This window comes from Rhinatrema bivittatum, chromosome 2, assembly GCF_901001135.1.
Source record: "Rhinatrema bivittatum chromosome 2, aRhiBiv1.1, whole genome shotgun sequence".
Lineage (NCBI taxonomy): Eukaryota > Metazoa > Chordata > Amphibia > Gymnophiona > Rhinatrematidae > Rhinatrema > Rhinatrema bivittatum.
This window is the reverse complement of record NC_042616.1, coordinates 466,805,642-466,949,820: the sequence shown is the minus strand read 5'-3', so window position 1 is coordinate 466,949,820 and position 144,179 is coordinate 466,805,642. Positions and strand designations below refer to the sequence as shown.

The 144,179-nt window shown below is 43.6% G+C and overlaps 1 pseudogene; it reads left to right on the top strand.

Moving 5' to 3' along the window:
- The first annotated feature begins 22,648 nt into the window (after positions 1 to 22,648).
- On the top strand, positions 22,649 to 22,773 carry LOC115086343 (annotated as a pseudogene).
- The last annotated feature ends 121,406 nt before the right edge of the window (positions 22,774 to 144,179 follow it).

The following is a 144,179-nucleotide window of genomic DNA, read 5'->3' as shown; positions in this document are numbered from 1 at the left end:
GCGGGCTTTGCTGTTGTATGCTCAATTTTTGTCAAGTGATATTTCTTTTGTCGATGTAACTATCTGTGTGCCACAACAATAAAAATTTAAAAAAAAAGATCAATTAAGTGTCAGAAACTCCATTGTCCAGCGTTTGTTTTTAATTAATGTTTGTGTGTTGGTTAATCCTGAATCTGAATGTTTTTTACTGTATATTGCTTTTAATATATTACATTTTAATAAATGTTAATGTAAATCTGAACCCTAAAGTCTACAATAACAAGACCACTGGCCTATCAGGTCTGATGAGACCACTGTGGCCATAACAGTTAAGGGCAGACTCCACTAGTATGGGGCAGATTTGGGGGTCCCCTTACATTCAGAATGATATAATGCTAAAATATATAGATATAGATATAAAAGGCAAAATTGAGCAGGTTTACCTTTTCTCACAGAAGCTAACTCACAGTAGTTAATTGTACCAGCTTATCATTTTACCAGAGGCTTTCTCTCTCTGCTCAAGCAATTAACTCTCACAAAGAAATCTCACTGTATATAACCAGGTGGGCCTTAGCCCTTTTCAGTCTTCTACAGATATTAAGGACCAATGGGAAACATATGCTGTAAACTGATTCTGGGAAAAAGATTTCTGTGAAATTATTGTGCACATAAGCAAAATAAATGGTGTTGGCTGATAATATGGGCATGGAACAACAGGGGCATGGAAAACTTGTATTTTAAACCAAAGTATTCACATATTTTTGTTGCATACAAAAGGAAATGGCACTGTAATTGGCAGAAAACTGTGCTGAACACATGATAGAACTCAAAGCTTTGGATTCTCATTTACTGTAATCCAATGGACACATAGCACAATTTTCGGCTGCTGTTAATCTCCATGTGGTGTTTTGCTATAAAACCTCTTCTAGAATATTTGCTCTAAGTGTATGCATGCAGCACACATGATACATTACAGATATTCTGTTATCTGTGCTTATGCATTATCAGTCATTTCTTGCAGCTGTGGATGCACCTATTTCGCAAAAATATATTGCACTCAACACCACACTTCCAGTTTCAGATGAGTATCAGCATTCATAATCATAAACTCTATTTCACACTGAGGCTCTCTTGGAATGCTCTCAGACAATAACTTCAAGCTTCTTGCCGCATAGATTATTGTTTTGGTAGCTAGACAGATGGATGTCCAACCCATTCTTTTTTCCTGTATATTAAAGTAGGAGAACATGGATTTGTGTGTCTGTTGCATTGTCTATCAGCAATCCAACTAAACCTAAAACGAAAATCCCAAGAGAAAAGTATAGTTACTTATTGTATATTTGGGACTAGTTCCAAAACACTTTTCATATAGGTACAGATTGGAAAAAAAAATCATTGATGATAGAGAACACCAAATTTTACATTAAATTTCACAAGCAGGTGAATATGGAATAAATAACAACACTTCATGAGGGATGAATGGCTGTTCAGTAGCACCCACTATTCAAGTGATGCTGCCACTGAAATTTCAGAAGAATAAATCTGGGTAACCTGTTTGCAATAGAAAAGCAGAGTAGAATAAATCCCCTTAGCAAGTTGAATCTTTTATAGTACGTATCTTGGGCTAGCCCAATTGCTCAGTGGCAGTCTCTTATTCTGCCCTGTGAGAGATTTGGGCTTTGATTTCCAAGTCTGGTTTCTGCTTTTCAGGTAAGAAAAGGATGGGATGCTGTGGAGACGGGGATTCCTACCATCATGCAGAGGCAAACTCGGGGGGGGGGGGGGGGTTTGCAGCTGTGAGAAAATAATGTACACTATTTTAAAATAACACACACTATTTACAAATAGCAGACACTATTACCTGAAACAAATGAACCAGAAAATATTTCAGATTTTTAGGGGGGTTGTGCATTTGTTTCAGGGTAAAATGAGCCAAAACAAAAATGACAGCTTCAGTGTGGGTTACCATTTGATTTTATCCTTAGGGCCTACTTTTAACTCCTAGCACAGAGACCAATAATCAAATCTTGGCTTTACATGGGCAAGCAGAGAACATGTATCCATGCAAAATCTTTTTATTATTGCCCTAATAATGTCTGTACTTAGTGATCAGACTCGTGGAGCATAGAGAACAGGATCTGGAAGGTGTCACAGCTCTTGAACCCTAGCAGAGAGTCTGTGATAGATGACTAGAGGGGAGATAATAATAAAAATATAGAATACTAAAGTTAGTTTCAAATGAAGGTTCAAGACTCCCTGGTACCAGTACACGCTTGTTCTGATTAAACTAGTAGATGAAAGGATCAGAAGGAATCTGTTGGTCCAAAAATAGAAAAAATATTCATATCCCTGAATAAGTGTATAAGGAAATAAAGAAACAATAAAAATCCTGCAAGTATACATACACATTGCAAAGTCAATAAAAATATGATAAAAATCATTGACAATATATATACATACTGTATATACAAAGCCCTAGGGAAAAAGATCAATAAACAAAATAAAAGCCATGAGGATAAATTTCAAACAAATGTGGCAGCATATACATGCATAGATGGCCATAAGCAAATGTACACTGACATTTTATAACCAGTGCTTATGATATACATACGGCTTACAAAAAAAAAAAAAATATATATATATACCCATCAACATGCACACGAACTGTATATAGGCGTATTCAATAATACATGCAATGCAATGCAATGAAACAATGTATATCAAGGTATTGAACATGCATTCTTTTCCTACCTATTTAAAAAATCTTTGCACATATATATTAAGCATTACAACAAAGTAGGACTTATGCAAGTAAATTGGTGTATTTTAAAACACGGACCCATCAAGGAAATTAGCAGTTTTACCAATTGGTCCACCAGTTCATATAGTACTTCTCCAGGTCATCGAGGCCCTCCTGGTTCTTCAGCCTGAACAACCTCCATTTCACACAGATATCCTATCCAGTCAGTGCTAGGGATGGACATTTGGGAGAAATGAAATAGGAAATTAAATGAAATTTCTGATTTTGTTTCATTTCGTTATCCAATTTTGTTGGTTTTCTCATTTCATTTTGAAAACAAAATTGATCTGTCGGTCCTAAACCCAGGCCCGAAGCCAGGGCCTATTATATAGATTCACAAGCCAGGACAGTAGAGGGGTGCCAGCCAGTCTGTGAAAATCTGCCTGGTCCCAAGCTGCAACAACTCTCAGAGCTGACTGCTCTTGGTCTGTGGGAATTCTCTAGACTGCACAACTCCCTCACTCCTCCTCAGTTGTCGCACAGCAGCTGACAACCTGTTCAAGCAGCCTGCAAATAAACAGCAGAGCATAATGCAAATATTGGTTAGTGGACAAGTGAAGGGGCTAAAGTTTTTAGGTAATTCTGTCCCCTAGATTATACAGCAGATATGTTCCATCACTTCTATGTATGCACAATAAACTTATTGAGCTACATATGGCTGCGTCTTGGTAGGCCTTCCCTGCCAGCGTATATAGATGGCAGAGTAAATCTGAAAGGATGTGGCCTGGTGTCTTAGCCTCGATGTCGACTGTGCATAATATAATCTACAGAGCAGAGGCTAAGAAGGCCACTGTCAGGAAGAAGTTAACCTCAAATTGGAGTGCTGGCAGGCCTCAGGCAGTTGCCACACCACAGCCCACCCCCCCCCCCCCCCCAGATATCAGCAACATGCAGGCACTCACCTCTCCCCCAATCCATTTATCTGTATAAGCCAAACATTAATGGCATTAGGGGGCCATTGCCATTCTGCTTTCCTGTCATCCCTCTATCCCCACCTTCAATGGACAGCATGTTAACACCCCAACCTCTTCCCACAACTGCAATGCCTCCCTGGCAGCTGAAGTTCTGGGAACCATCCACACCCCTTAATAACTGGACTATTAAGCCCACTCCAGGTTCTAGGTAGAAAAGCCTCAGGGGCGAGGGCTGGAAGATATACACTACATACCTCCCCCCCCCCCCCCCCCCCCCGACACAACAAATAAACAGTGAGGGACCTAGGTGGAATGTCATTATACTACGCGTGAGGCCATTCATACACCAGCCAATGCTATCATATCTCTGAGGCACCCCATGTAAAGAGTGGAAGTACTGGACCACTGGTGTCCAAAGCCAGTGTATGCAAATTGAATGCACACACACACTCTGCCTGCTCTGGGGTATACATTGGTATGGTAAGGGAGGAAACAAGGAGGCCAACGACCCCCCCCCCCCCCCCCCCAGACACAGATATTGACAGAGGCTAGCACAGCACTTCACTCACCCAGATGCACACTGACACACATATCAGTTGGGTACACACTACCTGCAGCACTTTGGGAATCTACACATGGCCAATGTGGATGTTCCTGGCCTATTCTTATTTATTTATTTAAAGTCTTCTATACCGACGTTAGTCAAAACATCACATCGGTTTTCATCAAACTCTAGGTCGGAAATTACAAAAAACAGGGGAAAGGGAGGGGGGTACAAAGAATAGAGATGTGAATCGTGTCCTCGATCGTCTTAACGATCGATTTCGGCTGGGAGGGGGAGGGAATCGTATTGTTGCCGTTTGGGTGTGTAAACTATCGTGAAAAATCGTTAAAATCGTGAGCCGGCACACTAAACCCCCCTAAAACCCACCCCGACCCTTTAAATTAAATCCCCCACCCTCCCGAACCCCCCCCCCAAATGCTTTAAATTACCTGGGGATCCGGCGGTGGTCCAGAACGGCGGCGGTCCGGAATGGTCCCCTCAATAGAATCGTGTTGTCTTCAGCCGGCGCCATTTTTCAAAATGGCCGCCGCAAAATGGCGGCGGCCATAGACAAAAACGATTCGACGGAGGAGGTCATTCCGGACCCCCGCTGGACTTTTGGCAAGTCTTGTGGGGGTCAGGAGGCCCCCCCAAGCTGGCCAAAAGTTTCCTGGGAGTCCAGCGGGGTTCCGGGAGCGATTTCTTGCCGCGAATTGTTTTCGTACGGAAAATGGCGCCGGCAGGAGATCGAGTGCAGGAGGTCGTTCAGCGGCGGTCCGGAACCCCCGCTGAACGACCTCCTGCAGTCGATCTCCTGCCGGCGCAATTTTCCGTACGAAAACGATTTGCGGCAAGAAATCGCTCCCAGAACCCCGCTGGACTCCCAGGAAACTTTTGGCCAGCTTGGGGGGGCCTCCTGACCCCCACAAGACTTGCCAAAAGTCCAGCGGGGGTCCGGAACGACCTCCTCTGTCGAATCATTTTTGTCTATGGCCGCCGCCATTTTGCGGCGGCCATTTTGAAAAATGGCGCCGGCTGAAGACAACACGATTCTATTGAGGGGACCATTCCGGACCGCCGCCGTTCTGGACCACCGCCGGATCCCCAGGTAATTTAAAGCATTGGGGGGGGGGGTTCGGGAGGGTGGGGGATTTAATTTAAAGGGTCGGGGGTGGGTTTTAGGGAGTTTTAGTGTGCCGGTTTTCCTGCCCTCCCCCTTCCCCGATTTACGATTTTTTAACGATAAATCGGGGGAATTGGTATTGTATCGTGGCCCTAACGATTTTTTGACGATTTAAAATATATCGGACGATATTTTAAATCGTCAAAAAACGATTCACATCCCTAACAAAGAACCAATAGGAAAGCAAGAAAGCAAAGGAACAAATCAACAAGTGAACTATCAAGTATTAAGAACAAAATCAGAGTCAAATTCAGAGAAGTATAACATCACAATTCAAGAGTCGTCAAGGATTTTGGGGAAAGGCTTGTTTGAATAGCCAAGTCTTAAGATGGGCTCTGAATTTTATGATGCATGGTTCAAGTCTGAGGTAGGTCGGGAGTGAGTTCCAGTGCATAGGTCGAGCAATGGAGAGTGTCCGTTCCCTCGTAGATGTGAGGTGCGCTTTCTTTAGGGAGGGCACATGGAGGGACTCTTTGTTTGTGGTCCTTGTCGGTCTAGTCGGGCATGTAAATTGGAGGGGGTCGACGAGCCAGTTGGAATTATGTGAATATAAGGCTTTATGGATAATGGTCAGGGATTTATAGAGGATACAGGAGGGAATGGGGAGCCAATATAGGTCCTTCAGGATCAGGGAGATATGGTCATATTTGCAAGCGTTGGATAGTGTTCTGGCTACAGCGTTCTGCAGCATTTGGAGGGGCTTTATGGAGGAGTAGGGTAATCCAAGAAAGAGGGAGTTACAGAAATCCATCTTAGTCACAAGTGTAGCTTGGATGACCGTACGGAAGTCACTGGCATGAAGTAGAGGTTTCAGGTTTTTTAAGACATTTAGTTTGTAGAAACCCTCTTTGAGTATGGCATTGATATGTTTTTTGAGGTTCAGTTGCTGGTCGATTTGGACCCCCAGGTTCTTTGCACAGGGCTGTGTACGAAGAAACTTGAGGGCGGGGTCATTTGTGAGTGAGGGGTTAGTAGGGAGGTGCTGAAAGAAGAGGAGCAGTTCAGTTTTATATGTATTTAGAGCCAGCTGGAGATTGGTAAGTAAAGTATTGATGGCGGTAAGACAGTTTCCCCAGGATTCAAGGGCGTCGGATAGGGAGCCTTGAATGGGTATGATGATTTGCATGTCATCAGCGTAGAGAAAGAATTTGAGGCCGAGTTCTGAGTTTTCACAGAGGGGTGAGGTAGATGTTAAAAAGGGTAGAGGAAAGGGAGGAGCCTTGAGGGACTCCTTGGGAGAGGGCTGGGTGGACTCAGCATTGCCTATTTTCACAGTGAATCACCTATTGTCGAGGTAGGATGAGAACCACTTAAGGCCTGTGCCAGAAAGGCCAATGTTGGTTAGGCGGGAAAGAAGGTGAGTGTGGTTTATAGTGTCGAAAGCTGCCGAAATGTCCAGCAGAGCAGGAATGTAGCTGTGACCTTGATCCATTCCCCTAAGTAAGTGGTCAGTCAAGGAAAGTAAGAGGGTCTCTGTGTTGAGATATTTGCGGAAGCCGAACTGGGGGGAATGGAGTAGGTTGTGGGTTTCAAGGAATTCTGTAAGTTGCGAGTTGACGACCTTCCCCATGACTTTTGAGATGAATGGGAGATTGGAGATGGGGCGAAAATTGGCAGGCTCCTTGGGGTCTAGTGAGGGTTTTTTGAGCAGTGGTTCTTCAGCAAACCTCATTGATGTCTGTGGCAGCCTGGTTCTTAATTGCTAGAGATGAGCTTCGTTTTTTTCTACCGGGTCGTTTTTTGAGTTGGACGCTTTGGAGTAAAGTTCATTTTTCCTCGGTTAGTTTTTTGGAAAACGAACAAAAACTAAATGGTGAAAAACAAAACCGGTCCAAAAAACGAAGCGGGAAAACGAAGCTCAAAAAAACCCACCCCAAGCATTAAAATTCACTTTAATACATTAAATACAACTCCCCCCCCCACCAAGCCGATCCCTCCCCAAGACTTATTAACACCCCTGGTGGTCCAGTGGGGTCCTGCGAGGGATTTCTCTATCTGTGCCATCTGACTTTCGGGCCTGCCTCAATCAAAATGGCGCCGATAGCCTTTGCCCATACTATGTTAAGGGGCTACCGGTGCCATTGGTCAGTCTCTGTCACATGGTAGGAGCACAAGATGGCACCGATGGCCATGTGACAAGGGCTGACCAATGGCACCGGTAGCCCCTGTGACATAGTATGGGCAAAGGCTATCGGCGCCATTTTGATTACTGGCAGCCGACGGTCCGAGTGCAGGAGGTCGCTCCCAGACCCCCGCTGGACTTTTGGCAAGTCTTGTGGGGGTCAGGAGGTTCCCCCAAAACTTACCAAAAGTCCCTGGTGGTACAGTGAATTTTAATGCTTGGGGTGGTTTTTTATTTAAAAAAATAAAATGTGCCCCTCCCCCCGTACAAACCCGAAAAACTAATTTTCCTCGTAGTTCGGAGAAAATCAGTTTCATGGTTCAGGGCCCCCGACCCAAGACGATTTTGGCAATTTCATTGAAATTGCCTAATTCGTGATAAACGAACCACATCTCTATTAATTGCTAATGAGAGAGTCTGAGTCCTTACTCCGCATAGAAACTTATCTACACCTGCACGCATGACACACATCTGTCAGAAGCATATATGATAAGCACTTTGTTTGAGGTACTGACATGGGCCCCTCCCAAGGCCTCTTGCAAGATAAAAATACAGAAAGAGCATAAGCCATCATGCCAATCACATGAGACTTCACAGAGCAATAGGCCTATACACTCAACACTGTCCCAAGTTTCCCATTGAGCCAGCTTGCAGGCTCCTGAGGTGGTCAGCTGACAATACCTTTTCTAGCCATTATGCAATACATCGAGCTGCCCTACTCACCACAAATTATAACAGTGCCCAACAAAGAAATTTAAGGTCAGCCAATAAAGGCTTACTGACAATCCCTAACATAAAATTTGCACATCTAATTGAAGTCAGAGATAGAGCAGTGTCAATCGCGGGCCTGGAACCTTGGAACTCACTGCTAGTAGAATTGCGAATTCAGGCAGATATAAAGAAATTCAAGGCAGAATTAAAAACCTGGCTTTTTAAGTGTGCTTTTACGGAAAGCAAATAGATTTTAGGACTGTTTTAGGAAGTGCTGCTATTTATATTGATTTTAGCATAGAGTAATATAAGTAGTCATTTTATTAATTATTGTATGTACTTAGTATAGTTTTTTAGCATTAGAATTTTAGTACTTATTATTTATTGTTATTTTACTATGCTGATTTATATTTAATTTTAATGAACGTATGTGTTTTTGCTTTATGTTTATTTATTGTACACCAATATGATGGAACCCAGATATGTCGGTATAGAAAGAATAATAAACTATAAACTATAAACAGCACGTGAGATACAGCCTATAGGACAGCTACTCTTCTATGTGGGCCATAAGTCATGGCAACCAATTGGACCAGGAAGGGCCTGTAACCATAAAATCCCTGAAAGATGATGAGTGACCTTGGAAATGGACAATTCAGCAAGCTCTTCACCCTAGGAGTTCTGAGCCAATGTGCTTTAAGTGTGGATAACAAACAGGAAACAGAGAGTAGGACTAAATGGTCAGACTTACAAATGGAAAAAGGTCATTAGTGGAATGCTTCAGGAGGTCTGTATCGGGACCTGTGATATTTAGCATATTTATAAATGATGTGGAGAAAGGAATGACGAGTGAGCTGACATGGCAGATAAACCTCAACTTCTTGGTATGTATGTGCAAGGTCCTGGCTGCTCTGCAGTATGTCCTCCAGACATACAAATGTGTCTGACCTGACACAGTGAATATTCTAGGTGAAAACATGTACAGGCTGCAGCTTCAGGTTTACCTGTGTGATGGGCAAGACAAACTGTGCGTAAAATCCTGGCTGAGCGATCAATAAAAGGGCACACCTGATCTGAGAGTGCCAGCAGTGCAGATACTAAAAGGTTTTGAGGAATCAGTGAAATTTCAAATGGGAGAATAGGAAAAGGCAAAAGTTTAAAGTGAACCTGTAGAAAGTGTGTAGTGCCTGATCACACATCAAACTTTGTGGAGAGTGCATTATTTGTGCGCACAATATTAGCCGGCCTCATCAATATGGGTAGAGAAAGCCAGCCCCTGGCGCAATGGCTTATAGACCGAACTGTAGCAGAAACTTGTCATGTTAGCAATGCTGTTACATCCCCCACAACCTCCCTATGCATACACAAAGCCAGTGAGGAAATAGAGAAAAAAGTATCTCTCTTACCTACGAGCCAATCATCACTGTAGAGGCCATCCTCAAAATTCCCAAAGAAGCCCAATTGCCTAAGTATAAAGGAATCATGCACAGCTCCTGGGTACCTGGCCCCCATATCAAGGATGCGCATGTGAGTGTCACAGACCACTTGTACTTTGAGGGAGTGGAAGAGTTTTCTGTTGCAGAAGATCTCCTCTTTGTTCCGGGGTGAGATGATGGCTACGTGAGTGAAGTCAATAGATTTCACAACATTGGAAAAGTTAGCAACGGCATAAAAGCTTCTCACACTATGCCAGAAGCACTTGGAGTTAAGGGCATTACATAACTCCAATATGTTCTCACAAATTCTTCACAAAATAAGGCAGCAAAAAAGCCACAACTGGTATTAAAACCTATGGGGTAGATTTTAAAAAGCATTTACTCGAGCAAAACTGGTTTTTGCTCGAGTAAATACACTTTACTCAAGTAAGTGGGCTTTTCAAAATTGCTACAATATATGCCATTGAATTGTCCATAGGATTTACTCAAGTAAGTGCACTTTACTCGAGTAAATAGCTTTTGAAAATTGCTACGATAGCATGTCACATTTACATGCGTAACTCCTTTGAAAATGACCCCCTATATATATAAAGATTTAAGAAATGCCATGCACTTTGGATCTATACAAAAGCATTATTGTATTCTCTGTTTTGTTCTTTATTCATTTCCAAATAATTCCTAACATTCTATTTGCCTTTTTGACTTCCATCACACACTAAGCCAAAGATTTCTAGGTATTATCTACAAGGACTCTGAGGTTCCTAACACGGAACCTAGCATTGTGTACCTGTAGTTGGGATTATTTTTCCCTATGTGCATTACTTTCCATTTGTCCACATTAAATTTAATCTACCTTTGAGAAGCTTAGTCTCCTAGTCTTGGAAGGTTCTTCTGCAGTTTTTCATAAACTGCTGCTGTTTTAACAACTCAAACAATGTTGGTGTAATCTACAAATTTGGTCACCTCACTCGTCATTCCTTTCTCCACATCATTTATAAATATGCTAAATATCACAGGTCCCAATACAGACCTCCTGAAGCATTCCACTAATGACCTTTTTCCATTTGTAAGACTGACCATTTAGTCCTACTCTCTGTTTCCTGTTTGTTATCCAGCTAACAATCCACAATAGGACACTGCCTCTGATCCCATGAACTCCCAATTTCCTGAGGAGTTTCTCACATGGGACTTCATCAAATTTATTTATTTATTTGATTCAAATGCCTTCTGAAAATCCAAAAATACTATATCAACTGTCTCTCTTTTGTCCACATGTTTATTTACACACTCTAAAAAATCTAGTAAATTGGTAACGCAAGATTTACACTTGCAAAATCCATGTTGACTCTCATCCATTAAACCATGTCTATTTATGTGGACAGTAATTTTATTTTTAAGAAAAACTTTGACCATTTTGCCAGGCAGTGATGTCAGACTCACTGATCTATAATTTTGTGGATCACTCCTGGAGCCCTTTATAAAAATTGGCATCATCTCGGCCACTCTCCAGTATTGTAGTTCTGAGGCTGTTTTAAATGAAAGGCTGCAGGTCACCAGAAACAGGTCTGAAATTTTATATTGGAGTTCCTTCAGATCGCTGGGATAAATACCATCTGGTCCCAGTGATTTGTTATTCTTTAGTCTGTCATTCTGAATAAATATATCTTCCAGGTTCAAAGTAATTCCATCTAGTCACTCTGAGTCATCACCATCTAAAAGTGTTTCTGGTATGGGTATGACCCCCAACATTCTCCTTAGTAAAGACAAAAGTGAAAAATTCATTTAGTTTTTCTGCTATTTCCTTGCCCTTCCTGATCATTCCTTTTACCTCTCGGTCATCTAGAAACCTAACTCACTCCCTCACAGTCTTTTCCTTTCAAATGTACTTGAAAAAGATTTTATTGCTGTTTTTAGTTCTATGTCAAGCTTCTTTTCAAATTATCTCTTAGTCTGCTTAATTACATTTTTACATCAGACTTGCCAGTGATTATGCTCGTCAGCTATTTTCCTCATTTGGATCTGCTTTCCATATTTTGAATGATGCCCTTTTGATTTTAATTGCCTCTGTCACCTCACTATTAAACCATTCCGGCAGTTGTTTGGTTTCCCTTCAACCTTTTTTAATGCACGGAATACATTTTGTCTGGGCCTCAAGGACAGTAATTTTAAACAGTATCCACACATGCTGCAAGTTTTTAACCTTGTGGATTGCTCCTTTCAGAATTTATCTAACAGATTTCCTTATTTGATTATAGTCTCCCTTTTTACAGTTAAATACTGCTGCAGTAGTTTTCTTTTGTATTCACCCTCAAGTAATTATATCCAATTTTATTACATTATGATCACTGTTGCAAAGTGGATCCACTACCTTTATCTCTTGCACCATGTCCTGCATTCCACTGAGAACTAGTTCTAATATAGTTCCACCTCTCATTGGTTCCATGAGCAACTGCTGCATTGATGGCATCCAAGAACTTTACCTCCCTTGCATGTCCTGATGTGACATTTACCCAATCAATAGCTTATCTGTGCAAAATGCTTTCAAGTGAATTTTCAAAGGGCCACGCATATAAATAACAGGAGTTACATTTCAGAAGGGCCCAGCCACGTGCCGGGCCTGAAGAGGAGGGTCGGGGGCGTGGTCTGGGCGGGCAGGGGATGGGACAGGGGGATGGCCGGGATAGCACTATTCGATGCTGACCTGGGGAAACGTGCGCAGTCAGCTGGCTGCTGGCACATGGAGATTACTTACTTCTCCTCTGCAGCAGAAGTAATCAAACAGAAAAAAAAGTAAGTAGCTAGGAAGGTGATAGGGGTCAGGAAGAAGAGGAGAAAGGGTAGGAAGGATAGGTAGGGGTATAGGGAAGTTCCTTCCTAGTCCACTCCTTAATTGGAGCAGACAGGGAGGGTACTGGGGAAGCCCTACTCTTGAAGTGCGTGGGCTTATAAAATTCCCCCCCACCCACCCACACATGCGGGCACGGTTGTTAAAATTTGCCACGCATGTGCACGCGGATATCGCATAAGAGCATAAGAAATTGCCGTGCTGCATTCAGAAGGTCTTCATATAGACCCTGCATCCAAGACTTCCTGGGGCATTGGCTGATGACATCACATTCTGTCTAGGTATTTAAGGAAGTCTTCTGAAAACATCCAGTGCCTCAGCATCAGGTCCTTCTGTGCTAGTCATAGGTGCTATGTTGCTACTGTTTCTGCTTTGTAGAGATGTGAATCGTGTCCTCGATCGTCTTAACGATCAATTTCGGCTGGGAGGGGGAGGGAATCGTATCGTTGCCGTTTGGGTGTTTAAACTATCGTGAAAATCGTTAAAATCGTGAGCCGGCACACTAAAACACCCTAAAACCCACCCTGACCCTTTAAATTAAATCCCCCACCCTCCCGAACCCCCCCAAAATGCCTTAAATTACCTGGGGGTCCAGCGGGGGTCCGGAACGGCCTCCTGAAATCGAATCGTGTTGTCTTCAGCCGGCGCCATTTTGTGCCGTCATTTTGCAAAATGGCGGCGCAAAATGGCGCCGGCCATAGACCAACATGATTTGACTGCAGGAGGTCGTTCCAGACCCCTGCTGGACCTTTGGCAAGTCTTGTGGGGGTCAGGAGGCCCCCCCAAGCTGGCCAAAAGTTCCTGGGGGTCCAGCGGGGGTCCGGGAGCGATCTCCTGCCGCGAATCGTTTTTCCGTACGGAAAATGGCGCCGGCCGTATTAGAGTGCCGGTTTTCCCGCCCTCCCCCTTCCCCTCCCCCTTCCCCCTTCCCCCGATTTACGATTTTTTAACGATAAATCGGGGGAATTGTTATTGTATCGTGGCCCTAACGATTTTTGACGATTTAAAATATATCGGACGATATTTTAAATCGTCAAAAAACGATTCACATCCCTAATGCTTTGTCCTACCATGTTCTTGCCTTGTCCAATATTGCCTTGTCATGTTCCTGCCTTGACAAGCCTTTCCTAGCCACCTTGCCTTGTTCTCCTATCCTGCTTCACCTTGCATTGACTTCTAGACTTGGTCTGCCTTCTGATCTTGCTTGATCTCTTCTATACTCAACCTCTGCCTGGACACTGACCTTTCTTATTCTCTGCCTACCTCTACCTCTGCCTAGACACCAACCTTATTAGTTCTCCACTAGCCCTGACTCCTGCCTATTCTTGATGCTGTCTGAACTCCGCCAGCCCTGACCTTGGCCCACTGTGGGCCTGCTTGACTCATTGCTTGCACCCTGCCAGAGAAGTCCTGCCGACCACCAGAACCCACAGGCTCAACCCAAGGGGGAGGTAGTCAGCCAGGCGGAAGATCTTGCCTCTTGGTAGATCAGCAGCCACCTGCTAGTGCCTGGTCCATGTTCGCACAGTCTAGGCTGTACCAATCTTTCAGCATCCAAGGATTGACATCCCCCAGAGAGTGACAAATTAATTTTATAACAGCCCACATAAGAAAGCTGAGAAATGTAAATATAAGTTACACCAATTTTTATAGCAAACTAACACATAAATTCACTTTGAAAATTTTTCCATGCAATGTACTTGCACACAATTACACTTGCTGCTATGGGGATGAAAAGTTTTAATAAAATGAGCATAATTTTGAAAATTCAAAAATATGCATGTAAGTGCAAAACCTCCCCAACCCCATCTCCAGGAATGTCTCCACTCAATCCAGTAAACTTGTGCAGAATACATGACATAAGCACAAGTGCCTGCATAACAGACAGGCAATTTTATAAGAGGCCATTTCCATAGGTAAAGCATTGTTTTACCCATGGAAATGCATTTGTCACTTACCATAATTATTTCCATGATTTGATAATTTTTTTCTGACTTTGCAATGTGTAAATATGCTTACAGAATTAATTAGACCATTCATAGTCCATCATTCCATTTGATTACTGATTATTTAGTTGTGGCAGAATTCTGTAATCTCTCTGTGTATACAAGGCAGTCAAGACAGTTTCCTGCTGTTTAGTGCTATTCAGGGCTAGTGCTTCCATTAGGCAAACTAGGTGGTCACCTAGAGTGCTAAAATTTGGGGGGGGTCGTAAAATCTCATCAGCATAAGGCCCAGAAGGGGAGAGTCAATACTGCCAAAGAAGGGGGTGCTATGCTGGAGCCGAGCTACCACCAAAGAGGATGGGGGGTGCATGACCGAAGGTTCACCTAGGGCACCAAATACTCTTGCACTGGCCCTGGTGCCATGCTAGTTTGCAGCAATTCTATTTGTATGTTTCTCCTAGCGACTGCTCTGCACATGCACTGTAGTGAAATGGTGTATGCTGTCTGCAAATAGTGCACTCCGAGACTAGTATGTGCTGAGCATAACAACTGCTGAGACTTAACCCACCTCCACTCAACTGACAAAAGCTGGTTCTTTTTAACTCTTTAACTCTGGGAAATCCAAGGTCTTATGCGCAAGGAGAAATACCCATCCCTACTGTCCTACAAGTGCCAAAATTCAAGGTAGTTTTGCATGATCTGTGGCCCTCCCGTTCCTCCACACATGCAAAGGAAAGTTGCTGCTCAGCCAGAGTCACTTGCATTTTGCCACCAGCAAGGCAAGGACGATTGGGGATTGCTCTATCCTCTTGAGAGCTTGACTTGCCCGGATATAAGGGGATCTGGGTGACCTCATTTTGCCTAAGTAGGGTGGGGGATGAAATATAGGATAGAAGGGATGGAGATGGGAGGGAGGATGGGGCAGGTTATTCAAGGATGGGTGGCCATCAGGATCCATGCTATTCTACTCTGTCATTTTATGATGGGCCTTTCTATTAATCCTAACATATATGTATGACAGATGAGATGAAGTTTACTACAAATAGTTGAAGCAACAAAGCTTTTTGGAACGTTTTCATGGAAATATTTTTCCATTGTGTTATTTTTCATCACCTAACTTAAATGAAGACTATTTTGGTAGTAATTTATTGGAGTCTCAAGTTATTAGCAGATGTGCTTTTCCCCCTTTACAAATATTTCTTACCCTGATATGAAAAAAGCAGCTGAAACCAGCAATAAAGTGTTTGCCCTGAATAAACTTGAACTACTGTATGTTCACAGCAGCTCAGTCATAGATGGTTCACTAACATGAGCTAGTTTAATAAATACAATCAACCATTAAAGAAGCAGTATCTCCAACTGACTATGAAAATTAATTCTGTATAAGGTCAGAGGCTGAGAATGGAATGGAATGGGAAATGAAAGATTTTCCCTGCTCTGTTTTATAATGTTAGAATGGGAAAGATAAAATCAGAGCTTTGGTAAATTAATTACATGGGGCTCTGAGATAATGAGGGCAATGAGTCAAGGCATGGTCTTCACCCTCTCAGCTCCTCCTCCATGATTTGTCAGAAGACAGGTCACCAGTTGGGGGCTTCTGAATCAGTGCAAGTCGGTAACTTTTCCTCAGAGAAGCCACTGATGAGAAAATGAGAGGGAGAAAGAGACTGTGTGTGTCCTGCCATGGGTATTTTGTTGGAATCTACTTAAGTGTTTGAATGGAGTTCTAGTCTGAAATTTGCCAGTCCATTTATGAAAAACAGATGGTGGAACATGTTTTTATTTCTTATGCCCCTTTATACTATTACATTCTGCAATAATTAATCTTTGAAGCAAATACAAAACATTGATACTTTAAACAAGCTTCATTCAATGCCTTCCCTTGTAACAAGAAGTATTGTGTGGCAGACATACACTTGTCCTGTTATTATATCATTTCCCAATGCTGCACTGATGAGGATATATTCATACCTGGGAACTCTCCGGATTTGACCCAGAGACTCCAGAATTCTAATGGAATTGCCGGGTCTCCGTGCCAACAGCTGTAATCTCTGGTTCCTGAACATACCCAGATCAGTCCAGGAAAGTGGGTTGTGTATCCCTACCAGCAGGTGGAGTCAGAGAACAATTAGAACTTTGGGCACTGCTACATTACGGGAGTGCCACCTGAAGTCACTCAGTATTCCTCTGACTCCAGTGGGTGGTACAGATTCTCATCTGCAGTCTTTAGTTATATTTTTTATTTAGTTAATTTGAATTTAATTTTTTGGTTTATGGTCGCTTCCTGAGGTGTTAGGCGCCTTCGTGGGCCATCCCTCAGTCGAAGCCAGGCGACCAGGGAATTGGATATTCCTGTCAGGGTTTCGCCCGCCACAGTTCGGTGTCTGACGACCAGGGACTCCTGGCTACTCACCACCGTCTCTGCTACAGCTGCTCCCTTATCTCCTGCAACAGCTTTTCTCTGTGTCTTGGTAAAGTTTAATTGAAAAAAAAAGAGCTGTTTCCACTGCGGCTGACTGATAGTCTTCAGTGCTGAGGTAAGGAGAGGTGCAGGAGGGACCGGGTCTTTTAATGCCAGCTAGGGAAGCTGTCAGCAGTGTTCCCCTCAGCTCTCGGGGCTCCGGGTCATTTTCTGAGGGCAAGGGTGAGTTTTTTCTCCATGTGCCTCGTTTACTCGCCGCTTCCCTGCTGGGGGCCTTGTGATTTCACTATAGACAGGCTCCTTTCCCAAGGCACGGCTGCACATGTTTTTTTCTCCTCAGCTGGTAGTCTCTTAGCCTGCAGCACAAAAAGTTTGTTTTTCTGGTCCTGCCTGACTGAAATTTTCTCCGCGTTGTGGCTCCGAACATTTCTTTTTTATTCACGCCCTTTTCTATTTCACTTCAGACTATCGGCGCACTGCTGTGGATGGGACCGAAAACAGAATTGCAGATCTGCTGCACGTGTGGGTCATGTGGCCAGGTGTTAGATGCGGCCTCCTTATGTGCAGCGTGTTCCCCGGGGTTAGAGGGCTCTTCAGGGCTTCTTGCCTCCTCCCTCAAGGACGGAATGTCTGTCTCGCCTTCGGCTTCACAGGAAGAGGATTCTCCACCTGTTCTAGCCCCGGTGAGGTGTTAATATCACCACAGCCGACTCTCCAGTGGGGGAGGGGGACCCGGAGGGGTTTTCCCCAGAATTTGTCCTCCTTATGCACCAGGCTTTCTTGGCAAGGAAATGCTCGGCGGTAAAGCAGACCGGTCTCCTGGGGGCAGGTTCGGATCCACCTGAGAAAAGAGGTCGGGGTATGGGCCCGTGTCAGCTCATCCGTGTCTAATCAGGCTCATCCCACAGGGGATTCTCCCCAGGGTACGCGAGATCCGAGCCCGGAGTCTGGGGCGACGCCGGCTGCTGGGGTAGTAGGGGCAGCAGACCCGGATCCTCGGCCGGATCCGGCTGATGTAGATACTGATGATCTGGATGAGCCCGCTGACCCTCCTGTGGAGGGGGATGACCCCAGCGTGGTGTGTTTGTTCAAGCGGGATGAGTTAAGACCCCTTATTCCCCAGGTCCTTGAAGTTCTGGGACTTAAGGTTTCTCAAGAAGAGTCTGATAACAAGGGCATCAATCCAGTCCTCGATGGCATTAGGGGTCCCACAACATCTTTTCCTCTGCCTAAGAAGGTTTTCAAACTAGTGACTCGGGAGTGGGAGACTCTGGATTCCGGCTTGAAGGTGTGCAGAGCTATGGTGAAACTGTACCCGTTATCATCTGATGTTTTGGATTTACTGAAGATTCCAAAGGTGGACACCGCGGTCTCGGCAGTCACGAAAAAGACCACTTTCCCGGTTGCTGGGGCGGCTGCCCTTAAGAATATGCAGGACCGCAAGCTGGAGATCCAGTAGAAGTGAGCATTCAAGGTTGCCGCGCTAAGCCTTCGGGCAGCTGTTTGCGCTAGCCTCATGCAGAGGGCCTGTCTGTGTTGGGTCCAGGAGTCGGCTGCCGGGGCCAATACGAGCGACAGTGGGGCTCTGCAGTCCACCCGCCTAGAAGCAGGCGTCGCTTATGTTGCAGATGCTTTGTATGAACTGGTGAGGACCTCGGCGAGAAGTATGGTGTCCTTGGTGTCAACGCAGCATCTCCTCTGGCTGCGAAATTGGGTGGCGGATTTGTTCTCCAAGTCCCAGCTTTGTAATCTACCCTTTAAGGGCAAGCTCCTGTTTGGGGAGGAACTGGATCAGATAGTAAAGCTGCTTGATGAATCCAAGGGCAATCAGTTGCTAGAAGATAAAAGATCTTCTAAGAAAGTCTTCCCTCCTCAAGCTAGGTTTTGGGACTCTCGCCGCTTCAGAGCGGGTAGATACTCAGCACCTCCTGCTTCTAAACCTGCTTCGGGGCGCCAGCAGTCCTTTTGAGGGGGTCACCGGCCCGGAAGAGATTCGGGACTTTTTGGTGCAGGAAGTAATAAAAACCCCCAATGAAACCACGAGCACCCATTCCGTTGTTGAAGCTGTCGGAAGCAGATTATCCAACTTTTACACGGAATGGGCAAGAATTACATCAGACCACTGGTTCTTAGAAGTGATCAAAGATGGGTATGCACTGGAGTTCTCGCGCCCAGTCCGGGAGGTTTTTGTGGAGTCCCGAGTGGCCTCAAGTGTCAAGCGAGAGGCGGTCCGGGTGACTCTACAACGACTTCTTGAGCTCAAAGCTATTGTCCCAGTTCCGGAGGCTCAACAGGGACGAGGTCGGTACTCCGTGTACTTTGTGGTCCCCAAGAAGGAGGGCATGTTTCGGCCCATCCTCGATCTGTAGAAGGTGAACCGTTGCCTTCGGGTTCCTCGCTTTTGTATGGACACCCTGAGGACAGTGATGGCTGTGGTTCGAAAAAGGGAGTTTCTCGCTTCTCTGGACCTCACGGAGGCATATTTACACATTCCGATCTGGCTGAATCACCAGAGGTTTCTGTGGTTCAAGGTCTTGGGATGAAACTTCCAATTTCGAGCCCTCCCATTTGGTCTAGCAATAGCTCCTTGCATGTTCACCAAGGTGATGGTGGTGGTTGCGGCCTTCCTTCGTCAGGAGGGAATCTTGGTCCACCCATAGCTGGACGATTGTTTGATTCACACGAAGTCTCGGGTGGACTGCGAGAGATCAGTGCACATGGTGATTTTCATATTGCGATCCCTAGGTTGGGTAATCAATGTGCAGAAGAGTCACCTGGAACCCTCTTAGAAGTTGATTTATCTCGGAGCACAATTCGATACCTTGCTGGGCAAAGTGTTTCTAGTGGCGGACCGAATAGAGAAGTTGCAGGAACAAATACATTCCCTTCTTTGAAGGAACAATCCCTCAGTGTGGCATCATCTTCAGGTCCTGGGCTCCATGGATTCAACCTTGGACTTGGTTCCTTGGGCATTCGCTCACTTAAGACCTTTACAGCATGCGCTTTTGTCTTACTGGAGCCCGGTGTTGGAGCAATTCCATCTACCAATGCCTCTACTTCCAGAATCCAGAGCAGGTCTGTCATGGTGGCTGTCACTGGACAATCTGGAACAGGGGGTGGATTTGGACACTCCAAATTGGCTGATAATCTCCACCGATGCCAGCTTCTCAGGTTGGGGGGTGATTTGTGCAGACAGGTCCGCCCAAGGGCTCTGGTTGGCGATGGAAAGATCCTGGTCCATAAACCGGCTCGAGACCAGGGCTGTACGTCTGGCCCTGTGGGCGTTTCTTTCCTGGATCCAGGGCAGAATGGTGTGGGTCTTTTCGGACAATGCGACAACGGTGGCATACATCAACCGGCAAGGCGGGACTCGAAGTCCCGCCATAGCACTGGAGGCACATCTTCTGTTTACCTGGGAGGAGCGCTATCTCGAGGGCATTGCCACATCCCATGTCGTGGGAGTAGAGAATATGCAAGCCGATTATCTCAGCCATCATCAACCAGACCCAGGGTAATGGGAACTATCTCTCGAGGCATGGAATCTCATTTGCACCAGATGGGGAACTCCTTAGCTGGATCTGATGGCAACCCAGGTGAACGCAAAAATGATTTTTCAGCCATTGCTGAGAACAGGGCTCGGTGGGCATAGACGCTCTCGTGTGTCCTTGGCCCACAGGGATTCTTCTGTATGCCTTCCCACCCTGGCCCCTTATAGGTCAGCTTCTCCGTCGCATAGAGCGGCACCCGGGAAGAGTGATTCTGGTGGCGCCGGAGTGGCCACGTCGTCCGTGGTTCATGGATCTGGTACGCTTGGCTCTAGAGGGTCCAGTTCAGTTGGCTCATCTAATGCATCAGCTCCATCAGGGGTCCATATTTTTGGATTGGGAGGATCGCTTCTCTCTTGTGGTTTGGCTTTTGAGAGGTGACGTTTACGCTTGAGGGGTTATTCAGAACAAGTCATTTCCACACTCCTCCAGGTGAGACGTCCAGCCACCTCTATGGCCTATGTGAAAGTTTGGAAGCTTTTTGAGACGTGGTGTCAGCGTTCCTGTGACCCTCTAGTGGTGCATGTTCCTCGGATGCTTGACTTTCTTCAACAGGGCCTTGCTAATGGCTTGGCATCTCTGCTCCACCCACCTTACCTCGTTGGTGACTCCCTTTGGGGTTGATGGAAGGCTAGTTGCTGAGGCGTCTCCAGGCAATCCTCCTCCGGTGTTCCCGGACCGGAGGAGGATGGCCTGCAAGTCAAAATGTTGACCAGATGCCTAAGGGCATGCGTGCGTGCGCAGCCCGACTTATGTACCAGCATAGGCATGAATCTCAGGGGCATCCCCCTGAGATGACGTCACCAGCTCCAGATATTTAAGGTCTCAGTTTTCGCTAACTAGACGAGTTAGCAAGGGATTGGTTAACTAGCTTCCTCCTGGTCACTGCGGATGGGATTCACTCTCCACAACCCTAGCTACTCTGCCTCCTTGGACTTCACTAAAGGTACCTTCTCCTTGGTGGCCTCGCTCTCTTTTTTTCTTTTTAGGTCGCAGTCCGGAACCGGTACTCACTCCTCGAGAGCCCATGTCCCGGACTTGCTCCTGGATACCACCTCTGCTAAGAAGTCATCGCTGCTTACAACATTGTGAGTTTCCATCTATCTCTCAGAGCTTTCCCTGGGTCCAGGTACTCGCTCCTCGAGGGCCTAATGCATACCATCTCCTGGGCTGCCTTAAGAGACTATTGTGTGAGTGCTACCATCAAGGACTTGTTCCAGAACTCTGCATATACTGTCTACTCACTGTCTTAGTTTCTCTACAGCTCAGCCACCCTGGGATCGCTGTTCCAATACCTGAGGGACTATAGCCCAGCCTGGTGCTTCCAGCTCACTACTGCCACCTCTGGTGGTTTACTATATTGTCTATTAAAAGAACTAGTGTGTGTCTGTCTCCTACACTAAGCCTGACCGGTGGTCCCTCTCAGGATTTCCCCCGAGGGCATGGTCACCTGCCACTGGTCCAAGGATCCACCCACAACTATTCTAAATAACTACAGGTTGCTAAATGCCAGCTTAACAACAGAGCTTTTTGCTAACTCCCAGCTTTCTCTACAGAGCTTTGACAACAGATTGTTATCTCCTCACGGAGATCACATCAGATTCACATCAGCAGATTAGGCAGTACATCACTGTTAGACGCACTGTGCTGCTACCAAGAAAGCTAATTATATATTCATTTCTTGCCTTTTACTAATAAAGATTATTCATTAAGAAAAGAAGTTAATTATTCTAGAAGGGCCGGCCTTCTCTCTAGAAGCACAGGCTCCGAGATTGAACTCTCTGTGTACATGGAGAACACAGGTAATGATTCTTCTGAACTCTCTGCAAGGACAGATAATGATAACTGAACTCTCTGGGCAACACAGCGCTCAGATAACTGAACAGTAAGAACCAATTTTCATGTGTCCTGTAGCCAGTGAAGCAGCCAGCTTAGAAAGTGTCTTATTGGCTTACATGGGCCAATTGCTGTCTTCCTTTTCCCTACCCTGTGACCAATCAGAGGCCTCCTTTCTTCTTTATGAGCCTGCAGACCAATGCTGGCAGGCAGTAAGATAGGAGGCCTACGATTGCCCTGTGGAAACAGGAAGAAGGGAGGGGGCCAATAGCAGCAGCAGCAGCAGCTTTATTTGGAAATACAGATGTACAAAACATTTAACGGTAAGACTTCTGGTAGCAAGCACGAGCTCCAGGTCCACCGAATTCGCTTCTCGGCCTTTTGGCTAAGATGAAGTGTAGTATCTGTTCTTCTCATCATCATCAGCAGCAGCAGCAGCAGTAGAAGCTGCTTCTATTGGTTGGAAGAAGGAGTCTTCCTCTCAACCTTAGGAGGAGGTTGTCCCTACTGGTGAGTTTAAGGTGGGAAGAGGTTGCCAGTGAGGGGGGTATTTGTGTGTTTGTATATAGATGTGAGGGGGCATGGGTGTGTGCATGAGGGAGGGAGTATATCAAGGGGAGGGGAAAGAGCATGTCTGGCAGAGTATGTATGTGTTTGTGTGTATGTGTGTGTATATGTGAATGGGTATATGCAAGAGGGAGGGAGTATATAAAGGGGAGAGGAAAGAACATGTCTGTGAGAGTGTGTGTTTGTGAAGGAAGAAGAGAAATGAAAGTGTGAATGAGCATGGGTGTGAGAGTGAGTGGGCATGTGTGTGTGTGAAAGAGGGAGAGAAGTGAGTGAGAGAGCATGTGTGTGAGGGGGTGTACGTGGGAAAATGAGAAGAGTAAAGTTTTAAGTGAACATTTGAGAAGGTGTCAGAGAATGAGGAATGAGAGCATGTTAAGAATGAGCATGTGTGTGTGGCAAGTGATCGTTAACATATGGGTGTTAATGTGTGTGTGTCATGAGAATAAGTTTGTGCACATCCAGTTCCTCGCATCTGCTCTCCCCCCCCCCCCCCCAATTCAAGGTAATCTCAGGGTGACTGGAAATCAAAAGCCCCCACACATTCATGGTAAGTTTTGGGGGGTCGGGAGGGTGGGGGGGGGGGTTTGAAATTAATTAAATTTGAAGGGTTGGGGTGGGTTTGGGTTTTTGTTTTTTTTTTAACAACCCCCCATTGTAATTAATTAAATTTGAAGGGTTGGGGCGGGTTTTTGGGTTTTGTTTCAGGGGGGCAGCCGAAATAAAATTGGCCAGAACATGGGAAAATGAAATTTCCCGCAGCGGGTGTGGATATATTTAAAGACAAGAGGTCACCTGTGGGCCAAGTATAACAGCATACAATTTTCTAGAGACCCCCAAACCACTAAAAGTACAGCTATTATCGTTCTTTTGATCACATCTAGATTCAAATGACCAAAAGTTAAGGACTGCAGGACAAATAGATGAGGATTTTTTACTATAGCAGCAAGTAACTTGCGTTTCAAAATGTCATAAAAAAATTTCAGATTTGCATATAGTAGAAAAATCCTAATATCTCAAAGGTCTACAATCAGTCTGCATTTAGTAATGGGTGGTGTATATTCTGAGGGAAAAACATTTAGTGACGTTTCAACTAATTTGAGTCAAATTCATATTAGACACAATTCAGTCTGGTTCGAGTTTTAAATAATGCACAGATTTACCCGGGATCCGCAGGAAAACCTTTCAGATTCAGATTTTATACTGGCTACTCAAATTAGATCATAAATATCTTTTTTGTTTGCAAATTATTTTAAACAATATTTTACTGGGATTTATCTCATCTCTGTACAAAAAACCGCATGTTCAATATATTCAAAATATAATGGCTGAGTATGTTAATGAATCAAACTATCAGTTAATTACATAATTTGACATGCTAGTGTTGCACATTGCTATGCCCCACAGAGTGATTGATAGCCATGGACCAAACCATATCAGTCTTCAAAATCAAGGATGCATACAGATTTCAAGAAAAGGGTCCACTGAGGGTGGTGCTGATAAGACATGGGAGATGGGAAGGGGGTCTGGGATAAGGAACAAGAATAATGTTTTCCTCTCCTCCAATATCATTAGGTATATTTTAGCAGCAGAAGACAAACAAAATCACTGATCAAATGGTAGGCATGCCTCCAGAGTGCCCTATTGTCAAAAGAGTTTTACCATAGACACAGAATGGGAACAGTTTTGTTCTTTTTTGAAAGCCTCATCCAATTATATTCCTTTGATGACTGATAATTGATGTGTTACTAATTTTCCTAGGGCAAATAAGAATATTCAAAGTTGCAATGGATTAATTTACATAAGTAAAAACAGGCAACGTTCTCAGTTTTGTTTCAGAGTATAGCATTACCATTTGTACAGGCTTATTTCAAAATACCTGAAACTGGATGTGTTTAGGGCTAAAAATATGTTTCTGGTTTATACAGCGAATAAACCCCAGCTTCCATGCTGAAGGTTAGGAGCTTACATTTTGCATAAGTATCACATTAAAAAAAAAAACCCATAGGTATACTTTGTATTTATCAATGCTAAAAAGAATGAAATGCATATATTATTTTTTATAACATACATTAGTGAGTAATTACTTATTGTTCTGAAATACAATGATCTGCATCTGAAGCAGAATACAGAAAGTGACTAATATAATTACATTACTCATGCTGAAATAAAATCATTATTGTATCATATTTGCAAACTGGAAAAAAATGTGACAGAACAGACAGCTAGGAAATATGATACACGCTCGCACTACAGTATTAGCAAGTCCTTGTGGTGGAACACCAGCATATAATGATTGGATAAAGTACATTTAAACAAAAATGTTTTAGCAGCTCGGGTAGAAAGTAACATACATTGTAAAAGAAAAGGGCATTAGCCTTTATTAGGCACAGACAATGAAGGCTGTAGAATATGCAAAATGTGTTGTGTAGAAATGCAACTTTTGCCCAAGGTTCATTCATGTAAGATTTAAATCTCTTTAATGGCAATTTCTACTAGTTTGATGAACAGAAATGCAGGCCAGCACGAAAGGTACAGTCAATGCCTTTCCATTGGTTTAAACTAATGCATTAACAAGTAAATTTTAAAAACCCCATGCGAGCAAAAATCGGGAGATACATGTGTGCCGGGCTGACTGCATTTTAAAAATGGCCTGGCCATGCACGTATCTCCCGGTACGCGCGGAAGTGCCAGGTCCTTCAAAAGGGGTGGACTGGGGGTAGAGGCAGATTGGCCTATCGGGGGATCGGGCATGCCCCGGTGGGCTGGTTAGGTTGGTCAAGTGTCATTCCCTCTCAGACTCCTCTACCAGTTAGCTCCTTGTCTTTTTGTGCAGACGTGCTAGGCTTCAATTTCGGAGGGAGCAGAGGCAGACTGGTACTTGTTGCAGGTAAGCCAGCACCTTGTTGACCTCTGCCTGCTGCTGCATACATTTGAAAAAAAAAATAAAATGCTGCTCTATTTTTCAGTCAGAGCGCTGCCTGCCTCTCTTTGATGCTTCAGTCGAAGCTGCAGTGTCCCAGCCCCAGCCCACCTTCCTGTCTCCCTGCCTCTCCCACCTCCTTTATTATTTTTTTTATTAACTGGATGAGCTATCAGCCCCAGGGCCCTTCCTAGGGAGAAAAAAAAAAGCAGTCTATTGTCGGTCCCGGTCCCCACAGTAACAGAGCTCTGTTTCCATCTGGTTGAAACTGTCTGCCTGTAGCCTCGGAGACGGAAGAAGGGAAAGTGGGGTTGGTGCAAGCACTGGCAGGCAGCACTTTGACCGAAAACAGCACTGCACTGGGACAAGAAACTGAAGGGTTGTTTTTTTTTTGCCTCAGTGAATCCAGTAAAGTTTAAAAAAAAAAAAAAAAGCTGTGAAGGAGAGAGGGACTGTCTTTGAGCATCACATTGCAGCTCTCCCACTCTAACCAGGACGACAAAGTGCTGCAGAACCCAGCGGCTGAATGCACCAACTGTAGCCTGTAGCTAAGTTAAGGCTACCTGCAAAAAAAAAAAAAAAAAAAGGCTGAGGGGTGGGGTTGGGGGATTAAAGCAGGAATTTGAGGATTGGGTGAAGGGAAGTGGGAAATTAGGGAAGGGGCGAGCAGCCCTTGTATTGGAGATTTCTTTGGCTCAAGACTGACAGTAGAGGTGTATGTGTTCCAGGTCACATAATATGCGTCTCTAGGGTCAGCTTGCTGTGCTTTTGGGAGTCATTGAATCACATGGACCTGTTTAAAAAATCCCCTGGGCTGACATTTTCCTACAGTCCACCCCTGGCTGGGGTGAGGCAGGGGGCAGGACGGGGGACAGTGCAGGGAAGCACGTGCCAGCTCTGGGCCGGTTCATGCAACTTACTTTAATTTATTTAATTTAGTCATTTTATATGCCACTGTTCCAATAGTAGATCACAACGATTTACAAAGTCAGTATTCAAATTCTGGATCGACATTCACATACTGAGTCAGCATTCAGTATTCAAGTTCTCATATTTGTTTTAGATGTGTGTTTCATGTTGTAGGCACCTTTAGAAGTCCTTACTTCAGCTGCTGAGCAGAAGTAAGTATAAAAACAAAACAAAAAAAAAAGATTAGTTAGGGTGGGTTTAGAAAAGTTCCCTCCCAGTCCCCTCCTTAATTGGAACGATCTAGTAGGGAACTGGAACTGGCCGGATTGCATTGCCACATGTTTTTTTTTTAACCCCCCCCCCCCCTTGTGCGCACGAGACACCACCCACCCGCACATGCACGCACCGGTATAAAAATCAATAGGATAAAAAAGGAGTGTTCCCAGGGCATTCCAGAGAAGGCCTAAATTTCTGTTTAACTGATCTAATTTTCTGTTCTATCCTGCTAAGTTAGCTGGATGACCCATCTCTTAACTGTATATCTTCAAAAGATATCTAGTTAATAGGCATTGTTTAGAAAAAAAAAAAAAGGTATAGTGCAGGCCTGCATTTCTAGCATTGCTGTTATCAAAGTAACTCTGGAAGCTGCAGCAGCAGTTAACAGGATAGCTCACTCCTGGCTGGGGTTTGCACTATTCTGGGGGAAATTTCTGGAGGGTTGGTGGGAGAATGACAACTTTCATCTTGGTAGTTAGCTGCCATATAAGGACACTGTCAGTGCCTGCTTAGTGCCTGAACTCCCTCCCGGTCTCAGCTCCTTTCCACCTTTGGAGCTACCCCCTCAGCGGTTCAAGTGTCCCCCCCCCCCCCCCCCGTGACATCATTTTCGGGCAACGGCCCTATTTCTGCGGGCCCTGGATGCCAGAGGCGCATGCGCCTTTGGTGTGAGCGCACAAAGGAGCATGAACAAAGGAGCATGCTCCTTTGTGCACGCCTGAATGCGCCTACTCTAATTTTTTTCTTTTTGGTTGTCTTGTTTGCTTTTTACCAAGCATATCTTTACCATCTTGGGTCAGGGCCAATATGGTGATCTGGGTTATAAACACATGTTTATAACCTAAAACCTAAGTTCACAAATCAGCACCAAAACATTTAAAAAAAGAACTCAAAACATGGCTATTCAGGCAAGCTTTCAAACATGGAATCGGCTAAGTACACACACCTGAACCAACCACTGACAGTTAAATAACAGCTCTGACAATTAATTGACGGACGATGGCTATCCTTTATTACTATTTAAAATGCTGATATTTAATCGTAGATCTTAAGCTGCATTGATACTTGAAACCAGCCATAAACAGCTAGCAGCCAGTATCGGTATCATAACACGACTATATCTGATACCTCAACTGTCACCTAGTTTCACACACAGTTTTACCAGCCGCCCCCTCAATGTTCCATAACTTGTAATATGTTACTATATTAGCTGTTCCTTAACTTGGTGTTTCATAATTTATTTTATCCCGTTCTATAAGACTTGTTAAATTTATATTGTATCGTACCATAATTTATACGGTGATGTTCTATCAGTTTCTCTAGAATTGTAACATGTTGTTTTACCTGTAAACCGGAGCGAAGGCATCTAGCTAAACTTCAGTATATAAAAGCCTTTAAATAAATAAACAAATAAATAAATAAATAAACAAGCTCCTATTAGACCCTGAGCTAATTTAATTCCTATTCCTCGACAAACTTTGTATACCTTATTCAAACCAGTTACAAAAAATTCTTTATCTAGTGCCTTAATTAATACTCGGTCGATATCTAAGAAAGCTCCTTTATTTTATGGCTTACTTGCTCCTTTTACTGTTGACTGTTTATGCATTACCGAGTCATGCACTCTTGATGGTGATGGTTCTTTACTCAATTCTTGTTGTCCCCCGCCTTTACGGTAGAGGTGGTAGTATTGTAACTTTTTATAAACACTCTATTACATTTACATTGTCACACTCCACCTCGTCCTTTTGAAATTATGCTACTAAATGCCCTGGATTTCAATATCTGTTTGGTATACTGTCCTCCTGGCCTTTTAGCTGTTATGGCAGCTGGCTGCAGGACGTCGCAGCCGACCACATTCACCCGGCAGGCGGGACCCGGCTCCGCTGCCGCTCAGCTGTCTCGGGGCCTTCTCTCCAGCACAGCAAAGGGCAATCCCCACAGCCGTCATGCAACCAGCTGCGTCATCCTAGGGATGACGCGGCTGGTTGCATGCTCCTCCTCTTTTTTAAAGGGGCTCCTCCTCTTTTTTAAAGGCTCCTCTTTTTAAAAGGGGCCTGCCGGACCCCTCTGGCCCTATTTAAGGCAGCCCCTGCTGCTCCAGCATTGCCTCAGCAACAGGTCTCACTCCGTTTGGGCTTCTAAGTTGCTCCGTGTCTTCCAGCCTCAATGCCTTCCTGTTGCTGGTTCCTGGGTATCCGTTCCTGCCCTGCTCTTCCATCCCTTTGGCTTGCTTCTTTGGTACCTGACACGGCTTGTTCTTGGATTCCACTTCTGCTTGCCACCTGCCCCAACCAACTGCCTGTTCTCCATTCTGCCGTCCACTAACTGCCTTGACCCCTGGCCTGTCCTTGGATTCCTCTTTGCCTGCTGCCTGCCCCTTCCAGCTGCCTATCTTGGATTCCGCTCTCGTCACTAGCCCTGACTCTCGGACCACCTTACCTGCCTACACCTCTTTCCACCAGACCAGCTTGCAGGAGACCTACTCCTAAGTCCTGCCAGCCCCGTCACCCAAGAGCTCAACCTGCAGGAAACGAGGGCTGGTAAAGGTGAAGGTCCAGTTGGGACTCCAACTTCTACGTCCACCTACTGACATTGAGGGCCTATAGGGCCACTCTATAGACAGCACCAACCTCGCCTTGGCCAAAGGGTCCACATCTCGACGCAACATTAGCCCATTATTGTACCTGTCTTATTGAATATAGTTTATAGTTTATTGGTTTTTTAGACTGTCACATCAGCAAAGCCTTCACAACGGTATACAATTAAATCATAGCATAGAAATACAGTAGCATAATAAAAAGAAATAGCTAAAAACACTACAAGAGGAAGCACAGAATAATTTAGCTGTTAAAAAGACATCTAAGAATAAAATTACTATAAAAATGCCTAAGGTAAAATAAATAATAAAACATTGAAAATTTGTTAAAATTAAAACAAAATTCTTAAACAAGCCCCTGTGTTTTCTAGTGCCCAACTTCAGTGTAAGCAAGTTTGAACAACCACATTTTTAACTTTGCTTTGAATTTTAGCAACCTCCCTTCAACACCCTGAAAAAAATATTATTTTAGGTGATTTTAATTTACATGTTGACCAAAATCCTCCCTCTAATACTACTGAATATTTTCTAAATGCTATGCATGTTTTGATTTGCATCAATACATCACCTCACCTACTCATCAAGCAGGCCATATATTAGACCTTTTATTTCTCAACTCCTCATTTTTCCACTGTGATTCCAAATCAGTTTCGGTTACGCCTGTTCCCTGGTCTGATCACTACTTAATACATTTTTGCACTAGATTTAGTTCATCCCATAATAAATCTTTTCCAACAACTAACAAAATTCTAAAATGTAAACATGTTGCTTCATTTAACTTTTTAGAATCTTTTCTTCATTTAATCTCCAATATTTCTACCATTAACAATACTACTGATTTGGTGAATACTTGGGATGATGCTATTTCCAAAACCAACTTCTGCTCCAGGTACCATCTCCTAGATCAACCAGACTATCCATTACTCATGAACGCACTTTTTCCATCACAGGTCCCATTACTTGGAACAACCTTCCATCATATGTCAGACTCATTTCTGATCCTAAGGATTTTAAAAAAGCACTCAAATGTCATCTTTTAAAACTAGTTTTTAAAGATCTTAATGTATCTTAACTCGTTTATTTCTATGTTCTGGTTTTTTATGTTTATTTTATAGGTTCTTTAATTTGTTTATTTTATGCTCTATTATTTATAAAGATGCTTTGTAAACTGCCCCAAACTTTGGAGGGCACGGTATATAAGAAATCTTAAATAAATAAATAGATAGATAGATATAGATAGACGAATAAGTGGGGGGGGAGGGGGAGGCAGGAGGGAACCACATTAAAAATTATGAAAAAACAAGGAAATAGATGGGAGCAGTGGGTCCTGATTGGGGTCTCGATCTGCAGATCATATATTTGCTTTTTAACAATTCAGAGGAGCTTGTGATCAGAGGTGCTCATCACGGCAGGTCCATATGTGAAATGTTATTGGGGAAGGGGTTAATAGGGCCACAGGCCCACTCTACATCTTTTTTTTTTCAAACAGTGCCGCTTAACCAGATATTTTTTGAAGATATCTAGTTAAGTGACAAGTTATCCATTCATACACCTAACCAGTTATATTAAGGCTAAGGCATAGTCAGTTCAATTTTAAAGTTATTTGGCTACATCTAGCTGGATAAGTTTAGGTGAGTATATTCAGCAATATGTTTGTCCCACTGAATATGTGGGATACGTTATCCAGTTAGCCGGATAACTTGTCTTCTCACCAACTTATGAATACTAGCTTCTTTGTGAGTAGCTTTTGAGAGATCATCAGCTCATTACAAAGTGAACTGACCTAATGGAAGGAGTATGTTTAGCATTGCCAGCTAGGCCAGATGAGCCAACAAGGCTGTTCCAAGTCTGGTTTTGACTCCTTGCATGAATGGAAATATAAAGCCCTGCATTTCTTAAAGAAATCAGAAGTATATTGCAATGCACACAAGAATTAAAACCAGAACTAGCTCTATTTCTTTGAATTTACCTGTTTCAAAAGCCAGTTGTAAAAGTAATATGTTAGATTAATAAAATTCTACAAAATCAAGGGACCCAAATGGTAACTGCATTGCTGCATTACCAATTTGATGAAAGCAGTGTGGTTTCCAAGTTAGTTCACATAGATACATGAAAAAGAAAATTGTCAATCAAGTTGTATTTGGTATCATTTTTAGAGAGTAATTTTCAGTAGTCCGTGTAGGGTTAAAGTCCTGCAGACTTTAGCCAGAATTTTCAAAATGGGCTTATGCACATATGTCTGCTTTGAAACTCTTTGTTATGATTTGTGGGTATGTGGGCCCTTGGCCCGAGATGCAAGTTGTTACTACTTGTGGGACAGACCCCCACAGGTCTGCACTGTTGGGAGGCGAGATCAGAGACAGCGGAGAGTTCTGAGTGAGGCAAAGGAGAGGTCCCATGGAATCAGGAGAGGACCCCCGTGGAGAGTAGACTGGAGGAAATACCTGGGCAGGGACCCTGAGGGGAGGAGTGCCAGAGAGAATGCAGAGCGGGGGGCTTGAGGCTGGCCAGTCAGGAGGTACCCTGGCGGGCAACCCCAAGGGGAGGAGCTGCACAGCGGACAGGATGATGATGTAATGCTGTAGGCCAACCCACAGGACAGGGAAGCCCAAAATGATCCTCTAGTGATGACTAGCACCGCCCCGAGGAGCAGGGAAGTGTTGGCAGTTTCAATATAGTATGCAGGCACAACCCCGAGGAGCGGGGAAGCGTGCAAGTCCCAGAGAAGCTGAAAAGCGCTATCCCGAGGAGCGGGGAAGTTCTGGCAGTCACTGTAATACGTAAGCTTGGTCCCGAAGTGCGGAAGGTGCAGAGAGTCTTGTTCAGGCTGCGGGTGCAACCCCGAGGAGCAGGGAAGCCCCTCTGTAGAACTCACGGATAGCTGAGGTGTCCCAGAGGTAGTCCGAGGAACGGGAGGCCTTGCAGCTTTGAACCCTAGAGACACAGAACCAGCCTGAAGAGTGGGGTAGGCGAGAAGAGCAAGTCCCCAATGCGTGCACTTGCCCCTGAGGAGCAGGTACCAGACAGGGTCCAAATCCGCAGGCACGAACTGTAGTCACAGGAACACATAGGCAGTAGTCGATGCCGTATGGAACTTATTGCCAAGTCGGCTAGCTGAGGGTGAAGGTGGAGTTTAAATACACCGGTCTGATGAGGTCATCAATCGGAGACACTCCTGAGGTTCCCGCTGATGAGGCTTCAAAGGAGGGCCCAGTGGCACGCATGCAATCCTAGGAAGGCCCAAAGTTGAGGATGGCAGTGGCGTCCAGGCCACCATGAGGAGTCCCGGGGAACGTGGCGGTAAAAGCAGGCCCGAGCCACGAGCAGCCCCGGGGAGGGCAGGAGAGCAATGCAGGAAGTAAGTACACACGATCGCAGCCATCTGCAACCGACGGGCATAACAGTGCCCCTCCTCTTAAGGCCCCTCCTCGGGGGTTTGAGGTTGTGAGGGTGCTTGGCATGAAACTGTCAAATGAGATCCTTGTCCTGGATATTGGCCATGGGCTCCCAGCTGTTTTCTTCAGGCCCAAAGCCCTCCCACGACAGGAGGTACTCCCATCTTCTGCCATGTTTCCTGATGTCCAAGACGTCTCAGACTTGGTAGGTGACATCAGCCTTGGAGGATAATGGTACTGGATCCGGTGGTTTCTTTGAAAATCCAGAGAGAACCAGAGGCTTCAGCAAGAAAACATGAAACGCATTGTGAATTTTGAGTGAGGAGGGCAACTGAAGTCGGTAGGTAATAGGACCCAGGTGGCATAATACAGGAAAGGGACCAATATACCTAGGAGCAAAGCATGTTGAAGGCAGTTTGAGGCGAATGAACTTAGTGCTAAGCCACACCTTATCTCCAGGTTGAAACTGGGGTGCTGTGTGATGGTGAGCATCGAAGGCCTTTTCTTATCTCTAGGCAGCATGTTCGAGCAGCTGTTGGGTATTACGCCACAGTTGGTGTAATTCTTGAGCAGTCGCCTGAGCTGCTGGATATGCCATGGACAGCAGGAGGGAAAGCGGTGGCAAAGGTTGGCACTCATAGACCAGCTGGAAAGGAGACGAACCAGTGGATGTGGACACATGAGAATTTAATGCAAACTCTATCGAAGACAGAAGGTTGGCCCAGTTGTCCTGCCGCAGATTCACATAGGCTCACAGGAATTGTTTCAGAGTACTATTGGTCCTCTCTGTTTGGCCATTGGCTTGAGGGTGGTAGGCCAAAGTGAAGTCTAAGGAAATATCAAACTTCTTGCAAAGAGATTTCCAGAAATGTGCAGTGAGATGGGACCGCACTCCTAACAGGGCCTGAAGGGCGCACTCCCTAACAATATGCATGCTTCATCAGGAGCCATAAACATTCAATGCTTCACAAATTTCCAATGCTTCACAATTTATGTATCCATGTAAAGCCTCTGTATCACCACTTGCAACAATCTTTTGTATCTGTATCAATATATAATCCATAATATCTAAATGTAATTTTAAAGTTTTAATCTATAAAAAAGTTTTACTTATCTTTCTGTTGGCAATAGTTTTACCCTTCTTCAGAATGAACACGTCTCAACTGTTGGATAGTGGTGGGAATCTAGTAGGCTCTTTCTCTGTTTATAGTGCCTTGAGACTCACCAGACCCAGAGAATAAAAGCTTCTTTTTCTTTTTAGGACTTTTATTAGATAATGGCTAATAAATTAGCTTACAAAAATAAGGATAAGGCTAAGACATGAGATGGCAAGATGGCTGATTCACTGCAAGCTTGCTCAGCAGGCCTATTTGGAGATCTAGCAACCAATGATGTAGCATCGGCATTGATTCTTTCCTTAGAAGAGAAATTTGAGAAGATCAATACCAAGATTGATAATATGCATGAATATTTAGAAGGTAGCAATTGGAAAATGCAGGTGGAAGAGTTGAGGAGCTCCTCAGCAGAAGATTGGGTCCAACAACTGGAAGCTGAAATTATAGCTCTTATAGGAATAGTAAATACATATGCAGAAAAACTAGATGCTGCTTAAAATAGATTGTGGAGAAGTAATCTTCATTGTATTGGGCTTCCTGAGAGCATTAATGAAGTTTATCTAGCTGGTACATTGGAACAGTGGCTAATGAAGTTGCTGCAGCTGGATGAAGTACATGGCCATTTATGCTTGGAGTGATATCATAGAGACCTATTGATGGAAATTCTACATGAGTGGTTATTGAAGAGATTCTAAAATTTGTTAATAAAACTGATATGCATTTGTACAGAAGGAAAGATAATTTACTATATGAGGTTAAGAAAATTATCTTATTTCAAGATATTATTCAATTGCTGTTGCTGTGAAAAGGAAGGCCTTTTCAGGCATCTGCTCGCAGCTCATGAAAAAAAAAGATTAATTTATTTATGTATGTGTATTTATATACTGCCAATACATTTGGCCCTAGGTAGTTTTCAGTAAAACATACATAATTTACAACACAATAACTAAGACAAATCATATTACTTAAAAGGATTAAAAAAAAAACCCCAAACTTTGCCATGTCCAGTACCAGCCATCTAAATTTAGGAAAAAGATTATCCAAATAAAAATGTCTTTAGTGAACTCTTTAATGTCCTATTGCATTCCATTAGTCTTAACTCCTGAGGCAATGAATTCCAGAATGTCAGTGAAGTGATCGAAAAAACACATTCTCTATCGATGAGTCTAGCTTGACAAGGTGAAGGCACATCCACAAGGCTCTTTGTGAAGATCACATGGACTCTGGTCAGACTGTATATTGACAACATTGTGATAATCCAAGGGAGTGAGTCAATGGCCAATAATTTATGAACCAGCAATGACATTTTGTATTTAACCCTCTACCTGATTGGAAGCCAGTGGAGGTCATACAGCACTGGAGAAATATGATCTTTTTTATTACATCCAGTGATTAAATGAGCCGTGGAATTATGTAAGAGTTGCGGTAGACTGAGTGTAGATGCTAATAGGCACTTCATCTTCGCATTGGGGTCCAGAACCATAGAAGCTCTTGTTGGTCTCGGCGTGGAACCAGGCCCTAGATTTTTGGTGCTCACGGGACATGGTACCTGGGATTTTTCCAACAATGCATGTTCTTCTATTAATGTACCATTTATTATCAATGCAGCAAATATGAAGAGGAATGCTACATTGGTGAAAGAGGTCCAGATTTTAAGACTAAACCTTCACAAATAGAAGATAATATATCACATAGAAGAGCAAGATGGCACTTCTGTGGGGGTGTATTTTTCCATGTCAGGCCATTATATCAATAACCGTCTGATCAGAATACTAAAAAGAAACTTCAATACTACCCAAGAAAGTAAGCCATTTGAAATTAAAATGATCAAATACTTTGAAACATAAAGAGATTTAGTTAGGAGATTGATTTTCTCTCTCATTATGAGACATAATTCTTCCATAGCTGAAAATCTACTCTCTGTTCTTCTTTCATTTAATAACTCTTACAGTTTTCAAAACAAATACCACCACCCCAGCACTGTAATGCAGCCTGCTACTTACTTGTATATTTGGCCAATATTAGGTTATTTGGAATCTGCATGTGGACAAGATAGTAAAAAAATCAATAAAAAAGTTTTTTGGGGGGGCTTATCTTTTGATGGGGGCACCTATGCCCCAGGAAGTACCCCTGGGCACTAGCTTTATGGTCAGGAAGGCACAGAAATACTGAGGAAGGCTGGGGAAAAGGGTTGTTATAGCCCAATTGCAGCAGCCAGGGATTTTGGCAAAGCTAGAATCGGGAGGTGAACTGCATCATTACTGTGTCAGCTGCATAGGGAGCATAATATGTAGATAAATAAATGAGGTCATACTCAAGTTATGGGGAGCCCTAGGCAAGCTCCCACCGTCCCTAAAGAAACATGAATGGCACATTTGTTTGGGCCAGATGGAGCACACATAAACAGCTCCTTAGAAATGCAAGGGTTCCATTCCAGCTTTTACCTCCAGCAGCTGCCTGCTGGGCATGGTCCATGGTAACAGAGACATGCTAAAGGTAGCAGTTTCAGCACAATGGAACCCTTCATGACTATAAAAGAAAAAAACAATGTGGATTGCCAATGGAGGAACCCCAGGGGAGCACAGAGACCAGCTTCCCTGGGATTTTGAAGAACAGTATAACCAATGTTTAAAAAGGCAACAATGAACTAGAAGTGGTTGCAACCTATAGTACGGTACTGAGAAAGTTGGAAGGTATAGATAAGGCATGTGAGGGCTTTTAAAGTGCTTTTTTTTTTGTGATAGCAGAGCAAAATGAAAAGGATTACAGTTTAAACAGTTGAGAAGACGGTTGCTGTTTGGAAAAAAGCAAAAGCACTGCTTATCAGCTCTGCCAGGGCCAATACAAAATAGAGAGAAAACACCAATCGCCTTTGAGGAAGATTCATGGAATTTGTAATAACTAATTAGTGTATGAATGTGGATAATTTACAGATGTATGAGAGAGTCTGACTCCCTGCAATAAGATAAGAGACAGAGTAGTTAACTGTAAAAGAACAGAGCAGGATTGTGGGAAAGAGTGAAAAGGTGTGTTACTAAAACTATGTGTTAAACAGGCCTCCCAGCTTCTTACACCAAGCCTTTACAAATGGTACAGAACACAGCAGCTAGAATACTTACAAACTCCAGGAAAATCGACCATATCTCTCCCATCCTCAAAGACCTTCATTGGTTACCGATCCACTTCAGAATTATGTACAAAACCATCATGATTATCTACAAGAACATCCATCAACACACTCAACTGGACTTACAAATCCCTTTTAAAAAATACACATCCGCCAGACCCATCAGGGAACATTACAAAGAATCACTTCAGGTTCCTCATGCCAAAACTTACCAACATAAATCCTACAGTTCAAGAGCTCTTTCATCAGCAGGTCCAATCCTTTGGAACTCCATTCCACCGGACTTAAGACAAGAACCATGTGCCCCAACTTTTAGGAAGAGACTAAAAACGTGGCTTTTTAAAAAAGCGTTCCCAGAACTGGATTAAATTCCCCACCCATCAGCACAAACACAAAGTTAGTGAACTGTAATAAACCCACTAACTTCACACGCAGTCACAGCATCTTATTATTATACTTCACAACAGCATCATATTTGATCATTTTTGCTACTCATCTATATTTTATAATACTTTACATATTTATTAATTGATACAGTTGGCTAAAATGTTAATATTCTTCCTTCAATTTCCTCCCCCTTTCAGATCCTAGTTATTTTTCCTTGTTTTTTGTAACTTTCTCACATCCTAAATATTGTTATTATATTTGTTAAGTTTCATTCTATATGTGACGTTGAATTGGGAAATGTTTTACTATGTTACTCTCTGCCTTTACTCACATTGTTAATTGTAAACCGGGTTGATGTGATTCCTATCATGAAACTCGGTATAATAAAAATAATAAATAAATAAATAAATAAATAAATAAATAAATAAATAAAGTCACAAAAAAGACACTTCTTCTAACAGAGATTTATTTATTTATTTATTTATTTATAACTTTTATATACCGGCATTCGTAAAAAAAAACATCATGTCGGTTTACAGACAACTGAGAAAGGAAATTACAATGATAGATGGAGGAAGGATAGGAAGTTAAAAGGTGACAACTTTACTGTAGAGCCAACGGGCGCCACAGTTATTAAATGAGATTACATGTGGTTAACCAGGTTGGACATAAATTAATTATATACAAGAGACGACAAAGTGGGGGGTAGCGCGGGGGTGGGGGATGAAGCGCATAGGGGAGGCGGGGTGGGGTAGGAACTGTACAAGGGGGCAGGGGGTGGCGATGGGAAGGAGAGGTGGTGACTGAATATCAGGAAGCCATAAAATGGATGGGGTGGTGAGGGAGGGAGGGTGTGTAGGGGGGGCGGGGGGACACTGTACTAGGGAGAGGGAAATAATGAGTGTTGTGGAGAAGTCAAATGCTAGGGTTGAGAGGCGTTGGGATAGGCCTGTTTAAATAACCAGGTTACAGATCTGACTTTATAGGAGCTGAATAAGAAACTTCATATCTCCCATGTTTATTGACAGCCTAGGTAGCACTGTTGTAATCGCACCGGCTAATGCTTAACCCCTCTGAGAACGAAGGCACTAAAATAAACGTCTGCCCTTGATGCCCAGGCTTTCACAGAAAAGGAGGCACTCTAGCTCTTTACTCTCAAAAAGAGATAGAGAGGTCAGGTCTGGAAAAGTTCTGAATAAGGTTTAGTCATCCAATATATTTTTTTAATTCAAATCTTTATTGAAATTTATAGTAACAAGAACAAAAGGAAAATGGGGGGGGGGGCCTCCACAATAAAAAGACTGAATGGAAGCAATATTAGAATGCAGCGGGTAAGAGACAATGTTTATGTGGATAAACCAGAAATCCATCGAAGAGCAGTGCATGCACAGTAACATGAGGATTAACCCGTGCGATGGAGAACCAGAAGCATTAAAGAGAATTTTCAAAGATCATGAAAATAATGGTCCACCGACCTCCAGATTGCCACCCAGCTGTGTTTTTCATCTTGCACCACTGCTTCTTTCTCATATCTATAATATAAAAAAAAATACTATTCCACCAAAAGGTTAAATTGAAATTAGCAGGTTTCTCGCAGTTGAGTAAAACTATTTTGATTGCAATAATCAACAAAGCAATACAATAATTTCCTTTGTTGAGGAAGTAAGGAAGGTTGTATGGTGAGGGATTTAAGAATTATGGTATTGTATGACAAATATGCAATCACCTCACAGAAGCCTCTATCCCCTCAAAATTATCAATAACCAATCATAGAGAGGAAATAACGTATTTATTATAGAAACATAGAAACATAGAAATGACGGCAGAAGAAGACCAAACGGCCCATCCAGTCTGCCCAGCAAGCTTCACACGTTTTTTTCTCTCATACTTATCTGTTTCTCTTAGCTCTTGGTTCTATTTCCCTTCCACCCCCACCATTGAAATATCTAGCTTGATTAGTTAGGGGTAGTAGGGGTAGTAACCGCCGCAATAAGCAAGCTACACCCATGCTTATTTGTTTTACCCAGACTATGTTATACAGTCCTTATTGGTTGTTTTTCTTCTCCCCTGCTGTTGAAGCAGGGAGCTATGCTGGAAATGCGTGATGTATCAGTCTTCTCCCATGCTGTTGAAGCAGAGAGCCATGCTGGATATGCATCGAAAGTGAAGTATCGGACACAATTGGTTTGGGGTAGTAACCGCCGTAACAAGCCAGCTACTCCCCACTTTGTGAGTGCGAACCCTTTTTTCTTCTCCCCTGCCGTTGAAGCAGAGAACTATGCTGTATATGCATTGAAGGTGAAGCATCAGGCTTATTTGGTTTGGGGTAGTAACCGCCGTAACAAGCCAGCTACTCCCCTCTTTGTGAGTGTAAATCCATTTTTCCACATTTCCTCTTGCTGTTGAAGCTTAGAGCGATGTTGGAGTCACAGTAAGCATGTGTATGTTTATTGAATAAGGGTATTGTCTCCAGGCAGTAGCCGTCATTCTGGCGAGTCACCCACTCTTCATTGGCGGCCTCTTGACTTTATGGATCCACAGTGTTTATCCCACGCCCCTTTGAAGTCCTTCACAGTTCTGATCTTCACCACGTCCTCCGGAAGGGCATTCCAGGCGTCCACCACCCTCTCCGTGAAGAAATACTTCCTGACATTGGTTCTGAACCTTCCTCCCTGGAGCTTCAAATCGTGACCCCTGGTTCTGCTGATTTTTTTCCTATGGAACAGGTTTGTCGTTGTCTTTGGATCATTAAAACCTTTCAAGTATCTGAAAGTCTGTATCATATCACCTCTGCTCCTCCTTTCCTCCAGGGTGTACATATTTAGATTCTTCAATCTCTCCTCGTACGTCATGAGATGAAGATCCTCCACCTTCTTGGTCGCCCTTCTCTGTACCGCTTCCATCTTGTCTTTGTCTTTTTGTAGATACGGTCTCCAGAACTGAACACAGTACTCCAGGTGAGGCCTCACCAAGGACCTGTACAAGGGAATAATCACTTCCCTTTTCTTACTCGATATTCCTCTCTCTATGCAGCCCAGCATTCGTCTGGCTTTTGCTATCGCCTTGTCGCATTGTTTCGCAGACTTCATATCATTAGACACTATCACCCCAAGGTCCCTCTCCTGCTCCGTGCACATCGGCTTTTCCCCCCCCCATCGAATACAGTTCATTCGGATTTCCACTCCCCATATGCATGACTTTGCACTTCTTGGCATTGAATCTGGGCTGCCATATCTTCGACCACTCTTCCAGTTTCCTTAGATCCCGTCTCATTCTCTCCACTCCTTCCGGCGTGTCCACTCTGTTGCTGATCTTTGTGTCATCCGCAAAAAGACAAACCTTACCTTCTATCCCGTCCGCAATGTCGCTCACAAAGATATTGAACAGGACCGGTCCCAACACCGATCCTTGCGGTACACCACTTAAAACCGCTCTCTCTTCAGAGAAGGTTCCATTTACCATCACACATTGTCTTCTGTCCGTCAGCCAATTTGCAATCCAGGTCACCACCTCGGCCCTCACTCCTAAGCTTCTCGTTTTATTCACCAGTCTCCTGTGCGGAACCGTATCAAAAGCTTTGCTGAAATCCAAGTATATGATATCAAGCGCTCTTCCTCGATCCAATTCCTTGGTTACCCAGTCAAAAAAGTTAATCAGATTTGTCTGACAGGATCTTCCCCTGGTGAATCCATGTTGCCTCTGGTCCATCAATTCTCCGGACTGTAGATAGTTCACTATTCTCTCTTTCAGCAGTGACTCCATTACTTTTCCCACCACCGAAGTGAGGCTAACCGGTCTGTAGTTGCCAGCTTCCTCCCTGTTCCCACTCTTGTGAAGCGGGACCACCACCGCTCTTCTCCAATCACTCGGCACCACTCCCGTTTCTAGGGATCTATTGAACAGGTCACACAGCGGAGCTGCCAGAACATCTCTGAGCTCCCTCAATATCCTTGGATGAATCCCATCAGGCCCCATGGCTTTGTCCACTTTCAGGTTCTTTAGCTCTTCCCACACATTTTCTACTGTAAAAGGATTTTCATCCATTCCACTTCCCTCCAGTTTCTTGTTGTGTAGAGATGGTCCTTCTCCAGGGTCTTCTTTAGTGAACACAGAGCTGAAGTATTTGTTTAATATTTCTGCCATTTCTTCGTCTCTCTCCACACATTGATCATTACCACCTTTCAATTTCACTATACCACTTTGGACCTTTCTCTTTTCGCTGATGTATCTGAAAAATGTTTTGTCACCATTTTTTATCAAACCATCATTATACTAATATTTAAACCAAGAGAACAACGACATCAGAACTTAGTGCAAGTCTTTTTTAATCCACTGTCTCTCGCCACGCAATGGGCCACAAACATTATAAGCCATTTGTCCAGCACTTCACTGTAATCATTTGACGTTGTCTCTCACAACTCACCCACAAATTTATTTAATCCATTTAAAAACCGATTTCCCTAAACCCAGAAAATTTGTTTTATTTTATTTTATTATCAATTGTTCTCCATAAAAAATATACTTAGCTCCCACTGTAGCATTTCAAACACTGCCCAACATGGACCATGTTTCGGCTGTCATCAGCCTTCATCAGGGGATACCTCCTAATAACAATTCCTTGAGACGCCTCAGTTGTTCAGATATTAATCCTAAAAGTAACAAACTGTTAAAAACATTCTCACCTCACCCAAAACCCATCACATAACACCTCCCATATAGTGATACCAATCCAATGCAACTACTCACTATGTTGACCATAAGTCTTTAATCTTTAAAGATGATGTTTCTATTTTCTTTATTTTCAATTTCTCCGTTGTTTCAATTCACAGCAACAATGGCGCCATGGCGTTCAAACTAACACCTTCATCTTCTTGTCTGGAATCGGTATTTGTCTCACTTTAACGGCTCATTGCTATGGCAGTCGAGGATGGTTAGCAGATACAGACATTCGTGAGTTACCACCGCTCTCTCAGAGCTTTCCCTGGAACCAGATACTCGCTCCTCGAGGGCCTAACTCTTTCCAGCTACTGAGCCTCCTTAAGAACCCATGTGAGATTGTCATCTACTACTGTCTATGAATACAGCATACCCTGTCTACTCTCTATCTATAGTCTTTCCACAGCTCAGCAACCCTGGGATCGCAGTTCCAGTATCTGTGGGTCTTCAGCCCTGCTGGGCATACCAGCTCACTACTGCCATCTCTGGTGGTTCTACTAACCTGTCTAATAAAAGAACTATCTGTGTCTGTCTCCATACCCAAGCCTAGCCGGTGGTCCCTCTCAAGATATCTTCCTGGGGGCGCTGGCATCTACCATCGGCCCAAGGACTCACCTATTTACATTCCTTTCCAGCTGTGTACCCTCTCTAGCACTCCGCTGGTACAGATTGCCAACTCAGAAGTCTTTATCATAACAAGATTGCTAGTTCCGCCTACGGAGCATATCAGATTGCTAAACTCCTCCTACCACGGGAGCCAGTTCCTAACAGATTGCTAACTCCTCCCACTACAGGATTATCCAGCAGTAGATTTTCAACAGATTGCTAACTTCTCCCCTCTGGAGGAGCAAAACCTAACACATGCGTAGTGGAATTTGCAATCTGGGAAATTACTTGCCGCTTGGTTGAAGCGCCAGCAAAAGTCCGAAAGTCCTGGTCCTGCTCTGCTCGCCACTCCTGATCTAGAGCTACCACAAAAGGAACGCCCACTTGTCCCAGCGGTGAAGCCCGCCACACTGCTGGATGCAGATGTAGGAATCTTAGCACTCATCTGTGTAAGCCACAAGCCCACATCCTGCGTACCCCAGGACATGTATTTGTTCTCCTCCATATGGTGGCGAAAGCACTCATCATAATTTAACCACGACCAGCCTTCATATTCAACTGGCTGGCAAAATTGCATCAGCATATGCAAGCATCGGACCGTACTGGGCACTATCATGATGCCCTATCACACTTGCTAACCACAAAAAACCTGTAGCCAGTTTAGGACGTTCTCACAACCTTTTTCCGAGTTCCCATGAAATGCTCCATCCTCGCTTCTTTTGTTCCTTTCTCCGCCCCCTTCTGCCTTCTAAAAGCTGAAATATATCAATATACCTTCTCTGACGAATTTTCTTTCGCAGCGCATGAGATACATCCTCCCACAATTCAGAAAACATCACCAATGCTGGCGTGCCCCTCTCTTGTACCTTATCCCCTTTTTCTAATCCGCCACCTGAAGAAGTACCTGATGTGCTCAACAAAGAAGAGGAGGAGGAAGACAAGAAATCGAACGAACTAGATTTATTACGCTTGCGCTTGCACTTCAGCTTATCCTGATCCCGGACCTTCGCCGCCTCCTCAGAGCCCACTACAGGAGCGGTCGACCCAGACTTCACTACCCTGCTGTCCCTGCCCTCCCCTTCTGTCAACGGTGCACTTAAACTAACGCTGACTGACTCAGCACCCTGCCAGGGCTCACCAATGTTCAAAGCACTGGCACCTCTGTTGCCTGATGTGAGCTCCGGAGGCCTGGTAGCACCCACCTCTGCCTATCGAGGATTATTTCTCCATTCCTCATCACTTGATATATCTGGACCTTCTATGGAAGCCTGCGGCCCTGGACCCTGGGAAGACAAAGACAAGGCCACAGCAGGGACACCGGACAAACCAGCAGTGCTCGCGAAAGCTGAAGCGGACCAGGCCGTATCGCCTGCTGAACCCCAACCGGATAACAGCCCCGGAGATCTCCACACTCCCGGAAAAGGACATCTGAAAGGAAATCCCCCTTCGGCCCCCGCTGGCCAATAGCCCATGGACCTTTCCACCCACTGCCCATCGGGGATGACAACCTGGCCTGCAGACCAGAAATCATCCAGGGCATTGCACCAGGCCAGGCCCCATGAGAGCCTTCCCCAGTGAAAAGAGGGCCCCAATCGTAAAAGGAGCGACCAGAGAAAAGCCCTCCCACCTTCCATTTCCCTGAAAACCCAGGACCGGGGCAGCCAGGCCGCCCCTCCCAAGTCCTCTCAAGACCCCCAATGGGGATATTGCTGCCGCACTGATTTTGGGTCTGTCACTCCCCCCCCCCCCCCCCCAGCGTGGCACCCGGCGCGGATGAAATCATCGCCGCAGGCCTGACCACCCCAGAGGGAGCACAAACGTGGCCCGTACCGCCTCCCTCCACCCCGATCACTGCAGCACCCTCCTCACCCGGGATCGGGGCCTCGCTGGAAGTGTCGAGCTCAATATCCGCTACTGCTGCTTCCTCAGACTCCATGGCGCCAGAACCCGAGGTGCAGCAGCGGCTTAGGAGAACAACAGCAGGCAAGTGAAGCCAACCGTAGCTCCTCTGTAAATGCCCCCTGAAGCCCCCTCCCCTTGGCAACCTCTAAGCCTAAGGGAACCAATAGGTTCCCAGCTTTCCTCGCCACTCAGCCAGCCAATGGGCTGGCACACTGTGTTCTGAAGACCGCCTTCAGCATGCAGCAACCCCCCCCCCCCCCCCCCCCCCCCCCCCGGTGCCAGCACAAATCGTGCCTGACACCCACATTACGCCAGACACCCTGATAGAATATCAGGGTGCCCTTCTTAGAAACTCACAAGGACTTGTCCCAAAATAAGGTCCAAGGGAAATCAGATAATGCCAGCTCATGGATCCAAATTTGTTCTAGACCAATACATAGTTTAAGAATTGAAATGTTTATATATATATGGGAGGCACTACATCCATGAAAGGGTAAAGAAAGGAGTAAAATAACAGCTTGGGGCAACTAGGAAACTAAACTAAAATCTATGGAGGAGGCCTGAATGCAAGATGTCTATTGAACCCAGCGAAAAAATTGAGAGGGGGAAATTGAAATTTGTCCTGTATTTGTAATCAGGATAAAGGTCGACCTTCCTGAAAAATATGATTCAGGGACCATATGCTGGCACTTTGCCATATGGGCCAGTCAATGATTTTGTGGGCAATTAAAAATCTAAAGGTTGACATTCAAAAGCCATTTAAATGGATAACTGAAAAGTTATCCATCGAAATGGCTACCCGGTGATATTCATTGCCATATAAGGTTAAATTCTAGCCACATAGGTTTTGTGGCTAGAATTTAGCCACATAAGTCAGGGGAGTTCTGGGGATGGATGGGAGGCGTTTCCGGGTGGAGAAGAGTTAGCCACATAAGTTATACAGCTAACTCTGATATTTGGAGTTAGCTGCTTAACCTTTGCGGCTAACTCTGGTTGGGCTGCAGGGCTGTCCTAAAATTAGCCGGTTAGACAAGAAAAAAAAAAAAACACAGGAAAAAAACATAGAAATACTTCCCCCATTTCCCTCCTCTACCAATTCTGGCCTGCCTCTTTCCTAGTCCCTTCCCACCTGAGCTCCAACATCATCATCAGTTGCTGGGGCCTAGGAACACCCGGCATCCCTTCTGCTGCCTGCAGCTTTTCTCCTTCTATGTTGCACTGGTGGAGCCAGGAAATCCCATCAGCTCTTCTTCTGCCAGTGAGTCTTTTTTTTTTGTTTGTTTCATTTTACTGGTGGAGCCCAGGAAACCCCAGCAGCCTCTCCCTTGCTCTCACTAGCCACACGCTTTGGATGTTGTTGCTTCTCTCTAGCTGTCTGCAGCTTCTTCCTCTCCTCCAGGTAAGGTTATTCTGGCATGCATGTGGCGACACAGTGCAATGATTACCCAGAACCCTTGTAATCTTATAATACAGAGAGATAAATAGATCAAACATATATGTTTCAGAAATCATGTCCATGTCACAGTGTCTGTTGCATGTATCATCTGTGATTTTTGGAGAAAGACTGCAAAAAAAAGACCGTACCTATATTTCTCAATTAACATAAATTAATACATTGCTTAAGAACATAAGAACTGCTATACTAGATCAGACGAAGGGTCCATCAAGCCCATTATCCTGAGTATCCTGTTTCCAACAGTGATCAATGCAGGTCACAAGTAGCTGGCAGGATCCCAAATAGTAGATAGATCCCATACTGCTTAAGATCAGGGATAAGCGGTGGCTTTCCCCAAATCTGCCTGCTTAATAATTGTTTATGAACTTTTTATCCAGGAACTTGTCTAAACTTCTTTTAAACCCAAGTATGCTGATTGTGTTTTCCATATCCTCCTACAATGAATTTTAGAGCTTAATTGTATATTGATTGAAAAAACATTTTCTCCGATTTGTTTAAAATGTGCTTCTTAGATATTTCATGGAGTGTCCCCTAGTCTTTTGTATATTTTAAAAGAGTAAACAACTGATTTGTAATAACCCATCTGGCTCCACTCATTATTTTATAGATCTCCATCATATCACCACTCAGTCGCCTCTTCTCCAAGCTTTAGAACCCTAATCTGTTTAGATTTTCCTCATAGAGGAGCTTTATCATTGTGGTCATCGTTCTCTGTACTTTTTTTTAGTTCTGCTATATGTTTCCTGAGATGCAGTGAACAGAATTGCACAAAGTATTCTAGATGTGGTTGCACCAAGGAGCCATACAGAGGCATTATGGTATTCTTCTATTTATTCTGCATTCCGTTCCTAATTGTTTCTATCATTCTGTTTGTTTTTCATACTGCCACCACAAACTGATCTGAGGATTTCAGTGTATTGTCCATGATGAAGCCTAGATCCTTTTTTTTGGGGTGATGACTCCTAAGATGGCACCTAACATTGTGTAACTATAGATTTATTACTTTTCTTGATGTGCACTTGTTCACTTTAAATTTCATCTGCCATCTGGATGCACAATATCCTAGTCTTGCAAGGACATCCTGCAATTTCTCACAATCCACTAGTGATTTGACAACTTGGAATCATTTTGTGTCACCTGCAAATCTGATCACCTCACTTGTTTCCTTATCAAGATCATTTACAAATATATTAAAAAGCACCTGTCCTGGTACAGATGCCTAGGGCACTCTACTGTTTATCTTCTTCCATTGAGAAAACTGACCATCCAGACCTACTGTCTGTTTCCTATTTTTTACCCAGTTCACAATCCACAATAGGGCATTGCTTCCTATCCCACAACTTTTTAATTTTCTCAGGAGTCTCTCATAAGGGACCTTGTCATCTTCCTTCTGTATCCACTAGCTCACCATTATCTGTCTCTTAAGAACATAAGAACATGCCATACTGGGTCAGACCAAAGGTCCATCAAGTCCAGCATCCTGTTTCCAACAGAGGCTAAACCAGGCCACAAGAACCTGGCAATTACCCAACTTTTATTAACTTCTTCCAAAAATGTAGCAGATTGGTGAGGTAAGACCTCCCTTGGATAAATCCATGTTGGCTCTGTCTTATTTGAAGGTAATCTCTGAAATAGCCAACTGGGCTGAACTGGGATGTTTCCTCTCACCACTCACCAGAGGAAAAACAAACTACGTTGTCATTTCAGTAACAGTTGACAGCAAGCCTTAACTGTCAGGCACTTTGTGAAGTAACAGAAAACCTTATAAACAAAAAAAAAAAGTAACTCAGAACCTATATAGAAAACCTGTCATACCCCACAGCACAAACTGCCAGAACTCAGCCAGAACCCTGTTCAAAAAGGCAACACTGCAAATATTTTACCAGGCCCTAAAACACTAATATATCTCCTACTGGGAAAACTGAATAATCTGAACTGCTACATAAACTTATACAGAAACTACACGCTTGCAGAATGCCTCTCCTCAGTCACACCCTGAACACAAACCCCCATCAAATGCAGAATAAGGGATTACAAATTGGAACAGAAATACGTAGACAAAAAATGAATCCATGCCCCTACCTTCTGTTCTCGCAGACAGCGGGGGAGGGATACAAGAGGAGAGAAGGGGCTGGGTTAGGAAGCGGAGGGCTCATTTTTGCTTTGCATTGTGCTTTGCCTGATCCAGTCTCATTCTCTCTCTCCCCCCCCCCCCCCCCCCATTTCCCTTGTATGCTGCTTGGCAGGGGAGTGGGTGCAGCATGACGCAGAGTTCTCTGCTGCCGGAGATTAGGGACACTGGCCAGTACAGTCATCGGGTCAGAGCCTGTCCCTGAGTGCTTTTTCAATGGACCCCCCTGTTATGCACATAGGTAAAAGCATACCCTGCTGCTGATGCCCTCTCAGGCCTGACACGCAGGGCATCCATTCCCCTCACTCAGCCCTCACCCCCAGTCTCGGCACTGATCATACCCAACCACTACTCCCATTCTAAAATCATTTGCCTGTAAAGGTCAACTGTATTTGAGCAATGAACCCAAGCTGTCCATCAGCAAAATAAAATAAACAAATGATTTCTTATTGTGACACGGTACTGCTGCCAGAGTTGTAAACAGGGGGTACACCGATGTCACCAGTCTTCAAAGCCTGCTTTTCTTTGGAGCTGTAGAACTCACCAAGTCGTGGTCTGAGTCACTAGGGCCTCTCAGCATAGATTTTCCCGTCTGTATCATTTCCTAAAATGCATAAAAAAGGTAATCGCTGTCAAGCAGGGACACTGAGTTAACATCCTTCTGGATGATGTGCTACAGGGAACACAACATTAATGACATACAGTTCCTTTTTCAAAGACTGGCATCTTAGCCCATGAGCACTGTGTACCACTGCTGTCCTCCACGTCAACAAGCCATCTCCCAATGTACTCACTCACTGCCAGAATCATCCAAGAGACTTCTGCAAATAACAACCTATCATTAGAATGTTTTCCATGTAAAAAATAAGCCTGGGAAACTGACACATTTCATTTCTGTTTTCTTTGTAAAACCCAATATAGTACTTTTCATCCAAGTACTTCTATCCAAAAATGATAATCAATCCAAATGCCATATACAAAAACCAAAATGGAAGGCACAGCAGGTAACAGTCAAATCAGGAAAAGAGTAAATTGTAGTCATCAAAGCAAAAAGTCACACTCTAAGAGCCAAATGTCCTAAAAGGTTTTTGCTATTTTTGTTCCTATGACAAAAATGGTTAGTATGTCTGGCACTAGGAGGCCCAAAGGATAAGAGAAAGGCAATGCTTGTGCTGTGGAGCAGGAATGGGCAACTCCGGTCCTCAGGAGACACAAACCAGTCAGGTTTTCAGGATATCTGTAATAAATGTGCATGAGAGAGATCTGGATATACACTACTTCAATTGTATACAAATCTCTGTTATGAATTCTCATTAGGGATATCCTGAAAACCAATCTGGATAGTAATCCTCAAGGGCCGGAGGGGCAAGGAATGTTAAGAATAAAGTGACAACTCTTATTGTACAGCACCGATAGCAACAGTAATGAAGGTTGATAATGCTATGGACAAAAATTCCACGCAACACTATTTATGCATGCATTTGGTTGCAAATATTTTTAAATATTATAGGTAAGGAAGACTTTGCTCCTTACTAGAGAGCTGATGTAATAAGGTGCACTGAAGCTACCGCTGGTTTGTACGCAAATGTACTCAAGTTTGTATGTGCGTTTTCTCGCACAAAGCCCTATATGTTACTGTTAAGGACTGGACGGTGGACCCTTGGGCAGGCCTGGTGGAGTGGCGGCTCCATAGGAAGAGAGAAGGTCGGGAGGCGGAACACAGCTGGACAAGCAGGTGAAGTCTTCGCCCTGGAAGTCCTCAGTCCCCCAGGAGGAGCCTGTGAGGACCGGGACCGCTGGGACTTAGGAGACAAGCAGCGGGGAGGCATCAGGACGATCCAGAAGTCAAGACAGGCAGCAGACACGGAGAGTCAAGAGCGAGCTGAGGTCAGGAACCGGAGAGGCAACTGAAGAGGCAGGAGCGGGAACAGCAGGAGCGGATCAGGAACAGCTGGACAGCACACAGGAACTGCAACTAGTACTCCAACGGAGAGACCTCATTGCAAGGCGAAGAACTGAAGGCAGACGCCGGCTTAAATACCCTGCTGGCATCTGACGTCAGTTTGGGGGCTATCCAGCTCTTCCGGGTGCTGGACCTTTAAATCCTTGGCCCTCACGCGCGCATTGCTTGGCTGGGGCGGAGCCAAGATCGGGCCTCGGCGGCATCTCCCTTGTGGAGACGCCGCTGCAATGCGGCCTGGTGGGCCCAGGCCTCGGCGGATCCCGGCGCGGCTCTGAGGGCGGCAGAAGTGGTAAGGACCCGGTCGCTAGTCTAGCGACCGGGACTGCAACAGTACCCCCTCCCTTATGCCCCCTCTTCAAAGGGCCGGGTTTGTTGGGGTGGTCCAAATGGAACTGCTGCAGAAGGGACTTGTCTAGAATGTTGTGAGCGGGCTCCCAAGTATTGTCCTCAGCCCCACATCCCGCCCAAGCTAGCAAGTACACCCAGCATCTGTTGAAAAAACGAATGCCCAGAACCTCTCGAACTTGATATGTGGACTCCTCGGTAGTAGGAGTGGATACTGCATCCGGTGGTCTTCGATGGAACTGAGAGGAGAGTACGGGTTTCAGGAGGGACACGTGAAACACGTTGTGAATGCGCAAGGTAGTGGGCAAGCGCAACCGGTAGGAGACTAGACCTATTCGCTCTGCTATTCGGAAGGGTCCACAGTACTTTGGTGCTAGCTTTTTGTAGGACACTCTCAAGTGAATGTTTTTTGTGCTAAGCCAGACTCGATCCCCAGGCAAGAACGTGGGAGCTAGCCGACAATGGTGGTCAGCGTACTTCTTAGCAGTACTGGCGGCAGAGAAGAGTCTCTGTTGAATGGATGCCCAGAGTCCCCGCAACTGTTGAGCGGATAGCTGAGCCGCAGGTGAAGATACCGGTACTGGCACTGGTAATGGTGGCTTGAGTTGTTTCCCGTAGACCGTTTGGAAAGGGGATTTCCCTGTAGCAGTGTGGACTTGATTATTATAAGCAAACTGAGCCCAGGGTAGCAAGTCCACCCAGTTGTCTTGTTTGTCGTTGGTAAAGGTTCTAAGGAACGTTTTCAGCGAGCAGTTCATTTGTTCAGTCTGTCCGTTGCTTTGGGGGTAAAAGGCTGTAGAGAAGCTGAGTTGTACTTTGAATTTTTTTACATATGTTGCATGAACAGTAATGAGAGCAGTAGTACACAATAAGCAGCCAGATGTCCAACAGGTAAAAATTTATTGTGTGAAACCAAATGTATGCAAATGAGCCTGACTCCAGCCGAGTTTCGCTCTCTTTCAGTAGGGCTGCATCAGGGGCTAAAAACATACAATAAATAACATTAAATACTATAACAATAAATAACAAAATAATAAAAAAAATAAATTAAAAACTACTGTAAACAATTAATAAACAAACATATAAAATGAACATATAAAATGAACATATAAAATGATAACATAGATATGGGTGGTGTGAACATTAAAAAATAAATAAATAAAAAGATGACATCCATAGCATGTTGTAAGACTAAAACCTACAGTAAAAATAGCAGTAAAAAGAACTAAAAATGAGGAGTACAAAAAATATATTGCCTTTATCTACCATAAGAAATATAAATGAAACATCTCTATTATTAATGTATATGGCATAGTTTACATAAAGAAGTAAAAAATGAATAAATAAAATGCTCTCCACGTCTTTGAAATGTGTACAGAAAAAATGAAAAAGAAAGGAAAAAATAGATAAAAAACATATAAAAAACAGAGTTGTGCAATGTGAATAGTAATGCCAGTTCTGGGGCGGAAGGTAGTTTGGCTAGCGGCACAAAGTGAGCCATTTTAGAAAAACAGTCCACTGTGACCCAGATCACTGTCTTGCCTTTAGAAGGTGGAAAGTCTACCACAAAGTCCATGGCTATATGTGTCCATGGTTCTGTTGGGACTGGCAATGGTTGCAACAAACTCCTAGGGGGTCCAACTAAAGGCTTCTGTCTGGCGCAAGTAGGGCATGAATTTACATAGGTGGAGACATCTCGTCGGATGTTAGGCCACCAATAGAAGCGATTTATCAGATCTAGCATTCTCTCTCGACCGGCATGTCCTCCGGACAAAGAGTCATGTGCCCAGCTTAGAACCCTCCTGCGGAGTCTCTTTGGCACGATAGTCTTCGTTGTTGGGTCTATGGTCACCGCAGCTAAGCGGACTCATGCAGGGTCCAATATGTATTGTGGCCCCTCCTCCTCCTCAGCCTGCAAAGTGCGGGACAGCACGTCTGCCCGGATGTTCTTTGCTGCGGGACGATAACGAAGGGTGAAGTCAAATCGGCTGAAGAAGAGGGACCATCTGGCTTGTCGTGGATTCAATCATTGCGCGTGGCCAAGAAACTCTAGGTTTTTATGATCGGTGTAGACGGTGATGGGGTGATTTGCTCCCTCAAGCCATTGCCTCCACTCCTCAAAAGCGAGCTTAATTGCCAAAAGCTCTATGTCTCCGATGCTGTAGTTGCATTCGGCAGGTGAAAATTTCCTTGAGAAGTAGGAACATGGCACTAATTTGCCGGACACTGAGTGTTGGCTAAGAATTGCTCCAACAGTGATGCTGGACGCGTCTACCTCTACAATGAAGGGGCGTTGGGGATCCAGGTGGTGTAGACAAGTGTCCCCCAAGAAAGCTTGTTTCAGTTCTTCAAAAGCCCGGCATGCAGCCTTGGGCCATACCTTGGCATGCGCCCCTTTCCGTGTTAAAGCGGTGAGTGGTGCTACCTTCTGTGAATACTGGGGAATGAAGTGTCTGTAAAAGTTGGCGAATCCCAGAAAATGCTGCAAGGCTTTTAGTCTAGTAGGGCGAGGCCAATTAGTAATCGCCGACACCTTTTCGGGGTCCATTCAAAAGCCCGTTGAAGACACAATGTATCCCAGGAAGGGAGGCGACTCACACTCGAACTGGCACTTTTCAAGTTTAGCGTATAGATGATTGTCCTTCAAGGCCTGTAATAGTCGTCTGACGTGTTGGCAATGTGACTCCAGATCTCGGGAGTAGATGAGAACGTCATCCAGGTAGACTATCACGAAAGAGTGTAGCATTTCTCTGAGGACCTCGTTCATGAGGTTCTGGAAGACTTCCGGGGCATTACACAACCCAAATGGCATCACCAGGTACTCGTAATGCCCGTTACGAGTGTTGAAGGCAGTCTTCCATTCGTCTCCTGGATGAATACGGACTAAATTGTACGCCCCTCGTAGGTCGAGTTTTGTAAACATTTTTGCTCCCTGCAGTCTGTCTAGCAGCTTGGGGATCAATGGAAGGGGGTACCGATCCCTTTTGGTGATGGCATTCGACCCTCTATAGTCGATGCATGGCCTGAGCGTACCGTCTTTCTTTCCCACGAAGAAAAATCCCGCTCCCGCGGGAGATCGTGACGGTTGAATGAATCCCTTGGTGAGATTCTCCGCAATGTAGTCAGACATTGCGCGTGTTTCTGGTAGAGATAAGGGGTACACTCTGCCGCTTGGGGGCGTGGTACCAGGCAGGAGGTCTATAGCGCAGTCAAAGGGCCGGTGGCATGGTAGGATCTCAGCTTTCTGTTTAGAAAAAACCTCTGAGAAGTCCATATAGGGCGTGGGAAGCAAGATAGCGGTGCTGAGCAGAGACACCCTAGGTAAGCTTGGCAGTTTAAGACAGTTGTTGAAACAATAGGGACTCCACTGGGCTACTTGAAGCATGTCCCAATGGATCACAGGAACGTGTTGCTGTAGCCACGGCAACCCCAAGACCACGGGGTGCACTGCTTTTTCCAGAATAAGAAAAGATATACTCTCGGAGTGAAGCACTCCAGTTCGGAGAGTCAAGTGTTCCGTGACTTCGGTAATGTTGCCTGGGAGGACCATCCCACGAATGGACGTAATGCGTAATAGCGGGTTTCGTGGCACAGTGGAAAGATGTAACTGTTGCACTAAATCGAGTAAGATGAAATTTCCACCCGCTCCAGAGTCAATAAAAGCTAAGTTGTGGAAGGACCCTCCTGGATATTCCAACGTAACTGGGATGGTACATTGAGGAGCAGCATTGGCGCAACCTAGGGGGAGCTCCTCCTTCCTCAATAGACTCTGGCATTTTCTGGCCACTCCTTGCATTTAGCCAGGAAGTGGCCCTTACTGCCACAGTACAAGCATAGCCCCAGGTTGCGGCGCCTTCGCCTTTCCTCGTCGGTCAAGGGTGTACGTCTAATTTGCATTGGTTCCTCGGTGGACGAGTCATTAGATGTCGCTCCCTGAGTTGTTGGAGTTGTCAAAGGGTCTAGAGAAGGCTAGTGCTAGTGAGATAGGATGACGTAGTAAGCGTCCTTCCTTAGCTCGCTGCTGGAGCCGTCGATCTATTCTTCCTGCTAAGTCTATTACTCCGTTCAGAGTATCCGGGATGTTCCGAACGACCAATTCATCTTTAATGCACCCCACCAGACCTAGGAAGATTCCACGCAAACTATCCTCACGCCAGCCCACTTCCATGTCAAAGGCGTGGAACTCAATGGCATAGTTTGCCAGGGACCAAGTCTCAGTTGTAAGATCTCAGACGTTGCCGTGGGCAGACGGGCAAGTTCATCAAACGCGTGCTTGAATTGGACGATGAACTGCTGTAGGTCATGCAGCAACGGGTCTTGTCGCTCCCACATAGGAGAGGCCCAATTCAAGGCCCTCCCATCCAGTAGGGAAAGGATATACGCCACCTTCACGGAGACTGAAGGAAATTGCCCAGGCAGTAAGGAAAACCGGATATAGCATTCATTCAAGAATCCTCTGCAAGCCTTAGCATCCCCAGCGTAACGAGTAGGAGCAGGAAGCTGGGTGGGCATAGAAATTGTCACAACTGGAGCTGGAGGTGGTGCCTGCGGAGCCTCCGGTGGGTTGGCTTCCAGGCGGTTCACTAGGTAGTCAACGGTGGCGGCGAGCACATCTAAACAGTGCTGTTGCTGCTGACTCCTCTGGGCCATTCCGGGTATGGCCAGTAGACCAGTCGTGTCCAACGGGTCCATGGCCTTGCAAACTGTTACTGTTAAGGACTGGACGGTGGACCCTTGGGCTGGCCTGGCGGAGTGGCGGCTCCGTAGGAAGAGAGAAGGCCGGGAGGCGGAACACAACTGGACAAGCAGGTGAAGTCTTCGCCCTGGAAGTCCTCAGTCCCCCCAGGAGGAGCCTGTTAGGACCGGGACCACTGGGACTTAGGAGACAAGCAGCGGGGAGGCATCAGGACGATCCGGAAGTCGAGGCAGGCAGCAGACATGGAGAGTCAAGAGCGAGCCGAGGTCAGGAACCGGAGAGGCAACCGAAGAGGCAGGAGCGAAACAGGAACAACTGGAGCGGATCAGGAACAGTAGGAGTGGATCAGGAACAGCAGGAGCGGATCAGGAACAGCAGGAGCAGATCAGGAACAGCTGGACAGCACATAGGAACTGCAACTAGTACTCCAACGGAGAGACCTCGTTGCAAGGCGAAGAACTGAAGGCAGACGCCGGCTTAAATACCCTGCCGGCATCTGACTTCAGTTTGGCGGCTGTCCAGCACTTCCGTGTGCTGGACCTTTAAATCCTTGGCCCTCGCGCGTGCGCGTTGCTTGGCGGGGGTGGAGCCAAGATTGGGCCTCGGCGGCATCTCCTTCGTGGAGACGCCGCTGCAACTTGACCTGGTGGGCCCAGTCCTCGGCGGATCCCGGCGCGGCTCTGAGGGCGGCAGAAGTGGTAAGGACCCGGTCGCTAGACTAGCGGGACTGCAACACTATAAGGGGATGTAATAAGGGTTTAAGGCATGGGAAAATTACTGACTGCGGTTTTTTCTGTGCAGATGCATGCTAACAGAATGCAAAGGAGGCAATTACCTAATCATAGGCCATGCAAGGAGCCGCGCTAATGTTAGTGCAGGTTTATTAATGCAGGTTTTTTTACCTCCACATTCAGGGCACGAGTTAAGTGACAGTGCCGACTCGGGGGGACATTTTATTCCATTGCTTGCATTGGTGGAGTGTGGTTGTGTGTCCCTGCAGCTCTGGTGTTATTACTATGAAGATTTCTGATTGTGTCCAGTTATTCCTGATGCTGTGGTATATCCTGCGGGTTTGTCAAAGGATGACAGCAGCAGAAGGTTTGGCAGATGTTAGAGGTCTTGGCAGGAGAAAGAGGATCCAGAGAGAGCAGGAGGAGCATTCAGAGGGAGCGTATTTTTCATCTCAAGCCCACGCTGCTGTGAATGCCTGAGTCAGATGTCATCAGGACCTACAGATTGAGCTCCAGGGCTATCATGGGCCTGTATGAAGAGCTGAAGGAGGACATTGATCCCCTCACAGAACATGGACATGCCATCCCAGGCCTGGTGAAGCTGCACAGAGCCCTTCATTTTCTGGCCGCTGGTTCTTTCCAGAACACAGTGGCTGTGGTGGCTGGCATGGAGCAATCCACATTCTCCCATCACTTCACCCAGATACTGAGGGACATACTGAAGAGGGTCACACAGTACATCAAATACCCACAGCAGCTTCAGGAGTGGCAGCAAATGAAGAGAGCGTTTTTCAGCATAGCCAGTATGCCAAATGTGATGGGAGCTATCGACCGTACCCATGTGGCTCTCACTCCTCCTCATGGAAGAAGATGACATACCAGAATCAAAAGTATTACCACTCCCTCAATGTGCAAGTGGTGTGTAACGCTGACCGGAGGATTCTCAGCGTGGTGGCAAAATTCCCTGGTAGCAGCCATGATTCTTTCATCCTAGCACAGTCAGCACTGGCACAGCAATTCACTGAAGGGAAATATGGTGAAGGTCTGTTGCTTGGTAAGATATAAAAAAGTGACTTCTTTTTAATTGTTATTTGCTATGTGGGGATGGGGGTTGCAGGTAAATTCAGAAGCAAGTGTGCAGAGGAGGGAATAAAAGTCTAGTTAGTATGCTTTCTGTACCATGTATGCCATATTAAATGGATTATTTACCTGCAAGTTCACATGTGTTACTTTTGCTTTGCATTTTAGTACACATGCATGTGAAAGATTATATTATTATACCTTGAGAGTTTCAAGCGGACATGTTTAAATGGATAATATTTACCAGAGCAAACATGTATCTGACAGAATGTACTAATATGCATGCAGTCAGATTTAATGATATCATCATTGTACATGCTGAATGCTACATGGGTGGTTTCATGCCTAATAATTTGCCACACATCACCATACAGTACTGATTATCTAAAGGAGATTAGTAAGGGTTTATAGGGTGGCCAGTGTGCACAATAAAATGTTTCAATGGTTATTTTGCAGGGGTGGGTAAAGATGGCAGATAACTGGGTAATCATATTTTGTTTTAGAAAAGATATTTTTTTTTTTTTTGTGTTCTACAGATGATGCTGGCTATGGTTGTGGGTCGTAGCTGCTGAGCCATTGGCAGTGCCTCGTACTGCTGAAGAAATAAAATATCAAGAGGCACATGTGAAAACAAGGGGCGTAATAGAGTGCACATTTGGCCTTCATAAAAGTAGATTCAAGTGTCTGGACCGCTCAGGAAGGGCTTTACAATATTCACTGGAAAAAGTTGCTGATATTGTGGTAGCATGCTGTATGCTCCATTAAGTAGCCCTTCATAATGGCATCGAGCATGAACTGAATCCAGACATGGAAATAGAGTCAGAGATGTGCCCTCCAGCTCCAGAGATTGACAACACAGAGAGGGAGAATGAAATTAGACAAAAGGTCATCACTGACTATTTTGGCTGACCAACACCATTCCCTGCTGGACTGATCCAGAAAGTTCTGGAAATGTGTTCTTCTAAATACTGTTTACTGTTATGATAATAAAAGTTTATATTTTTTAATTAATTGTTTTTTTAATGTTCTATATCTGCCTTGGATGTTGTTCTTGGTATGGGTGGTCTTGGGGGATTGCCAGGCTATTTTCTAGGGTCCAGTGGTTTACAGAGGTGGGCCGGCAACACACATAGCTCGCCTCTGCTAAGCTCGACAACCATGTTGAAGTCAATTTACCTTAACACAGGGCTGGTAGCCTCTAGGCTCAGACACCAGTACTCTTATACTAGTGTGATAGGAACTAGAGATTTCCACATTGTTTTGGGAGGTGGAGGGATGATGGGAAAGGGGGATGGAAATAAGAATAGGGCATGGGAGAGGGGTTAGAGGAGGTAGTAGTGGGAACGGGGGTTGGCACTGGGAGAGTGGGAGAGAAAGGTGCTAGGATAAACCCATGCTTGGGGAGGGGGAGAGAGAGAGTAGTGGGGTTGAGGGACTTTTGAGAAGGGGAAGGAGGATGGGAAAGGGTGGTTAGAGAGGCGTGCTGGAAGTAAGACTTAGAAGGGGGGAAGGGTAGGATAAGATGCCAGATTCTTGCTTAGCTCTGCACCTAGATAAACGCTCCGCTAGAAGATTTTTCAGGTTGATCAGGCGCCCAACAAAGCACCTAGTAAAACGTCCAGATTGGTGACTACCTAGGCGCCAATCTCGGCACGAGAGCAGCCTGAAAAGCATCTAGCTGAGCGCCTATCTCGGCGTGTGAGTGTCCAGCTTGGCTAGGTGCTTTTCTCGTTCCAAAAGAGCCCTGATAAGCACCTAGCTGAGGACGTACAAATGTGCATGCGAATGCTAATACTAACTTCCACAAGGGATGAACTTCCTGTTTTTCTTGGGTGTGTCGCCACAATGCCTCCTCCAGAGCGCCAGCCCAGTTTTACCACCAGGGACATCGCCCTTTTGGCATCCCTGGTGGTGGCTAATGAGGAAAACCTCTATCGGCATGCTGGTGAGAGGCATAATCTCAGAAGGATGGGAAAAGCCTGGGAGGAGCTGAGGGAGGAATTCAATAGAGGAGCCTTTCACCCACATGGGGTAAGTAGTGCCTGGGTCAGGGGTTACAGGGGCTTAGACTGGGAACTTAATGTCTGGGGTGGGATCTCTAGGGCTTGGAAGTTGGAATGTTGTGCATGAGGTGGGCCGTTAGTATCAGTTTTTAACTTTATGTAAAAAGCAACAGTTATACTTGTATTACATTATTCGTGCATAAAGTGGTGTACATTTATGTTTGTGCATTTTGATTTTATAGATTGAGGACCTAAAGAAGAAGGCCAGATGGATCCGGTTGAAGAAGAGGAGGTGGCTGGAGCGGATGCGGGCTCAGTGGGCCGGGACTGGTGGTAAGTTGTATTTCTAGCCATGTAGGCCATAATTTGTCTGTATAGACGTAGAATTCACACATTGGCCCACTGCTAACAAACTCACTTAGACTCTGTTTTATCTTATAAAACTTATATTATGTTCCTTCAAATATTTTTTGTTCTCTTCACAGGTGATAGCATCCTGTCAGCGGATAAGGAGGAGGAGGAGGAGGAAGAAGAAATCGAGGCCGGTGACGTACCAGTCCTGGGTCCCACCCAGGCAGCCTCATCTACTCCTGGGGAGAAGCAGGATATTCCTCCCCCAGCACAGCCACAGCACCCTCTCCCCCATCCTGTATGGCATTCTCCTCTTTCTGACCGGGACAGTAGGGAGGCAGGGACACAGACTGGGCAGTCTTTGCTGCCCAAGAAAGGCCCCTATCACCAGGCATCTCTTCCCTCAACATCTGGCGGCTCACACAGAAGAAGGGGGGAGGAATGGGGGAAAGAAGGGTTGGATGGGAGAGCGAGCACCAAGAGAAAAGGGGGGGATAGGAGGGGGTGATGTTAGTACTACTCACATAGAGCAGTGATGAGCAAATACAGACCAGGCATTTGAGTGTGAGAGCAGCATTCACACCAGCTGGAGGTGCACTAGCTCAATATCCATATCTATGTACAGCAGTGATGAGCAAAGACAGGCCAGAGACAGGCAGAGTCAGGGAGGGAGAGCTGTCAGCAAAGAGACGATGGTTGCAGGCTCACTAAACAACATTATTGATTTCTCCTGCAATACAACTGCTGCAATGGTGGAATTTTCTTGCTCTGCTCCTGTGTCATCTACAGCAGTCTCCTCAACCTCTGTGCAACGCCCACAGCCTACATCTGCAGCCTCTGTGTCCATATCGCCTGTAGAGACCCCTGTGATAAAGTCCCTTTGAAGAGTGGCCCTTATCAGATGCTCTACTTCTGTAAGCTGAAGCTCGCATGGTGGCCCTCCTCCTGTCTGGCACTGTGACCTTTCTATCTGGGCCACCTTGGCTTTTACAGCCAATCTGGTGTCACGCCAGCGATGCTTTAATTGTTCCACTGACCTGTTTGCCACCGACAGGCTGCTGACGTCTTTGGCTATACTCTCCCATATTCTTCTTTTTCACCTTGTGGATGACTTTTGTCCAAAGAGTGCATGGTAGTTCTCACACACCTTCCTGGTCGGCAGATTCTTTTCTTCATCTGAAAAGCGTGCCTCCCTCTGCCGCCTTTTCTCCTCCATATTACTGGGAGCAGTTTGCTGTGGCTCCTTACCTCCATGACCAGTACTCCCTCTCCTAACTCCCAACTCCCTCTCCCCCTCCCCTACCCTGGACTCTATCTCCTCCACCCACCTTATTTTCCCTGCACTCCCACCCCCAGCTGCACCCTCAAACACTTGCACAGCCCTCTCCTCCTGCCCCAACTGCCCTCCCTGGCTACACTCACCTGAGACAGATGCCACACTCCTCCTATCCATCCTTCCTCCACTTGTCAGGCTGTCATGCACATCCTCACCCTCAGACTGCCCCCTCTGTCACACTCCATTCTCAAAAGCTCCTACAGACAGCAAGTCAATAACAAAACAATGCTCTGCCAAACTGCATTCACAGACAATAGACAATGGGAAAGGGTAAGAGCAATGAATAAACAATTAGCTCAATAAACACAGCAATCTGCAATTGCAAAAATAACTCCTAACCTGTGGCTAGCCTCTGAACATCTCCTACTCCTGCCAACTCCAAACTACGCCCACTTCAGGCTAATGTAAGGATGTGCTTTTTAGCAGGAAAGGAGTAGGGATGTGAATCGGGCTTCAGACGATTGAAAATATCGGACGATATTTTCAAAATCGTCAGAAATCGGGGGCTCCCCCAAAATGATAGGAAAACCCCACGATATTGATAGTGGGGGTTCTCATCGTTTTGGGGGAGGGCGGGAAAAACGGCACACAAAAATAACCCCTAAACCCACCCCGACCCTTTAAAACTAATACCTTAGCTTCCCCCACCCTCCCGACCCCCCAAAAAATGTTTTACAGGTTCCTGGTGGTCCAGTGGGGGTCCCTGGAGTGATCTCCCGCTCCCGGGCCGTCGACTGCCACTAATCAAAATGGCGCCGATGGCCCTTTGCCCTTACCATGTGACAGGGTATCCATGCCATTGGCCGGACCCTGTCACATGGTAGGAGCACTGGATGGCCGGCGCCATCTTGTGCTCCTACCATGTGACAGGGGCTGACCAATGGCACCGATAGCCTCTGTGACATACTGAGAGCAAAGGCTATCGGTGCCATTTTGAATACTGGCAACAGATGGCCAGAGTGCAGGAGGTCGCTCCCGGACCCCCGCTGGACTTTTGGCAAGTCTTGTGGGGGTCAGGAGGATCCCCCAAGACTTGCCAAAAGTCCCTGGTGGTCCAGCAGGGGTCCGGGAGCGATCTCCTGCACTCGGGCTGTCGGCTGCCAGTAATCAAAATGGCGCCGATAGCCTTTGCCCTTACTATGTCACAGGGGCTACCGGTGCCATTGGTCAGCCCCTGTCACATGGTAGAAGCACAAGATGGCGTCAATGGCCATGTGACAGGGGCTGACCAATGGCACATGTAGCCCCTGTGACATAGTAGGTCAAAGGCTATCGGCATTTTGAAACCGGCAGCCGAGGGTTTGAATGCAAGGATGGCTCCCGGACTCCCTGCTGGACCACCAGGGAGTTTTGGTAAGTCTTGGAGGGGGGGTCAGGAGGGTACGGGGTGGTAGTTAATTTAATTTTAGTGGGCAAACGAATAGGAATTGATGTATAGAACCTATCGGGTGGCCCCCTTGCCGAATGCAACGTATCTGCCCCCCGACGAATACGAATCCCGAATGCAACGTATGGCGTCCCTCTGCACATCCCTAGTAACTATTGACATGTATGTACAGCAATCAAACCATTGAAGATCATGCTACTGTACAGAACTTTTAAAACGTGCTACAATTTCCCACTCTCCCCTGCTACATTTTCCATGCTTATCAATGTAGCCATTAGAGCAGGCACTGCTTTTCCTGCTCTTAAAAGACCCGCCATTATAGCTGCCACGCAGTGTGAATTATCACTGATGAAAATATTTGCCATGTTTTGCGCAGCACACAGTTATTCAAAATAATAAAAATACATTCCAGGGTCAAATTTTTACTGAACAGGTATACGCATTCGCTGCCACATTCATGATTACCTAGGCGCCTTTCTGGGCATTCAATTCTCTTAATTCTTGTCCAGCTGAGTGGCTATGTTGGCACCCGAGTGGCCAGGTTTGCAGCCCAGGAGCACCTATCTCAGTGTCCCCTGAATGTCCCGATGGGTGATTGGCTAGGCACCTTTCTGGGGCCTGAGCATCCAGTTTCACGCCTACCTGAACGCCTAGCTCACTGTCATGCCAGTGTGAATTAACACCCATGAAAATATTTGCCTTTTTTTTTTGCAGCACAAAGTTATTTAAATATTAAAAATACATTCCAGGGTCATACTTTCACTAAATAGGGATTCCCATTCGCTCGCTCGCTTGCTTTTATGGGCGGATTATCGGCGTGGTTTTTCAGCTCGGATGCGGCCGCTTATTACATGGAGCTTTACCTCGCTTAGATACACGCATGTCTTCCAAGAGTGCGTGGATTTGTGAGCGCAAATCATTTGCATAATTCTTTTTTTTTATATCCCGTGGAAGTGGCAGCTTAAGCCGCACGCGGTGATCAAAACCCGCACTTATAACTAGCACCTGTTTCACTGCGGGTCTTATTACTTCAGCCCCTAGATGTTTTTTGCCTTCTTTCCATCTACTGGGAGAGTTCTGCATTATTATATCCTGTCTGGTTTGTTGGCCATTCCCCTTTGTTTTGTAATTGGCTGAGCACCCTTTTATTATCTGGTTAGAACATGAGGAAGGGTGCTTGGAAGTAGTGCTTTGTTGGAAATGGAAGCTGCTCTTCTGTGTGGATTCCAGTAGGCCCCATGGTCTGCATCAGTAGGATACACCAGGAGAGTTCTCAGGATTTTTACTTTTGAGAGAGCTGGTGTGTTTTTACCTACTCCCAGTTCAGGAAAGACCCCCCACCCCCTGTCTAAGGGGACAGGATTGGGTTCTGTTAGCCCTGCTGCCAGTCAAGGTGGAGTCTGCAGTTGCCCGGGGTGCTGCTTTGCCTTGTGTCCAGGAAAAGTCGGGATTATACTGACCTATAAGGAAAAGACCTTAGTTTTGAAGAAGCTTGTTTGTCATTTTTTGAAGGAGGATGTGTGTTTTCCACAGCTCCCTGCCTACATTTGGAGAGAAGAAGAGTTTTTTTTCTTTTCCAACACTGGAGGAAGACTTGGACACTGGGATTGATTCAGAGGCTGACATTGTAGTTCTTAGAGTTTCCTCTTGTTTCTTTTTGATGAATTTTTTCTATTCTTATTGGGACTTTATTCTTAAGTTACAGTAAACTATTTTTTTGTTACACACCACCACTGCAAGCCTCTACCTGCTCTTTTTCACCTCAAGAATCAGCCTGCTGAAATGAGAGCTCGGCCTACGTGAGTACAAGTGGGAGAGAGACTGGTTGTGAGAGACCATATCAGGTTCCTACCTCCAGGAGCTTAGGGCCCAGAGTCTTGCCCTCTTCCCTGCTGGTTGATCCCAGGCTCCTTTGGTGGCTTACTGCAACGTGTGGACAGTGTGAGAGAAAGCAGTAATCCAGGAGACAGTGGTCCCAGAGACCTCTGCTGTGACCCTTATATTAAGGAACTCAAAACCAAGAGGGGATTACATTTATACAGTATATTAGGGATGGGCATTCATTTGAAACGAAGATGAGGGCAACAGGGCAGGAGCCATTTTCAGTAATGGCAGCCACTGGCCTGGGAGCAGAGGTCGCTCGCGGGCTCCCCTGCACTACCAGGGCTATTGGTGAGTCCTGGGGGAGGGAGGTCGAGGCAGTGGGCCAGGGTATGCAGCTGTACAGGGGGGCTTAATATTATGTTAAAAGAGAAGGGTTGGGGAGGGTTCAGGGTTTTGGGGGGGGGTTTACAATGAAAAAAAACAAATGAAAAAAAAACCAATTCAAAGTGGACCTGAAATGGCCCATCCCTGAAATGAATGAAAATAATGAACTTTTTGGGAGCTAACATCCCTACAGTATATATTTCAACCCATTTGAGAAAATTAGAAATCAAGATAAATATGCAAAAGTTTTAAACTGTGATAGCAAACTGGAAGGATGTTTGTGTGTTTATGCAAGATTTTTTTTTTTTATTTTGATCATGCATAATAAGACTGTTTTTGTTAAGTTATGCAATTTAAAAAAAAATGCTTATCAGTTTTACTGGAGTAAATACTTTAGCATTTTTTAACCTTGGCACAGATAGTAAACTTGTTTTTGATATATTTCCAAAAACTGTAATTAGCCAACCTTCTAAGTAAGACAAGGAATCTTTAGTTTGATACTGTTTTTTTTCTCCGAGAACATCAAAAAAAGAGAGCAGATATATGCACTTTATCATTTTTACTCTCATGATTGTAACAACTTAAGGCCTGAATTTTCTATTGTTGCACAGCTTTCTGAATCCCGCGGTCACGGGGAACGGGCCTGCGAAAGCCGGCAGTGATTGCACCACCGCGGTGTTATCGCTGCCGGCTTTCGCACCCAATAGCGCCACAGTGAAAGGTGGCGCTATTGGGCGTACTACTGATGGCGATAACAGGTCTTACCTTATCGCCGCCAGCGAAGTTACCGCCGCGTCCGCACCGACGCCGCCCCAACTCCTCCTCTTCCGGTCCTGACTCCGCCCCGACTCCACCCCTATCAAGGTATCACATGCGAAAAGGGACTTTTCGCGTGCGATACGGATAGAAAATGACCCCCTAAGAGAGAACACAGTTTGTTGGTGATATAAACTGTACTCACAGTTGGTCCTACATAAAAACTTTCTGGCATGTAAAAGTTTTATGAACATTTAAAAAAAAAGGCAAAAATACACAACTGGGTGACATTAGCTTATTGGTATTTGGTGATTTTAACAACAACAGCCAAGAAAAAGAAAATTAGCATTGTTATTTAAATATCTTACAAATATCTTCTAAGGACTTCAACACTGCTCTATGCTATCTTTTTTTAAAATAATTCACAAAATAAAATTAAGCTGCCACATATGTAATCCACCTCTAAGAGCAAACTGAAGCTGGAATCTGCATTTCATTGCATGCCAAAGAAAACGGTCTGCACTATAGCTCATTATTTCAAGCTGGAGTTTCATAGCTTAAACCCACAAAAATGGTGCATAGATTAAATATTTACATTCTGTTGGGGAGGGGACAATTTCAGGATATTTTTGCACAAACTTTAAATGTCTTTCAATTGTAGAGAGAATTAGTCTTGCATCTTTTTAATTAATTAATTAATTAATTTACAAACATTTGATATTCCACTTTTTTTTTCCAGGAATAGTCTCAAAGCGGATTGTAATCAATTTTAATACATTAACGGGTTCATTAGCAGGTACATTAGCCATAGTATTGTGTGCCGTTATTATGGCATAATATCCCGGGATAATGGAATTTAGTACTTTCCTAACGGAGTGGAGGAAGGTCTGGTTGAACTTCCATGCCTTTACTTTTTTTGCCAGAAAGTGAAGAAGCATGATTCAAGGCGAATGGGCAGTGTAATCTCAATCCAGATCGTAGGAGCATAGCAGCTGCAGGGCTTCAGTCTTGTGTAGTTCAGTTTTGCGGAAGTCAGGGGCTAGGGCGGGGGGGGGAGGAAGAAAGAAAGTCTTTAAGGTTGGATCAGAATTCTCTAGTGGGGGAGCTGGAGGCAAGGAGATGGGAGAGATACAACGGGGCCTGTTTGTTCATACATTTGAAGATGTGTCACAGGCTTGGAAGAGTGGACCCAGGGACCTCTGACTGATGGGGCTAAGGCACAGTATAGAGTCATGAGGCAGAGACTTTTTCGGGTCGACAAGTTCGAGGCAGGTGAAGTCTAATCAGAAGCATGTTACAAGATAAAGCAGAGGGCTTTGACTTTTTTAGTAGTTTCTACCGGGAACCAGTGCAGTCTGTATAGAATGGGCCTTATATGGTCTAATGCATTCTGGGTGTGGTGTTTTGCACAATTTAGATGAATTTCAAACTGGTCTGGGAGATACCATTCAATAATGAGTTACAATAATCTAATTTGCTGGTGATTAGTGTATGAAGAGTAGAAACAGGTATGACGGACTCTTTGGTTGCATCACTGTTTAGCCCTGTATATTCCTATATTCAGAAAGCAGTCTAGTGTAGGTTACAAATGGGGAGGATCCATGCATATGCAGGCCCTCTTATTGAGTGTGCTGGGATGGTCTGCCTCCAAAAAATTAACAAAAGCAGCTTGTAAGAGTGAGCTTGGAGACAGTGCAGAGTTGAATTGGAATTGGGAGGAAGTGAGTCATTTTCACTTAAGTTGTATTTTCAGGCCTAGTCAGAGGAGTCAGACAAGCCCTGTTTTGTGGTCCTGACCAGGGATGAGAGGGATTTCCACTCACTAGCTGGTTGGAATTGTCCCTCTAGGTTGTTTTCTGGCTTTTGGAAGCCAGGAAGAACTCTGGTGTTAATATCAGTTTTGAGGCTAAGAGACATTTTGTTAGAAGATCTGGGAGGGAGAATTTTTCTACCCCTTCTTCCTACTCTGATAAGGGACTTCGAAAGGTGCATGTTCCAGGATCCCTTCCTAAATTGGGATCTGTGAAGTGAGTAAGATCAAGAAGGACTGAGGAAAACTGTGAATAATACTAAATTTGAGTTACATCTGAGTTACCCCTTCAGAGTCCTGTGAAGAGACTGGGTAATATATATTTGGCCAGGTGGAAGGGGTTTTTCCATCCCAACAAAGAGATCCCTGACCACATGGGAACCTCATTAATTAATTCAAGCCCTGGATAGTGAGTGTTTCCCTCGCCCCTGGACGCAAGTAAAGAGACCCTTGCACAGAAAGAACGAGAAAGAACTGTAACAGTCACCTGTGGAGACTAAAGCAATTAAGTTCAACTTTAACATTTTATATCTGATTATCCATCAGATATAACCCCGAGTTTCCTGTCATCTACAGTGTTGAGAAAAGTGAATCCCTCCTCAAGGGAATAGAAAGGACAATGTGTCAAAAGGTCACGCCTGTCACATTGGGCCCTGGAAATACATCTTCTCCCACTCCCCCCCCCCCCAACCACCTACAAAGGATCCGGCTCTGGGACAAAGAGGGCATGTGAAAAAGCTAGCCAGTGAGAGGTTCCAGCCCCAAAGAGAATCAAATTTTTTTATGGCTCAACCCATGTAGGATAGCACACTGGGATGGGGTTACCAAAATTAATTGTCGAATCTAGCCGAGGCACATAAGGGAGATTCTTACTACCTTAGACATATGGGATTCCATGGTGCGATTTAGGTTGAGCTGAACCCCTAGGCTTCATACACGCTCTTTGGGCTGGAGAGGGGGTTCCTGATAGGGAAGGTAGAGATTATTGGCGGCTTAGCCAGAGGAAATCAGATTTGGAAGGGTTAAGTTTGAGTTTATAGTTGTTAAGTCATTGGGCTATTGCCATAAGACAGTTATTGAGACTAGCAATGGGAAAAACTTATTCAGATGATTTTTAACGCAAATTTGAATGTCTTCTACAAACAAGATATCCATAAGCTGAAAATCATTTCATACCATATGATTTATCAGACAAATGTGGATACCTCATATATCAAATGAGCTTCTTTATATTTAAAAAGAATGCTCACAAACAGGTATTTGTAGCATTTTAAATGCTACTATCCAGACTATTGCGTTGCTCGGAGACTGGGTAACCTTTTTAATCATTGGTAGCCACATTCATTTTTTCAATTTTTTCCATTATTAGTGATTTTTAAAGAGACGAGACACTTATCATTGCGTTGCGTTGTTTGGACAGCATTTGACAACACCAGCCCGACCCAACACAGTAGAAAAAAGAGGGAGGTAGCCCTGAACACCAATGAGGGATTAGAGCAGTGAAGACCATTCTATGCTGTCATTTAAGCCATCTGGGGCTTCTGACGCAAGAGTGAAAATCCACCACTGCTTGTGATAATTGAGGTGACAGCTAATGTCTCTGCCGCGATCACTCCTGGATATTTTTTCCAAAATAGTCCATTTAAGATGATCAAATGTGTGATAGGCCTAAAGACAATGTTTAACTATTGGAGCCTGTATGTTGCCAGTGTTGAGACGGCTTCTGTGTTCCCGTAAGCGGATTTTAATTTGTCTGCTGGTGCGGCCGACATATAACAATGGGCAGGGGCATTGAAGCAAATACACCACTTGTGTGGATTCGCAAGTGGTGTTATAGTTTTTTTTTATAGGTTTTCTTTGTGATGAGATGATGCCATTCATTGCCTTCAATAGTAGCTGTGCACATATCGCATTTGCCGCACTGCCTGTGCACTCCATTGAACGAGGAAAGTTCTGCTTCTTTGATAAGCAATTAATGGGATTTCTACAAATGAGGCATCAGCTTTGGACTCATTTTCAACATGGATCAACAATTTGGATCCCAACTTAAAATTCACTGTTCAAGCTAGCAATGAGCATATAGTATTTTTGGACATATTGATAATCAAACAAGGAACAAATTTGAAAACCACAGTTCATCGCAAAACAATCGATAGAAACGACCTCTTACAGTATAACAGTTTTCATCCACAGGCCTTTAAAAATGGCCTCCCCATTAGCCAGTTCTTTAGAATTCGTCGACTTTGTTCAACTGAACAAGAATTCAAAATCCAAGCACAATCACTAGCAAGGAGATTTTTTTGATCGTGGATATCCCTACTCTGTAGTGCACAAAGCTTATAAACATGCTTATTACTCTCCCCGCAATGCACTGTTACAGTACCAATCGAAGTTACCTGTGACAGCTAACATCTGTGTCTTACAACATACTGATAAATCATATTTGATCGCACAAAGCATTAAGAAACATTGGCACGTTTTACAGCTTCATCCCTCATTTGTGGAAATCCCATTAATTGCTTATCAAAGAAGCAAAAACATTTAAGATCATGTAGTTCGTGCATCTTTGTCTCGGGCCAAACCTTCCTCATTCAATGGAGTACACAGGCAGTGTGGCAAATGCAATATGTGCATCGCTATTATTGAAGGCAATGAATGGCATCATCCCATCACGAAGAAAACCTATAAAAAAAACTATAACACCACTTGCAAATCCATACAAGTGGAGTATTTGCTTCAATGCCCCTGCCCATTGTTATATGGGTATTGATTCAGATGGACTGAATCAAATCACGGTGAACCTAGAAGATGTGGTAGACCTGATTGACAGTGTTGAGACGGTAACACAGAAGCTGTCTCAACACTGGCAACATAGAGGCTCTAATAGTTAAACATTGTCTTCAGGCCCATCACACATTTGATCAACTTAAATGAACTATTTTGGAAAAAATATCCAGGAGTGATCATGGCAGAGACATTAGCTGTCACCTCAATTATCACGAGTAGTGGTGGATTTTCACTCTTGCTTCAGAAGCCCCAGATGGCTTAAATGACAGCGTAGAATGGTCTTCACTGCTCTAATCCCTCATTGGTGTTCAGGGCCACCTCCCTCTTTTTTTCTATTGGCCTGTTCAGAATCTATTGATCACTTGAAGAAGCCCAGTTTAAGCAATGGCGGATCCTGCTTTAGTTAAAGCTGAGACCGAGCAGCAGAGCACACGGCGGGACAGACTTAAAGAACGTATGAAACCCCCGCGAACAGCGACGCATGTTGACATTTAACCATTTGAGAAGTTAAGTATAACTTTCTTTCTTTATATTATAGACACCGCAGAAATTTACCACCCCTGACGAAGCCCACGAAACACATACCGTGTCAGGTCGGGCCGGTGTTGTCAAATGCTGTCGAAACAACGCAACGCAATGATAAGTGTCTCGTCTCTTTAGAAATCACTAATAATGGAAAAAATTGAAAAAATTAATGTGGCTACCAATGATTAGAAGAAGGTTACCCAGTCTCCGAGCAACGCAATAGACTGGCAAGTAGCATTTTAAACGCTACAAATACCTGTTTGTGAGCATTCTTTTTAAACATAAAGAAGCTCATTTGATATATGAGGTATTCATATTTGTCTGATAAATCATATGGCATGAAATGATTTTCAGCTTATGGATATGATGTTTATTTAACTTTCGTTTATTGATATATCATATATATACAGTTTCTGAGTTCAAATAAATTCTACAAACAAGTGACATTCAATGTATTTATTGATTAATTTATTTTATTTTATTTATTACTTTAATATACCATCAATCTGTAGACAATCTTAACGGTGTACAATAGATAAAAAGCAAATTAAATTACAATATACAAACAATAAAAATAGACTAAAATAACATTAAAAGAATAAGTAAAATAATAAATAATATTCAAGCCTGAAATGAAAATTGTTGAAAGGCACATCTGACTGCTATACCGTGCTATATAGTAAAATAATACATAATATTCAAGCCTAAAATAAAAGTTGTTAAAAAGGTGCATCTGGCTGCTATCAAGTGCTTAACCGTAGTTTTCAACTGTCATAGGCTTTTTAAAATAGCCAGGTTTTAAGGGTTTTTTTTTAAATATTCCAAGATCTTTTTGAAGCCTGAGCTCATCTGGTAACAAGTTCCACAATTTAGGGCCTGCAACAGAAATTGCTCTATCCCTGACCTCAGATAAATGCACTATTTTTATGAAAGGCACTGTGAGTAGTCCTTTATTTGCAGAGCTGAGATTCCTTCCTGGTGTATGCAGGTGTAGAGAGGCGTTTAACCATTCAGTTAATGGATGTTAATGTTGAAGGACTGAATCAGGTCATAGATTGACTGAATGTACTGTAGATACTGAAGAAAATTGGGGGAGATAATAGAACCCTGAATCACTCCACATGTGAGGTTTTTAGGAGTGGTCAGTTTGTTGGCCCAAAAGACAAACTGAGTTCTGTTGGAAAGAAAAGATTCAAAACATTTAAGGGCAGTACTTTCAATGCTAATGTTCCTAGCATTGAAGGCTGCAGAAAGATCTAGTAATACTAGGATGGAGTCATTCCCTCGGTCTGAATTTAGATGAATATCATTAGTGATGTCCAACAGGATGGATTCAGTTCCATGGCCTTTCCTGATGCCAGCTTGGTAGGATGCAAGATGTTGCTCTCTTCAAGGAAGTTGAGGAGTTGGAAGTAGACTACCTTCTCTGCTAGTTTGGATAAGATGGGGAGGCTGGAGACTGGGCAATAGTGATCAGTTATCTGGGGGTCAGAGCCTGGTTTCTTCAGGATGTTTGATTACTGCTTCTTTAAGTGTGTCAGGAAGAAAGCCTTAAGAATAGAAGCCATTGATTATATTGGATAGTCATAAGACTTGATCTTGTTTTAGGTTGCAAATGAACCTTGGGGGAACTAGGACTAATGGATTAAGAGCCTGACTAATTCTCTGGACAATATTTTCTTATGAGAGATGAATAATTGTTTCATTAGTTTCATTTAACTATGGATGCATAAATTGTACTTAATGCATAAAGTTCTACTTAACATGCATAAAACAAAAGTTACATGAGTAAGTAATGAAATGAATGGAAGCAAAATAAAAAATGCTACAAAAAACAAGTGAAATGAAATGAATGAAAAAATCTGAATAAAATGTTGCCTGCACAAACCCCTAATTTCTAGAATTGGTCCAGGAGAAATATTGTAGGCACTGATATGCTGGAGTGAGTTCTCAGGGACTCCAAGAAACCCTTTGTTTGATTAGGGATCGATTTTAAAAGGCACGCACGTGCATCCATGTGCATGCAGTTCCCAGTGCATGCTCATGGACGCATGGTTCCCAGCACGCGCACATGGATGTGCCGATTTTATAACATGTGCGTGTCAGAGCACGCATGTTATAAAATACGTTTCCCGTGCACACGTGCCCACCGGATTTTAATGTCCGTTCACGCATGTAAGAGTGGATGGCCTGCTCCATGCACAGAGTGGCGGGAATTTTAGAATAATACATGTGGCGATGCGATTGGGCCTAAACCAGTTCCCTCCCAGTCCGCTGCAATTAAGGAGCATTCTGGGAGGGAGCTTCCCTAACCCTACCCTTCCTATCTTTTCCCCTCTCTATCCCGACCCCTACATTAACCCTACCTATCTCCTATTTTTTTATTTTAATATTTACTCCTCCTCCGGAGCAGAAGTAAATTCTGTGCACCAGCTGGCTGCCGGCGCCTGCTTTCACAGGAAAGTGTCTAATGGCGCTGTCACGGCCCACCCTCACCTAGCCTCGTCTCGCACCTCCACTCCCCACCCAGACCCAGCCCCCTGGCCCACCCCTTTTAACAGGCTCGATACGTCTGCACATATCAGGAGTTACGTGTGTGGCCAGGCCATTTCTAAAATGCACGCCTGCACAAGGCCTGGCCATGTACGCAACCCCTGATTTTTACGCGTGCAGGGCTTTTAAAATCCGGGCTTTATTGTATAAACACAAACACTATCTCATGAAGTACGACAGAGATGGCAAGAGTCACTTAATAACAAATGTAAAGGGGCCAGAGCCCCTGGACAAGCAGCTGATAGCCCAATACTAAGACCAGGTAGGGAAATAGTAAAGTTCAGTTGTGATCCTTCATCCTAGGGCTGAGATGGGACTAAATAAGAGTTGAATTGGAAAGAAGTAGTTAATGGACAGCCACTAGAGATAATATGCAAATCAAATATGTTTCCAAATAATCCTGAGCTCATTATGTTGATTTCAGATTTTAGCCTTGCAATTTCTTTGCTGGGTTTTAGTTGTGCAGTATGTTTTATATCTGTGAACATAAAAAAAAGAAAAATACAGTGAAGTAGAGAGCAGCTGTGAAGGGCTCGAGAGGCAGCATATTTGATTAAAATACAGGTTGGAGTACATTGTGTTTTTATTATCATTATTATTATGTTGTAAAATGGTTTCCTTTCCTCTATTGGATTTATGGGAAGATGTGATAAAATTAAACTCTTTTAATGCTCTTATGGCATTTGGGGGTTTATTCTGTTGACAAAACTTTGTACCAATGCAGTCACAGAAAATCTTACAAAAAGATATTGATTTTAAGGTAATCTCTTTGCAAATTCTAGCTAACTGCATGACTTTAGATTTTTATAACCTAAAACAAACCGCCAGAAAAGGAGGAGACCAGACTGGGCCCATGGGTGTACTAAGGAGATTTTCCCACAGGCACGCTTAAAAGCCCACTCCCAACTCTGACAACTGTGCAGTTCCTTTCTCTCCAGTTTGTAAGCACAATACCAACTACAGGCAGAGTCTGAGAAATTTAACAAAAAAGATTTTAAAAGATATATATTTCTCTCCACGTGCTCCATGAGTTCTCCTTTACACTTTCTTTTAAAAGGAAAAGAAGGACTCACATCGGGGAGAAGATTATTAACCAAAATGTACGTGAACTGCCTTTCAAATTAAAGGGGAAGAAACTTCCATGAAAACTGAGATGCAAATTCCTTTATGAGGGTTACCAACTGACTTGCTGACTTAAAACATTTAGGACAAGCTGATCTGTTCCTAGATTTGCTTCTTTCTGTATTCATGGATTTGCCGTCTTTCTTTTCTTACAGAACTCTTAACTACAAGTCCATGCATGTAATGGAGTAAACCTACGACTGAATCAGGCTGTCTTGAGAAAATGGAAAAAGTCTGGTAACCCTATCCTTTCTGAGAGAAATTCTTGCCATTACCTGAAGTTTCAGTTTCGATTGGTCGTATCTAAAACTTCAAGAATTGCATAACGAATGATAAATTTGCCATTTCTCCCTCGGAAAAGAGTCTCTCATTTACAGGGTCATTTTTCAAAATGTGTTGGGCCGTTATCGCGTGCGTTAGGGCCTTATCACATGCAATAACGCCCTAACACACATGATAATGAGGGAAAGGGGAGGCTTTGAGCGGGGCTAGGAAAAAAATGATTCCGGTATCGCCGGCAGTAGCGCTGGAAATAACTACACCTGTTACGGTGGCACAATGGGGGTGATATTCTGTGCCACATCGCAACTGAGGAGAGCCAAAACGCATTGCCATGAAGCGGCTGGCTGCATACTCCTACTCCCCCACCCCTTTTCTAGCCGTGGCTCCATTCCACTAAATTTATAGCAAAATGATAAATCCTACAGTTACTTTGACCAAATAGTTATTTTTCTGCGTTATTTTCTAGTTCCACTCAAATGCATTTCAAAGGAAAATTAAGAAATTTGCCCATTCAGTTTCTAAACATTCCCCGTAAAAGTTCCCAGAGATTAACATGTATGACAATATGCAGCAGAAAATATTTTGTTTCATTTCAAAGTTTATTTTGTGAGACTCCAATTTATTTCTTTGGTTTAAAAAAAAAAAAAAATTTCATTTGATTCATTTTTTCTTTCCAATGAAAGTAATTGGGGGAAGCATTGCAGCCTATATTGGGCTTCAGAATTGGGGTTTACTAATCAATTGTTTTAGAACTTGTGGGAAGAAATCATCAGAAGGGGGAATAAACTCCAAAGTACCTAGAAAGACTGTGGAAAGTGGCACTAAAAGGGACATAAAGAGCCTAATGCTTCATAAAGGGGAAAAGGGAACAAGCATTGGCTGGAGTTTTACAAATCACTGTGAGGAGAGGACAAAAGTAGCAGAAGTGGGAAGAACTCTATACTTCAATGGCAAGAGGAAATGTGGAAAAAAGGATTTGCATCCACATAAAAGCAGGGGAGTAGCTTGCTTGTTACGGTGGTTACTACCCCAAATCAAAAATGCCTGATACTTCACTTTCAATGCATATCCAGCGTAGCTCTCTGCTTCAACAGCAGGGAAAATGAAGAAAAGATGATTTATAGTCAGACAACTACCAACAAGGTCTGAATTACATAGTCTGGGTAAAACAAATAAGCATGGGTGTAGCTTGCTTGTTACGGCAGTTACTACCCCGAAACAAGCCTGATACTTCACTTAGAATGAAGGAAAGAGGATTTGTATTCAAACAACCAACAAGGACTGAGTTGCACAGGCTGGGTAAACAAGCATGGGAGTAGCTTGCTTATTACGGCGGTTACTACCCCAAATCAATTAGCTAGATACTTCACTTAGATGCATCTCCAGCACTGCTATCTACGATGGCAGGGGTGGAAGGGAAATAGAACCAAAAAAGTTATTTAAAGGGACAAAAGTAACAGAAAAGTATGAAAAAAATAAATAAAAAATAAGTGTGAAAGCTTGCTGGGCAGACTGGATGGACTGTTTGCTCTTCTGCTGTCATTTCTATGTTTCTATATGTGTTTCTATATAACTGTAGTGAGTTTGGGGCGGAGGAAGGGTGGTGGACACAACCTTCGAAGTGGTGCAGTATGGCATGATGAGGCTAGGGCTAGACTTTGGGTGGTCCGGTGAGGCTGGAGCAAGGCAGGCTATGCAGACTAGGCTGGAGCTCAGGAGCAGGCAGGCTGGACTGGAATTCAGGAATGAAGTTCACGCTGGACTAGAACTCAGGAACAGACTGGAGCTGTGTAGAAGTAAGAGTGAAACTCAGGAACACTGGAGCAGAGTGTGGGTAGGCTTGGAACTGGAACAAAGGTTAGGACATGGACAGACTAAGACAGGGCAAGACAGAATAGGACAAGGACACTACAGAACATGGAAAAGGGAAGCCCTGAGGGGCAAAGCAGAAATAGGCCTACTGACAGTAGGAGACCTAGGGTGGCCTCAGGGCCAGGCCAAGAGTAAGGAGTCAGAGAGAGGCCTAGAGTCAGGAAGAGACCTAGGGAGGCCTCAGGGCTAGGCCAGAGGTCAGGGAAGGCCCCAAACATGGAAGGACCTGAAATCCCAGAGGCAACAATACAAAGACACAGAAGGCAGAAGTCAAAAGGCCCAAAGGCCAATGGACAAGGCAAGGCAAAAGAAAAATCAGAAAGCCCAGGGGACTTGAGTTGAGACAATGAAAGGACTTAGAAAGCCGCAAGGCAGAAGTGGTTAGAGCAAAGAATACATAGGAACTCAATTCCTAAGCATTGAGGCAAGGGATAGATAGGAGTCTGGGTGTGGTGCAGGCAGGTGAGAGGAGCTTGGACAGCCATGGGAGCATGGTCATTGAGATCCCCTGGTGGAGCAGAGGCTATAGGAATGGCTGAGGCAAGAAACCAGGGACATGCTGGAAAGTACAGTTTAGAACAGGGCTCACCGGAGTCCTCTGGTGGAAAAGAGGCTGCACACCAGCTGGAACCATAACAAGAACAACCCAAAACTCCAAAGGAGGGTATCAGAAAACAGTGATATGAACCGCTGATTGTATCTCAAGTGACAACATTGCACCAAAAGTGACATCAGAAGTGTAAGACACCATGACGGAGAACAAAGCAGAAAAGGTGGCAGAAAAAAAAAACCCAAGGCAGGTGCTGCTAAATGGGCCAAGCAGCACAAAGAGTGGCTTCAATACACAAAAGCAACATGACAGGTGTAAAACAGCCCCCCTCCCCCCAAAATTGCAATAAAAGCTCAACATGTAAGGTCTAGGATATGACAGCAAAGCAAAGAGAAGTCCAAGCTGTAAGGTCTGGCATGAGGTTTGTTTTTTTAGAAACATTTTCCTATAGTCTGCAGCAGCAGAGTTCTGGCTGCTCCATTTCCTCTTTTCTGGTTTTACATGAGTTTTCTTACTACCCTAGCTGCTTTGGCATTCAGTAAATGGTTTCGCTTAATCATCTTTTCACTTCTGCTTGTATTTCTTCCTTCCCAATGAGGGCTTTTTGGACATACCACCTAAGAATAATCAACAATGAAAGAGGGTGGGAGAACCAGGATGGTATTGTGAAGGGACTGCAGAAAAGGGAGAAGTATAGAACAGGTGCCAGGTCGTGCTAGTGAAACCTGTGTCGTTTTTCAAATTTTTGTTCTGGGGTCAGAACACCCTAGCATAACAAACCAAGAAGAAAGTAAGTGTGGGTGGAAAGAACACCTCAAGGCTCCAAAGGTGGGCATCAACAATATTAAGGCAGACTGGCACATGGCAGCAACTCCCCTATGATGGATTGGCAGCTGGGCAGGTGGGTATGAGGCAGCAAGTCTATGTAGGAGAGAAACTTTATTTTGACTTTTTTCAAATTTTTGTTCTGTGGACAAAACATCCCCAGTGGAACCAACAGAGTGGGATAACAAGGCTGGGATCATTAGAGAGGGGTTAAACTAAAACAAATAACCACAAATTAGATGGAGGGGGGGGGAGATATTTTTTTAAAACAATTTTTTACATTTTTTTCTCCGGGTAAAACTAAAACACCCCAAGTACAACCAAGAAGCAAACAGCAGGGAACAAAATGGAAGCACCAAAACTCCCATGACCATAATTAAGCAATGACGTAGCAGATAGGCAGAGCAGTAACAATGGTGGTAAAAGGTGTATGGCAGGTAGACATCAGGCAGCAAGTCTCATATGCTGGCATTAGGGGTATGCACACAGTAACACCACCACCGCTGAGAGTGTGGCCGGGTCCATTCATGGCAGAGCCCCGACTGGGGCGAGAGGAGACGCCGGGGGGAGACTGCACGAAGGAGTGCGCCCTGCCCCCGCAGGTGAGGGCAGAAAGATGCCAGCATTGACCGGCCGGCTCCCACTCACAGACTTCCCCTTTGCCCGCCCACCACCAACGCCAAGGTAAGAAAAGACGACCGGAGGCGCTTGCGCCAGCAGGTGCGTGACCTTGTCGCACGCACAAAGGAGCGTGACAAAGGAGCTTACCCCTTTGTGCACCCCTTCGTGCACATCTGAAGTGATGCCTAAAGTAAGCAAATCCTAATTTCAGCCATAACCAAGCACATCACAAAATGGAGCCGGTCCACCTCATTGAAACAATGACTGGATGAGGAAACCATAAAAATCACCAGAAAACCTCAAAACACAAGCAAAGAGAGGGGAAAAACCTGATCTATCCCAAGATAAGTTACAATTCTCCTCCTCTGATTTCTTCCAGCCTAATGTTCACTCTCCTATTACTACATGTTCAATCGCTATTTTAAAAAATCCCACTGATACATGACCTAGTAGAGGAACTAAATCCCCCTATATTCTGCATTACCGAAACATGGCTGAAAGACAGTGATAATGTCCTCCTAAACCAAATTGATAACCCAACCTTGGGTACTTGCCAGGTTCTTATGGCCTGGATTGGCCACTGTTGGAAACAGGATGCTGGGCTTGATGACCCTTGGTCTGACCCAGTATGGCATGTTCTTATGTTCTTATGTTCTTAACCTATGATATCTTTCACTTCCTCAGGCACAAACTAAAAGGTGGGGGTGTCTTAATAATCTGCGAAAAGGAACTTAAACTTAAACCCTATAAAATTGAGATAAACCTGCCCAACAAGGTTACAATACTAAAATCTCTACTTCTAAATATTGGTTCTATCTATAGCCCACCTGGAACACTCCAAAAAGACTGCTCACCTCTAACCAAAATCATCACTAAAACGTTCCCAGCTCCAGAATCAACTCTACATGTAGACAGCATACCTAAATCTACAGCATGTGAAATCTTTCTAGATACTATGGAACCAAGAAAAAAGGAAACTCCAGAAGAAATGATCTTATCTACTTATAACTCAAACTTTTTATCAGTATGAGCTTATATATAATTTTACATTGTATATTTAATAAATCTTCTGATCATGCATCAGCAAGCCTGTCGGCATGCCCTTCTAATCGGATTGCCCAGGCCACTACATCATTTGCGTGTAAACTCATTTTTTGAGATTTTCTTTGCAAATAAAATAAATGTTAATTATATCATGTTGAAAAAGATCTAGGCTCAACAACAGCTGGTGTTTCACGGTGAGGCTTCCACAGGAGCAAACACGATACTATGGAAGCCATGGGTTGGTCACAATTTGTATCTAACGCCACCCATAAAGCAGGACACATCCTTGACCTAATTTTCGCCAATCACAATAACTGCACAATCAATTCTGCTCACAAAATATTGCCCTGGTCTGATCACCAGCTAATAAAGGCAGAAATAACTCTCCTCACCACACAACAAACAAACTCACATAACAAAAAATATAGAACCTGAAACACTCGAAGAAACTATTAAAAATAAAAAAACTGAGTTTGATCACAATAATGCCTCGTCATCTTATGACTCCTGGGATAAAATAATCAATGAAATAGTGGATATGCTTTGGCCAATCCAGATAGAAATGTTCCAAAATTAAGGCAACACAACTAAACAAAAGAAATCTTGGTACAGTGAAGAACTAAGACACATTAAACAGACCCTGAGAAAATCCGATAAGCAAAGGAGGAAATGCCAATCTACAGAATCCCTAGAAAAATACAAACGTCTATTAACAAAATACTTTGAACAAATCAGTAAAGCAAAAAAAGAATACTACGCAAAACAGATTCATGGTGTAATATAGAACCTGGAAGATGTGGTAGGCCTTATTGACAAACTGAATAGTAGTAAATCACCTGGATGGGATGGTATTCACCCCAGGGTTCTGAAAGAACTGAAAAATGAAATTTCAGATCTATTAGTAAAAACGTATAACCTATCATTAAAATCATCCGATGTACCTGAAATTTAGAAGATGACCAATGTAACTCCAATCTTTAAAAAGGGATCCAGGGGTGATCTAGGAAACTATAGACCAGTGAGCCTGACTTCAGTGCCAGGAAAAATCGTGGAAACTGTTATAAAGAATAAAATCACAAAACATTTAGATAGACATGGTTTGATGGGACACAGCCGGCATGGATTTACCCAAAGGAAGTTTTGCCTCACAAATATCCTCATTTTTTTAAGGAGTGAATAAACATGTAGACAAAGGTGAACCAGTAGATGTGGTGTGTTTGGATTTTCAGAAAGCGTTCAACAAAGTCCCACATGAGAGACTTCTAAGAAAACTAAAAAGTCATGGGATAGGAGATAATGTCCTTTTGTGGATTACAAGTTGGTTAAAAGACAGGAAACAGAGAGTAAGATTAAATGGTCAGTTTTAACTGTGGAAAAAGGTAAACAGTGGAGTGTCTCAGGGATCTGTACTTGGACTGGTGCTTTTTAATATATTTATAAATGGTCTGGAAAGGGGTACAATGATTGAGGTGATCAAATTATCGGAGTAGTTAAATCTCAAAGGGATTATGATGAATTGCAGGAGGAACTTGCGAGACTGGAAGATTGGGCTTCTAAATAGCAGATGAAATTTAATGTGGACAAATGCAAAGTGATGCATATAGGGAAAAATAACCATTGCTGTAGTTACACAATGTTAGATTTTATCTTAGGGGTTACCACCCAGGAAAGAGATATAGGTATCATAGTGGATAAGACATTGAAATTGTTGGCCCAGGGGTAGATTTACAAAAAATGCACGTTCGCGTACTTTTGTTGGCGCACCAGTCGCAAACAAAAGTACGCTGGATTTTAGTAGATACGCGCGTAGCCACACGTATCTGCTAAAATCCAGGATCGGCGCGTGCAAGGCTGCCGATTTTGTGCAGCTGGCGCGCGCCAAGCCGCGCAGCCTGCCTCCGTTCCCTCCTAGGCCGCTCCGAAATCGGAGCGGCCTCGGAGGGAACTCGCTTTTGCCCTCCTCTCACCTTCCCCTCCCTTCCTCTATCTAACCCACCCTCCCGGCCCTATCTAAATCCCCCCCTACCTTTGTCCGGGGATTTACGCCTCCTGGAGGGAGAAGTAAATCCCCGCGTGCCAGCGGGCCACTATCACGCCGAGACGCAACCTGGGGGCGGTTCCGGAGGGCGCGGCCACGCCCCCGGACCGCCCCAGGTTGAAAGCACGCCCCCCGGGCCCGCCCCCGAAACGCCACATCCCGCCCCCAAAACGCTGCTTCGATCGGCCCCGCCCCTGACACGCCTCCATCAAAAAACCCCGGGACTTACGCGAGTCCCGGGGCTCTGCGCGCGCCGGCAGGCCTATGGAAAATAGGCGTGCCGGTGCGCAAGGCCCTGCTCGCGTAAATCCGGGCGTATTTACGCGAGCAGGGCTCTTAAAATCCGCCCCCCCAGTGTTCTGTGACAATCAAAAAAGCAAACAAAATGTTAGGAATCATTAAGAATGGAATGGAAAATTAAACAGACGATGTCATAATGCCTCTGTATCGCTCCATGGTGAAACTACACCTTAAATACTGTGTGCAGTTATGGTCTTGGTCACTGCATCTCAAAAAGGATATAGATGCACTGGAGAAAGTGCAGAGAAGGGCAACCAAAATGATAAGGGTCATGGAATGGCTGCCCTATAAGGAAAGGCTAAAGAAGTTAGGTCTGTTCAGTTTGGAGAAGCGACAACTGAGGGGGCATATGATAGAAGTCTACAAAATCATGAAAGGACTTGAACACGTTAATATAAATCACTTATTTACTCTCTCAGATAATAGAAGGAGCGGAGGCACTCCATGAAGTTAGCAAGTAACTCATTTAAAACAAATCAAAGAAAATTCTTTTTCACTCAGCGCATAGTTAAGCTCTGGAATTCGTTGCCAGAGGATGTGGTTACAGCAATTAGTATAACTGGGTCTAAAAAAGGTTTGGATAAGTTTCAAGAGGATAAATCCATAAACTGCTATGACAGTAATTAATAAGCGATAGTAGTTTGTGATCTATCTAATGTTTGGGTAGTTGCCAGGTACTTGTCACTTGGATTGGCCACTGTTGGAAACAGGATACTGGGCTTAATGGACCCTTGGTCTGACCCAGTCTGGCATCTCTTATGTTCTTATATTCTTATGTTAATCCAAAATTACTCTTTGAAACAGTGAAAAAAAGCCTAATCAAAGACCCATCCTCCTCCATCTCAAAAAATTACAACTTTACAAAAAAACGTATGCAATAAATATGTGAAATCATTGTTAAACAATATCAATACACTTAAATCACAATTCTCCCACTACTTACCAACAAAAGAGGCTGAAGAAAAATTTGGTCACGTGAAAGGAACTAATTCGACCCAAATTATGGAACTCATTACCTGAAGAATTAAAACTTCAAAAGGACTTTAATACCTTTAAAAAACAACTGAAAACTCTACTATTTAAAAATGCATATGAGCTGACAGCAGAGCAATAATCAATATGACTGTGTGAGCAATAATCCCTTATTCTGGCTGTTTTTTTGTGCTTAAAGCTATAATATCTGGCTTATGTGTTTTATTATGTTCTTTGATTTTATTTTATTTTAAATTTTTTAGTTTTTATTTTAATTTATTTTTTATTTTTTAAGTTTAAGTTTATATTTTTCCTATATTAGTTAAATTCTTGTATTTTATTTGAATTATTTTATTATGTAGCAAATAATTTGTGTTTTACTGTGATTAACTTTTATAAATTTGTTTTATTGTATTATTATATAGGTTTTCTATATAATTAAGTGTACACCATTGAGATTGTTTCAGATTGACGGTATATAAAACAAGTAAATAAATACATAAAATATCTAAACTTGAAGTAAACCAAATCATCACTAAAATGAAGACCGTGACACACTGACTAGATCCTATACCTGCAAGTGCACTGAAAACTGTAAACAGCATAATAACCCCAATATTCACAACCATAAACCGCTCGCTAGCAGAAGGATTGATCCCCAGTAGTGTAAAACAAGCTGTGATTAAACCAATCCTAAAAAATAAAACCTGCAGAATCGATGATTGGGACGATTAACGACCAATATCCAACCTGCCTTTCATCACAAAAGTCCTAGAAAAAGCAGTTTAATCATAATTAGAGACCCACCTAGAAGATAACAATAAACTACATCTAAACCAATTTAGATTCAGAAAAAATCGCTCAACAGAAATCCTACTCATTTCCTTAGCTGACCCTGGACTACAAGGCTTTGACAACAATGAATCTTATGTTCTGGCACTAATTGATTTAACAGCAGCATTCTACACAGTTGCCCATACCCTGCTATGCCACAGCTCAGAGAAATTGGAATAGGCAGAAATCTTAACAAATGGTTCACCTACTTCCTAAAAGATAAGACATTCCAAGTCAAACTGAGTAATCAAATTTCAGACACGTTCCCAATCGATAAAGGCATGCCCCAAGGTTCGGCACTTTTGGCCACACTATTCAATATCTATCTGCTGCCTATATGCACATTACTAGCAAATCTAGGAATCAGCTTCTTCCCATATGCAGACAATATACAATTCTATATTCCATTCGACAAAATATTTGAAAAAACTGCATCGTCTCTGTCAACATACATGAAGGCCATACAACAAAAACTTTCTCAACTGAAGCTAACTTTAAACTCCCCCCCCCCCCCCGAAAAAATAGAAATTGTGTGGATAAGGAGAGTGAACATGATAATCAAACCACCAAACCTAGACCTAGGAATCACCAATATTACTCCATCAGATCAAGTACGAGATCTTAGAACTCAGATCGACGAGAACTTTACTATGAAAAAAGCAGATAAGCAAATTAATCAAAACAGGGAATTAACAATACAGGATTTTTCTCACTGTCTAATAAACAAATATTTTCAAACTTAGACTACTGCAACTCCCTTTTACTAGGCCTACCCTCAAGTCTACTAAAACCACTATAGTTACTTCAAAATGCCTTTGCAAGACTCTTACTAGGGAGAAGGAAATTCGAACTCATCACCCCCTCGCTGATTGCTCTGCACTGACTTCCTGTACAATCCAGATTTCATTATAAAATATCTCTAATTTTTAATATCATCAACAATATTAACCCATGTTTATTAGGAGTGACAATTCAACACTAAACACCACAGAGAGACCTAAGATCTCAAAACAAAAGACTTCTAATGGTACCTTCCACTCAGAACACACACATAATGAAATAAGAGACCAAATGTTTTCCATAGCAGGCCCCAAGCTGTGGAATTCACTTCTAGAGTCAAAATGTCACATACAGAAAGAAAGAGTTTCAGGCATGAACTGAAAACATGGCTCTTTAGAAATGCTTATTATTTAACGTAAAATACCAATATGCTGATAACTGCTACAGCAGTATCAGAGATAATGTTAGTGGAGTGAGCAATAAGTAATGAATGGTGAAGTATATTGTTAGTGGAATTGGAACTTATATTTACTATTAGGTCAAACAAGAAAATGTATGAATTTGAAATAGATTATATAGTAGCTAGTATGATTATACTAGAATATTTATGATTATGAACTAGAATATGTATATGCCCTGGTGTTGAACTAGGTGAATGCTGACACACAGTATGTGATTGTTGACCATGAATATGAATGCAGTTATTGTAAACCATTGTGATCTTCTTTTGGAATGACAATATATAAAATGCCCAAATAAATAAATAACAGGAACATAAGAACATAAGAAATTGCCATGCTGGGTTAGACCAAGGGTCCATCAAGCCCAGCATCCTGTTTCCAACAGAGGCCAAAGCCAGGCCACAAGAACCTGGCAATTACCCAAATACTAAGAAGGAGCCATGCTACTGATGCAATTAATAGCAGTGGCTATTCCCTAAATATAATTTGATTAATAACCATTAATGGACTTCTCCTCCAAGAACTTATCCAAACCTTTTTTGAACCCAGCTACACTAACTGCACTAACCACATCCTCTGGCAACAAATTCCAGAGCTTTATTGTGCGTTGAGTGAAAAAGAATTTTCTCCGATTAGTCTTAAATGTGCTACTTGCTAACTTCATGGAATGCCCCCTAGTCCTTCTATTATTCGAAAGTGTAAATAACCGAGTCACATCTACTCGTTCAAGACATCTCATGATCCTAAAGACCTGTATCATATCCCTCTTCAGCCTTCTCTTCTCCAAGCTGAACAGCCCTAACCTCTTCAGCCTTTCCTCATAGGGGAGCTGTTCCATCCTGTTTATCATTTTGGTTGCCCTTCTCTGTACCTTCTCCATCGCAACTATATCTTTTTTGAGATGCGGCGACCAGAATTGTACACAGTATTCAAGGTGCGGTCTCACCATGGAGTGATACAGAGGCATTATGACATTTTCCGTTCTATTAACCATTCCCTTCCTAATAATTCCTAACATTCTGTTTGCTTTTTTGACTGCTGCAGCACACTGAGCCAACGATTTTAAAGTATTATCCACTATGATGCCTAGATCTTTTTCCTGGGTGGTAGCTCCTAATATGGAACCTAACATCGTGTAACTATAGCAAGGGTTATTTTTCCCTATATGCAACACCTTGCACTTGTCCACATTAAATTTCATCTGCCATTTCGATGCCCAATCTTCCAGTCTTACAAGGTCCTCCAGTAATGTATCACAGTCTGCTTGTGATTTAACTACTCTGAATAATTTTGTATCATCCGCAAATTTGATAACCTCACTCGTCGTATTCCTTTCCAGATCATTTATATATATATTGAAAAGCACCGGTCCAAGTACAGATCCTTGAGGCACTCCACTGTTTACCCTTTTCCACTGAGAAAATTAACCATTTAATCCTACTCTCTGTTTTCTGTCTTTTAACCAGTTTGTAATCCATGAAAGAACATCGCCTCCTATCCCATGACTTTTTAGTTTTCATAGAAGCCTCTCATGAGGGACTTTGTCAAATGCCTTCTGAAAATCCAAATACACTACATCTACCGGTTCACCTTTATCCACATGTTTATTAACCCCTTCAAAAAAATGAAGCAGATTTGTTAGGCAAGACTTCCCTTGGGTAAATCCATGTTGACTGTGTCCCATTAAATCATGTCTTTCAATATGCTCTACTATTTTGATCTTGAGAATAGTTTCCACTATTTTTCCCGGCACTGAAGTCAGGCTCACTGGTCTATAGTTACCCGGATCGCCCCTGGAGCCTTTTTTAAATATTGGGGTTACATTGGCCACCCTCCAGTCTTCAGGTACAATGGATGATTTTAATGATAGGTTACAAATTTTAACTAATAGATCAGAAATTTCATTTTTGAGTTCCTTCAGAACCCTAGGATGCATACCATCTGGTCCAGGTGATTTGCTACTCTTTAGTTTGTCAATCTGGCCTACTAATCTTCCAGGTTCACAGTGATTTTGTTCAGTTCGTCTGACTCATCACCCCTGAAAACCATCTCTGGAACTGGAATCTCCCCAACATCCTCATTAGTAAACACGGAGGCAAAGAATTCATTTAGTCTTTCTGCAATGGCCTTCTCTTCCCTAAGAGCCCCTATAACCCCTCTGTCATTTAATGGTCCAACCGACTCCCTCACGGCTTTCTTGCTTTGGATATATTTTAAAAAGTTTTTATTATGAGTTTTTGCCTCTATGGCCAACTTCATTTCAAATTCTCTCTTCGCCTGTCTTATCAATGTTTTACACTTACCTTGACAATGCTTATGTTTTATCCTATTTTCTTCAGATGGATCCTTCTTCCAATTTTTGAAGGATTTTTTTTGGCTAAAATAGTCTCTTTCACCTCACCTTTTAACCATGTCCAAACCTGTTGAGCACTTTTAACCTTAACAGCTGCAACTTTCAGTTTTTTTCTAACTATTTTCCTCATTTTATCAAAGTTTCCCTTTTTAAAATGTAGTGTTAGAGCTGCAAATTTACTTATTGTCCCCTTTCCAGTTATTAGTTTAAATTTGATCATGTTATGATCACTGTTTCCAAGTGGCCCCACCACAGTTACTTCTCTCACCAAATCTTCCGTTCCACTAAGAATTAAATCTAAAATAGCTCCTTCTCTTGTTGGTTTCTGAACCAATTGCTCCATGAAGCAATCATTTATTACATCCAGGAACTTTGGGGTAGATTTTATAAATTTGCGTGAGCGCGTACTTTTGTTCGCGCACCAGGCGCGAACAAAAGTACGCTGGATTTTATAAAATACGCACGTAGCTGCACGTATCCTATAAAATCCGGGGTCGGCGCACGCAAGGGGGTGCACATTTGTGCAACTTGCGCGCACCGAGCCCGGCGCGCGCTACCTGTTCCCTCCGAGGCCACTCCGAAATTGGAGAGGCCTCGGAGGGAACTTTCTTTCCACCCCCCCGCACCTTCCCCTCCCTTCCCCTACCTAACCCCCCCAGCCCTATCTAACCCCCCTACCTTTGTTGCCAGATTTACACCTGCCGAAAGCAGGTGTAAATTTGCGCGCGCCAGCAAGCTGCTGGCGCGCCATCACCCAACCTGGTGGCTGGTCCGGAGGCCTCGACCATGCCCCTGGGCCGGCGCCACGCTCCCGATCCCACCCCAAACCGCCCCCTGACCCCGGACACGCCCCCTCCCCACCACTTTTATGAAGCCCCGAGACTTACGTGCGTCCTGGGGCTCTGCACGCGCCGGCGGCCTATGCAAAATAGGCGCGCCTGTGCGCGAGTGCCCTGCGCGCATAAATCCAGCTGGATTTACGCGCACAGGGCTTTTAAAATCCAACCCATTATGTCTCTAGCAAGTCCTGATGTTACAAGACATGGGTATACGAGCACTATTACTAGTTATCACAATATAAAAGTTGGTACAGTCACTGGATGTGTGCCTAAACAAGCCATTTAAAGATCGCATTCGAGAACAGTGGAATCAATGGATGGTTAGCGGCGAAAAGTCATTCACAAAAGGAGGAAACATTTGTGCTCCACAGTTGGATGTTCTGTGCAGGTTTGTCATAAAAGCCTGGAATGATATTGATGCAAAAACAGTAATCAAGTCTTTCAAGAAGTGTGGCATATCAAATTCATTAGATGGTATGGAGGACGACTATTTGTGGCAAGATGAAGAGGAAGCCGAAGCTGAGACCACACCATCTGATATGAATTCGATCCATATGATAGGGATGTGCAGAAGGACGCCATACGTTGCGTTTGTGATTCAGATTATTCGGGCAGCAGATATGTTGCATTCGGCCGTATGGCACCCCGATGCGTTAATACGGCGATTTCTATTCGTGTCCCAACTAAAATTAAAATTAACTACAACCCCCCACCCTCCTGACCTCCCCAAGACTTACCAAAACTCCCTGGTGGTCCAGCGAGGAATCCGGGAACCATCCCCTGCACTCTCCCAACCCCGGTGCTGGTTTCATCATGGCGCCGATAGCCTTTGTCACAGGGGCTACTGGTGCCATTGTCACATGGTCATCGGCGCCATCTTGTGCTCCTACCATGTGACAGGGGCTGACCAATGGCACCGGTAGCCCCTGTGACATTGTATGGGCAAAGGCTATCGGCGCCATTTTGAGTACTGGCATCTGACGGCCAGAGTGCAGGAGGTCGCTCCGGGACTCCCGTTGGACCCTCAGGGACTTTTTGCCAGCTTAGGGGGGCCTCCTGACCCCCACAAGACTTGCCAAAATTCCAGCGGGGGTCCGGGAGCGACCTCCTGCACGCCGGCCGTCCGATGCCAGTACTCAAAATGGCGCCGATAGCCTTTGCCCTTACAATGTCACAGGGGCTACTGGTGCCATTGGTCAGCCCCTGTCACATGGTAGGAGCACAAGATGGCGCCGATGACCATGTGACAGGGGCTGAACAATGGCACCGTTAGCCCCTGTGACAAAGGCTATCGGCGCCATGATGAAACCGGCACCAAGGGTGTGAGTGCAGGGGATGGCTTCTGGACCCCCCGCTGGACCACAAGGGAGTTTTGGTAAGTCTTGGGGGGGGTTCAGGAGGGTGGGGGGGTTGTTTAAATTTTTATTTAGGTGGCTGTATAATTCGGCGAAGATTCGTGTATTCGTGGGGAATCGCGATACGTTTCGCTTCCCCACAAATACTACGAATAGTGCAATATACTTTGCGGATCACCAATACGGCAAAAACAAATGCACACCCCTACCATATGATGACTGCCTTACAAATGTATCACAAGATGTCACTGATGTACTTATGATATCAGATGACGAACAGGAGGATTTTGAAGGCTTTTAAAGGGAAACTGTCACACCAGCAAAACCTGTAAAAATACCGTAGCTTGCAGTTATGATGGGCATTGCTAACTCGCCAGGGACTTGCCCGGCACTTGCTTTCTCTCTATTGTTTGTTATCTTCCTCCTATCATCATCAGTTCCAGTTTGGTTGACAGCTTAGAAAACAAACAGCATGGCAGCTCCCATGGGTTTATTGTCTTATCCTTCCTTTCAGCTTCAGAGTGAATTAGGAAAAGTTTAATCCACTTGCACTACTTTATGTTTACATATTTGATGACAAACAGCCTTATGTTTATAAGTGACAGTTTTCCTGCTAAGTACTTGTATGTCATAAACATTTGAATTAAAATTACCATATTGAAATCAAATCTGATGTTTTTTTAATTTTTACCGTATGTGCGTTGGAAGAAGGGTAGTCTTATACGGCGAGTATATCGCAAACTCTATATTTTAACTGGAAAAGTTGGGGGGTCATCTTATACGCCCAGTCATCTTATACGCCGGAAAATACGGTACATGTTCTCTTGAAAAAGCAGGAATCTTTTTGGATTTTCATTTTAAATTCTGTTTTCCCTAACGGTTTGAATGAAAAAAATAGTGACAAATACTTTATTATTATTTTTTTTATTAATTTCACAATTTACAATTCAAGAAATAACATCTTGATTCGAAAAATAGAGAAAGCTTTAGGAGAAAAAAAAACATAATACAGCAATTTCAAATCTAAGAAATATTATTACTCTCTCACACAATTCCCCAAATTAGGGGACCTATTACCACTACTGGAGGAATAATTTTAACTGTAAATACAGAAAGAAAAGCACCTGCTATATGGAGAGCAAATTACATTATTCAGGGCCAAATACCAGATTTGCACTTATTCAGTCATAATCGGAGAAGAACTTATCACAGGTAATACGTTTTCTGAGAGAAAAGAAGAAAGCTGATTTGGGGCAAAAAAGATGTATGAAAGGCCTTGATATTTTATAGTACATTTACAAGCAAATTTAAGGGGAAATAGCGCTCCAATCTCAATAGCTTTTGGCCTTAACATCAGAAATTGTTTCCTTCTTCTCTGCTTCACTGTCAGGACTTGAACTCCATTCTGATCTTGCAAATCCTTCTTTTGAAAAGGTGGAATATAATAAACCTGAGAGGTGAGAGGAAGGGCCTGCTCAAGAATCTTTAGAATTTCCATCATATATATTTTTCCACATTTCCTTTGGAGGGGCATATTGATCCTTAGGAAAGTTTATGAAGTGGAGATTCTTTGCCCTCAACTGATTTTCCATTTGCTCCATCCTAACAGAGAGCATCTGGTTTTCTTTAATCAAAGATGTATATATTGAAGATTTTTCCTTTGTTGCCTTTTCCATTAATTCCATAGTCTTCCTATTTCTCATTGCTTCTTTTTCCAACACATTCAATCGATTACCAAAGTTCCTCATATAGGTAAAAACAGGTGCCATTTGGTTGTAAATATTGGTATTCAAAACTTGTATTGCTTCCTGTTATGGTTAAGCGGCGTTTGGGTGGATCCCTGGGTACTGTGTCAGATGACTACGCCCACAGGGAGGAGCCCCGTGGGGAGCCACAGTACTGGGCTAGACTCAGGATGCACAAACACAGAATTAGATCTTTTATTGTACAGCTTGAAGTATACCACCAGAGGCGGCAGCAGTGAGGTAGTCTGGATGTAGCAGTATCGGGACCCTCGGCAGAGGGGACCTTTCTCACCCCGTTGGTAAAGGGGAATTCTGGTGTAGGTTTCCCAGCAAGGCAGTTCTGTGGATGAGATAGACTGAAAGATTACTCACTAGATGGTAGCTGTAGGTATGCGATTCCACCAGGCTGAAGTATATGGTACTGGCACCGAGGCAGGGAGAGAAGTCCCTCGAGGAGCGAGTAGCTGATCCCTGTAAGGCACCTGAAATAAAGCAGAGGGCCCCCAAGGAGCGGGTATCCAGGTTAGTCAGTACCTCAAAGGGCAAAGAGAGAGCTTCCAGCGGCAGCAAAGAAGAGGCAGAGTAGCATTGAGCGGCCGAGACCAATTGTTGCTAACTCAACTGGCTAGCAAGTAAGGGCAGGCTAAATACCCGGATGGTGTGACATCACTTGAGGGGAACGCTCCTGAGGTTTGCGCTAATGTTGGAATAAAGATGAGGGTAGCACGCGCGTGTGCACCCTAGTAGGCCCTTGGGAGGAGCATGGTGGGAGGCAGCACCATAGCTGTTCCGGGGATGCCGGAGAGGGCGGCATGCAGATGCGGCAGTAGCCATTTTCCCAAGGTAAGCAGGAGGAGCCGTGAACAAGGTGAGACAAATGGGGTGAAGCCGTCTAGGACCGACGGACGCAACACTTCCCATATAGAATTTAAAGAAATCTCAGCCGGTCTTACCAGGTCTATCTTGTTAATCTCTGGAAATAAAAGTGCTTCTCCAGCTAAACACTGAGGCCTTATGTTGTTGGCATTATCTCTGGTTCCCGACAGGGGAGTGCTAGGGTTGATGACCACCTCTGAAGCAATTGCAGCCCCAACCTGTCCTCCCTCATTTTCATCCATACCGGTTTCCACAACAGCTTGCAGCTGGTCTAAAAATCTATCCTCTGCTGGGTTAACCGGGGCCACCCGATCCACTGGGGATAAAGTTGTTCTTAGCTCAAGGGAGGTGTCGATAATTCTTCCTCCCGGTGTCTTCCCAGCGAGCTCTCGCCCGGCTTTAAATCTCTCCATCGAACATGGGCGACTATAGGGCCCAAAATCACTGAGGAAGAAGCTGGCAGGGCTTCTAGCCTGACATTTTATCATGGAATGAGGCATTTGGAGTAAAACTCTCAGTGAGACCAGAATGGAAAGCTCTCACATTCAGCATGCAGGGTCGGCCCAGAGAGGCAAATACTTTAGTTATATCTCTAACTACTTTTATTTCACCACTGGGCTATTCCAGATTATGCCGGTTTTAGATTGAGGGTGTCTATTTCCTGCTGTCAGACTTTGAAATGGCAACAGCCATTCATGATACTTTCTTTCCAGCGTGTGCCACAGGACACAGGCAGTGCTTATAATGACGTTCTAGTAAGTTTATGTGGGGTTATGCTGAGATATATAAGTACTATATATGTCTGCTTTTCTGAACTGTGCTACATTTTGATTTTTATCAAAATATGCAGTCTCTTAGTTGAGAGTTATGGTGCTTATATAGTCATTAAAACTTCAAGGACGTTTTCTTCATTTCATACATAACAACACAGAGAGGTTCATTGCTCTATTATAGTTGCTTTGAAGTTCACCCCTGAAGATGAAATTTTCAAAATACTGCAGTGTCAGGTGTGATAGTAAAAGTCATTAAACCTTCTTGTGAATATGAAGAGCTGGACATCTTCAGTCAACAACAGCACTAGTGACTGCGCATACTGAAGCAAAGCTTTACATGGAGAACTAGAGATAAGCACCAGTTCTTGTTTTAAATGGTATTTTAAATTACATATATAAAATTCTCAAAAATAATTTGTATACGATGCCATACATAGACCTATGATTATAACATAGCAGCACAAATGGAAGAATATAAATCATAAGAGAAATTTATGTAGTCCAAGTGTGTGTCTTATGAGGTCTTCCTAATCTAGCATGGTTATACTTTGAAATTTTGGGATTGCTTGTGAGTGGTACTAGGGATATAGCAGTTAGTCCCCTATGCTGGTACTAAGAATATGAATACTAGACATAAGGCAGCAAATCCTTTATGCTAGTACTAGGGGTATGGCAGCTAGACTGAAGCAACAAGTCCTCTATACTGGTACTAGGCATATAGCAGCTATACATGAGGCAGCAAGTTCACTATGCTGGTGCTAGAAATATCAAAACATCAAAACCAAGATATGATAACACAGAGCCAAGAGCCTAACTTAGGAGACCATCATAAGTGGGGTCTATCATGCTATATCACTGTTCCATGTAGGAACACTTAGCATAAATAGTGCTTCCCATTTAATAAAAAAAAATAAATCATTGATCTCTACCCTAGTCATCCATTACAGTTCAAGCAATTAATGTTGAAAAAATATTTTTATTCAACTATTTTTAAATTGCATATAAAAACTTTGTATCAATCATAAATTACTATCTTCCAGTTTCCGCCAACTAATAACACATCATAACAGCACTTAGCTTTGAAAAAACTCCAATAACTATGGTGTCCATGGCATAGCACTTATAAAGTATACTTGGCTTTGAATAAACTGTCACTGTTACTGTCGTGGACCCTTGGGCCAGCTGTGACTGTAGATGGTATACTGTGGGACCCCACAGTAAGCGTCCCACCGGGAGGTGGCGCTGAAGATACTCCGGAGAAGACTTCACCACTGGAAGTCCGCGGTCCACCCAGGAGGAGCCCGTAGGAAACTGGACCTCATGGACTTAGGCGGGACCCTATGCGACCAAGGATCCAGCAGCAGCCAAAGAGATGGAAGAAGAGGCTGGCTGAGCCCAGGAGGCTGGAAGAATCTTCACCTTCAGAAGACTGCGGCTCCCCCGGGAGGAGCTCGTGAGAACCCGAGCCGCTGGGACTTAGGAGAATCCTCTGTGTCAGCGAGTACCGGATACCTGAGGAGATGGAAGAGGCTGAAGACGGAGTCCAAGAACAAAGCCGGTCAGAAGCCAGAGGTACGAAGCCAAAGCGAGGGCAGAAGCTGGAATCAGAGTCGTAGGACAGAGCTGGGTCGGAAGCCAGAAATCAGAAGTCAAATCAAAACCAGGGGCGGAAGCTAAAGACGTAGTCAGGAGACAAAGCCGGGTCAGAAGCCAGAAGACTGAAGAAGTGATCCAAGATCCGAATGCAGCAACTAGTAGCTCAGGGGACTGAGTGAACCTCGTTGCAAGGCCCCATCCTAGTCAAGCTGCAGGGTTTAAATACCCTGCAGCATCTGATGTCATCCGGGGTGTCCTCTTGAATTTCCCGCGCTGGCCCCCTTAAGGCCTCTGTCCCCGGGCACACGCGTGCCTAGGGAGTAGGGCCAAGAGCATCGAGTTTGCGGGTCTCCCTCGCACAGGGAGAGCTGAGGCAGGCTGCAAATCAGGCCTACGCGGCTGAAGAGGAATCCATGCGGGCCGGGCCGGCCCCAAGGTAGGAGGAGGCACTGGGGCACAGCCCGGTCCCGTAACAGTCACTAGTTACAACATCCATGACATGTTGATCTTCCCAATGAAGCCACATTTCAAAATATCTTCTTTAAGGGTTATTTTTTAACTTGAGCAGAGTCATGAAGCATGGCTTTCAATTTAATTGCTTGACCATAACAGGTGGGTAGATGGTATTTTTGATTAAAATCATGGCATAGTAACCTGGAAAGGTACTAGAGCTAGTAATATATAAAATTACCATTTTCCATCTACAAAACCTTTTTCAGTTCAAGTTGGGTTAACATTTGTGGAGCAGATATAGAGGAATTTCTTTTTGGGATTGTTGGTAGATTTTTGGGGTATTATTTTGACATTCCTAGTGTGGAGATTAGTTTGTTGTTACTAGGGATATGGCAGCAAGATATGAGGCAGCAACTCCTCTATGCTGGTACTAGGGTTATCTCTCAAACACAAAAAAACTGGGAAATATGTGACAAAATAGTATCAATAACTCAGAAAAGGTCACATATATAAAACGCAATTCATTGAATAAGGTATACCCTCATAAGTGGGCCAATGTACACCTCCGCTTAACAGCCAGTGTGGCTGCCCATTCAATTTTAATCTTTTTCCAATTGCGTGACAAACACTAAAGCTTCTTTTTAAAGCAGAACTTTTCACTGCCGTCTCTCTTTTAAACCAGAAATTTTTTTTGTATATTTTTGTTAACTTTTTTTTCAAAAACCCTTTAAGGTATCAACAAACTCCAACTAACTCCAAGGTCGCTGTATTCTCCAACTCTCATTTAAGCCCCTGAAGAAGAAAATCTTCGAAACACCAGTGGTGTCGGGTGTTTCAGCAGAGCAGGGCCGATGAGCCTTTGGACTCTAGCTTTCATTCTTTTGGAAAAAGATAAGTTATTCATTTAAAAGAATACTATTTCAAGTTGGAGTTTCTTGATACCTTAAAGGGTTTTTGAAAAAAAAGTTAAAAATATACCAAAAAATTTTCTGCTTTAAAAGAGAGACGGCAGTGAAAAGTTCTACTTTAAAAAGAAGTGGCAGTGTCTGTCACGCAATTGGAAAAAGATTAAAATTGAATGGGCAGCCACACTAATATCAGTGTACAAAAGTTAAAACGCTGTTAAGCGGAGGTGTACATTGGCCCACTTATGAGGGTATAACTTATTCAATGAATTGTGTTTTATATATGTGACCTTTTCTGAGTTATTGGTACTAGGGTTATGGCAGGCAGGCTGAGAGGTAACAGTTAGAGTTCTGCAATGGTATATTTATTTATTTTTAACTTTTATATACCGACATTCTTGCATTAAATGCAAATCATGCCGGTTTACAGTGAAACAGAAAAAGCAGGAAAAAATTCCTTAGTCAAATACAATGAAACAGCTTAGTTAACAAAGGAAACATAAAAATAAATTTTTACATATACACAAAGGTTTGCACGAAGGGGTGCACAAAGGGGAGAGGCGCTTTGTCGCGCCCCTTCAGTGCACGACGCCCGGCGCGCGACGCCTGGTGTTGAGGCTGTCTTAACTGTCCGATGTTAGTGACGTCATGGGGGAGCGGGTCTAATGATCGCAGCACTTACATCTAGGTCATGGCAGGTACTGTTTTTAATCATCTTGCCAATCCTATGAAAAATCTGGAAACCCAAGCAAAGGGAGACTGAATTTTAAAAATACCAGCATTTCTAATAACTGTAGCGCCATGCTTGAGTGATAAGATATCACAATGTCTCCTATAATTAAAAAAACACATTCACTGTGAACATTGTTGATGGGCAAGATAGTCACCGCTGAGCCACTTTGATTAGGTTCTGCCAGACTTATGTGCTGAATATGCAAGCACATGTATGTCTGGGTCCTCTATGGGCTCTGTCAGATAGCATGTTACAGACCTTTGTGCTGAGCTCTACTTTGCCTGGGTAGGCTAAGAGTCTTTTTCCCAGCCAACTGGTTTCACTCAGGCCTTTGCCAAGAAAAATTATTCTTTGTGGGCAATGTAGCTATTGCATATTGTGGTGGGGAGAAAATGCTTGCTGACTGGGTGCTATTTCTGCTTCCACTACTCACTAAGATAACCACTGTTTTCCTTTGTGCTACTCCCCTACTCTGCCCATGCCTGACTGGCACTCCACCTGACAGACCAACTATTCCAGCATCTGCTTTGTCTGTGGGAGACACTTGAACTCCAAGGCAACCATGCCTTTCACCCAGGGATCAAGCAATGTATTAAGCTTGTATACCTTGTTTTCTGTCAGAGATATCAGACTCTTATGTACTTGATGCTGCAAGCAATCCACAAACTGCAACACCTCTGCTTTCATTCTAATGTCCTGATGGAAGCCCTCCAACTTTTCCATCAGGCAATTTACTATTGGGATCACATCTCCTAAGGTGGCATTTCTAGAACTCATGTTCTCCATGACATCTTTGAAGGGCTTCAGGATATCCACCAGCTGCCTGGTATCTGTTCAATCATGAAGCCCCAGGGAGCAATTCACACCTAACTCTACTTCCTGAGACAGATTATGAATGTGTGTCTGCTGTTCCACTAACCTCTGCAGCATCAAATATGTTGAATTCCAGTGGGTGCCAAGATCAACAATGAGTCACTTGAGAGGCATCCCAATTTCTACTTCCTTCTCTTGGAGAAGCTATCCTGCCTTTACACGTCTTTGAAACTGCCCCACAATTTTTCTGCACTTCTCTACAAGCTCTACCAAGTATTCATTCTGAAATTGCCTTGGACGCCAGCCCCAGTGCATCCTTCACTACCAGCAGCAGAGTGTGTGTAAAACATTGGATACCCTCTATGCCTCCATCATGTATTGCCTTAACAATATTTGTGCCATTGTCTGCATTTAAACTTCTATCCCTCCTGTCTAGCTGCCAACCCTCTGGCAACTCTCTTATGGCTGATAGAATTTTGGCTGAGGTGTGGGACTCATCCAATGACTGGGTGTGCAGCAAAGCCCACCTGCATCCTGATGCCCCTTTCCCACTAGAACTGCTGCTTGCCACTACCTTTGCCATATTCCAACAGTGTGCTGCCAGGGAGAGATAAGAATGCGTAGAATTCGTGGAGATCCAGAAGTCACTGGTAAAATTCGTGGTAGTCCCTTCTGCCTTAACCAGCAGCACCTGGATGTGACCACAGCACTGGTTGGACAAGCTGGGGATTTCCACCCTATAAAAGATTGTCCTGGAGGAGACTTTGCAATGTGGGAATTCCAGCTGAGCAAAACGCTTAAAGACCACATTCTGTACTAGCTACAGGAGCTGGCCATCAAGGACAATCATTTTGGCAATGTTCCTCATTATAACTTTTGATGCTACCTATCTCCTACCCCAGGACAGTGCTATCAAATGGCACTCCATTTTCTCACTTCTGATGATTGGCAGGGGCCTGCTGTCCCTCCATATGACTGCTGCACAGGGTTGAGGGCATGCAATCAGCTTGGAAACACACTTCCTCTTTCCCCTGACCTGGAAGAATGGGTCTCCGGGCTACTACTAGTACTGCCACCCTCCACCATATGCCAGTACCAGTGGGTGCAGCTTCTGTTGCATACCAGTGTTTGTCGGGTGTCCCATTTACTTCCCTCAATTGACATCATTTGCACAGTGATTACGTTGCAAAACACAGGTCCTCCCTGAGTCTCTCCAGACCACAGGTTTCTTCTGCAATCCCTTCTCTGCATCTTTGGTGGAGGATGCTGGCACTGAAGCTGAGGTAGAGGGAGGACTCTGAGGAACAATACCTGTGCTGCCTGCTCTTCACCACTATCCTCATGTTGCTCTATGTGCCCCATCAATGAAGTGGGTGATGCTAAGACATTACTGAATATGCCTCCCAAATTTTCCTCTTCTAGTATGCCTTCATTCTTCTTCACAATCAGTGATTGAAAATATTGCCTTCACTGCATCATCTCTAGTGAGGATAGAAGAGCATGCTGCTGATTTTGGACATTCCTTGTCTCCTCCCCCTTTCACTCTATCTGCAAAAAATCTGCCACCTTTTCCCACTTTTCAAAAACAGAATGGAGTCAAACATGCTCAGTGCCATCTGCACGCTGCAGTGGTAAACGCTCATCTCCATAGATCAGTTTCTTCTGGATAGAGCTGGCTTCTGCCTTGTTAGCTTGAAGAAATCCTGCTTCAACTTCGGTGCAGGATTACTTCTTTGGTTGTTGCTGGCACTGCCAACCTAGCCAAGTTTGGAAACATTTACTTTACTTGCTTTGCCTTTCTCTGTCCCTGACATGATTGATTTTGTCATCGGGCGTTTGGAGATTAAAATTGATTTTATATTTCTCAGTGGTATTGTAACTGATTGTATGCCCACTGACTGTGCCATGCTAATTTGTGTGTGCAGGGAACACAGAGACAATGCTGCACTGAGTATCACACTATGTGCACTAGTTTTGACACTGCTGAGCTTAATGACAGGCTCCACAATACAGTCTGGTATGCTTCAGTCTCTGCACAGCACTCAGTGCTCACCTAGTGCCCATTGCCCACACTGCAGGGACAGGGGCAGTAATTTTCAAATGGGCATGCAGGCACAAACATATATATATATGTGTCTGTGCCTGCATATGTTTATATGGGCGCGCGGCCAGATACGTGGCAATTTTATATCCTGCGCACACGTATGTGCACATGTTATAAAATAGCCCTGGCACATGGATGCGTACTCCTAATTTTAAGCTTGTGCATGCCAGCAGCATAAGTTAGCTTTGAAATGCATGAGTGAGGGAATTTTATAACAGATGTATGTCCAGCCCATGACCAGTTTCACCAATTCATCTAACTGTTTTCCCAGTCTAAAGCTAGGTCCTCCAAACCCCCCCCCCCCCCCCCCACCTGGTTCTTTAGCTGAAAAATGAATGAAACAAATAGGATTTGTTTAATTTGGCATCTCCATTCATTTCAGGAACCCAATACATATTGGACCCATTTGTTTCAAGATGGCCCTTCATTTTAAATGAATGCACAGTTCAAATGATGATGTATCAAAGCTACTACAGTCTCGTTGCAATCAGGAATTGTACTTATTTGTTGCTTTAAAAAGGCTACTCCATAGCAAATGCTCTCTGTGATGTAAAAGCTAGAACTGTCATCTACTAAAGTAGTAACAAGCAAAGGAATTTTGTTAGTTACTTTTCTTCTAGAGCTAGATAAGCATCTAGTAATACGTTTTTTTTCTTTGGGAATATTTCCAAAGTGGTAGGACTCATCCTGATGTTTCATGAATGACTCAAGTTAAAAGCAAAAGTTTCTGATCTTTGCTTTATGAGATTGTCAGCATGATGGGGCCATTTTTTCTTTGAAATATTCTGCTAAATTTTATGTTTCATATGAAGAAACCACATATATTTTTAGGAATACTTCTCAAATCTCTTATATATTATCTCTTTCAAGCCCATAGTTCCTGAGCGGAGGAGTGGCCTAAAGGAGTGGAAGAGTAGCCTAGTGGTTAGTGCAGTGGGCTGTGAAATAGGGAAGCCAAGGTTTAAATCTTGCTGCCCCTCCATGTGACCTTGAGCAAGTCACTTCACCCTACATTGCCTTACGTACAAGTTGAGGCCTGGATTCATCATTCCGCTATAAATATAGCTGTGACAAAAAAGGGGGCGGGGCAATAGTGAGGAGGCGGCCGCATTATGATAATGGCCCTTGCAATTTGATGAATGACCCTGTATGATTGTAAACCCTCTGGGGACAGGAAATTCATACAATACCTGAATATAATCCATTTAGAAGTGTCTGAAAGGTGAAATATAAATAAGTATTAACTCTATAACATCAGAAGGATAAAACACTTTTTTCTCTATTTATGTTTTAAATTGGGGATTTTGCTTTGGGCTAATTGCTTGGCAGGAAAACTACTTATTGTATGCTGTTTTTCTTTGACAAAAGATTTTTTGGATGTATTATTTGCTTTATGCATCTGGTTCCCCATTCCCTTTTGTGGATCTCTTACCTGAATGATATACTATTTATATTTATTTTGTGGGGGTTTTTCTATTTTTCTCTCATATTCTTTCTTGAAATATGTTTGATTGAAAAAAACATACAAAATGTAATAAGTATAAAGTTTAAGAAAATATTATTTAAATATGATATAAATTTTCAGGCCAGTTTAACATCTGAGAATAAATTTTAAAAGGATCTGCCCATGTTAATTAGCGGGTGTTGTGATTCCGCTTGTGGAACTAGCCCACAAGCGGCCTCTCACCTCTCTTCTAGCAGCAGGAGCCATGCTTAGGCATCCCCTGCGCTCAGGGGATTGCTGACGCCGTTCCTCCATGGTCCGGAGACCCCCGACACTCTCTTTGCGGCTGGAGCCATGTTCCTGCACACCAAACCACCAGGAGGCCACCGACACAATCCTTGAGTGGCTGCAAGAGATGGTTGGAGCCATCTCTTGCAGCCAGGAGGCCGCCGATGCACTTCTCTCGTGGCCCGGTGGCCGCTGAAAGTTACCTTGTGCCCTCTATGGGCAGGGCCTGTCATCCCCATGCTTGCCTGTACCTTCAGGCCGCCTCCGGTCCACCCTTCATGGCAGGGAAGCCGCCGTCCATCCAGGAGCCTGCCCTGCGACCTGCTCCTCTTCCTGCGGTCTTCAGCGGCAGGCACACCACTCTCCAAGGTCCTGCCCATTCTTCCTAAGGGGTGAAGCTGCACCTTCTCTCCTCTTGTAAAGATACAGCCAGGGAGTGGTGCACCTCTGATGTCATCAAGGGAGGCTCCTCTTCAGCCCTATAAAAAGGGCCTAGCTCCATTCTCTCGTTGCCTTTGCAAGGAGCAAGTTCCTCCTTGGAGCTGTCCTCTTGGAGTTAGTCCTTCTTTGGACTCCTCGTTTTCTTCTCCTCTAAGGCACTGTGTTCCATGTGGGATCCCATGTCTCTGTCCTGGTCTCTCATCATGTCCTGAGTTTTTGTCCCGTTTTGTCGGTTACAGTGTCCAGATGTTTCCTGTTGTCTTTACATCCAGATACCTCTTCCTTTGGCAGTGCAAGCCTCTGGGTCGTTCATCTGAATCTTAAAGCCTCAGGTTCCAGCCTCGGTTCTTGTCTGTCTCCGAGCCGCCACTACGAGTTTTGCTCTTTGAGCCTTGGATCCTGTGGTCCTGCTTGAAACCTGATCCCAACCTGATCTTCAGAGTCCCTTGCTTCTGCCTTGCTCCATGCCTGAGATCCTGTCTGAACCTGCTCTGTTCCTGCATGGCCATGCCTTGCCTTCGCTGGCCGGGTAGGGTGTGCCTCGGTGCAGGCCTCATCGGAATCTTTGCCATGTTTGGATTTGCTTCGCCTGGAGTCTGCCGTACCATCGGCGTGGTCCGCGACCAGCCTGAGTGGCTGTGTAGGGCACACAGTGAGACAGCACTCATTCAATGCTTTCTGCCATCTTGAACTCTAGTTTCCTGAGTCGATCTCTGAGTTGGAAGTCTGCTTTGTCAGTAACGTGGTCCTTGACCTGCATTCACTGGCTATGTAGAACGCGTAGCGTGGCAGTATGTCTTCCATAGCCTTCTCCATGCAACACTTCTCATACTGTCACTTGGTCTGAGTCTTCATCTGCAACCTCGTCTGAGTCCTCGTTGTCCCAGCCCTCAGCCACTGTCCGTCCTTTTGCATGTGCTGTTTCCTGTATGGCAGGTCCAAAAGGGCTATTGAGTGGCTGGAGAGCTAATCCAGAGACCACATTGCATTGTGGGTTTCTTCCATGCACTAAGGTTCGGCAGCGGCTGGAGCCCTGCATCTTCAGCCTGTCCGTCCATGCTTGGGCACTTCTCTCCTGCCGGGGCGCTATTCGGAGCTCCTTTCTGGTCGTGTCATGGTCCAAGGGTACACTCACCTCCAGCGTCCCGTAATGGGGAGTGCCCCCTAGCACTCTCTCCCATCATGATTGCAACAAAGGGTTATGCAAATTGACCTGGTTATTTGAAAATATACTTGTTAACAGGTATGCCATTATTTCATAAGATGTGTACTTTTACCAGCATAAAAATGGCATTTCTATGGGCATGTTTAGGTCAGAGGAATAAACCATGCACATAGGAATGAATTTTCAAATGCATACACATGGTGGTAGATTTTCAAAGGGTTATGCATGTAAGATACGCATGTAACCCCCGAAAACGTACCCCTGCACGTGCCGAGCCTATTTTGCTTAGGCTCGGCGGCGCGTGCAAGCCCCAGGATGCACTTATGTCCCAGGGCTTTCCAAAATGGGCAGTCCATTTTGGAAAGTCCAAAGTGGGGGCAGTCCGGGGGCGATTCCGAGTGCTCCGGCATAGTGGAGCGGCCTTGGATGGAACAGGGAAAGCCAAAGGGGCTCCCCTTGGGCTCGGCGCGTGCAAGGTGCACGTGTGCACCCCCTTGTGCGCGCCAACCCCGGATTTTATAACATGCACGCAGCAGCGCACGCATATTATAAAATTGGGTGTACATTTGTGCGCGCCGGGTAGCGTGCACAAATGTACCCCACGCGCGCTTCTTTAAAAATCTACCCCATAGTTCCCATGTCTAAGGAAGGGAGTGAAAAAACAAGGGAAAAAATGTAGCATTCATAAATTATGAGAGATCACACAAAGAAGAAGACAGACAATGATATCTGGAAATGACATGAATGGAATGGATATAGGCACCTTCTGATGGCAGTGAATTTGAGTGGTGCAGAATAGCAGAAAGTTTCTGGGCAAGATATGCAATTCTTGAAATTAAGAAAGTTGTTTTAGTATAGCAGGTTGTTAAGCAGTTAATTTTATAACAAATAGTTATTTGTTTTGGAACAAATTGTAAATGTGATTCAAGTATGACTTCCTTTTCTCATGAAATTCAGAGAAACTAATTGCAATTCAGGCCTGAATTTCTTTTGGAAAACCAAGTCAGACATCAATTCTGTTTAATAATAAACAATAGAGGGGAATCCTTTGTGCATTATTTTTCTTTTTTCAGGTTATATATATTTTGGGTTTTATCTATAGGGGAAAAATGTCTGGATGCAAATTATTTGTTATTTGTTAGACTCTTTTATGCTCTCCATTGGTAATTTTTTTTTTTTTTTTTTGCCTGAGTGATCACATTGTGTTGGCATTCTGTACACTGGACAATTTTTATGTGCAATTTTTTATTTCTTTTATTTTCTTTTATTGGATGTGTGATAGTAAAATCTGGATTTATATTTCTTTTGGGTGTGTATGGAAAAACTCTCTATATAGCTACCATAACATTTACTAGTGTGAAGCATTTAATTCTGCTTTTATGAACTGAACTCAAAATTGAGACAGATTATAGATATATAGTTAAATTATAAGTAATACATTCTTTTATTTTCCCTGATAATAATTTGAGTGACCAGACTCAAAAGTACAATGTTTATAGTATTTATTTACTACAATCATTCCTTCTTATTACATCTTATCTTAAAAAAATTACAGGATCTACAAAAAAAAATGTTAGCCACACTATAAAGCAATAAATTCCACCTCCCTTAGCACAGTTACACAAATCCTGGACTGTTTCCTGTACCTTACACTCAAACATATCAGAAGATTTTATTGTTGAAGACATGCTTTATGATTTCCATAGTATACTGTATAATTATTTTCAAGGACTTATGCCAAAGTTGTGCACACAAAATCGACATATATGCATGTAAGTAGCCTCTGTGCATGGTAAGCACATTTTCAGAAGGACAGATGTATGTATGGATTGCTGCTTCCATGTGGAAATGTATGCATGTATAAAGAGGGCATTTTGAGGGCATTCCAGGGTGGGGTTTAGAAGTGTGCGCACATTTATTGATTTTATAAACAGAATATGAGTTTACATCATATTATACCTGCTTATCAATTTGCAGATTTTATATCTGACTTCTCTTTTGTCTGCAGTTTACTTTTGTAAAATAGGTATATAAAGTATGCAGAATTCCTTCCTTAAAACAATGTATATATACTGAAACATATGCGCATACCTTTTGGGTTGTGATACATGCTATTTTATAAACTGTGTGGCTCCCATTGTATGATTTATGATATACAGGCATAACCTTAGGTATACTTACTTATGTATCTATGTGCTGAGTTATGCACTCTATTAGAAATAACCTCATTGAGTTTCTTTGGCAGTGGTGATTGTTAATGGGTTAACTTCAGAATTTATTTATTTATTTATTTAAAATTTTTATATACCGACATTCATCCAGGATATCATATCTGTTCATATTGTGAGTGAGGTACCAGGCAGGGATGTCCCCTCTCTTCTTTTTTATTTATCCTAACGGGTAGATTTTAAAAGCTTTGGTTGTGCAAAAATGGTCCCATTCATACATATGTGGACCGCACACAGACAACGCAAATGTTAAGAAGCCAGGAAGTTTGCGTGTACATACTTGTGCATTAAGAATAAGGAGGTAGAAAGGGGGTGTTCTGGGGCCAAGATGTACATACATAGCCCCTGAATTTTGCAAGGTTGACCATGGCAACTTTGCTACTAGTGCTGATGAGGCACAGGTCAGGGGGAAGGGGGAGAGGGGGGGGAGGGGGACAGAGAGAGAGAGAGACAAGAGAGAGACCCTTTTAAAGGACCAATCTGACACTTTCTATATATATCCCACTGTAAGGGGGGGCAACTTTCATCTCAGGGTGGGTTTTGGGGAAGGTGGTGTTACATTGGTCTGCCTAGGGCACAAGGGTCTATAGTTCCTTCTAACACCTCCCCCCACCAAAAAAAAAAACACCCTGAGTGGAAAGCACCCACCTTACTGTGGGATATAGAGAAAGAATCAGATTGGCCTTTTAAAAGAGGATCTCTTTCTCTCTCTTTCTCAGCCAGTCACTTGTGAGTATGCACATAAGGCTCCAACACATATACGCAGTAGGGAAATTTTAAATGGTACACATGTACTTGCACGCACAACATAAAACTGAGTGTATATTTGCTCACTTGCCCAATACGTGCGTTTATGGGTGCACGCGTGCAATTTTTAAAATTTACTTGCTAGAATGGAACCATTGGCTAGGTGTTTGCTGACTAATGAAGATATTACAGGGATTCTATGTGGCTCTAAAGAGATGAAGACTGCTTTATTTGCAGAAGATCTATAGGTGGCACTGTCTCAGCCTATGGAATCATTACCAAGATTACTAAATGTATTGCAGGATTTCGCTTCTTTGTCAGGGTTGCGGATAAATCAAGGAAAATCATTGCTGGATACAACAAATAGATTGCAGACTAGATGGAGAGATGAGTTTCCCTTACAATGGGCAGCCAGATAATTAATATATTTAGTTGTTTACATTCCCTGTGATGTCACTCGATTATATCATGCTAACGTAACTCCCCTTTTCGTGGTGACAAATAGCTAGCTGGCGAAATCTTCTGATTTCCCCGTATGGAAACATCCAATTAGTGAAAATGATTATCCTGCCCAATTGGCTTTATGTGTTGCAAACATTATCTTCGTGGATACTGAAGCATGATATAAATGCTTGGAATAAAATGATCCTGCTCCATGACAGGGGCCTTGCTACTATTGCCTGGTGAGTCTCCTGTTGGATGAACTGACATTGGGTGCTAGCCCCGCCCTTCTGCTGACATCATCTGCATGGGGCACAAGAGCCGGTGGCTGACATCGGTGGAGTTGTGCAAAGGTGCTGTGCACACTCCATCACATGCATGAAGGAGCGCAACAAAGGAGCTTATTTGTGCACTCTTTTGTGTGCACCGAGCAGCAATGAACAGGGCATCTCTGATTTAGTAATTCATTCTGATTGGTATTCTAATTCTCCTTGTTTTTCCATTCCAGTCGTAATGCATCAGGTAAGATATGATGATCTAGGTGGGTTTAGTCAACATCGGGGTCTTCGGCCACCATCTTGTTTAATATCTCTTAATTCTTCTCATAGAGTCATTGCCCCTCCCCCTCATTTATCCCATCTTAATATCTACCTAATTAATGCACAGGAAGTTAAAAAGAAAATTTGCATTGTTTAAAATCTGATTTGTGAAAATTTGCCTGATTCTTTTCTGTATCACTGAATCATACTTTCTTCAGTCTGATGCTGTTTTGCTCAATCAAATTTCTCCCTTCAGTTATATGACTATTTCCCAGCCAAGAAAGAAGGGGTGAAGAAGTGGACTTTTGATTATTCACAAGGACGCCTTTAATATGTCCCACGAAGACCTAGGTACTAGTGACTCTCCTTATGAATGTTTGTTTCTCTTATTTGATGTTTTGAGCTTATGTTTGGTCTATTGTCCTCCTGCATTATTCTCTCATGACTTGTCCCCATTTTTTAGAGGATTTAGTCTCCTCTAAGGCCAATTTGAATAATAAGATAATTTTGGGAGATTTCAATTTGCAAATTTTAGGAGATTCTGTGTCATCTCATGGAGCCATCTTTCTTGATATTCTCTCCTCATTCGGGTGGGAACAGCTCATCTCATCACCCACGCATAAGCAGGGCAACATTTTGGACTTCGTTTTTGTCAACAACTCTGTGTTGGATAGTTGTTCTGAGTCAGTGGTTATTACCACTGTGCTGTGGTCCGATCATTTCCTGATTAATTTCAAAGTGCCATGCCCTTCCGGGCGAGGCAGGCAGCGCCTGCGGGTCTAGTCGGGTGAAGGTCGCGGGTAGAGTCCAAGCAAGTCAGTCTGGTATTCATGGTAGGCCAGAACAGAGAGTTCGGATGAAGCGCAAGGGTCAAAGCCAGAGTATCCATCCAGAAGTGGTCAGCCAAAGCAGGGGTCAATACCAAGGTCAGTCCGAGTGTAGTCAAGGCAAGCAAGGGTCAGTTCCAGGCAGCAGACGAAGAGAGTAGTCAGGCAGGCAGTGGTCAGTTCCAGCAGCAGACAAAGAGAGTAGTCAGGCAGGCAGTGGTCAGTTCCAGGCAGCAGATGAAGAGAGTAGTCAGGCAGGCCGAGGTCAGTACCAGATATAAGTCCGAGAGTAAGGACCTAGGAAGGAACACAGGGCGCAGAAAGACTGGAACACATGGAAACGCTGGAACAAGGAGACACTGGAACAAGGAAACGCTGAAACACAGGATTAGGCAAACTAGAACACCACGGTGTCAACCCGATTGCCAAGGCGAGGTCCAGGGGACAGGGCCTTGCTATTTATAGGGCTACTACGTGATATCATCATACTGCGTCCAAATGGGTTTTCCCGCGCTTGACCCTTTAAAGTTCAGGAGGATGGCCGCGTGCGCGCCTAGGGGCGGGGCCAAGGCGGCCGAAGACATGGAGCCCCGACGGGAACTCTGCTGTGAGGCCTGCAGCGTGGAGGAAGCCATAGAGGGCCGCAGTGAGCTTTGGGGACGCTGGCAGCTGGCAGCAGCAGCAAGGCTGGAGCTAGTGGAGGGCAGCACGAGGTGAGCAGGCCCGGTCACGGCACCCACGTGGCCGGGACGCGCAACAGTACCCCCCTTCTAGGCCTCCCTCTTACCGGTCTGGGTTTTTTTGGGTGTTGCTGATAGAATTCTTGAAGGAGGTTTTTTTTTCGAGAATGTAGTGAGAGGGCTCCCATGAATTCTCTTCTGGGCCGAAGCCCTCCCATGAAAGGGGGCATTTCCAGTGGCCCCCGACATCATCACTTCTTTAACTTGTAAGGTGTTTTCAGGTTCTGCTGAGTGTTGCGTTGGTGGAGGAGGCCTTCGAGAAGGCCAGGACAGCATCAAGGGTTTGAGTAGTGACACATGGAACATGTTGTGAATCCCCATGGAAGCTGGAAGTTTCAGCTGGTAGGTGACTGCTCCTATGCGTCAAAGAATGGGGAATGGACCAATAAATTTGGAAGCTAGCCATTGGGAAAGCAACCGTAGCCAGATGTGCTTAGTGCTAAGCCAGACTCTTTGTCCAGGCAGAAACAGAGGTGCGGTTCGACGATGGGCATCTGTGATGTGTTTGGCCCTGTCAGCTGCTTGGCAGAACCACTCCCTTACTTGGTTCCAGAGCTGGAGTATGGTTTATGCTATAGATTGGGCTGCAGGTGAGGGTACACTGAGTGGAACTGGCATGGGTAGGCGAGGTTGACGGCCAAAGACTACAACGAAGGGGGAAACTTCTGTGGCAGAGGATAGTTCCGCTCATGGCAGGAGGTCAGTCCAGTTATCTTGCTGGTTGTTGACATATGAACGCAAGAAGGTTTTCAAAGACTGATTAGTCCTCTCGGCCTGGCCATTTTCTTGCAAATGATTTGCTGACATTAAGTTTAACGTGATACTGAACTTTTTACAGAGAGACCTCCAATATTTAGCGGCAAATTGAGGTCCACGATCGGAGACTACTTCCTATGGTAGTCCATATAAACGAAATATGTGGGTTAAGAAGAGTCGAGCTAGCTCTGGAGCCGATGGGAGTCCAGGTAAGGGGACAAAGTGGGCCATTTTTGAGAAATGGTCTATTATGACCCAGATTACAGTATTTCCTTTTAAAGGAGGCAGATCCATGATGAAGTCTGTGGAAAGAATAGACACGGGCTAGTACAGAAGGCCTCTTTTAAGGCATAGAATGCTGATTGGGCCTTGGGGCTCCACACTCGAGGATCACATCCCTTCTTTGTCGTAGCGGTGAGTGGAGCGGCCAGTGTGGAGTAATTGGCGATGACGTTTTGATAGTTATTTGTTAATCCAAGGAATCTTTGTAGGGCTCGGAGACCCACTGGTAGAGGCCAGTCTTGAATACCCTGGAGTTTATCGGGGTCCATGGTGAACCCATGGTTGGAGATGATGTAGCCCAGAAATGGGAGACTGGGTTGCTCAAAATACACTTCTCTAATTTAGCATAGAGATGGTGATCTCTGAGATGCTGGAGGACTGATGAACATGAGAATGATGAGACTTCAGATCTTTGGAGAAGATTAATATATTGTCCAGATACACTACGACGAATAAGTACAAAAGGTCCCGGAAAATGTTGTTCATTAGCCGCTGGAAGACTGCAGGGGCATTGCAAAGCCTGAAGGGTATTACTATGTACTCGTAGTGTCCGTCTCTTGTGTTGAAGGCGGTTTTTCAGATGTCTTCCGGTTGAATCCATACTAGGTTGTATGCCCCACGTAGATATAGTTTAGTAAAGATTTGTGTACCCTGCAGGTGGTCTAACAGTTCACTAATAAGTGGCAGTGGTACCAGTCCTTATAGATTACTGCGTTCAAACCACTGTACTCTGTGCATGGTCTTAGACTGCCATCTTTTTCTTTTCGAAGAAGAACCCAGCGTTTGCCAGGGAAATAGAGGGTCTTATTAACCCTTTGGCCAAATTTTCCTTGATGTATGTTGACATCGCTTGGGTTTCTGGGAGTGAAAGAGGATAGGTCCTTCCCTTGGGAGGCATGGTTTCAAGTAGGAGTTCTATGTGGCAGTTGGACTTCCGGAGTGGAGGCAGGATATCAACGTTTTGTTTGGAGAACACGTCTTTAAATTCCAAGTACAGAGCAGGTAACCTGGGAAGAGTTGTAGAGGTGAGGATAGTCACAGATGAGGACACTTGCCATAAACAGTGGGTTTGACATTGAGGGCCTCACTGGGTAAGTTGCAAGGATTGCCAGTCTAAGTGGGGTACATGTAACTGGAGGGTGTGTTGATCATTTCAAGATCAGGAGGGAGATCTCTTCATCATGGAGGGTCCCAACAGTGAGGCGAATATCCAAAGTACGGTGAGTGATATGATCAGGGAGAGTTTCTCCTTGAATTGAGGCAATATGTAGTGGTACCTCCAATGGTTGGACTGGTATCTGAAGGAGTGTGACAATCTCTTCTAAAATGAAATTTCCAGTTGCCCCAGTGTCCACGAGGGTGGTGGTGGCGAATGAACGTGGCTCCCTAAGGAGGGAGACAGGCAGCAACAGTTGAGGGCCAGAAACTGTAGCGCCCAAGCTCGGGACCCCTCCAAACTCCAAAGCCGGGCTCAGGCTTTGGAGTTTCCTGGACACACAGGACAAGTCTAGAGAAGATGTCCAGAGCCACCGCAATACAAGCAAAGACCAGATTTTCTTCATCGGAGACGTTCCTCTGGAGTCAGGCAGCCACGGTTGATCTGCATTGGCTCCTCAGGAGGTTGAGTGGCTGCTGGTAAGGCCTTCAACGGGGACTCACCAAATGGGGTGGCCATAGGGCAGGAAGCTGAAGAGTTGTTAGAGTTGCTAGAGTTCTGAACTCCACTGATATTCAGCGAGCAAGTGAGAACTTTGACGGAGGTGGAATAAGTGGTGGCCAGCAACCGCCTGTCGACCTGGGTCCTCGAAGGTGCATTGCAAGACAGAGATGAACTGAGGGAACTGGTGAAGAATTGCATCGGAATGCTCCCAGAGCGGGGAAGCGCATGCCAGGGCCTTCCCCTCAAGATTCTGCCTCCATCCCATACTCCATTGTATACAGTAATTTATTGTATTTAATAATTTACCTTTCATTCTCCCCCTCTTTTTTTCCTTCTCCCAGTTAAGGCAACCTTGTTATAATGTAACTTTTATGCTCCTTCTAAATGTCTCTTGTTGAATTGTTGGTTATAGTTCTGCTTAGTTCGATGTAAACCGAGTTGATTTGATCTGTATCAAGAAAGTCGGTATATAAAAGCCTTAAATAAATAAATAAATAAATGCGAGAGGATGAATGTGATTTTTGTCACTTCATTGGGGAAAAGTGAGGGATGCAGTGAGAATTGCATACAACATTGATTTATGAAGCGTCGACAGAGGTGAGGATCCCCATTGAAATGGGGTGCAGCTGGGAGGGCCAGTGGTGCCTGTGGAGACAAGGTATGGGCAATAGCCCCTGGGTTGGCCATGGCAGATTCCTCCAATTGAGAATGCATCTTTTCCACGGAGGAGGCCAACGCTCCCATGATCCGTTGTTGCTCTCAGACACGAGTGACCAGACCAGGGATGGCCTGCAAGGCAGGAGACTCCGCTGAGTACATGGCCTTGGCAACCTGTTGCGCTGGAGGTGGACCCTTGGCCTGGTGCAGGATTGGTTTGGCCCTCTGGTCGGATCCAGAGAGCACCTGCCACCAGGAGATGGAGCACACGAGAAGACAGAGGTTACCTGGAGCTTCACAAATAACAGTCCGGGGTTTCTGCAGGTTGAGCCCTTGGGTACCTGGACCACCTGGATTTAGGTGGGCCTCAGAAGGTCTCCCGGAGAGGTAGCAGAGGGGTGTGCCCACCACGAGCAAGGGTGCGCGAATGATGCAGAGAGGATGGACTAGACCTGAACTGGAAGCTCTGGTGACCTCAGGGAGGTAAAAGTTCAGGAAGGCTCTCTGGGCAAGGCAGGCAGCGCCTACGGGTCTAGTCAGGTGAAGGCCATGGGTAGAGTCCAAGCAGGTCGGTCTGGTAGTCACGGTAGGCCAGAAGAGAGTGTCCGAGTGAAGCGCAAGGGTGAAAGCCAGAGTATCCATCCAGAAGTGGTCAGCCAAAGCAGGAGTCAATACCAAGGTCAGTCCGAGCGAAGTCAAGGCAAGTGAGGGTCAGTTCCAGGCAGCAAATGAAGAGAGTAGTCAGGCAGGCAGTGGTCAATTCCAGGCAGCAGACAAAGAGAGTAATCAGGCAGGCTGAGGTCAGTACCAGATATAAGGACACAGGAAGGAACACAGGGTGCAGGAAGACTGGAACACACGGAGACGCTGGAACAAGGAGACACTGGAACAAGGAGACACTGGAACAAGGAAACGCTGGAACATAGGATTAGGCAAACTAGAACACCACGTTGTTGACCCGATTGCCAAGGTGAGGTCCTGGGGACAGGGCCTCGCTACTTATAGGATGATGTCATTCTACTGCATCTAAATCGGTTTTTCCACGCTTGGCCCTTTAAATTTCAGATGGTCAGCCTCACGCGCACCTAGGGGCGGGGCCGAGGTGGCTGAAGACGTGGATCCCCGACGGGAGCTCCGCTGTGAGTCCTGCAACGTGGAGGAAGCTGGAGAGGGCCGCAATGAGCATCGGGGATGCTGGAAGCTGGCAGCAGCGGCAAGACCGGAGTTAGTGGAGGGCAGCGCAAGGTGACCAGGCCCGGTCGCGGCATCCACGCAGCCGGGACTCACAACACTCTGGAGAAACTTGATATACATTTTGCACTAGGCAGATTGGGGAAACTGGTTGAGAATGCAGATGTGTAAGAAATCCAGTTTAAAATAGTGCACAGACTACTTTTCACTTTTGTGAACCTATATGGCTCATATTATTCTAGATAAAAAAAGGTTTAAATTGTGTAGTGTCATAGGGAACGTTTTTCCATTGGTTTTGTTTATGTTCCATTATTCAAAAATATTGGGTAGATATTTTTGAGCAGATTTCAATTTGGGCGGAGTGTCCAGTAATGGTGGATGTCAAACTATGTTTATTGGATGTTTTGGATGATGGTGAAAAATCAGATGCAAATTTGCTAGTGTTTGTGCGAAAAGCAAGTTGCACGATGATATGTGGTAGCTCTCCTACCTTAGAAATGTGGTGCAATTGTATGCACAGTTTGCTGATTATGGAAAGATTAACTGTGCTTAGCAGTAATTTAAGAAGACGAAAGAAGTTTCTAAAAATTTAGGATCCATACCTAAAATCGTTCTCTCCTAGAATTCATAGAATGGATTGTAAATGCATTAATGGCCCGATTTTAAATCCCCCGCGCACATAAAATCCGGGGGTTATCTGCTTGGCTGGGTCTTGCGCGCACCGCACGCATTTTAGAAGGGGCCCAGCTGTGCACGTAAACCTCGGTACGTGCATAAGTGCCAGGCTCCTTGAAAGGGGCAGGCCGGCGGGCATGTTCTGGGCGGGAAGGGGCTAGGGCGGGCCAGGACAGCGCCATTGTTCGCTGTCCCGAAGACCCCGATCCCAGCACACTCAATTTATGTCAGCTCAGGAGCTGAGGTAAATTGCTGAACAAAGGTAAAAAAACAAACAAACTTGAATTTAGGGGATGGGGAGGAGAGGGGAAAGGGTAGGGATGGTGAGGCAGGGAGGTAGGGAACTGGGGAAGGCCAGGATGCGTCACCACGCAGGAATTGCCTAAGTCCTCCCCCCTTCCGCCGCCACCTGCAGATATGCATGCGGATTATAAAATCCAGCACGCGTGTGCGCGCAGCCCTCGGATTTCATAACATGTGCTTGCCGGCGCACACGTGTTATAAAACCAGCGCGTCCATGTGCACGCGCACATTTTAAAGTCTTCCCCTAAGTGTATAATAGCCATCTGGGGGGAGGAGGGAGGCTAGGATGGGAAGAAGGGGAGTGAAGAAAGGGGGAAGAATAGGGCTGAAGGTAACTTGAAATGTTCGTTGGAGGAGGATTAGTTATGTTTAGCTGTTGTAACTCTCACTACCCCAAACCAAATGTGCCTGATACTTCACTTTCGATGCATATCCAGCATGGCTCTCTGCTTCAACGGCAGGGGAGAAGAAAAACAACCAATAAGGGCTGTACAACATAGTCTGGGTAAAAACAAATAAGCATGGGTGTAGCTTGCTTATTGCGGCGGTTACTACCCCTACTACCCCCAACTAATCAAGCTAGATATTTCACTTGGATGCAGCTCCATCACAGCTCTCTACATTAAGGGTGGGGGTGGAAGGGAAATAGAACTAAGAGCCAAGAGAAACAGATAAGTATGAGAGAAAAAATGTGTGAAGCTTGCTGGGCAGACTGGATGGGCCGTTTGGTCTTCTTCTGCCGTCATTTCATTTCTATGTTTCTATGATAAAAATGTTTATAATTGGAGAGTTGTATTTATTCATATGGTTTAAACTTTGTAAAGCCTTTTGCTCAACAAGCAAAATTTTCCTAAAAATAATCTCATTATGTGTTAATTATTATGCATCATGTTGCGCGCCCCGTCTGCGCTCGGCCCGTGCACATGACTGCTTACCTTCCCAACTCCTCTACAGGTTCCGGGTCAGCCTCTCCCACGACCGCAGCTAGCTCCTCGAGGCCTCGGCGTCCCGCGGCGGCAGTTGACGGGCCTTCCTCAGCGCACCAGGCCTCACGGCGGGGCTCGGTGTCCTCCATGGCATTGGCCCCGCCCCTAGGCGTGCAGACCGCCCAGACCCTTATAAGGCCAGGGGCAGGTCCTAGCTCCGTGGCACGCCCTGATTGAGCACAGTATATCAGGAAGTTCCTGCCTTCACTTCCTTGCCTTGGCAATCAGGTCGACACGTTGTGTGTACTAGTTTGCCTCGGTGTCTCATCATTTGTTCCAGTCTTGTTCCAGCATTCTTCTGTTCCAGCGTCCTTCTGTTCCAGCGTCTGTCTGTTCCTGCGTTCCCTCTCTGGAACCTGACCCCTGCTTTGGCTGACTACTCTCGGACTGACCTTTGGAACTTGATCCCTGCTTTGGCTGACTACTCTCGAACTGACCTCTGGAACTTGACCTCTGCTATCATTGACCACATCTCCTTGAGCCTGGCCCTGCTCCTAGCCTACTGTTCTGGCCTTCCTTGATTCCCCAAGACTTCAGTCCTGACATCAACCATACCCTCTTGATCCTGGTGGACACACACACCTATACTTCCTATCTGGGAGACCCTGCGAGGCACACCTAAGTCCAAGCAGCCCGGGTCCCCAAGGGCTCCACCCGGGGGGACTTCAGGCTTCCAGTGGTGAAGCTCCAGCTAGCCTCTGTCTCCTCCTGCGCGCCGCCTCCTGGTGGCAGTTGCTTCCTGGGCCCGACCAGGAAGCCCTTCCTCACTGTCTTAGGACAAGGGTCCACCTCCAGACGCAACACATCAGTTGGGTTGCTTAGTGTTAATGATTCCACTTGTGTTCCATATAATATGTATCACCACATTTCTGAATATTACACCAACCACATTAAGCTTGTGTAAAAACAGGCAATGCAATAAAGGTTTGTGTTATACATGAAACAATATTCTAAGATATTTGGTTGGTTTTTTTTTTTTAAACTTTATAATGCACCTTAGTTAGGAACAAAAATATATTGCTTAATTGCTTTATACTTTGCATAGATGTCAGAACTTTTGGTGATTATAGACAATTCATCACTGAATATTTTATATTACTTAGGATAATGCTACTACATACTGCAGAATCCTCCTTGTGATACATAAATATTGTTACATTTTCCTTCAATTTGCTTATCTCCAGAGACGTAGTCCACTTCATCATCTATGAGACTGGGATTTTATACTACTGAAAACCTGTTAAAAAATGCCTATAACATCTCCATCAGTATTCAGAAATGTTATCTTACATAATTATTGCCAGAGAGGCTTGGTTTACTATTAATTACAAAATCTGTAATGAAATATTAATTAAGCATCTATCATTGGTTAAGTAATCATATTTCATATTTCTTATGATTTTTGAATATTTTTGGCAACAATTTTAGATACAATTCTCTCTATATTATGAAGTATAGCTTTTGCAAATTGATATTAAGTGGTTTCTGCTGAACACAATTTTGCAAATTCATCACACTAGCAAACTTATATCTAAAATGTAATTACTCACAATAACAACATTTCATAAGGATTTCAAAAAGGTTGAATGTGCCAGTTCATTGTTTCCAATCCAAATCAATCCCCATTAGGGTGAAGTCCTTCTCCACTAGTGAACTGAATCATTGGTTTCCAAATAGATTTTTTTGGGCTTAATTGTGCTTTCATTGCTCTATTGGAAGAAGAAGACCCACAAATTTTAAGATTATTAGGACCAATGGCTATTTTTGCCATATAATATTCTTCCTGCAATCTTTGTGATGGACAATTTGAAATGGTACTCAAGAATGGAATGGTATCAGTGTGGGAGAGTTTGTGGTTGAAACTTGCTTGTGGCCCAGTCTATGATATTCAAATTTAGACTACAGGATGTAGAATATGGATGTGCAATCCTAAAAGTTTGTTTTCTGTCATTATGTCATTTTGTTTCTCATTCATCTGACTTCTTTCATTTCAGTTCACAATTTATGTCATTTCTAATGATTTTTTTGGTTTCCATTAAAGTCAATAGGGGAAGGAGTGTATCCTAATTGTTTTACTAAAACATTGGGCTTTTCCATTCAATTTCTATGAAACTTGCAGGTAGGCAGCAGCAACACAGGCAAGAGGTACCCAGGAATGCTCAAAGTAGCAGGAGAAGAGGTTACAAAACCCCAAGTCATGGAGTGAGGGGCAAGGCAACAAAAGCATCTCTACAGTTATGCTAGCCTACTCAGTAGACATCAGACTAACCAGGCTCTCCAAACCTTCTCTGCTATCAGTTGCTGTCATTGCTGTAGATAGTCTGGTCAGTTGTCAAGGGGGGATTCAGAGACTTCTTCCCATACAACAACAATAGAATCAACACCCCAAAGAATTAAGATTGGGCAGGCTAGCAGGAGTAGAGACACAACACCCCAAGGCACAAAGACAGGGATAGAGCAACAGGAAAAATAACATCAAAATGCAAGGCACCAAGAGAAGGGAAAAACAGTGTTGCATCTGTGGACCCTTGGACTGAGATGAGATTGACTCTATCTGCATGGAGGAGCCATGCCGACTCTATCAGCAGTAGACCCAGGCGAGGAAGAGATCTGTCAGGAACTTCACCTATACCAGCCTTCATTCCCCTCAGGTTGAGCCTTTGGTGCTGGGGCTAGCAGGGCTTAGGTGGGGCCTCTGCTGATGACAGGAAAGAAAGTCCGCGGTTAGCTAGGGTCATAGGCGGGCAGCAGTCAGGTGTATCTGAGGTCCAGATAATGGTCAGAGGCAAGCAGCGGTCAAGCATACCCATGGTCTAGACAATGGTTAGAGGCAGGCAGCATATCCAAAATCCAAGCTGAAATCAAACCAGGTATCAATTTGAGGGGAGAAGGGGGATGGGTGGCCAGGGCAGGCAGGCGAGGACAAGAATAAGTGCACAATGTAGGAGAATACATAATGCAGCAGAACTGAAGACAAGCTGGACAAGAACTGAAGATACGTTTGTCAAGGCTGGAATGAAGATAAGATGCTGGGAAGCAATATTCATTATGAAGAGTAGCTGGTCCTGCTGCTGAGGTAGTGAAGGAGAGACAGCAAGGGCCTTTGTTTTCAATTCAGTTTGTATTGAAAGTTTTCTTTGCGTTTGTTCAATAAAATAAGAAAAACAACCATTCCCTGTACATACCCAGATCAGTCTAGACCATGGGATGAGCCTCCTGTCCAGCAGATGGAGACAAACCAAAACTGAAAGGGTATCCTATATCAGGACAGAGCCTACCCTGCAGCCCTTCAGTATTTGTCTGACTCCAGCAGATGCAACAGCTTACCCTGTGGTTCCCTGATCTTTCATAGCTTAGCCTTTTTCCAGTGGGCCATTTCCTTTCTTTCCTTATACTGGATCAAGCAAGTATTTTTACTTTGTCTTAGTTTAAAAATAATAATAATAATAATATTTATATGTAGCATTGTCTCTGAATTTGTTTTCTACTTCACAGGAGACAGCACTGTCTCCTCACTCTATGGCTCTTAAAATGTTTTTTGATAGAATGGTTTTGTTGCACTATATGCCTGACTCCCTTAAGAGTGCAAACATTATAGTCCTTCTGAAACCAGGGAAGGATCCATCATTGGTCCCATCTTACCGCCAAATCTCTCTTTTGAATTTGGATACCAAGCTCTATGCTAAATTGATAGCCAATAGACTCAAGCTGATCATGCCTCCCCTAATTAATAGGGGAAAAGTGAGATTTGTGTATGGCAGACAAGTGGTGCTAAATGTTAGGAGGGTCCTTACTTTACTAGATAATTGGAAACAATGGGGAGTTATAGACCCTGTCCTAATTAGCTTTGACATGGAAAAGGTGTTTGATAGGGTCTCATGAACTTTTTTGGAACATGTTTTACCCATGTATGAGTTTCAAGGTTTCTTACTTGAAGCTATTCAAGTTTTATACTCCAATCTGGAGGCGAATGTATTGGTGAATAATTCCTTTTCTCAATCTTTTCCCTTAACTAAGGGTACTAGACAGGGGTGTCCATTGTCTCCTTTATTGTTTATTTTGACCCTTGAACCTTTAGTATTGACACTTATTGATATGCTATCCACAGAGGAGACCTGAATAAATTTTCCTTTCTTAAGGTATCATTTGCAGATGATATTCTGCTTTTTTTGCCTAAGGCTCAAGAGTACTTGCCCTGTACGCTGGAGGTATTTACTCTTTTTGGCAGCTTTTATGGATTACGACTTAACCTGGACAAATCGAAGGTGTTGGGTCTTTCAAGTACCCTTCAACTTCTTTGGTAGATTTTCCCTTTAAAATGGGCTCCAGGTACCCTTAAATATTAGGATTATATATCCATAGAGATCCAGATATGTGGTATTCTTTAAATCTTATGCCCTTTATTGCAGGGTTTCGGAAGACATGTAACCAATGGATGTACTTCCGTTTCCTTCATGGGTCATATAGCACTAATAAAAATGATGCTTTTTCCTAAATTGTAGTTTATATAGCAGATATTCCCAATTATACTCTTCCATAGGGATGTACTGCTGATTTCACAAATTTGGCTGAACTTTATTTGGAAGGGAAAGAAACCCCAAATGTCCCACATGAATCTCTTGATTCTGAAAGAGGAAGGGGGGGGGGGGTTTCCCAATATTTGTTTTTATAACATGGCTTGTAATTTCCATCAGGTAGTGGATTGGATGGGTAATGTAGGGTTGTATACAGACCTGGATTTGGAAAAAGCATTGGTTGCTCCCTTCTCCTTAATGTTTGTTCTTCATGCACCATGAACATCTCTTCCTTCACACTTGCTTAACTCTTTATGGATAAAAGTGACGAGGGCTGCTTGGAAATTTTTAAGGATCTCTTTGTCTTTATCATGGGAACGGTCCTTTTTTGTCCCACAATCCTTGTTTCCCTCCATGGGATTCAGTGGCGTTTTATAGAGAACTTGAAATATCTCAGAAAGCCTTATTACCTTTCTTTAATCTGGTCACTAAAATGCTTCTTGCATTCTCTTACTGTATCTCTCCTTTGGGCTTTAGTCCACACTATTTTTCTATTATTTGCAAATTGACAGTTATATCATGTCCGTTTTTCACTTGTAAACTGACCAATACACTTCATGGGCTTTTCAATGATTTTATTTGGTATGTTTTAGTAAAAAGAATACTCTGTTGGGATTATATAGGCTTTTACATTCTGTTCAATCCTATGGGTTATTAGTCTCCTTAGCTACTGCTTGCAGCATGGAGTTACAAATTACCATAGATGAGGATGACTTATTTGTTTGCATTAATTCTTTATATCACTCCTGTGAAGAGGTAATATTTCGGGAACTTCAATTTAAACTGCTGAACTGACTGATATATTCGTCCACATGTGCCTGTAAGGCTGGAATTGCTGCTCATGATAGATGCCTTAAATGTGGGCATATAGCAGCAACATTGAGCCATAGTTTTTGGGAGTGACCTTTTCTTCAGAAATTTTGGGCAGCTATATTACAGCTTGTGGACAGTGGTGGGGAACATCTATTATAAGTTTGGCTGAGATATGTCTCCTGGGCCTACCTTCGGAGAATGGGTACTTGGTTGGGGAAAGCTGGCAACCTTTTTCTTTATAATATTGTCTTGTCAGGAAGCAATGCATCCTCTTACGGTGGCTGGAGACATGTCCTTCCACTGGAGACCTTTGGTATAAAAAACTGGTTGATTTGTTATGTTTGGAATCCCATTCCATTAAGTTAATATCTTTTTCATCCTCTGGCGCTTAACTGCTATTTGATCACCCTTTATCTCCACTTTGCCTGCAGATGTCAAGACTATTGTCACTCATCATATGGATCCGGCTGACAAACAATGATCCCACTGGTTTTCTGTGGTATGCTGCACTTTTCCCACACGTAGCACCTGTCTTATGGGTGGTCATTCCTGTCTTATTCTTTTTCTTTATTTTTTTTTTATTCTTAGCAAATGTTGTGATAGATTCCATATCCACATTCTTATTTTCCAAATGTTTATTCTTTTTGTTTTTTTTCAGGGCTGGGGGGGGGGGATAGTTGTTTCTATTTTTGCATGTTGTACATGGTATCATTATCCTCTGCTCCTGTCTCTGTTTCATTGTAATGGACCATGCTTCTGTATTGTGTATAAACTCTCAATAAAACTTTTATGCAAAAAAATAAAAGAATAATCCTTGGTAGTGGGAACATCACTCGCCAACTATCTATTAAATCGAATGTTTCCATCAGTTGAACCAGTTTTTCCTATGCTTTATGTGCGACTGTCCAGGAACTTTAGAATTATCTAAAGAAGGATTTATAGTTAAATTAAAAACCACCCCAACAACAAAGAACCCTTCCCATATTCTACCAACTTATCTTTAAGAACATCATAAAATTCCCTTTGCTCTTGATTAGGAGCATAAATGTTTATAAGAGAAAGCTCTACCCCATCTACAAAGACATGGAGAATTATGTACCTGCCATCTTTATCTCTATGTACATTCACCACTTTAATGTTGAGAGAGGAATGGAAAAGAATCCCCACCCTTTCAGTTTTCTTATTGTCATTTGCAGACTCTAAGAAAATCTATGAGTACATTTTGTGTCTAAGCAGACACTCATCCTGTTTCCTAGGATGAGTTTCTTGTATACAAGCTATGTCTGCTTTCTGCCTTACCAATTCCTTAAATAAGAGCTGTCTCTTATATGGTATATTTAACCCCCTAACATTCATAGATATAATTCGTTTAGAAGCCATCATGAAATAATATGTGCACCCTTGCTTGCCTGTTTGCAACCTTGTATTGAAAAGACTTCTCTCATGCAATTGCCACCGTAGGACCAAATTGAAACTCATGTTCCCTCCTATACTGCCTTGCCTTACTTTCCCTACTTCCCAGAACCAACCCCAATCCCATAACTTCCCCACCCCTCAACAACTCCCAAATTTCCTTCTCTATACAAGATAGAATCCTAAGGAGGAATAACAGTACCTTCCAGGTGCTTTTTTGTCCCTATACAATAGATTGTACTCAACTTCACAACAGATTCAAATAGCAAATGGCAAACATAATAAAATCTTCTCAACCAATGCAAACCAAATCCCTCTCCCCAAAAGGAAGAAACTTTGCCAGTCCCAAACATAATTGTCTTCGATATACCATCATGTTGTTCACTCAGCAACTAATAATAAGCCATCAGGAATCCAGAAGACACATAGCAGCTTATCTCTCAGGTTTTGACTGCCTTCTTGCTGGGAGAGTTCCTCTGCCAGGGGGAAAATACTTGCCTAGTTGTCTTATGTACACCCAGATATTATGTGCATCACTGTGTGATAAATCAGTGATATCTGATCCAGTTTTCTGCAGTGCTTGCAAAGCTTTCTCCCTGGATTTAACCCTATAACTAGTCCCTAAAAGCATAAACAATAGTCCAAAAGGGAAGACCCAACAATACTTCATATTATCCTTCCAGAGTTTTGTCGTGACATTTGTCAACTCTCTCCGTCTCTGCAATGTAGCCGGGGCTAGATCACTGTAAAGAGAGATCGTGTGGCTTTCCCACTATGCCCATAGATTTTGCAATGCCCATAATTTTTTCTTTAACTTAAAATTCCTTCAGGCATGCCACAATATTCTGGGGAAGGTTCCCCTTCTTAGGGCCCAACGCATAATGAGCACTCTCAATATTAATTTAATTGTCCCCTGGGAGTATAGGCTTGCAAAGATACTGCGTCACCAAGATGGCATTTTCATATTTAGCATCCTCTGGTAAGCCTCAAACTCTGATGTTGTTTCTCCTTGACTTATACTCTAGGCCCTCCAACTTATCAAAGATCTCTATCTGGTTATCAAAAAGAATGACAGTAGAGCATTTAACTTCTATAGTGAACAGTTCTTGTTCCTCCATTTTCTGCTCTGCTTCCTCCATGCGGTTTCCCAGCTCAGTAATCTCGCTTCTCATGTTGGCCATCATCACCATTATTTCAGATTTCATTGATTTGAAATCTTTCTGTACGTATCAGAACCAGCCTTGCAGCATGGAATGGGTGATTGTTTGGTCGGATTCATCACTTTTCCCTCCCATCTCACTGTCAGGTTCAGAATCTGAAGAGGCATGTTCGCTCATAACCTTAGTTTGACTCAAACATTTTCCTGGAGTATTACCCGCTTTGAAAAAGGGCTTGATTTTAGTTGTTTTCAGGTGAGTAGCCATATCAAGGAAGTTCTGTCAGTTCTTCACTTGAGAAGAGCTTAATTATCAATGAATCTATACCTTATTGCAAAATTTAAAAACATCTAGTCAGAGCAATCACTTCACACTGCCACCCCTGAAAGTAATATTTCTTCCTCCAGGAAAGGTCTTTTATAGGCTTGAGTGTGTGATGTCATCATTAAGTGCTGTCAGGACTTTCCCACCACGGAGTTTTTAAATAGGTGAAATTGGTCACATGCATGCCTAAAGGGGAACATGGCTGGACGTAGTCAGCAGCATCCTGTGGCGTGAGGTGCTGGCGGCATCCTGATGTGTCAGAGCATGGTGTCCAGCCGTGAGGAGAGGCAGAGGCACTAGGCCGTTTTGGGAGTTGCGAGGAATGACTGGCCGGGGAGATGAGTACAGCGGTTCACGGGGAAAGCCCGCTGTCTGTCAAATGTAACAAACATCAGGATTAGTGGCAACAATATCTCAAGACACTGTGTCATTTATTACAAAACTTGATACTGACCCTCCAGGGTATTTTTATTTATTTTATTTATAACTTTTTATATACCGGCATTCGTAAAAAACATCATGTCGGTTTACAGACAACTGAGAAAGGAAGTTACAATGATAGGTGGAGGAAGGATAAATAGTTAAAAGGTAAATTAACTTTACTGTAGAGCCAACGGGCGCCACAGTTATTAAATGAGATTACGTATGGTTAACCAAATTAGACAAAATTAGATAAAATTAGACATAATTAATTATATACAAGAGGAGACAGTGTGGGGGATAGGATGGGGGGTGGGGGGTGAAGCGCACAGGGGAGGCGGGGTGGGGGTGGAACTGTACAAGGGAGCAGAGGGTGGCGATGGGAAGGAGAGATGGTAACTGAATATCGGAAGCCATATATTGGATGGGGGTGGTGAAGGAGAGGAGAGGGGAGGTGTGTGGGGGGGCAGGGGGAAACTGTACAGGGGAGGGGGAAATAATAAGTGTTGAGGAGAAGTCATATGCTAGGATTGAGAGGCGTTGGGATAGGCCTGTTTAAATAACCAGGTCTTGATTCCTTTTTTGAATTGATTAAGTGATGGTTCTAGTCGGAGCTCGGTGGGGAGGGAGTTCCAGAGGGTGGGGCCGGCGATGGAGAAGGCTCTCACTCTGGTGTTTGTGAGGTGAGCAATTTTGAGTGAAGGGGTGTGGAGGGTGCCAGCAAGGGAGTTTCTGGTAGGGCGGTTGGCCTGGTGGAAGTGAGGCATATCTTCGATCCAGGGGGAATTATTGTTGTATAGCGTGTTATGTATGATAGTGAGTGTTTTGTATTGAGAGCGATAGGTGATTGGGAGCCAGTGGAGGTTTTGTAGTATAGGGGTAATATGATCAGTCTTTCTTGAGTTTGTAAGGATGCGAGCCATGGCGTTTTGTAAGATTTGGAGGGGTTTGATTGTGGAGGCTGGAAGGCCTATTAGCAGTGAGTTGCAATAGTCAAGTTTTGATAGTATAGTGGTTTGCATAACAGTACGGAAGTCATGTGCGTGGAGGAGAGGCTTAAGTTTTTTGAGGGTTTGGAGTTTATAGAAGCCCCCTTTTAGGAGCGATTTGATGTGGGATTTGAAGCTTAGTTGTGAATCTAAGGAGACTCCTAGATCTCTGACGGTGGGCGGAAGTGTGAGATTTTGTGAAGTGTTTTGTTGCATTTGGTGGATGGATAAGCTGGGTTGATTAGTAATAATAAGGATTTCAGTTTTTGAAGTATTGAGTGCAAGGTGTAGGTTGGAGAGGAGGGCGTTGATAGATGCAAGGCATGTCTCCCAGAAGTGCAGGGTTTCGTTGAGGGATTTTTGGATGGGGATAAGTATTTGTACGTCATCAGCGTACAAGAAGAATTTTAGTCCCAGTTCAGATAATAGGTGGCAAAGAGGGAGTAGATAGATGTTAAAGAGGGTGGAGGAAAGGGAGGAGCCCTGGGGTACGCCTTGTGATAGAGGAATGTGTGTGGATTCGGATTTATCAAGTTTGACTAAATACTTTCTGTGGTCAAGGTAAGAGGAGAACCATGATAGGGCTGTGTTAGAGATGCCTATCTCTGCTAAGCGTGATATTAAGATTTTGTGGTTCACCGTATCGAAAGCTGCTGAGATATCTAAGAGGGCTAGAATGTATGATCTTCAAGATCATTGTGTCATTGCTGACCAATATGTATTGGAGAGTTTCAGAAACATCTTCCTGAACAGCTGCTCCGTCATCAAAACCCCAAGCAGGGATAGATTTATTTTACTACCAACCCTAGGCACTGATTCAGTGCCACCTAATCTCCCCCCCCCCCCATAAACCTCTCAAAATTGCATGGTGCCCCCCCCCCCCCCTCCCCAAACCTTGGTTCCATCTCTCAGCTTTGTCAGTGACTAAGTCCAGGCTCATAGGCCCCACTCCCTCTGAACTTCTGTGCTGGAGGTGGGATCTGTGAACACAGACTTAGTCTTTGCACTTACTTTCCTGTGAAGATTAATGCTTGAGCCAGGAGAAAAGGTCTGGTGGAGAGGCAGTGGCAGCAGTAGTCAGGGTATGATTGCAGGGCAGAGAGGAGGCCTGAAAATTTGGAACCCCTCAAATTTTGCCATTCTAAGAACAGACCTAGTAGGCTTTGCAAGTGTGCATAAATCCAGGCCTGACCCTAATGAATTGAATGAGGTGATAGGCAGTAGAAGAGAGTAGCACCTATGCTAGCCTACTTATTGGATGACATACTAACCAAACCTTCCTAGCCATTCTCAAATGCTGCTTTTGCTATAGATAGTCTGACCAATGAGTATTGGAGGTGTTGAGAAATTTCTTCCTGAAAAGCAAATGTGGCATCAAGCAATTAAAGACTTGGCTTTTTTCCAAGGAACGAATACCACCAAGGCACTGAGAAAGGAGCAGGCATCAGTAGAAACAGAAACAACAACACCCTCAAGACACTGAGGGAAGGGCAGCAAGATTGGCGGTAAGAACAATATGTAAATCAATACCCCCCTCCAATGTATTTCTTCCTTGGTTTTTGTTAAGGGCTATGCCCTAAAGTTAACTGTATTTATCTGTTCCTTGTAAGGGCTTCGCCCATAAAGTTCATGTTTTACTGTGAACCGATGCGATGTGCAAACGGACATCGGTATATAAGAGACATTAAATAAATAAATAAATAAATAAATAAAGAACACCCCAGAGCACTAAAAGACCATCAGGGAAGTAGTATTATATATTTTTTTATTTTTTGGGGAGGAGGCAACAACACACCAGTGGAACAAAAAGACTGGCAGGATAACAGAAGCAGAGGCTAGAACACTCCAATGCACTGAGAGAGAAGTAGGGCAGCTGAATATTTTTTAATTGTATTTTTAGGGGGGCAAAGGCAACAACACCTCAGTGGTACCAAGAAAGGGTCAGAATAGTAAGAGCAAAGGCAACACCCCAGGATATTGAGAGAGGGGCAGGCCGGGCAGCAAGAACAATGACAGCAATGGCCCAAAGCATCAACACCAGAAGGCACTGAGGGCATCAGTGTTGTGGTCATGAACCCCCAAAGGTTTTATTTTTACTACTGAATGGGTAGGAAAACATCCAAAATTTTGAGAAGGTGCTATGCACTCTGTTCTCCTGCCACTTACAAGAGACCTTAGGAAAACCCAGGAAAGGGAGATTTATCTTAATAAACACCAACTGTTGGTGTTTATTAAGATACAACTGTTCTACTCTGGTACTAGTATTACAAACAATATACCCGTGTATTTCAATGAAATTTATCTTCAATTTTTATTCTTTAACAAAACCTTTAAAAACATAACACATATCTATTTATATCACCCATACACACCACATTCACTCACATAACAATAAACTATTAAAATCCAACAGTACAAACCTGTTACACTTTAACAATACTATTGCAACATTCCCTAATTTACAATGTAAACATACTCCTCTTTTATTATTTACCCCAATTTCTACCACTGTTATATTTAACACAAGTTTCCTTTACTATTGTAGACAATCATTTATAATTAGAATTCCTTATTAGATTCATATTTCATAAGTTACATCCCAAACATAATGAACATTTACAATACTCTTTGCTTATATCCCGTCTGAGTTTCTTATTAGATTGCCGTTCTCATTTTCATGAAATTCATAACTTGTATCCCAACACAATCGATATCGCAATTTCTTTAATCTTATCCCGACAGGAAGCTCCTGTTTCTCCCATTGGTTTCTTCAGGGGATTTTGTTCACATAATAATTTTCAATCATGAATCTCAACTTCATTGCCCAAATCTCAGCATTACCGGAAACCTTAGAACAAAAACATATACCAAATGAATGCTTGCATCCATTACACCAATGCTCTTCCTCCTAATAAATATTTAAAATTTTTTTTAGACAATTTAGAAAAATTATCTTTTTATTTCCCTAGTCATTGTTATCAACATCACTGCACTTACCCATGCTCCAATGCTATAACTTCCATTTAAACCGCTATGTATTTCTTCAAAAACTGCTTTACCGTTGTCTATTTCATCAAAAACTGCTTTACGTCTATACAAATTCAAGAATAAAATAGAATAAAAAGCAGAAAACAATATTTACAAGCTGCACAATGTCTCCACATAACCAGCTCTCATTTTTTTCAACCATTGTACTAACCTGGAATTTATGTCACTATATCATTCCATTATGTTCTCAAACAAGTATTTCATAGCCCTTGCCGACCATTGTTCCATCATATCATCCTCTGTAACAGACAAACCACCTTTAACCTATCCTATCCAAAATATTACCATAAGTTATCTTCTATCCGAAACTTACAAACAAACATCACTTACTTTATTGCATATGAACCACCTCTTGCTTCAAAACCACCATACTTCACAAAGCGTCTCTCCTTGACAGAAAACGCCGTGGCTGCGCACTACCTACTTCCTATTACCGGTTCTTTTTCAAGCTTCCCCGCGCCATTGCAATACCGTAAAATATCGCGATATGATAGCTCCATATTATTACCTAGCAACCAAGACGCCAAAACCGAAATGAAAGGGGAGTCATAAAAAAATACTCCATTCTATCTCTTGATTGAGACCCCCTGGTTCCACAGTTCCCCACTTGTAAATAAAACGTTGCTCCTTTTGAGTTAAAACTCTAGAGACATTTCCCCCGCGTTGCAATGTCAATTGGTAGAGCACACAAAACCTCAAATCTTCTACCTTATGTCCCTTTTTGAGCCAATGAGAAACTAATGGGGCTTTATCTTTTTTAATCCTTAAAAAAGATAAAAAAGAAAAAAGATTAAGATCTTGGTTGCTAGGTAATAATATGGAGCTATCATATCGCGATATTTTACGGTATTGCAATGGCGCGGGGAAGCTTGAAAAAGAACCGGTAATAGGCAGTAGGTAGTGCGCAGCCGCGGCGTTTTCTGTCAAGGAGAGACGCTTTGTGAAGTATGGTGGTTTTGAAGCAAGAGGTGGTTCATATGCAATAAAGTAAGTGATTTTTGTTTGTAAGTTTCGGATAGAAGATAACTTATGGTAATATTTTGGATAGGATAGGTTAAAGGTGGTTTGTCTGTTACAGAGGATGATATGATGGAACAATGGTCGGCAAGGGCTATGAAATACTTGTTTGAGAACATAATGGAATGATATAGTGACATAAATTCCAGGTTAGTACAATGGTTGAAAAAAATGAGAGCTGGTTATGTGGAGACATTGTGCAGCTTGTAAATATTGTTTTCTGCTTTTTATTCTATTTTATTCTTGAATTTGTATAGACGTAAAGCAGTTTTTGATGAAATAGACAACGGTAAAGCAGTTTTTGAAGAAATACATAGCGGTTTAAATGGAAGTTATAGCATTGGAGCATGGGTAAGTGCAGTGATGTTGATAACAATGACTAGGGAAATAAAAAGATAATTTTTCTAAATTGTCTAAAAAAAATTTTAAATATTTATTAGGAGGAAGAGCATTGGTGTAATGGATGCACGCATTCATTTGGTATATGTTTTTGTTCTAAGGTTTCCGGTAATGCTGAGATTTGGGCAATGAAGTTGAGATTCATGATTGAAAATTATTATGTGAACAAAATCCCCTGAAGAAACCAACGGGAGAAACAGGAGCTTCCTGTCGGGATAAGATTAAAGAAATTGCGATATCGATTGTGTTGGGATACAAGTTATGAATTTCATGAAAATGAGAACGGCAATCTAATAAGAAACTCAGACGGGATATAAGCAAAGAGTATTGTAAATGTTCATTATGTTTGGGATGTAACTTATGAAATATGAATCTAATAAGGAATTCTAATTATAAATGATTGTCTACAATAGTAAAGGAAACTTGTGTTAAATATAACAGTGGTAGAAATTGGGGTAAATAATAAAAGAGGAGTATGTTTACATTGTAAATTAGGGAATGTTGCAATAGTATTGTTAAAGTGTAACAGGTTTGTACTGTTGGATTTTAATAGTTTATTGTTATGTGAGTGAATGTGGTGTGTATGGGTGATATAAATAGATATGTGTTATGTTTTTAAAGGTTTTGTTAAAGAATAAAAATTGAAGATAAATTTCATTGAAATACACGGGTATATTATTTGTAATACTTGTCAGTGTTAATACCTGTGGTAGACCCAGGATAATTCTACTCTGGTACTAGCCATGAACCTATGGACTCATGATGCCCCCCCCCCCGGCCATTGAGAATACCTGTTCACTAGGCACACTGGTTGATGGTAAGAAAAAAGAAATGCTGGTTGACTTTGGTGAGCTCTCATCAGACCATGGCTTTGTGTGCCCAGTATGCCATGGGGGGTCTGCAGCCATGATATTAATGGGCTCTTCAATGTTCCACAGGACAAGAGATTCTGCTAGGGATATGCGGTCATTTGAAATGACATAGGAGATGTCATGCAAGGATAAAATCCCAAACATTAAAGTCCTGGAGTGATCTCAAATCCTTATTATTTTCACCCAGCTCAAGCAGAGATGCCTAGGATGGCATTTTTTCATGCAGTTTTCTAAACCAAATGATATAAAATACAAATAAAATTTTTTTTTTGGGGGGGGGGTGTTTCTTTCTTTTTTTTTTTCACATGCTATTTTCCAAATAAAATGTTTTAGAGTTAGCTATTGCCAAAAAGGATGCACTATTTGCAATAGTACACACTAAAAAACAAAAAATGAAATGAAGAAAAATGAATTAACAAAACATAAAAAGAAGAGCAAACAAAATGAAATAAAAATTAAGCAGAGAGGCGAGCAGACAATTTATCCTGCTAAAGTTAGGCACTCTGCTGAATATAGCTGGATAAAGTTCTTGTTAGTCAGATAAATATTTAGCTCTTGATTATGATTATTTATTGGAGAATTTGAAACAAGAAATTTTATTGCAGTTAACAATGGAAAAATTGATTCAGTGTTTTACAAGGATAAGTACCATTATAAGTAGTCTGCTTCTTAGAAAGACACAGAACAAATTTCTAATAAGGTTTAATTTTCAGAAAAACTAGCCTTGCAAGCTAAAATTGCTCGGTTTGACAGATATATTAAATGGATTTATGCTCTATTATGCGTGTCTTAATTTTTTCGTGAAGTTTTCCCCACATATTATTTGTTACACGGACACTTGATCACATATACTACTCCTTGTGTATCACAATCTGAATGCCCATACAAAACAAAGGTTTTACCCGTGATCGGATGTACAAACTCAGACAGTACAAAAGTATGTTTGCAAACTGAGCAGTGATTGCACGGTTTATGTAGTCCTCTCCAATATTAAGCTGGGAAGAGACAAAGCCCCATTAGTGGCTCATTGGACACAGATACCACACTCTGTAGCTGAATTATAGTTTTTTGTTATAGATGTGGTATCGCCTCCAATCAGAGGAGGTGATTTTTCTACGATTCTCATCAGAAGGAAGCAAAAATGGATTTATATTTTGGACACAGTGGCTCCCAAAGGGCTTAATGCTGAGCTCGAATGGCATCACTTTATTTGATTCCAAGTATGACGTCAAGTGGAATGGTGGGTGATTGGTTAATGGTTAGTGTCTGTGATCGACGCGAGTTTTGCGCTAAAACAGCCCTGTTTGGGGTTTAAATTCTGCTATCTGGTACCACACTTCGTGCTCCTTACTACATGTATGACTGGTTATAACACAAGTACGTGGTGAACTGTATTACATTATTGTCTGTCCTTGAGTAGCCTAGATGTTATACTTGGGTCACGTTTTGACTGTCCTTTGTTTACAGATATTTTTTAAATTCCCCCCGAAGCAGCCGGACTGGCGAAACCCGGGTCCGTGTCGGGGATTGCTGCTAAAATTTGTGGCTGAATTCTGTGGTGTTAATGCAAGGAGTCACCGTATTGAATAAAAAAATTCTGAATATTGAAACTGTGACCAAGTAAAGTTTGTGTGTGCTTTTGGTGCTAACAAAAAACCTTTTTGTGCCATAGTCCTATGGTTATGGACTTCATTGACTGTAAAGATCAGATTAGGAACAGAATATTCGCCATTTATTATTTTTTATTCAGGCAGGCATTTAATATTATTGATTAGTTTTTTATTTATTAATTGTATCTTGTCCAAAAAGGTGCAAAATTTGCTTTGTTTATATTATAAATTTTGTCAAATTTAATTTGAAGTTTATGCTATTGTAATATAAGGTTTTACTATTTGTTGCCCATCACTTTGTTCTTAATTAGAAAAAGAAAATTATAAATGTAATAAAATGAGCCAAAAAATGAAAAATGTATCTGAACCATGATCTTGCTCATTTTAGGTCCTAAGCCAATTTTGATTTTAAATACAGATGAACTTTGTTCTTCTAGACATAAAATTAGGGTTTTTTGAAAGAATATTTATGTACTTATTAAACCAAACAAGTGCAGGGTTGTGGGTGAAAGTAATCAGCTGCGTTCTTTGTCTTGTGAGATACATGGTTTTATATCTTCCTTTCTATTTATGAGAAATTACTGCCCTATTTTCTTCCAATATCAGAAAAATAACTATTTCTAATATAACATGTTAAGATTAACTTAGAAAGATTTGTGCATCTGTAATATTGTAGTTCCTATTTCTTCTCTTTTATTCCTCTTTGCTTATAGCTAGATTTCTCCCTCTCTAACCCACCAGTCCTTAACCTCCCTCTTTTTACATCTCACATACCCACCAGCTTTTCATTTCCAACACTCACCATCTCCCCTGCCCTCCCATTCTCTTGATTGTTTTTCATCCATTTCCACTCTCTGTACTTATGCCCACCTGATGCAATTCACACCATCTCTTGACTCCTCTCCACATTTTTACCTCCAGCCTATGACTCTGACCTTGTTCCATAGTTCCTGCCTTGTACTCATGTTCAGGAATTCTTGCCCTGTAACCGTGTTCCAGTATTCCTGCCATGTTAAGTGTACTCCTGTCTTATAAACGTGTTCCTGCCTTCTCATTTAGTTCTTGTTCCGTTTTTGTGTCAGCTTCCTGTGCTCCCAGCCCCCATTCAACCCCTGGACTCTAGCACCTTGTCCTGGCCTTACCTCTTTCAAGGTACGTACCTTCCCTCCAGGGCGACTCTGCTCGCTGAGCCCAAGCCTTCCTGACGGTGTCCCCTAGTCCGGAATCCTGACTCTCCCACCCAAATCCTGACCAAATTACTGAGTCCCTGCTCTCTTTAGTCTCCACTCTCCCTCCAATGCCCAAGTCCCTGCACAATTCTCCCTCACCTCCCCCGCCATATATTGGCCCTGGCCATCAGAAGGATGGTGCCAGTGGCGCGGTGCTTATAACCAACTCCTCCTGCCACTAGTGCTTCTCCTTCCATTGTGGTTCAAATGATAACAATCATCAGTGGTTTGAACCACGTGGAACTCCGTGGATCTACAAAGCACCGTGCGGTTCAAACAGCTGATTAAGTCCACCGCATGGAAGGGAGAGGCACTGAAAGCCAGAGGAGAAGCTTAGAAATGCCGAGTCACTAGGTGCCCTTCTCTTACTGGCTGCGGCCGGGGTGGAGATGAGTGTGTTGGAGCAGGGAAGGAATGTTCAGGAATTGGGGAAGTTCCAAGGAGGAGACAAGTCATTTTTTGAGGGGGACGCTTGCTCCTACTCCCTCTTTCCCCCCCCCCCCCCCCCAATGGTGACACCACTGGTGGAAGGAAGGGACGAGAGTATTGAGCTGGGGCTGCTGTTGCAATGACAGCACAGCAAGGGGCTTTGCTGAGGTGCACTGCTTGAGAAGAGATCATTTCTGATGGAGCTGGAAGTCCAAAAGAGCAGAAGGAAACTGTAGGGTTAAAAAAAAAGGAAAAGAACAGCAGACTTACAAGTTCAGAGAGGTAAAGGAATAAAACCAGAACCAGTTCAGCCTGTGCATATTACATGGACCTAGTTGCTAATCCTGCTTGAGATGCATAACAGATGTAATAAAACCAATCCTATTGTGAACATCTTTGTACTGTATATTTTGAAATGTACAGGAGTCCTGTAGTAAAAAATAAATAAATCCCTCACATCAGAAAGCTAGCTAATCCTTAACAGATATCATGGATTTGTTCCAATAACATTTTCAATTTGATGTCTGCAACAAATTCTTTAGATGAACAAATCCTGACCAAAAAAAAACCTTCATTGTCAGTTTACAGAACAACATCTAAGAGGCTGGCATATATCCATTTAGAGGCCAGGAAGGAGACTGAGGCAAATAATTATTCAGAAGGATCTGGTGAATAACTTATTAACTATTCTGAGTGAAAAGCGGCTTCTGGGGAACCCAAACAGAGGCCAATAGTGAGTGTATAATATTGAGATTTTATGCCATTCCCTCTACATTTTTCAGAATGCATTATTTTCCTGATTCAAATTTAAATGAGTTTCATTATTCCTTTTCAGACAGGCCAAATACTCTGATGATGTCAATAACATCTGGAATTATGCATTGTCAAGGTGTAACATTGCTGTGATCTAAGGCAAAAAACAAAAAAATCTTGTCCACATTTCAGTCATAATTCTGCCTCACTAAAACGTCCTCTCAAACATCTGTGCAGTCAAGCTCCATAGGATATAATGAGCGGGGGAGGGGTACCAGCATCAAGACACATTTGAGTTAGAAAGCATTAGCTGCAAAAGTTTAGGTACAGAGCATGAAGGACTTCTGGCCTAGAAGGTTATTGTTCATGGGAATATTACAAACTACTTTTACATATTTATACAATATTTTTTTTTGCATCATTGAACAATACAGCATTAGCCTCTCAGCTGGAAAAGCAGACCTTTTCCATACACAGACCATTCAATATTCAACCCCTACAAGTTTTTGCAGATATTTCCAGTTTGTGCTCTGTTCATAAAATTACTTGTCAATATCAACTAGACATACTTGTTGCGGTTTCCACCGCTTCCCCTCTATCTGCTTTGCCCTGCGCTTACCTCCAGTGGTAGAAACGCCGCTCCTGTGGCTCTGCTGGTCTCTCGGGGCGTCCGCCATTACCGGCCCATCTCCCTGCCGCCACGCGCGCGCGTGAGGATGCGCACTAAGGGCGCACAACTGCCGGAAGTCTGGCCCCGCCTGGATTAACGACGCCACGCCCCAAGCCTGATTTAACCGGCGTTCGGATACCGTCTCATTGCCTTGCAATGAGGTTCATTACTGGTTAGTAGTTCTGAGTTGCGCTACGATTGTCCCACGTTCCTGACTTGACTTCTGCTTGTTCCTGACTCCGCTTCTGCCTACCGCCTGCCTTTGACTTCAGCCTGTTCCTGACTCCGCTTCTGCCTGCCGCCTGCCTTTGACTTCAGCCTGTTCCTGACTCCACTTCTGCTCGCCGCCGGCCTCCGACCTCAGCCTGTGCCTGACCCCGCTTCTGCCTGCCGCCAGCCTTTGACCTGGATCCGTCCACGTTCCTGCTCACCGCCTGTTCCAGTTCACAACACGCTACAGACTCCATTCCTGCTCACAGTCTGTTCCAGTTTACAGCACGCTACAGACTCCATTCCTGCTCACAGCCTGCTCCAGTTTACAGCACGCTACAGACTCCGTTCCTGCTCACAGCTTGCTCCAGTTCACAGCACGCTACAGACTCTGTTCTGCTTACAGCTTGCTCCAGTTCACGGCTTGCTACTGACTTTGTTCCTGCTTACAGCTTGCTCCAGTTCACAGCACGCTGCAGACTCCGTTCCTGCTCACAGTCTGTTCCAGTTTACAGCACGCTACAGACTCCGTTCCTGCTTACAGCTTGCTCCAGTTCTCAGCACGCTACGGGCTCCTCCTCGGCCTGTGGCTCCGCCTCCCGACCTACCCTCTCCTTGGGGTAGATCGGCCCAAGGGTTCACTTCCGGACTGCAGCTTCCCAGACTGCAACAATACTCCAATGTCTTTTCTCTTGGTTTGTGTCTCTGTCTCTCACTTTTGCTGCATTGCATTGTAGAAATTGCCGGAGGAGATTTTTTTAAAATGTCAAAATTATAGGGGTCATAGAAACAGAGAAAAGTGGCAAAAAGACCATATGGCCTATCTGATCTGCCCATCCACACCAACTATTTGCTCTTGTTGTTTTCAGCCTCCCTGGGGATGCCCTGGTTGAAGTACTGTAGGATAGATATGGCAGGGACAGAGCCCTCCTGTGGGTCAGATAAGACTCCATTTCCCACTACTCCTTTTCCCTCATTCCAATGTTGATATTATTATTATTATTATTTGCACATTTTTATATACCTTTAATGCTATTTTGAGTTTTGGGTTCAAATATTGTTTCTCTTACCGACAAGCATTGTAATCTTGGGCAAGTCAATTTGTTTCCCATTGCCTTGAATACTCACTTACATTGAAAGATGTATAGTGTAGGGTCTCATTGCTCCAATATGCATTCATTCACCAGTGAAAAAGTGAATATTCATTTTCAGGCATCTTTAATAGGCATGTACAGAGTCAAAATAATTTATTTGGGTTGCTCATTTATTTTTTAGGTCAGTCATTTGCTCGATTTGGTTCATACAAAAAAAAAGTGTGTTTGTATGTTTATTCATTTACCATTATAGTCAATGGGAGAAGTAAAGCAGCCTATTTTGGGTTCTCAAATTGGGATTTTCTAATCAAGTCTAATGAGACTAGTGGGTGAAGGAAAGCCAACATATCAACACTATGTCAACATGGCACAAAAAGTGACATGATGAGCAATGGGGAAACTTTATACCAGCTAGGGATGTGAATAATTTTTCTAACAAATTGAAATATCGTATGATATTTCTAAATTCATTAAAAATCGGTTAAAAGAAGGAAATGATCAATTTTACCCCCGATTTTTCATAAAAATTGTTTTTCGGGTTAGTGCGCACTAACTCATGTTAGTGCGCACTAACAAAAAACCATTTTTTTGGTTACTTTTTGTTATTTTTTGCTATTTTTATTAGTGCGCACTAACCCGAAAAACGATTTTTCACTAAAAAAAAAAACGGGGAAATGCGGGAAAATGATTTTTACCCGCGGTTAGATGATCCCGATAGTGGAAACGATCGGGCACCTGATTCACATCCCTAATACCAGCAACAGCAGGACTTATCAAAGGCACCATCAGAGGACAAAAGCAGCAGCAATAGTGGCCAAAAAATATAAGACTGAAAAAGTGGGGTAAAGGGCACTAACAGTGGCATGAAATCCCACCACCACTACTACCACCACCACCTCCACCAAGGCTGCACTAGAGGGACAAAGTGGCACCAAGTATGGCATGAAGAGATCAAGAAACAATGTGTATGTTACAAAAAGCAATCAAAAAAGAAGGTAATAGCTAAGAGTTTGTGTGTGTTTGTCTTTCCCTCCCTCCCTCCCACCCCTAGCTCATCATTTGATTTATAGGCAAGAGAAATGTTCACTTTAAAAATCAAACAGCCTTTTATCTAAAATACAGGATTACCCCAGCCCTTATCAAGAGTTTAATTATCCTGTTGCAGGTCACTACCTGATTAATAGTGAATATACCAATAAAATGAAAGAACTCTTATTTGCGCATTCCTACTCCCTTAGCAACCTAAAATTAACTAAAAACTCAACAAAATTAAGATGAAGGCCGCTATTTGGGGGTCTTCCAGTCTTCTGCATTCAGTGTCACATGTATGATTTTTTACCCTCTGGTGAGAGGTTGTATGTGTGCACCTAGTGCAAAGAGCTCCTGTCTCTCGAGAACAAGTCTGATCTCTAGAGGCTAGAGTAACAGACATGGAGGAGCTGAGGCAGACTGAGAGGTTTATCAATGAGTTGTTCAGGCACATAGCAGCCAAATCCTAACTCCACTCTGGCAGCCCAGGTGTAGCCTTGGAGGAGGAAGGACTCCTAGTTGGCAATCATTATCCTGGTACAACAGGAAGTGATTCTATAGCAAGGACCTGCTCTCTAGATGATGTATTGTCTTTTCATACTGAGGATGTGTCTCTCAGGGCTACTGACCAGGAGGGAAGGGTTAAGATGGCCATCAAAGTTGGTGATTTGATTATTAGGAATAGAAAGAGCTGGGTGGTTGATGAACATGAGGATCTTCTGATAACATGCCTGCCAGGTGTGAAGGTAGTAGACTGCATCCATCATCTAGATAAGATTTTAGACAGTGCTAGAAAGGAGCCAGCTGTTGTGGTACATGTGGGCCCCAATAACATAGGAACATTTGGGAGGCAGTTTCAAAATTAGGTTTTTAGGTAGAAAGTTGAAATCCAAAATCTCCAGGGTAGTATTTTCTGAAATGCTTCCTGTTCCACACTCAGGTCCCCAGACTCAGGCAGAGCTCTGGAGTCTCAATGTGTGGATGAGACAATGGTACAAGGAAGAGGGAGTCAGTTTTGTAAGGAACTGGGGAAACCTTTGGGGCATGGGGAGTATTTTCCAAAGATATGAGCTCCACCTTAACCAGGGATGTACCAGGTTGTTGGTGCTAACCTTTAAAAAGGAGATAGGGCTTCTTTTAAACTAGAACAAAAGGGAAAGCTGACAGTTGCTCAGCAGTGCATGGTGCAGATAGTAGTATCTTTGAAGGATACTAATGAAGCAGGAAAATTAAGGCATTACAATAGAGAGGTTCCAATAAAAGGAAAAGTAGTCCATGTACCTATAAGTAAAGAATCATATGAGTTAAAAGATTCCAAATTATCCCTGGCAACTGAGAAGCAGGTTGTTAATACGAACAAAAGACACTCTTTGAAATGTCTGTATGCCAATGCCAGAAGTCTAAGAAGTAAGATGGGGGTGTTAGAATGAATAACAATGAATAATAAGATAGACTTAATTGGCTTCTCAGAAGCATGGTGGAAGGAGGATAACTAATGGGATAGTGCTATACCAGGGTTCAAATTATATTGCAATTAATCAATAGGGAACAGCCACTATTTTTTGCCTGCATTTGGGTACTTCAGACTTTGATTGGCCACTGTTGGAAACAGGATACTGGGCTTGATGAACCCTTGGTCTGACCCAGTATGGCATATTTTATCTTTTTATGTTATCGAGGAACAAAGCACCAAAAGTGGCAGAACCCCCTCCCCCCCAATGCAGTGATAGAGGGTAAAAGCATCTGAAAGTGTGGCATGAAGATCTCAAAGCATCATAAGAGGCAAAAAGCAGTCACCTAGCATGGCAAGAACAGCCAAAGACTACAAATGAAGAGAAAACGCACTAACCAAATTGGTAGAAAACCCTGGGCAGGGAGAAGCCAGAGGAAATCCCTGGAGGCCAGTAGGATTGGGGGGTTTGCCCTGCAGTCTGGCTCACACAAACACACTAAGAAAATAATGATACCTGACTATGGCTTACATGAAAATATGAAATAGATGCACAAACAAATGCTTATAATGACATCTCTGACAATAGCAAACAAAACACATTATATATGAGCAAGGGTAAATAATTTTCCCAGCTAACAGGAAAATATTTATATATGAAAATGACTAGCAAAAGCTGCCACTTTCCTGCTAAAGTGTCGACCAGGCTCCCCAGATGAGTGATAGCAGGCATTGTCTCAGTGGGCAGACTGTAACTGAACCGGAGATTCCTTTGTCTTTGCTGAGATGGTCTTGCTGAAGTGTTCTGGTTCTGCTCTCAGCAGAGAATCTGCTCATCTCACCGGGTGTTAGAGTTTTATCGCTATGTCTGCACATGCACTATACTGTTTCTTTGTCTACTAGCTCTCCTGAAGTATTGTCAAACTAACCAATAAGAAAAAACTACTGCATGTGTCAGGACTACTCTGAAACGGTGGGTTTCTGTCTTTTGTACTTACTACATCTACTCACCACTTTGCTCAGATATTCTTTCTCACATAATGGAACCATTAACTCCGTACTTTAAACCCAACACATTCTATTGGATACCCAGAATCATAATAGCAATATCTGCATCAGTATCATCACTGTCATGTAAAATAAAAGCAATCATATAACTATTATTTTAGAAGCAAACACTCCTGTAATGTAATGTAATACAAAGATGTGAATGGCCTAAAAGCTAAAAGTGAACTCATATCCCTAGGGTCTATAAAAGCTTATGCTGTGTCTAAATCTGGAAAAATGAGCAGGTATTTTCCAACTTTCATTTCTTTTAACTCCCTAACTGCCAGCTGGCTCTAAGTGGCATTCTTATTCTCTAATTGTTGCGCATGAAGTGGACCCTTGCCCTGGGGCAGGGTTGGTTCGGCCCTCCGGTCGGACCCGGAGGGCGCCTGCCACCAGGAGGTGGAGTACAGGAGGAGATGGTCTCAGGTGGGCCTCATAGGATCTCAGATGAGACAGTTCAGGGTAGGCCCACCACCACAAGGGTACGCGGTCATTGTCCACGGAGGAAGGCCGGAGGTCACGGGAGGCAAGCTAGAAGAGTCTATATGGAAAGCAAGGGTTGGTAACAAGAGATTAGTCCAGAGTAATCAGCCAAGGCAAGGTCAGGTTCCAGAAGGCAAACAGCGTAGTCAGGTCACAGGCATAGGTCCAGGCAGGCGGCAGGCAAGAATGGTCAAGAAACTGGCAAAAGGTCAGTACTGAGAAGACAGTCCAAGGGTACTACCTTGGAAGGAGAGACAAGGGAACTGGAGACTTGGAAGACACTGTAGACATAAGGATGCTGGAACAGAAGGACGCTGGAAAAGGAGGACGCTGGAACAGAAGGCACTTGGATTCAGTAGCCACCAGAGTGGCAACCTGTCGAGGGATCGACCAGAGCAAGTGTTCTTCCAGACCTGGGTCCCAGCTACCACGGAAGTGGATGCCAAACGGAACGGAAGTCTCAGGAAGTGGTCAACCAGAACATGGGATCCGAAGTAAACACTGAACTAGGAGCAGTGGAATGACCCGACTCCAAGGTGAAGACTGAATGACAACTGAGCCCTTTTGTAGGGCTAGGAGGTAACTCCCTGGGAGGAGCCTGCGGGAGGTGTCCCAGGGACTGTACCCTCGCTGTCCCTTTAATTAGGGAAGAGAGCCGTGGACCTGCCCCCTACGAGGAGCAGGAAGAGGAAGTCAGGACCTTGGACAGTGGCATCCCTGCCGCTGCCCTGCAGGAGGAGTCAGGCCCCGTCGAGGGAGCATCATCGTCCAGGCCGCAGGAAGGCCTCCAGAAGCAGCTCCATGCCGCAACCAATTCCAGGGACAGCGGCCTCCAGGCCACTGAGGAGTGGACATCAGGGGTGGCCTCCGGGCCATGGAGGAAAGACAGGCATAGCTCCGTGCTGTGAGAGAAACCCCAGTACGATGGTGGCCCCAGGCTGCAGGAACCAGGCAAGGCCCCAGCTTCTGCAGCCTCCAGCCGCGCAAGTAAGCACCTCCCGTGGCTCCTGCCATGAGAGGAGTGCAACACTAATTAGGTCTTATCTCCATTTTGAATTCTGTATCTCTCTGCATGTGACCTTAAAGTTTTCAGGCTGTTTCTATTCAAAGGAGGAGAAGGGAGGGGCTGTGGGCTGTGAAGGAATGACTGCCTAACACAAATAAGTTTTTCAGAAAATTTAAGCAAGCACAGAGAACAAAGCTGCATCCTATTCTTATAACTGTATTTCTCTCTTCTATGGCGCTAAATTAACCTTTCACATGATTCATCAAAGTGGCTTCTGCAAGACTGTCCCATATCACTAAAACAAGTCCTGATGTCATTTCCACTTGGTATAATTAGATGAAGGAGTTGTCTGTTCAAGCGTGGAGTTGGTCTTCACTGGAAGCTAGATGCTACTGGCTAGAGGCACCAATGTTCTTTAGCCACTCGATGTTTAATATCCTGTGAATTAAGGATATGATTCCTCTTTTAAATCAGTTTTTTGCAAATATTGCCTCCATTACCTCGTAAGCAGTAATCATGGAGGAGTACAGACCTAGTTCTAGATACTGCAATTCTGCAGTTCTTGACTTTTGCTGATGATCCACTGAAGGCTAAATACTGAATGAGAACAATAATCACAAGAGCCATATTGAAATAGAGTTTCAAGAAAATGTCCAAGAGGCCATGAAACCTTTAAAGATATCTGAGTGGGTAAGGCCTATGAAAAGCATTGGATGGTGTTGAACTAAGTAACTGCATCTAAAATTTTCTATAAATTAATATTAAGATTCCTCATTGGCCAGGCTAAGATCAAGAGTTAGCAAGTGCCATAGGGGAACGGGATTTGGAAATAACTAGCAAGATAGCTGGAGGAGAAGAGAAATCAGCCTAAGGTAACAAGACTGGCTTGGAGTGATGGTGGCAACAGTGTCACTGGTGATTAGAAACTGAACAACTAGGAATAGAGCAACGCAGCAAGAAGAGTAGCTGAAAACCCCCAAGGTATACCTTGAGGACTGAGGCAGGAAAAATTATGGCATCAAAAGCCCAAGGCACCCAGGAGTTGCAAAACGGTTCTAAGAGTGGCATGAAGGACCCAAGGAGTTACTTCAGTAAGCATGCAAATCAATAGATGATCAGGGCAAGGCCAAGAGTTGGCAATTACCATAAGAGAAGGGGATTAAAAAAGAACCTCAAAGACAGCAATAGTGGGGGTTTCCTGTCCCAGTCAGAGTCATGGCTTCCTGGTTGATCCTACCAGTAGCATATGCTACTGTCAAAGAATAAGCCTTGCACATTTTAGATACACATGCAACCAGTATCATAAAACTGCAAATGGCTCATTAAATCATTTATAGTTTTAATCTGTTATTTAGATAACTGTAGTAATTGTAGAACTAATACATGCTGACTCCCAAAACATAGTGCTGGAAATCACAATCAGCACAAAGTTGAAAAAACCCCCAAAGTGTACAGTGCAGGGAATCATAAAGAGCACAAAGGAATTAAAACCCCCAATAAGTACAGTATGGGGAATCACAAATAGCATAAAGCATGATAACCCCCAAGGCACAGTGTGCAGTCAGTTACAAACAGCACAAAGGTATCATAACTCCCAAGGCTTTTAGTCTGTACAATCTTTAACAGCATAAAGGTGTTTTAATCCCCAAAGCATAGAATGTGGTCAATCACAAACAGCACAAAGGTGTCATAAACAACACAGAATAGAGTGTATTAAATCACAAATAGAACAAGGATGTCATAACCCTAAGACATAGAGTGCAGTCAATTACAAGTAACACAAAAGTGTTATATTTCCAACCATAGAATGCAGTCAATTGCTAACCACTCAAAAACCTATACGGGCCTAGACAGCAAATTTAATGATTTATTAGTATTATTTTGTATGCTTTCTACTTTTTGTCTCCTTTTCACCACTTTATATATTACTTTGGCAACATGTATACACATTTTGTCATGACAAAGTTTCTTGAATCTAAATCTGAGAAAATTACCGGTGGGGAGGGAAGGTGGGAGAGAGAGAGAGAAGTAGCAGTTCTACCCCTCTCTCTCTCTCTCAACCTCCTTCCTCCACTGTTGCTCTTCCAATGCCATGATAAGTACAGAAAAGGTCCCAACAGGTAAAAGCACTGCTCCCATATGGAAAGGGGGTTGATCATGCAGTGACTGAACTCTGCAGCCAGTTACAGGGAATGGGGCAATTGCCTTGATTCTAACCTAAGCTTTGGGGTATTGATGTGATGCACTTATGATTTGGGGTTTTGATGCCAGTGTACCTGCTGCTCTGAGCATCTTTTTATTCCTTTGGGTGTTTTTGCCTTTGTCCCTGCTGTTTTCAAAGATCTTTTGTCTATTGGCCTTGTCATCTTGATCCAATGCTTTACATACTTACTGCATCTTTCATAGTCCCTTGAGGTGTTTTTCCACTATTGGTACGACCTTGTCCTCTTTTGGTGCCTTTGGGTGTTGACCCCACCTTGCCTTGTACTTGTGGTTTGCGGTTTTAACACCAGTGCTCCTTCTGATTTCCCATATGTTTGTGCTTTGCATAAGAACATAAGAACATGCCATACTAAGCCCAATCCAGGCCATAAGAACCTGGCAAGTACCCAAAAACTAAGTCTATTCCATGTTACTGTTGCTAGTAATAGCAGTGGCTATTTTCTAAGTCAACGTAATTAATAGTAGGTAATGGAATTCTCCTCCAAGAACTTATCCAATCCTTTTTTTTTAATTAACTTTTTTATTTATTATTTCTGTCAAACAAGTACAACAAAGAAAAGATGCATAACAATTAACCAGAGTAAGACAGCACAATCCTTTTATAAACACAGCTATACTAACTGCACTAACCACGTCCTCTGGCAACAAATTCCAGTGTTTAATTGTGCGTTGAGTAAAAAAGAACTTTCTCTGATTAGTTTTAAATATGCCACATGCCAACTTCATGGAGTGCCCCCTAGTCTTTCTATTATCCAAAAGAGTAAATAACCGAGTCACATCTACACATTCTAGACATCTCATGATTTTAAATACCTCTATCATATCCCCCCTCAGTCGTCTCTTCTCCAAGCTGAAAGGTCCTAACCTCTTTAGTCTTTCCTCATAGGGGAGCTGTTCCATTCCCCTTATCATTTTGGTACCCCTTCTCTGTACTTTCTCCATTGCAATTATATATTTTTTGAGATGCGGCGACCATAATTGTACACAGTATTCAAGGTGCGGTCTCACCATGGAGCGATACAGAGGCATTATGACATTTGCCATTTTATTCACCATTCCCTTTCTAATAATTCCCAACATTCTGTTTGCTTTTTTGACTGCTGCAGCACACTGAACCGACGATTTCAATGTGTTATCCACTATGACGCCTAGATCTCTTTCTTGGGTTGTAGCACCTAATATGGAACCTAACATTGTGTAACTATAGCATGGGTTATTTTTCCCTATATGCATCACCTTGAACTTATCCACATTAAATTTCATCTGCCATTTTGATGCCCAATTTTCCACTCTCACAAGGTCTTCCTGCAATTTATCACAATCTTCTTGTGATTTAACTACTCTGAACAATTTTGTATCATCTGCAAATTTGATTATC